General features: G+C 35.8%; 2 protein-coding genes and 1 long non-coding RNA gene across 3 annotated transcripts; all 3 read right to left on the reverse strand.

Moving 5' to 3' along the window:
• Positions 1-7,255: 7,255 nt before the first annotated feature.
• On the reverse strand, positions 7,256-13,485 carry LOC132553722 (fatty acid-binding protein-like). Its single transcript, XM_060217995.1, has 4 exons — positions 13,374-13,485; positions 12,215-12,402; positions 8,780-8,878; positions 7,256-7,826 (listed from the first exon to the last, which is right to left on the reverse strand). Exons 1-4 carry the CDS (start codon positions 13,441-13,443, stop codon positions 7,776-7,778), a joined length of 408 nt encoding a protein of 135 aa, XP_060073978.1. The 5' UTR covers positions 13,444-13,485; the 3' UTR covers positions 7,256-7,775.
• Positions 13,486-38,050: 24,565 nt separating this feature from the next.
• Positions 38,051-62,000, reverse strand: LOC132553721 (uncharacterized). Its single transcript, XR_009554357.1, has 3 exons — positions 61,918-62,000; positions 42,176-42,277; positions 38,051-38,141 (listed from the first exon to the last, which is right to left on the reverse strand). It is a non-coding gene; the product is annotated as an uncharacterized LOC132553721 (long non-coding RNA).
• A 1,244-nt stretch (positions 62,001-63,244) lies between these two features.
• On the reverse strand, positions 63,245-106,607 carry LOC132553666 (equilibrative nucleobase transporter 1-like). Its single transcript, XM_060217926.1, has 4 exons — positions 106,114-106,607; positions 86,901-86,947; positions 86,497-86,666; positions 63,245-63,463 (listed from the first exon to the last, which is right to left on the reverse strand). Exons 1-4 carry the CDS (start codon positions 106,605-106,607, stop codon positions 63,245-63,247), a joined length of 930 nt encoding a protein of 309 aa, XP_060073909.1.
• Between the last annotated feature and the right edge of the window lie 37,572 nt (positions 106,608-144,179).

Here is a 144,179-nt window from a genome sequence, read left to right on the forward strand (position 1 = left end):
ACACTTTGGTCAATTCAACTGTAATGTTACTTGGAGTGACTGAGAATGCTAACCACAGAGTAAATGAACGAGCATCTAACACGTCCATGAATTTTATATCTTATATATTTCATATCGGAAAATAGAATATTTCAGTATGAGGTACTTACAACATTTCTAAAAAATCCTGTGTTGTTAGCTTTATTAGTTAACATTGGCATTTTGTACGGGAATCGAGATATTGGAATGAGACCGCTAAATATCGTTTAAGCTGATATACAGTGTACTATATAAACACCATAAAATGTATTGAAATCAACACGTTTATCGTAAGGCGACGTTGCAGAAAAAGTCGAGATAAACGGTTAATGTAGATGAGTCGTTTGTTTATTTTCAATCCTAGTGGATGTATACATAGGAAGTACCGATTTGAAAGGAGATTCACTTACTTTGTCATGCAGCCAATGTTAACTGCCTTCAGACAATTGAGAAACTACGTCAGCCAATGGTGTTCCCACAACGTCAGTCAATGGTAGATGGCGCTCCAAAGGCTTAATGACATGTAGGTATTCCAGTTTATATGATAAAAGATAAAATGTAAAACAAAGATAGTAGATTCTGTTTGACAATTCTTGATTTAGGTGTAAACAGGAACAAAGATGGTAGATTGTGTTTGACAATTCTTGAATTAGGTGTAAACAGAAACAAAGATGGTAGATTCTGTTTGACAATTCTTGATTTAGGTGTAAACAGGAACAAAGATGGTAGATTCTGTTTGACAATTCTTGATTTAGGTGTAAACAGGAACAAAGATGGTAGATTCTGTTTGACAATTCTTGATTTAGGTGTAAACAGGAACAAAGATGGTAGATTGTGTTTGACAATTCTTGATTTAGGTGTAAACAGAAACAAAGATGGTAGATTCTGTTTGACAATTCTTGATTTAGGTGTAAACAGGAACAAAGATGGTAGATTGTGTTTGACAATTCTGTATTGATGATACAATATAAACATATATGTAAGGTGTTGTTTCACATTTTTAGTAGTAAACATAAATAAAGATATACAAAAGTAAGTAAAGTACATATGTAGATATGACAGATGTGATGGTGACCTTTCGTATGTGATGTAGTGAACTCCACAAGTACAGTTATGCAGCGTGTGATTTTGTCGTGGAATATGAGGAATTGATAACGTGTCAGAGGAAAGTTCACACTTAATGACAATACATAGGGGTAATGAGCTACCATTATAGTGCTGTTTATTAATGTCAGTTGCTGTCAGCATTAATGCACTTATTAACCTTTCCATAGTTTTACTATACAAGGTCGTGCCATACAAGTATATGTTGTTACAGACACGTATACATATGAAAGTGGCATCCTTTTCAGTCAATGGAATGTTAAAGTACAAAACAACAAAATACGCTGCTTCTAGAAAATTACCAATATGCAAGGTGAAAAGGTCATTGATAGAAAAAAAACCAAAAAGGAAACACTTTGTTTTGTTGTATCATTATATCCGTGACGTCACGTGTAATAGATAACGTGTTGTATTATTATATCCGTGACGTCACGTGTAATAGATAACGTGTTGTATTATTATATCCGTGACGTCACGTGTAATAGATAACGTGTTGTATTATTGTATCCGTGTCGTGTAATAGAAAACGTGTTGTATTATTATATCCGTGACGTGTCGTGTAATAGATAACGTGTTGTATCATTATATCCGTGACGTCACGTGTAATAGATAACGTGTTGTATTATTATATCCGTGACGTCACGTGTAATAGATAACGTGTTGTATTATTATATCCGTGACGTCACGTGTAATAGATAACGTGTTGTATTATTGTATCCGTGTCGTGTAATAGATAACGTGTTGTATAATTATATCCGTGGCGTGTAATAGATAACGTGTTGTATTATTATATCCGTGACGTGTAATAGATAACGTGTTGTATTATCATATCCGTTACGTGTCGTGTAATAGATAACGTGTTGTATCATTATATCAGTGTCGTGTAATAGATAAAATATTGTATTGTTGTATCCGTGACGTGTAATAGATAACGTGTTGTGTTATTGTATCCGTGACGTGTCGTGTAATAGATAACGTGTTGTATTATTATATCCGTGATGTGTCGTGTATTAGATAACGTGTTGTATTATTGTATCCGTGTCGTGTAATAGATAACGTGTTGTATTATCATATCGGTGACGTGTAATAGATAACGTGTTGTATTATTATATCCGTGACGTGTTGTGTAATAGATAACGTGTTGTATTATTATATCCATGACGTGTCGTGTAATAGATAACGTGTTGTATTATTATATCCGTGACGTGACGTGTAGAATATAACGTGTTGTATTATTATATCCGTGTCGTGTAATAGATAACGTGTTGTATTATTGTATCCGTGATGTGTCGTGTAATAGATAACGTGTTGTATTATTATATCCGTGGTGTGTCGTGTAATAGATAACGTGTTGTATTATTATATCCGTGACGTGTCGTGTAATAGATAACGTGTTGTATTATTATATCCGTGTCGTGTAATAGATAACGTGTTTTATTATTGTATCCGTGACGTGTCGTGTAATAGAAAACGTGTTGTATTATTATATCCGTGACGTGTCGTGTATTAGATAACGTGTTGTATTATTATATCCGTGACGTGTAATAGATAACGTGTTGTATTATTATATCCGTGACGTGTCGTGTAATAGATAACGTGTTGTATTATTATATCCGTGACGTGTAATAGATAACGTGTTGTATTATTATATCCATGACGTGTCGTGTAATAGATAACGTGTTGTATTATTACATCCGTGACGTGTCGTGTAAAAGATAACGTGTTGTATTATTATATCCGTGACGTGTCGTGTAATAGATAACGTGTTGTATTATTATATCCGTGACGTGTCGTGTAATAGATAACGTGTTGTATTATTGTATCCGTGACGTGTAATAGATAACGTGTTGTATTATTATATCCATGACGTGTCGTGTAATAGATAACGTGTTGTATTATTATATCCGTGACGTGTCGTGTAATAGATAACGTGTTGTATTATTATATCCGTGACGTGTCGTGTAATAGATAACGTGTTGTATTATTATATCCGTGTCGTGTAATAGATAACGTGTTGTATTATTATATCCGTGACGTGTCGTGTAATAGATAACGTGTTGCATTATTATATCCGTGACGTGTCGTGTAATAGATAACGTGTTGTATTATTATATCCGTGACGTGTAATAGATAACGTGTTGTATTATTATATCCGTGACGTGTCGTGTAATAGATAACGTGTTGTATTATTATATCCGTGACGTGTCGTGTAATAGATAACGTGTTGTATTATTGTATCCGTGACGTGTAATAGAAAACGTGTTGTATTATTATATCCGTGACGTGTCATGTAATTGATAACGTGTTGTATTATTATATCCGTGACGTGTCGTGTAATAGATAACGTGTTGCATTATTATATCCGTGACGTGTCGTGTAATAGATAACATGTTGTATTATTATATCCGTGACGTGTAATAGATAACGTGTTGTATTATTATATCCGTGACGTGTCGTGTAATAGATAACGTGTTGTATTATTATATCCGTGACGTGTCGTGTAATAGATAACGTGTTGCATTATTATATCCGTGACGTGTCGTGTAATAGATAACGTGTTGTATTATTATATCCGTGACGTGTAATAGATAACGTGTTGTATTATTATATCCGTGACGTGTCGTGTAATAGATAACGTGTTGTATTATTATATCCGTGACGTGTCGTGTAATAGATAACATGTTGTATTATTGTATCCGTGACGTGTAATAGATAACGTGTTGTATTATTGATCCGTGACGTGTCCTGTAATTGATAACGTATTGTATTGTTATATCCGTGACGTGTAATAGATAACGTGTTGTATTATTGTATCCGTGACGTGTCCTGTAATAGATAACGTGTTGTATCATTATATCCGTGACGTCACGTGTAATAGATAACGTGTTGTATTATTGTATCCGTGACGTGTAATAGATAACGTGTTGTATTATTGTATCCGTGACGTGTAATAGATAACGTGTTGTATTATTATATCCGTGACGTGATGTGTAATAGATAACGTGTTGTATTATTATATCCGTGACGTGTCATGTAATAGATAACGTGTTGTATTATTATATCCGTGACGTGTAATAGATAACGTGTTGTATTATTATATCCGTGACGTGTCGTGTAATAGATAACGTGTTGTATTATTGTATCCGTGACGTGTAATAGATAACGTGTTGTATTATTGTATCCGTGACGTGTAATAGATAACGTGTTGTATTATTATATCCGTGACGTGATGTGTAATAGATAACGTGTTGTATTATTATATCCGTGACGTGACGTGTAATAGATAACGTGTTGTATTATTGTACATATGACTTTTGGTGTTATTAGTCTATTTGTTCATCGAAGTTTATAAACTGATATAGAGATGTTTGGATATTTGATGCATTCTTACCCAAACACAACACAACACTAGAGACCATTCGCTGTATTTCAGGACAGTTCGATGTATTTGTAATGATATGCCAAACTGATATGATAGAATACCTTATTACAGTTTGTAAAAAGGCCATGAATCAACATTAGATCCGACCTAGAAATATCCACATCTGTACACTAATGCAGCATGCCTTGTATATTAGTATGGTACAACTTGAGCACATTGATACTTAAACCTCTGTCGATGTCTTGTCGTCGTTGATTTTATCTAAAATAGAAATATTGATAGGCCTTAGCAATTCTTTGTGTTTAATTCTACCGCAGTCAATTCAAAGTGATCTCAGGTTCATTTTCATGGTTCATTTTCATACAGAAAATCTAAACTGGAAATCTTATCTGGTTGTTGTCTGATGAAAAGCGTTCACTGATAAATGTCTGGAGCTACAGACGTTATCCAGAGATCAGATGGAATCGTGATGACACCGGAGTTCATGATATGTAATCAAAGTAATTACTACTTAAATGAAAGTCAAATTAAAGCAAACAATGATACAAAGAATGGCGGATCGGCGCTGGTGGCTACGACTTTTATATGACCGCAACGTTCCCGGAACAGAGACGGTGATACGTGTCTAAACTCCAAAACTTAAGCAACCTATGGCACAAATGGTTGGTATTGCGCCAAAGTGTTTAATACATAATGGAGTCGGCTAAAGAGGCGAATTTTGAACGGTGTAAAATCATGAACAGTTCCAGCGAAGTGGAACAAATTGCAATTCAGCACATTTAAAGTTGTTGGGATAGATAGATGTGTGATTTATTGCTTTATGTGAGGAAGATGTCGTTCTATAACATATTCACTAAATATTTGCGCCTCCGTTCAGTAATAGATTATTGTAGTCACATATAGACAGAGGAGTCCGGTTGTTCAATGGTTTGTTAGAGGCAACTAGTCATTGGGTGAAAATCTTACTCAATGCCACTAAACACACAACAATGTAAAATGCAAAATTAACACTAAGCAATCCTATCGATGTGAAATAGGAAAAGATTGTTTCCAATTAATCTTTGAACATTTCGCTGAGCCGTTATTTATCTAGTTAGCCTTTGAACAACTAGGTTAGTTTGTCAACCCGTCTCACGGTATGAGGAGATCATGCCCACCTACTACTGATACTAATATACTAAACAAAAAAAGAAAGGTAACACTACTTTATTCTGTGATTAATTAATTAACCCCTTCATCAATACTTACCAATCATGTACGAATAAAGTAATTGATCAATTCTGATAAAACTGCAGTCATGGTTCGTTATAAAACTTTGCGTTCAGCCGATTTTATTCGACTGTAATGGACGTTGGGGTCAATTTCAAAGGTAACACCATTAGTAACGGTAGGTATGACCACCGTTTGCGAAGTAAACAGCATTGCAGCGTCGTCGCATGGAACTCGTAAACCGGCGGATAATTCGAGGAGAGATGTTGTTCCATTCAGCGATCAAAGTTCTCTCACGCGTCGCCCAAGAACGTCCCAGACATGCTCAATCGGTGACCAATCAGGTGATTTAGATGGCCAATATAACACCTGTACGTTATTCTGCTGCAAGAAAGTTCTGCTGACACGACTGGTGTGCGCTGGTGCGTTATCTTGTTGAAAAATGGCGCCAACGCCATGGCGTCTTAAGAATGGCAGAACCACTGGTCTTAAAATTTCGTCCCGATATCGAATGCTGGTTAAATTGCCATTCAACACAACAAGCCTGGTTCGAGTCCCCACCCAGTTTGGTTTACACGACTTACCAACTGGCAAATTGTCTTAACACTGCAACCAAAATGCCGTGCAACTCGACGGCGAGACTCCCCAGCCTGGATCATGCCTACAGCCCCTTTTCTCTGTACTTGTGACAGCCGGGGCATAATGATAAAGTTGATAGATAGCAAGATTCGGTGATTTCTAAGTCCTAAGGATCTAAGGAACAGTTGTCAGTTTGAATTTTTATGAAATTCAAGCGAAGATACAAGTTAGTCGCAGAAAACCTCGTGCAGCTCTTTCGCTGATACAGACTTTCATGCTTGAATGATTTTGGTAACGCCCTTGGATTTTGTAATGTAAAACATTACCATTTTCTAATATTGCACAAACGTCATGTTGTTTTCACTCATTTACAGGTATTGCCAAGGAAACATGTTAACATTTCTTTTTTTGTTGAGTATATTGTTTGTCTTGTAGTGGAATTTTTATCAGATCACTAACATATTGGTTGGATCAGCATAACAATACCTTCCCTGGTATTGTCTGGCCTAACAGGTAAAAGGGAAAATTCCTTAAACTCTGCAGGTTGAATTTTAACGTCTTATTAAAATGTTGGGGTCAATCTAAAAATTACCAATTTAATGGTCAGAATAACGCCACTGAACTGAAATGCTATGACACATTGATATTGATAAGACATCCCTTCATCCAGATTTATATAAGGAGATATTCTGTACTCCCAGGGGATTCAAAGCCATCAAATTCAGTATTTGTTTTCTTTTTTTAATTGTCTGTGAGTGATTCATTTGTATATTGCACTCGTCTTTACCTTCAGAGTATCATTTTCTTTTAAAGTTTGTTTTTCTCTTATCATTTTGTAGTTACACAGTATTACAAGTGAATACTGCTAATATTCACAACATTAGGTGTAAAATCTTCAGTGATAACAAAAAAGATAAAAGTTGAACTTTTTATTAGTATTTGATAGGTAACATCTGAGCTTCATACATGTCGACTTTCTTAATTGTTTTCAAAATTGCAATATTTCATGTATCTTTGATACACAGATGTATGTTACCATGTTTTAAGATCCAGTTAAATGTCTAGTTTGACTATTCATTTCATTTCTCATGAACGACGTTTCAAACACATTTCGCCATAGTCCTATCATAAATCTAAGCAAGCGAGCACGCACACACAACACACGAATGTAATCAACTCATGTCAATATTTCACGTGAATATTTCTACATTATTATGCTGATTTTCCATATGAAGACTGACTTGTTTAATTACACTTTATGAAACATCAACATCTTTTAATAAGCAATTTACGTTATCTTCCATTCAGCTTTTGAATATAAGCGTTACCAAAGATTAAATGCCATGCTACATTATCAAACTTTTTTCAGCTTGAAAAAAACAATCAATAATGACAAGGAAAATAAAACCCATTTTAAACACAAAACAACACATTAAGTGATTGATGCCGATGCGTCAAACTGTTTCGTTTTTACAATGCAGTGTCACTGTTTGTTGTACTTCCGGGTTGTGGTCACGCCCCCAGAGGTCATTTCCTGAAATACAAATTAGAACTAAATTCATTAAGTTTTAAATGTTTACATATATTCAGCACTATCTATGATTATGTTCCATGTAACATAAGTTTTCACTAGTCATACACATGTACTTGTACTATTTATGTTAACCAGATATATGGAAAAGGGCGTAACAGCTGTATGATGAAAAAATATTCACTATTTGAATCTAATTTTAAATTTTGTATTGAAATGTGCTGTTTACATGTATAGTTTGTATATTTTTTCCGAGACTGCGGGTTTTTTGTTCTTAATCAATCAGACATTTAGAAACTGTCAAATTTGTTTCCTTACATGTACATTTGTATGTGGCTTGTGCAACTTTCCCTCTAAAGTTTGATATGTTTTTCGTTCAATTTTAATTTTCCAATGTTGCTTCTGAGCTTTCAATATCTAGACTCTTACCATCATTGATGAGTTCTACAAGGACAAAACAGCTGTGTCATGACGTTCATTATTTGACTCTTCTGTATCCAATTATAATTTCATATTGAAAGGTGCAGTTCACGTGTGTCTCTCTCGTAATATCTTGGTTTATTAAACTCTGACACGATTGTTGATTATCGTTTTTAAATTGTACAAAAGACAACCATGGCGAGAACACCTTTCATTACATATTTAGAGTTAGGTAGATATAACCAAATAATGAATTAAACGGTTTCATTCAGCTGGTCCTTCTAGGGCTTATCAGTGATGTTAATGACCTAGATATTAAAGCCAGAAGAGGCGACTGTGGAAAACCGAAAGTGAAACTACACATAAGAATGGATGTAATTGATAGCAGTGTTATGAACAAAAAGGGCATTATCATAACTACAATTGTGTACATTTTGCTGTAAGTAAAGTTGTATTGTTAGAACAACGATGTGATAACGCTTCATCACAGAACCATGAGTAGGACAAGCCTGTTATGGTTTACTCTTTCAACGTACCATGGTCATTTCTGATCCCGACACTGACCGGACGTTGTTGGACGTGTAGGCTCCAGACTGACTCTCCACCAATTTGTCTCCGTCAATAGTGTATGTCACCTGACAAGGATAAGTAGATGTAACATGCAGTTTAGTTTTATTGAAGTAACACCATTGCATAAAAAAGGATAGTTTGTACTGTTACGAGATACCGCTCTGTAATATCACCATAGTTTGTGACCTAGGAAGGGTATATTTGAGTGTTCACGGATGAAGGGAGCACTTTAAGGTCATAATACACGCTTTCCTGTGGCTGATTTAAATATAAACAATACTTATTGTTTATTTTTATTTTCAGATATCACAACTTATGACCTTTTTTTCTTATTGATACAAATAAGACTGCATAATTATTTGAAATATTGGTGTGTTCGTTTCGTGAGCATGTTCTGTTGTTATGGTCATTAGTGTCCTCGATGAAGCAGAAGACACTTGTCTTTCCGTAACACTTGGTCTTACTCTCCTACATTTTTTTCAATAGTCTTATACAGGATATGTGTTTTGTTCTTATCGCTTATTGCAATATTGTGGGAGTTTGAAGTTTTTTCTGACAAAAAACTATGTCGTTCATTTTAATTTATTTGAGTAATGTTCCCCTGTCGTAGATTATTTGGTATGTTAACGCCTATAGATTGCAGCTGTATGCAAACAGGTGTGATATGACTCACCTCAAAATCTAAGTAAACTTTCCGCGATCATATACACACATTGTATAAACTGGGGTACAGTTGATAGAATTTTTCCTCTTATGGTAAAGGTTTTCAATTCTATTATCAACACGTCAGAAGCAAGTTATTTGATAGCATCATGAAGCATTCTATATTGGTGTACGAGAAATACAATAATCATGGCGTATGTTACCCACATATACCGCATTTCGACCGAGTACGTTTTGGTCTATATATGAACCCAATGAAAACACTCCCAAAATGGAACAGTTATATGTAAAAGTTGTAACTGGCAGTATCAAAATTACATATATATATGTCGTAAAGTAATATCCTCATTAAACTGACCGACACACCCACTAAAGGCTTTATGATTATCCTTAAATGACTCCAAAGATACCACAAGGCTGTCTACAGTATCTGAAGTATTAATCTTGTTTTATCGAGGAAGGTTATACAAATAAACCCCGTAAGTATTACACCATCCTATGTCTGAGTGTACGAGTATTGACGTGTCTGGTGTCTAAGCCACACGTCTACACTCATATGTAATTTTGTCATCTACCGCAGCGGATATCCGATAGACTAAATCTATATGTCTCTGTAACAGAGGACGTATAGACATTTAGCTTTACATCAGAGCCAACAGATGGGCTTTGTGTGGACGCTTTGAAAGTCCACAATTACGTGAAATTTGTACATACACTGTACTTTACTATCACGGAAAAACAAAAAAGCCATTTCTTGCACAATTTCATAGTAATATCATGCAATGTGTGAAAGGAACACAGTCATGACATCAACCCTGATAGATAATACTGATACAGGGCTACGGAAATCTGGATTCCCGATATAGTCAAGTCAGTGCTGAAGGTACACAAAAAACATTGCAATGACCTAGGTATACTCATACTACGTATATTCATAACTTGGACATACAGTTCACGTATATACTGATACGAGCAGAAAGTTAACAAAGATGTCAGGATGTTGGATTAAAAACAACAGGAAAATACCATGTGTACATATAATCATAATCCAAACACAATAAAACTCGGGCAAAATATGAAAGGAAAGTAAATTAACACAGAGACTCCGAAAAACTACAAGCATTATAAGACCGGGGGTTCAGGAAGAGTAAGCGTCTTCTGTTTCATCGACGACACCCGCCGTGTAAATCAATCCGAGGAAGTAATGTCAGGTATTCAAATGAGAACAGGGTATATAACAATGGAACTAACAGACTAAATATCGAGCGTGGTACACGTCCACTTTTATTTAGCAAAAAGAAGCAGGCTATTCCTCAATGAGATCAGTATGTCGAACCTAAGATTTCCCCATACTATTTTCTATAACACTGTCGATTGGAACATACAAGCTGCGACATGCAATGATCACCGACATCTTTCTTATAATTCCTTCTTATGCCACTGCTATACATTGTGTACATTATCACAGTGGACGATACAGTAGCTGGTGAATTTACGATCTCTTAACAGTCAGCTTCAAATGGCGAATTGAATATTGACAAAATCTCAGGTCAAGATTATTGAAAAGCCAAATGAAAAAGGGAAAAGGTATAAAATATGGTGCTGTAAAGTTATTCGGGGGATCATATATTTTCTTCCCTTTAAAATATAGGGTAAGTACTATAATATCACCAATAAATCAATATTAGTATGTACAATAAATATAACATTAATGTCGTAATGTTGAGGTAAGCACGTCAGGCAATGGATGATTAAACAAACATAAAAGATATATAGAAGCAGATGATATACACTGTTTTGTCATCCGTGTACACACTTGTAATCTGAACCATAAATAACGTCCATCCTGTTAGATAAATCTAATATTCTGTTAAAATCATTTTACTCTATATTCAGCTTGGGATCATATACCTCAGATATATATCGCTACTGTGATGTAAATAGTATATACATGCTATGTACCTCAGCCGTGTCTCTGCTCTTCGAACCAGCAATTAAAAGCAGAGTCACGAAATGATGACAATCTACAAATTCAAAGTTGGTACATACTGATATACTACAAGCTCTCTGAAACATGTTGTTCAATAAAATATCAAAGATGTCCCAAACGTACCATTAAGTGTAACCTTTTGGTTTGATTATCTTTGCATTTATAGGAAGAACCTGCAAGACTGACATCGCTGTGAGGAATCCTACCTTACATCTCTTACTCTCAATTCATGACCTACAGGTATTCTCCCTGGTTAGGTTTATTTAATGACAACCAGCCATAAGTCATTTACAGACAGGCCACATTTAAAAGAGACTCGCAATCGTTGTGTGTTAATGATAAAATAGTTCTATTTAATGATGTAGAATGTTTAGATATGCTACTTCTCTGAATATGTAATACTAAAAAATTGTGTTTTAAAATTCAAAGGCAATCGTATTCGCAAAATGGAGAATCGTTTTTGTCTTATTTCAGGTATAAACATGTTAAACGTAGGCATGATCATCGCGTAGACGTGAGGAAACATATTCTGTCAATTGCTTTTATCATGTTATAATTCTACTGACAACAGGTTTAATCTCATACGACTTTAGTACTCCATTACAGATTAAACGAGTTAGAGGTGACTTGTTAAGTTTAAGAGGATACCATTCAGTTTTTGTTTTGACAAAAGAATGATTGCATTATACAAATTAAGTCAGAAAAGTACACATAGTTAATTAGGAATAAAAGAGCAAATGGATTTTACCTTGAGATCGCGTCCATCCATAGATTTTTGATCTGCCTCTTGGCCGACAGTCGCTTTGGTCTCGGCACTTCCGATGGGTGTAATGGTATTGATAGTTATTGAGTTGCCATCGATGGTAATTTCTTGGAAGATGTCTTTGTCAGCAGACAGGCCATGTAGCCCTTTCGCTTTATCCTCGCCCGATACACCTAATGGATATATTCATATCAATAAAATCTTTTATTTCGAAATTTCTTAACTTTCTTTGTAAATAATCTATGATAGAACTGAAACAAACATTTTTTCAAGTTTACTAACTTTTGCGACCATTTATTTTCATGATTGCTAACTGTCATGACGACTAACATATGCGATTACATACTTTTGCGACTACCATTTTTCGCGGTAGATAATTTCCACGATTTCTACCTCACAACAGCTCTACACTGATTAACATTCGAAGTATACAATAAAATGATATTGCACTACTAAAGGTAAATTACTCTTGGTTGAGAATTCTTGGCCATTCGTGGCGATCAACATTTGCAATCTTTTATCGCGAAATTCGCAAAAGTAAATATTGTAGTGAAAAAGGTAACAGATGACTAAAAGCAACTGCTGCTATGAAATAATCAATGAATGATTTATAGATCGTGCACAAATCATTGGCCTCAGTTTGTGAGCTTAGTATTGCAAATACTGTCAGGTGACTGATATTTCTGACAGGTGTATATCAGAATAATCCTTTAACATTCAAGATCATCCAATGAATGCAACATGCTTATATGTTAGCCGTTATAAAATAAATTCTCTTAAAACGTCAGTAACTTCAGTCTCAATTCAAAGCAGTTCGAGACGAAAGAAACTTGCATTGCATTCAGAACTACAGGATTAAAAATCGTTGTGTTGTTAGAAGAAGAATAAAAGTTATACATATTCTAAGGTCAAAAATATTTGAATGCATCATCAGGTATTTGGAACGCCGCTTGGTACTGTGTGACTCAACATAACATTTAATTTATCGGTTTTTAAATGATACAGATAAATGCATGGCAAATTTAAGCAGCCATGACCGAGTTTAGTTCCCTAACGTAATCGGTCTATCCTAAAGCAAGGAGTCGGTGCAGCCAAGCTGATTCTCTCTTACAAACATTCTGATATGAAGACTTTGTATACAAACCTATAGCATCGAGGTAAGCAGCAAAGTTGTCGACGTTTGTTAGCTTCCATTTGCCGTTCAGAGCCGCCATTTCTAGTCCGTCTGTTTACCTTTGTGGATAGTAATAAAATAGATTCAGTTAAACAGCAATGCGCCTTCTTATCAAACTCATTTGTCAAGCATGTAGACAAAAACGTGTATCATAGGTCTATCAAAAAAGATGTAATACACGTGACTGAATCGGCCAATCAAAAAAACCCTGTTTATAGACAAAACGTAAAAAAGGAAGAAGTCCGATTAGAGTACCCGAGTCCCACGTGTAACGTGAACATGTTGGTCCCCGGCCAGACCCTTGGTGGCATTCAGTCATTGATAACATTAACCATTTTACTATTTATGTCATAGTGCACTGCTCCTCAATACCGCTAATCTCTCTTAACTATCCCAAACGCAACAGCGGACTAATGTGTCGATTTGTTTTTTTATCATGTGTCTTACATTTTGTCATAATGTGTCGATATATTTTACAGTTGTAATAATATGTCGATATGTCTTACATTTGTAATGATGTGTCGATATGTCTTACATTTGTAATGATATGATGTGTCGATATGTCTTACAGTTGTAATAATATGTCGATATGTCTTACATTTGTAATGATGTGTCGATATGTCTTACATTTGTAATGATATGATGTGTCGATATGTCTTACATTTGTAATGATATGTCGATATGTCTTACATTTGTAATAATGTGTCGATATGTCTTACATTTGTAATAATGTGTCGATATGTCTTACATTTGTAATAATGTGTCGATATGTCTTACATTTGTAATAATGTGTCGATATGTCTTACATTTGTAATGATATGATGTGTCGATATGTCTTACATTTGTAATGATATGATGTGTCGATATGTCTTACATTTGTAATAATGTGTCGATATGTCTTACATTTGTAATGATATGATGTTTCGATATGTCTTACATTTGTAATGATATGTCGATATGTCTTACATTTGTAATAATGTGTCGATATGTCTTACATTTGTAATAATGTGTCGATATGTCTTACATTTGTAATAATGTGTCGATATGTCTTACATTTGTAATAATGTGTCGATATGTCTTACATTTGTAATAATGTGTCGATATGTCTTACATTTGTAATAATGTGTCGATATTTCTTACATTTGTAATAATGTGTCGATATGTCTTACATTTGTAATAATGTGTCGATATGTCTTACATTTGTAATAATGTGTCGATATGTCTTACATTTGTAATGATATGATGTGTCGATATGTATTATATTTGTAATGATATGATGTGTCGATATGTCTTACATTTGTAATAATGTGTCGATATGTCTTACATTTGTAATAATGTGTCGATATGTCTTACATTTGTAATAATGTGTCGATATGTCTTACATTTGTAATAATGTGTCGATATGTTTTACATTTGTAATAATGTGTCGATATGTCTTACATTTGTAATAATGTGTCGATATGTCTTACATTTGTAATGATATGATGTGTCGATATGTATTACATTTGTAATGATATGATGTGTCGATATGTCTTACATTTGTAATAATGTGTCGATATGTCTTACATTTGTATCCCCCCACTCTTCCCTCCTCTCCTCCACGACTTCGTTGGGGGTGAATTATTGAGCTGCATTTGACAGCTAAACTATAACCGAACTAGATCCTGCTGCTGTTGCTTCTTTCAAGATTTTCGTCACCGATATTAGAGGCCTTAGTGTTGAAAATAGACGAACGCAGCACAGGAGAAAATGCTGAAATTAATGTCACAATATTTGGGACATTAGTAAGGGTTTCCTAGTTCTATCGGCCATTACGATCATGTAATCAGCGTTCTTGTGTCCTCAATGCAATGGCAAAATGTGCTTGTCATGTATCAATGTTCCACATAAAACGGTCTCCGTCGGGTGCACGTGTCCTTGAACGGTAAGTAAAGGCATCTAGAAGCAAATCATCAAAGGTTAGTGGTTTACGTCATTGTACAAAATATCGCGGGCATCCCGCGTCTAGACCAGCATTGGTCTTGTCCTCGACATGTTCAGACGATATGTATAAAACCACAACATACCACACGCTTGTTGATGATAACAGCCATCAAGTACCCTTGGCGGAACAATATACGCACGTGAAACGTCATCAAATAAAGATATCATTGTCGACATACATGCACCATATATGAAACATTAACATGATTTCTATTGTAGTGATAAAGTACACCGACTTCCAATCCCTCCCACTTCCCCCTCCCCCTGAACCTGAAGGATTCCCCGATAATCAACAAGTGAGTAAACACTAACTGAGGGCAATGACTCTCAGAAAGTATTTAATAAATACTGATCAGGAAAAATAATTCCATATCATTATAAAAGAGACCTCCAAGATTGAAAAATACAGGTTAAAAACTGAAATTAATTTCCCAACAAGATTTTGAATAAAAATGTATTTAGTCTTTCACAATAAATAGAATTTAAATACCGTCCAGAAAATCATGTCTCCGTGTCATGAGGATATAACCTACCAAATTTAATGTTGCTAATGAAACATGAACGTACAATGATATACCATAATGCTGTGGCGTTTTGTCAATACCTTTTTACGATAGATTATACATAACGATTTGGATAGTGTTCAAAGACACGTCCAGTGACTACAAGGATTTTGCTTTAATTAACATTGAATTATTGACAACATCTTACAGTTGATACGTTTTACAATTCTGATATAATTGTCACAGCTTTACATCATACAAAATCACCGTCCAACTCTGAAAATTATGGCATTTGCATCACTCAAAAAAGAAAACTGATAAATAAAATATCCAGTATTTTCCTTGTTTGATTTATCAGTTTTGAAACGAATGTGCATTTATATCTGACATTACCAGTCATACAAAGCTCTTCGTTGCTGGGTAGTTGCCAGGTAGTTTCTTTGTAGGGTAGCAGTCTACCCGTTAATAATGATTTACCGAACTTTGAAGATTCATAGCTTAAAGTGATTTAACATTGCATGGTTAGTTACAACTTTGTAAAATCGCATTCAAACAAATTACCCCCCCCCCCCCCCCCAAAAAAAAAAAAAAAAAAAAAACATGTCTAATTTTTGGTTTGTGATTGGCGTATGTATGAGAGAGGACCCAAGTCAAGACTTGTGCACAATGTGGAATCAGCAAATACAGAATGGCCTTGATAATTTAATCTTTCGATGTGATGTATGAACTAGTGTTGACATAATAAATAAATCTAACAACAAACGCAACCTGATAAGATAAGATGTTAAGGCAGTTTGCCGACACATGCTAGAGGTATTCAAAACTTGAACGTCTTGATATGACGTGGCTGGTATTGACATATGTTAAATATGTTTGTGTCTGAAATTTATAAAAAAGGAAAAATGGTTATGACATTTAAACATATCGCTGAAAATATCAATAAAAAGCTTAAGGAAATTATTACTGATTCAGCATTTAATGGTTTAGTAAAAGTCCACCACATTAATTGATTGGCCACGTAACAGTGCAATCTACATTGTATGAACTCGCCTGCTGACGGATGGGGTCAGGGTTCAAGGTTAGGAGGTCAATGCCATTAAAGCCATGTACTCACAGCTACTCCGGAAAGTACACAGACGTGTATATCTGGGTGGATGTAGATTAAACAGACTGACTCATTCTCGTCTGATAGAGTAATATTTGGCTGTGTACCCAGTATCCCGAGTCAAATTCAGCAGAAAACTTTTAATTTAAATTCATTGTTATTACACAAAAAGCATGTATACATTTAGAGGAAAATTGACCAGATGCAGTATTGTAGAGTTACACGTTATACAAGTTGTTACCTCTGAAAATGCTTTTTACGAAAAAACTTTCATATATGAATCCCGAAGTGCCAAATGCCATTGGATTACTGGGGCATTTTCTACTTATATCTAACAGTTTGTTGTACAGAAAATTACTGACGAGACCGCCGTAATAGTCGCAGCACAAAAAAACAAACAAAGAACACCTAAATTATCGGGTATAAGTCACATAAAATAACAAGAAGATAAATGATGCTGAATACATACCTCATGATATTATTGGGGGATTTACTTCCTCGCAACGGCCAGGCTTATACGGTAACCACGAATGGCGGGGCAACTTACGCACACATTATATTCATAACCCAGAAACGATGGCATGATACCAAATACGCTCATATTACATTGACAACAGTATAATAACAGTAGTATTACACTTAGAATAACGAAAGGATCACCCCTCTATACCTGTTTACAGTCAACCATTCGAAGATTTACTTTAAGCTCCATAGACTGAATTTGCTGTTAATTTCTGTTGTATGTAAGACTGATTAAATAATAAAAATGCAAAGGCCGTAAACATGAGTCCCCTTACGCCCTCAATATACTGTAAATCACTCAGATTTCTTAAGTACTTTATTTCGCCAATATGTCTGTTCAGACCTATTTCTGACTACCTGGCTTCATTATTTCGCGAATATGTCTGTTCAGACCTATTTCTGACTACCTGGCTACATCATTTCGCGAATATGTCTGTTTGGACCTATTTCTGATTACCCGGCTTCATTATTTCGCGAATATGTCTGTTCAGACCTACTTCCGACTACCCAGGTTAATTATTTCGCGAATATGTCTGTTCAGACCTATTTCTGACTACCTAGCTTCATTATTTCGCGAACGCTCATCTAGAAATGACTTTAAATTCACAAATGATGAGCTATTTGAGACCAGCTATCTTCAAGTCTCCGATATCAGTAACCGAATCAATATGAACGCCATCCAGTATTATTTTCGTACAGGTAATCGCACGTGAAATATACCTGATTTACAGTAGTAAAAAGCAAGCTAATGGTATACTGGTTCCTCAAGGTAGGGTTATATAATGGTGGAAATCCACGACATGTGTATATAACACTTATAGCATATATATTAAAGGCATTGTTAAAATGATAAAACATGTAACCACATCAGTAGCGTTATAGACACATAAGCCTTGTTGTGGACGACGAACAAGCAATCGAGGCTTGAAAATGAGGTTTATTCACAACAAACTAAGAAATTAGAAAGTTGTATAGCTATTGGTCGTCTATGAGCCATTGAGAGTTGTAATAACCGATTGGGAATAAAACACCAACTTGTTACCGGACTACAGAAGCAATCCCTTTTTAGGTGAGATTTGCTAGCATTGTTAACACAATAAAGATCTTTATCAAAGAAAACACATGATCCCTTTCCAATGCGTGATTACACATCAAACATATTTAAGAACTACGTAAAACAAAACCAGTTGCGGACAGACCAGGGATGGTGATGGGTTAGCTAGCAAATGAACGAAGATTGGAGAAAATATAGGCTGGTAAGGCCACCTCGAGAGATTCGCCAAAACTGACGCTGACACATCCTCTGTGACGTCGTGCAATGCACATGCATTCATTGGTTCCTGCATTTTATCGGACTACAATCAGAACCAACAAAATCAGCCAATCAGCGACTGGAATTCATCTGGTTAAGAATCTCTACTGAAATTGAGATCTGGTATGATAATGTGTTCTCTGGTGTTTGATTTATGATTTATAATATCCGAAAGAAATCTGCATCTATTTCACTTCATAGATATCTGAGACGGATTCAGACAGATGTAAAATGTCGCGGGTAAACTTATTGAATTATGGAGGCAATGCCAATCTGAGTCATTCAGCGTACTTAATTATCCTATTTGTAGCCTTTGACATGCATATTTCTACGAATCTACACAGCTGTTATTTGTATTGAGCTTCAAATATTAATGTTAATAACTTAATTGCCAAGTAATAACAAACAGTTTTAGTTGCATGAGTCCTAATGATTACACTATTTCTAGTTTGTCCTTTTGAGCTGTACCGATGATTCTTACATGACTTCTTATTCCAATAGAAACGAAGATTTTTTTTTTTACTCTGGAAAGTTACTGAATTTCAATAGGATATATATCTGAGTGTCTAGACCGATTGATCTTAGTGTAAACTTGTGACCCTTGAGAGAATGTATCGATCATGCCATAGACAAAAAATCAAGTAAAACTACAACGCTGTGTATAAACAAATATAATCAATTATAATTTTATACATAACAAACTCGGATATTCGATGCCTTAGTTTTTTATTGTTAGTCTATGTCTAAACACTGTAAGATATATGAATATAATATAGTATCATAAAATTTTGTATACCTCTTTCCAACTTGTCTTACACAAATCTAAACCTCAAAATATGTATAACACAACAAATACAACTATATATCTAAATATTTGGCTCTCTGCTATAGTCTTTAAAGGGGTCGATGACATCACCCTTATATAGTTCTGCTGGTACTAAGGTTTTTGTGGTCTCTGGTTGTTCCAATGCTGACTGTAAGCTATTGCATTCGTAAGGTATGTTTGGTAAGTCTCGATGGTTCGTAAGTTCCAAAGTCCTACGTTGAAGGGACTCGAACGCTGTTTTACTTGCTTTGTCCAGATTTGTGGGCGTTATTCCAGTGTTGTTGGATATGTTCTCATTTGCCAATTAAACACAGATAAATATTTGTACATCTGTTTCTTGTACAGCCATGAGGTGCATTGAAGTTGTTACTACTTTCTTTAATATTGTGTAGCCTTCGTGCGTTAATTTTCACCGTTACAAAGCACAGGAAAGCACTCCGAACTTCAGGGAGACTTTACACAGGTGTTTTTATCAACAATAATCGATGTATTTGTTTAGCTATTTCAGTTGGTAAATTGATTTTACGCTCTCACGACAGCAACAATATCGATAGTTTTTCAATTGCACTCCATTGTAATGCATTGCATTGCATTATTTAGAAGTTACATGTACAAGTATTTAAATTAGCAAATTAAGCTCCCACTACCTTGACACAGTAGTTACATATAATTGTGTGGACTTTTGGTTTGTCTCGGTCCCATGACTGGATCTAGGTGTTACATTTTGCCAGTTTTCATTTGCTGTTTTATCCACTTGTGTGCTCTGTTATCGTTACTTAGCTGGATTATGTTGTTAAACATCTAAAACACAGACATTAAATATTTTGAAATAAGGTTAGCAACTACAACGACTTTAACACGATAAATCAATCAAGATTTAACAGGATCAATACCTTAGATTTTCTCAAATCCTTCCAGAATTATCGTTCCTAACGTACCTGGGTAACCGCAATGCGTTTTAGAAGAAATTGCTATCTACTGTAAACATGTCCCATGACCAGCTTGGTCATTAATGCGTGATTATGTTAATCAACTGTCTCAAAATATCTTATATATTTTTGTCCAGAACCTTTTATTTAACTAAGAAAATGGAATTAAACCCAGACTTAACCGTAATAGCATCATTTGTTTTGTCAGTCAGCTTTATTTTTGAAGAAAAATAATAATCATATATCCAGGCGTTGATACATTACGTATCTATGTGGATATTTGAGATTCGCGTGTTATATTGCCGATCTATATGCAATACCTATTAAAAAGCATGATTGGTTATCACCATAATTCAGGCGATCGATGATCGATCACATCTGCGCAAAAATAGCAAAACAGTTACAAAAATGAGCAAAAGTTTGACATTTTTATTAGATGGCTGACATTCTTGATATAAACGATTTAGTTAAAGTACTGAAATATAAAAATACTTTTGATAGAAAAAGTGATGATGTTTAAAAAGAGAATTTAGGTAATTACAAATCTTAAAGAACTATATTGAGGAGCGGATATTATTTTGATTTTCATTCTGAACTATGTCATACAAGATTATGTCGGTACACAAAGTAAAAATAAAAGGAACTATGTCATACAAGATTATGTCGGTACACAAAGTAAAAATAAAAGGAACTATGTCATACAAGATTATGTCGGTACACAAAGTAAAAATAAAGGAACTGAAAGCTTTCCATAATGTCTTTCAAAATAACTTATCGAACAATTCATACGAACTTAACAGCATGTATTGACAGGTGTTTACAATAATATTCTAAATTCCTCATATTTTTATCAATGACTAGCTTCATTAAAACTGTAGTGCAAATCCTTATATGTTTCGAAAATACATTGACTATAACGGTTAATCGTTGACTAGTACAGCCTCAGAAAAGATATACCTTAATGGTGTAAATATTTGGTGTAAACATTCGATTTCTTGTACATAAGTTTTTATTTTTGAAATTGCTCAAATGTGATCGATTACTACAAAAATCCAACAAGGTATAGAAATTAGTGTAATGTGAACATCAATCGAATATTTTGAGGATTTCAAGAAACATTATGTTCATAGGCTTTTTATTTCGATAAAGTTCAAGCGAGGAGTCTGACTTGTCAAATGACTAAAAAAAAATTTATCTTGTTTGGGATAGATGTTGTTATTTTTTTTTCTTTGTTTGAAAATGAATGGAAGCCATTGAGGAAGTTGATGCTTGTCTAGTGTGACTTAGGGTGTAAATATGTTCTAAATCTAAAGGTCCCTAAAGTTTCTTGTACACAAGAAAAGAGGGATGGAAGCTTACGATATAGAAATTTGTATAGAACACTTAAGTACCCCGGTAACAAGTGAAGTCTCTTGTACACTAAAATAAAACTAAGGCAGTAAGTATACTGTCTAAAACGACCACTAAAATAAACTAGGGTAGTAAGTATACTGTCTAAAACGACCACTAAAAATAAACTAGGGTAGTAAGTATAATGTCTAAAACGACCACTAAAATAAACTAGAGTAGTAAGTATACTGTCTAGGTGACCACTAAAATAAACTAGGGTAGTAAGTATACTGTCTAAAACGACCACTAAAATAAACCAGGGTAGTAAGTATACTGTCTAAAACGGCCACTAAAATAAACTAGGGTAGTAAGTATACTGTCTAAAACGACCACTAAAATAAAACTAGGGTAGTAAGTATACTGTCTAAAACGACCACTAAAATAAAACCAGGGTAGTAAGTATACTGTCTAAAACGACCACTAAAATAAACTAGGGTAGTAAGTATACTGTCTAAAACGACCACTAAAATAAACTAGGGTAGTAAGTATACTGTCTACTGACCACTAAAATAAACTAAAAGGTGACCACTAAAATAAACTAGGGTAGACCACTAAAATAAACTAAGTATACTGTCTAAAACGACCACTAAAATAAACTAGGGTAGTAAGTATACTGTCTAAAACGACCACTAAAATAAACTAGGGTAGTAAGTATACTGTCTAAAATGACCACTGAAATATAACTAGGGTAGTAAGTATACTGTCTAAAACGACCACTAAAAATAAACTAGGGTAGTAAGTATACTGTCTAAAACGACCACTAAAAATAAACTAGGGTAGTAAGTATACTGTCTAAAACGACCACTAAAATAAACTAGGGTAGTAAGTATACTGTCTAAAACGACCACTAAAATAAACTAGGGTAGTAAGTATACTGTCTAAAACGACCACTAAAATAAACTAGGGTAGTAAGTATACTGTCTAAAACGACCACTAAAATAAACTAGGGTAGTAAGTATACTGTCTAAAACGACCACTAAAATAAACTAGGGTAGTAAGTATACTGTCTAAAACGACCACTAAAATAAACTAGGGTAGTAAGTATACTGTCTAAAACGACCACTAAAATAAACTAGGGTAAGTATACTGTCTAAAACGACCACTAAAATAAACTAGGGTAGTAAGTATACTGTCTAAAACGACCACTAAAATAAACTAGGGTAGTAAGTATACTGTCTAGGTGACCACTAAAATAAACTAGGGTAGTAAGTATACTGTCTAGGTGACCACTAAAATAAACTAGGGTAGTAAGTATACTGTCTAAAACGACCACTAAAATAAACTAGGGTAGTAAGTATACTGTCTAAAACGACCACTAAAATAAAACTAGGGTAGTAAGTATACTGTCTAAAACGACCACTAAAATAAACTAGGGTAGTAAGTATACTGTCTAGGTGACCACTAAAATAAACTAGGGTAGTATGTACACTGTCTAAACGACCACTAAAATAAACTAGGGTAGTAAGTATACTGTCTAAAACGACCACTAAAATAAACTAGGGTAGTGAGTATATTGTCTAAGGCGACCACTAAGATACAACCAAGGAAGTATGTACACTGTCTAAACGACCACTAAATATGAAAATAAGATGAATCAGTTTCTAAAACGACCACTAAAATGAAATTTTGGAGAGGGAATTATCCGTTATTATTATGCCACATCCCTTTTAATTAAACATAAGAGGTTTAGTCTTGCTTGCGATAAGACATTCAGCTTGGTTATATTGACTTGGCAGCTTTTCCTTTATCAACACATGTACAATAACGACGGGTACCAGATTCATGTCTTTGTCTGACTCTTCAAGTTTATTATATATCATTGATAATGCATCTCAAATACAAATATCTGATGATGTATTCTGTTCAACAATACTTCATATCATTTTTTGAATTATCTCCCTTCGTCTACAACGTGCGAGTTACGACATGGGTATAAAATGTGGCTGTAAAACGACATGCATTGTTGTACAATGTCGTAATAATGTTTGGTACTTTAGATATCGCCCTTTTATCGGTGCATTTATGATATGGCTTGAAATCGAAATAATGTTGGTGAAAAAAATTTCTTTGCATCTGATGAATATCAAAACACAGCTACTCACATTGTTGAATTGAACATATTTAGAGGGTTTATCATATCAGTGTTAGGTTTACTTGCACTGAACGTCGTTTGTTTCAGGAAATTACGTGTATATACAGACATGCCTGCAGGAGGATATATCGATCGTCTTTCTTCGGTTTCAAAATGCCTTAATGTATATATATATATATATTATTAATCAAAATGTGTCCATTCCTTACTGATGATATTTCTTTACTGGTTAATTAGCCAAACCTTTATATCCGAACTTCTCATTACTACTCTAACACAACCTTGTGATTTTGTTCATATTTTGGAGTATAATGCATGCATTACTTATTTGGATTGTCCATGTAATTTTACAACGTCTACATGTGCATTTTTTTTTTATGTATTTCAATCTCGTTTCAGCTATTGTGACTTACAATTAAAATTCTAAAGCAAGTGGATGCGGAATTTGAGGAACCTCAAAGAGGTTTTGGCCAATCCGCTCTGCACAATTCAATTTCTCATTTTTGAGGTCAAAAGAGAGATGTGAATGGCGCGAAACCTGTTTAGTCACAAGACTACTGGGGCGTTCTTCTTAAACAGTACGTCTTAAGTAAACAAATATGTATTTCAGGCATGAGATGAATCGGGTTCTTCTTTAAATCAACTGCATATACATTTCATTTTTTCAAGTTTTTGTTATACCCAGGAGCACAAAAGTTGCCCCTCGAAATATAGATTTTGTTTTCTTAGAGGATTAAGTGATCGAGTGAATAAAATGGTTATAAAATATCATGCTTGTTCCTTCAACATAACTTTATTTACAACTCTATCCTACATAACCACCAATTAAGGAATAGAAAGCTCCCTTACATCAGTCTCTCAAATATGAATTATGATGACGATGTCGGTGTTGTGATTTTTGCCGTTTTTAGAAGTCATAACCTCTTCAACAGACAGTGTTTGCCTTGCATATGTCGCAGCCGAATCAATCGATATTAATGGGCTTGTTCCCAATATTTTTATTTCTGGATAAGATATCGGTAGCTGAGATCAGTGTGCAAACCAGGACTTCAAGACATGCAAACGATGTGGAAGTGTCTTAGTTCACATCCAGATCGCAATTACCTTCCTTTGTGATGAAGTTTTTGGAGCTCCTTAATTTACATGATATTTGATTTTTTTTTTACCTCGTTCTCATTTGAGAACGGAAATGTCTGAGTTGGATCCATCTAGGTCGACATGGCGGGTGTTCGTGAATGAAGCATTCAATGTTTAAAAACCAGTGACTCCATGTACAGCTGTCGTTTGTTATATATGATTTTCTTTTACTAATACCGCGTGTGCCACTATGTTTTATGACTCCCACAACATTAGACACATACGTCGATGTATATAAGTAGAGAAACAAAGGGACAGCCTTAAGAAACAAGACATGTTGATTGGCACAGTTGTGACACCGACAGTTCCACCAGATAAGTGGACAATGGACTGGCATGCTTGTCTATAGACATATACTGAATATTACATCATATATCACACTCGACGACCAAGAAATGTGGTTTTGATACGAGATGAAGTTGAGTGATGAAAATATGTTTGATCTAATATTCAATATATGCATACAAACAATTATATTAATCCGATTCCAATATCTAAAACATGATGTAAAATATCGATATATCAAGTTCAGCAAAACTATGAGATCCTGAGGTTTGTTCCAAACAGTCCATCACACGGTCTCAGGCTTAAAATGTCAAAATGTGTACATTCTCGAAATTCCTTAATGTCTATTTCTGAATGGCTAAAGTATTTGTTCACTGAAGTAGATCGATAAAACGACGAAGATCATAGAGAGGCATCGAGAGGTAACTGGAAACTCATCCGAAGATGTCAGAACGTTAATTTCAAATTTGAATTGGGGATTTATTGATCAGTATGTTGATAAGTTTTCATTTAAGACAGGGCACGATATGCTGTGACTGTTGACTTTACCTAGGACCTTACAGATATGGTAGAACATTCCGAGGACTGAGAATCGGATCTGACATAGTTTTTATATAAAGCTATCAACAGACATATAAGCCTCTACAGAGTTGAAACAGGAATAAAGAGAATCGATCATGTCAACAAGATCGTCATTTTTGTACATCTGGCTTGTCGATGTCATGTTGTTGTCATGAAATTACCCAGAGTCAACGTCAGTAATACACATAAAAGATGATCACAATGCTTTGTCTGGCATCAGAATGATTGCTATCAACTAGTGTTGTTTTATGAATACTGTATATATTATAATGCAAATCACATAACCTGTCATAAAGCCGCTTTCCTCGTTCTTTAAGTCTAAATGACAAGCAGAACATCTACTGAAAAGAAAATCAGTATGTCCTAAGGATTGATAGGGAGGACAATTCCACACCACCATAGACCAGGTCAGTCATGTGCACACTCCGTTAGAATGTGTGACACTTAAAGTTACACAGTGATTACTATGTCCTTAAAGGGAAATTTGATAATTCGATCGTCTTGTCATATATTAAGATACACAATTAATGTTAATTTTTATTCCTTTTTTAATTTTCATCCTTGTTTAATGGTTTTCATTCTGTTACTTTGTGCGGTCCTTTGAAACCATATGTGTTGCAGGCTTCAACAATTCTCAGTCATCAGTTCATCTATTTCCATACGACTTTCATGAATTAGATTGAGTAATTAGTTTTTGAATTTTAATGCATCTCCCATGGCCATTCGCAAATTATACCAAACTTATATAACACAAAACCAGAACAGGCATTTTAATTTGTAGAAAGATCAAGACCCTCAATTAGTCAACTTTAATTATTGTAGTTTATTTTACAGATAAATAATTAGTTTGAGTATCAGGGATATTGTCTCTGTAATATCCTCAGGAAATGAGGAACATATTCGCAATGTTTGAAATCAATATATATTTCACGATTACACAGGAAATCCAGTAATTCTATCAAAAATCACATTAAATTTCAACCGAGTAGGTTCATTGTTCTATTAAATACGCACGTGCTGGCATTCATGGTGAACAGGAAGTAAATAGTTCGGCCGTTTGATCGATTCTATTGGACGACTCTGGAACAATTTTCTGACTACTGATGATGTCTTTCAACATCAGCCATGACCGACTGTTAAATTACCATCAGAAATATACAATCCTGTACCGGAAATGACGGAATAGTCTTGGCGCTGATAATAATGTTTAGTCCGATATTAAGGTGTACCTTCCGCTGCTATGACAACGTCCTCCGAGACGAGCTGCTCATTTGCCGAGTTCCGTTCTCTCTCTAAGTCGCTAGTGTCTCGGATGAGGCCCAGCCTGCAGTGATACCATACGTTGATAGGATGACCGCACGACACAAGCAGAAGCACCAGGAGTAAGAGGTTTACCTGAGACAAAAACACTTTTATTAGAACTATTTCACTGCTAGTGAGTGTCTGCTAGTGGTGGGTATATGTATAGGTATGTCTGTAGTTTGAAATCAGAATGCAATTTGACATATCTGTAATGCATTTGTGTTACCTCTCATGTATATGTTACGAATAAAAATCTACTTATCATGGTACAACATAGCCGATGATCATTGTTGGTCGCTGGCGTTTTTAATACGTACGTAAAAAGGATCTCCATGCAGTGATTTCGTAATGAAGGACTGGAACGGAAACCGCAGCAAACTAACAACACTTGCTACAGTAAAATGCAGACCAATGAGCTTCCCAAAATGCTCTATCGGAAAATTTCTGTGAAGAAAAAATATAACATCATTAGTTAGAAAATTCGACAAATGTTATCTAAGGTCAAGCCAATTGTGACCATGAGAATGGTAATTTCAGGGCTAATTTGAACAAAATATGTGTTCAGAAAATAGCAATTAACCCCAGGGTGGGCTTATTAAACAACGAAAACAACGACTGAATGCCCATCATTATCTCAGCGGCGTATAGACGATCAGAGTGTCAAATTAAATATCAACAGCGACATTGATCACTCATGGAAATCTGCAAAAACGCAAACGCTGTTGCGTGGACCTTGCCTGGACGACAGCACCACAAATTGATTTTCCGTTGGGCACACCTCCTTGTTACATCTAAGGCGTGCCTCGTTCTAACATCGTCTCACAAACTCTAAGTAACGTTATTGAAATAAACGCCGAGCTGGTGTTAAAATTGATCCGTTTTAGATTGGAAGAACCTTCGGAAAGATAAAATTCCCATTAAACTCCATCAAGAGTCTATTGGATATACGTAGCGTTTGCGCTCAAATTGGTAAGCAGGGTGCATTGCCAAATAACTTTTTTCCAAGATCCTTAAAGCGACACTAATCAACAACGTTTAAATGTACGACTAGTATACTTGTTAGGCATACGAAATCTGTCGTCCGTCAACCGACTTGGTGTCAGAGGACAAAGGATATATGGCTTTTATACATTATTTCATAACCTCTTAAGAGCTTCACCAGATCTGTGATAAATCACGACGCACGAACTCGGCGCCGCGCTATTTAAATCTCCGCATGTAAAGTATGACTAAAAACACACAAAATAGCCCTATAATGTTTTCCCTATAAGTCAATCAATCACGATTAGACAGTTATATCCTGGACTGATTATTTAATCTTGAATCATTAGTCAAATTTACTCCGAGAAGAATCGAATCAAATGTTTGCGTTATAAAAAACACTTGAACGAACGATATTGACTTTTGTTTAAACTCTTGTTTTAGAAAAGACGGATGTCACGCCATGTGACAATGCAACGTTAGCAGAAATGGATATCGCATTGAATAAAATGGAGATTGCAACCTTTCATTAAGAAGGAACTACTAAGTGCATTTGTGATTCACACGTCCTCGCAGCCTCTAAGGTCAAGAAGGTGGCAAAGCTAATGACATTCATGTGTTATTTGATTGTCAGCAGGCTGTAACACATAGTACCTCATTTAAATCTGAACATCAAGCAAGTTTTATTATCCTGGACATCTTAAAACAAATGATGCACATTGCCGGCCGAAAAAAATGATCTTGCATTTTTCTGCTTTAGACGTGGCGACAAGACACAAGTTTCGCCAATGGTTGCCATGGTTGGATAATATTCACGAACAAACTTGCCGATAGAAAATACGATTCTGTTCAGAGCGTTCTTACATGTTGTTTATTCAGTTATTATCAGATAAATACGAGAGCGTTACATCAGAGGTAATGTATTCTCCCACAAACAAACATTTAGGAAAAAGTACAGGTGAGTTTTAAAGTCGTCATGATGTTCTCATCGAGCAACATTCTGTTTCTTTGTACGATATAAAGCTGGACGTGTGTGATGCTGTTTATTTTGCTCATGGGTTTCGTAATTGTATGCTTCTTTTGTTCTTATTTGTGAATGTGACGTTACGTGCTTCGGTTGACCAGGATTTGCATGGCGGGTCTCGTCGTTGAAATAGATGTTTTTATTTCCGGAACACATGTTCATTTTCTCTTTGTACTGCTTGACGAGTTTAAATTTATCTTTTGTCTATATCCACCCTAGATTTATCATATTGGTCTTTCTTTTTATTTTCTAGAGAACAATGTAAATAACAACGCCACCACCAGGCATACCAACGAGTATCAAACATGCCCACAAGCAAATAGAATATTTCTCCGTAATCTCAATCAACCTGCACCTTTCAAAATACTGTTAAAATTGCAAGGAATGATATCGAAACAAAGCAAATGAAGAACGGACAATCCTGTTTAATACAACTGCTTATCAAACGGTAGAAAATGTTGTGGAAAATTGGCAAAAAAATAAAATGAATTACAGTAGAACCAAATGATAAATTAAAATGCAATTTACAATCGTTTTGTAAATCTATGATTCGTTAATAAAGCAAAGGACTAAATCTCCAAATCTCGTTGACGACTAACGGAAACCAAAACATTGATCAAAACAAAGTCAAAATCTGGATAGAGAAGTACACTAACTCCATAATCCAATTAATATCTAATTTTTACAAATCTTGTCATTTAAAAGACCGCCAAAGACATAAGTAGATTCTGAACTGCGCCACTATTAGAATGAAAGTTAATGTTTTAAGTGTACGAATGCGATAAAGGGCGGACGAATTAAAGGAAATATTAAATATATGTCAGGATGTATTATATTTCTTATTTACATTTAACTCCGTAGATGACGTACAGATGTATCCTTACAACACAAGATGAATGCCGCTCTTTGTGATGCTGTTATCGGTTGTATTTTTCCGTGCTGTCCGCCTATAACTGAAGTGTTGTAATGAAGCGAACATGGCCATTGTACGTAGAATATACATACCAATAGATGTTGACCTAAAAATCTCAATACGTGTTGAGAAAGCATTGTGTCCCAAAGGAACTCCTGTTTCCATTGTGAAGATAGTGTCGAATGATTTCATCTGTATTATGCCATGCCACTGGGAAATCGCTCTTGAATTACACCGCGACAGCAATTACTGTCCCTACATATAGGCATTCCCATTAGTTGGCGACGGCGGTGATCAGCTTTAAGTGATGCCAACCTTTGAACAACTGCAATATCAGAATATCGCAGGGTTCATTTGAAAAGGTAATGATAAGTATTTATGATCCCAACTAGTACATTTACCTGCAGGATTGTAATCATCAGTCCACAGCTATGTTTCTGTTTTTATGTATACAAAAGTAATCACGTTGCTAAATGCATCAGTACGTTTGACATGTTTGGTTGAAATTATCTGTCCACAACGATGTTTCTATTTTTATATATAGAAAAGTAATCACATAGATAAGTGCATCAGTATGTCTGACATGTTTGGTTGACAGGATCTGGATAGGTACACATGCCTTACTTTACGTCTTGCCACAAAATAGATTAAATATGCAAATATGCCCCTTCTGTTTCTTCGGGAACTTATTTTTTTGTTTTGATGTCTTAAGGGGGAAGCGGAAGAACCAAAATTTTAAAATCGATCCTTCCTTATGCATGGCTTTCTAGTTTGCAAGTACTTTTGATGGATGGATGATGTCAAAATTTCCAAAAATTATAATTTGGCATTATATCAAAATGCAAGGAGCATGTTATAGTAACCGTGAAAACAAGCTTCAAGTTCACACGGTAAAATTTCATATCCTAGTCAGTGTATTTCCTGTAATGCGGGTTTCTTATTACTTGATATATCTAGAAAAGCCTTGGTAGAAAGTCACGAGTGAAACATAATGTATACCTAACAGTAAGTCGCTATAGGTTTAAACATTTTGTTCTGACAATGCGACAGTTTCCCGCGTCTATTATAGCGACAATCAGGTAACATTTGGCCACAATGCACAGTGGAACAAAAAGCACAGACTGTTAGGAACTTATACCGAACTCGAGACAATATCCTTACAACTTCTACTTTCTTCTTGTTTCTGTTTACAAATTGACTGGATAGTTAACTGTAACTATTATGTAGAGCGATATGATGTTGTGTGACAGCAAAGACGTTTAAGTGTAGGATCACACCATCCTTGAAAAGTGTCTTCTGTCGACCTTATGTGTTGCACGTACAACTGTAAACAATATTGTCTGTCCCTGCAGAGGCAAATTACACTAACTAGGGAAACAAACGCCTAGCTTTCAACCTCTGCAAGATTTATATTATCTGCCCTTTTAAACATAAAACGGGTATGCAGCAGTTTCATTCTCTTATCGATCATCAACGAACAGGAAGTGAATCCAATTAATATAAGAGTGATGCCAATGATTGTACAAACCACACCCGTGAATAGCACATTTTGAAACAAATTTAGAGTTGGATAAAGTAGAGTCAAAAAACGAATTCAATTGCATAACACAGATATTTCGTCCTTCTAGGACTCATCAGTAATGATAAAGGGTTAAAGTTTGAAGCCTATCAGGCGATTGAAAAGAACCCAAAGTGATCGAAAGTCTAGTCTATCAGAGAATTTTAGAACAACGCCCAGTATATCTGTATATTCTGAACCGTAACGCTATTCAATTGGTTAAAACGTGACATGCAAATTAAGCCCCTTCTGTTGAGATATTAGATGTCTAATCAGCTTTCAGAATCGAAAATGTTTTTTCTATCGTTCCATCTTTTTCTTCCATAATAACTTGCAGTACATATCTTTCACATTGTAATTGTCAAAAGGTACACGTAATTTGGTTATTTCCGAAACCACTTAAAGCTGATATTGCTATAGCTTTGTTCAGTAACTTCGTCATTATTAGTCATGCAAGAGTTATTTGACGTTAATTAGGGAAAATGTAACAACAAAATAATCTTTTATTCCATTTTTAAACTTTTAAAACGAGCTTTTGATACATGATATTTTGAAAGGCTTTCTTTTTACATTTTATATTCCCGGAAGACATCTTCTATTATTACCATACTAAAATTAAGCTCTGAAAATCTTTCGTGCGGGAATAATTTAGGTTTGTTATACACAAATGAGATCGAGTTAGCTAGGAAGTTAAGTTAAGTGAATGTCGAGGTCAACCTTCCTCAGATGTTTAGAATATGCCTTGTTCCTTTTCGTCAAATATATGACGGCTTTACAAAAACGCATGAAATAAATTGACAGGCTTCGTTAATCAATATGCCATTTAAGGGACTGAGTATTAATTTTCAGGACATGTCGTTCGCCTTTATTTCAAAGCGCAAAACACTGATAATGATATCAAGCCTTCTATTTCATCCACTGAATCATTTACTGACATGTCCGCAGTATCATGTGTTGAAACCAAGACCTTATCAACTTCCAAGAATGTCAAGACAAACTACATCCGTTACCGTCATACAAGCAAGTTGAAATATAATCATACAAAGAAATGCCACAATCACAAACTAGGTCACGTAGAGAATAAAAAACTCAACTTTAGAATGAATTTCAGTCGTTACATTGACAACAAACCCTATACTCCAAAGTTCTAACGTTAGTAAGCAGCACAATGGAGATCACTAAAAATGGTTCTTGGTTGTATTTTCTAATGTGAAGGTTTATTTGTAAGGTTTTCTGAAGTCGTAACAAAAGAAGTATGCACTAATGACTTGAATGATCATAGACCATATTGATGCGTTAACACAAAATGTCATAACTTTTATAAGGTTGCCTTGCACTCCAATCACGGTGATGATGGTTACAATTATAAACTTTCTAATACCTTGGTATTAAAGAAACCTTGCATGCGTCAGTCAAATGCTGAGTTGCTTTTTCCGTGCTCGTAAAATGTGGGGAACAAAAAAACTTGGAACACTTGTGCTAAAAAAAAAGAAGAAAAAGAAAAATATTCTTTTGGAAGGTTTGAGCCCTAAATTAATTGTGAGGTATACAAAATGGTGTATTATAAGGAATTTCTCATCTTGGTTTGATAATATTGCTGAATATATTGACAGTTAAGACATCAAAAGAATGATGATCGCTCTATTGTAAGTCGTGGAGAAAATCAATGTTTGTATCAATATTTCAATCTCTCTGATAATTCAATGCCATCTATTAGTGTCTGTTTCCTTTATTAAAATTGCCCCGCCAGATTGATGTGATGATCATATAGATTCTGTAGGAGTATTTTTCAGTCTAGGCTGTTCACTCCTGAAATGCGAAGTAATCATGAACATAGACATTATACTAAGCCTTCTGGCTATATTGGTAAGTTCGGAGACCTTATGCAGACCTTACAGAAGTCATTTGGTGCCCATCATTAATAAACTATATTATATTCGCTTCCTCCATCCGCATTACAAGGCTATTCATATAAAACTGTATCTGATCGAGACTCGCTTGGAGACTTTGGGAACTGATTAATGGTGCATCACAGAAAAGTAATGTGTTTGAGTGCGTTATCAGGTTATTCCCTTGATTGAGGTAATTGTGGTAGCAAACGTATACATAACAACCGCTGGTCTACCGTGAGCAATGCCACAGAGTACCTCACAGTGAATCTACCTATAAGCCAACATACAAAGAAGTATTTCACATATCACGTAACATTTGTATTTCATACCTGTATAAAGTACCCTGATTACCTGCGTTCGTCACCATGTAACTATCTAGTGATCTACACAGTGTCAAGTATTCTGTGTCATTTTGTCTGTTGGTTCCGTTGTTGTATATCATCTGAGAACGTCACATTACTTACTTCAAAAGACCAAGGTTTATATGGCAGATGTTATCGCTGAAGCAGAAGATGGTTACGTTTACGGAACATTCTCCTCGTTCTTTTTCAGGAGTTTCCGTGTAAATTTGTCCTTTGTTCATATTTTGCCTTAGTTGTATGGAATTCGAGTTTGAATTATGATTATGTTAACATGTTGGTATTTCTTGATGTTTTCCAGTACCAAGAACATTGTCCTTAGTACCTTGTAGTTATGAATCCTGTCGTATAGACTTTAGTAGCCTGTATTATGTATTCGTTACCATATTCTGTGTATCTACGACATATGTAACTGTATCATCTTCACCATTTCCCATGTGTCCCAAGACTTTGTACTGTGTATCAACACTAATCTTCGCAAATCATGCTATATACTCCGTTGCTCGGCCCTGTGTATCAGTGTTACATGCACCTGTCTTGTGTATCAGCGTTACACACACCTGCCCTGTATATCAGTGTTACATGCTTACATGCACCTGTGAACATATTTGTAGTTTCCAGGGTTTTTTTTTCAGAGAAAACAGCATATATTAAAGTATCCAATACTTTCAATTTTGCTTTGATTGACATATTCTTTCGACACTATCTCACCTTTGGCCGTCGCATTGCAGGTCCGTCCAAATGGCTTATATAACCTAATTCCCATCAACAACTATGGTGACGTAATAACGACCTCCTTTATCTATACGATGTAGTTGTATGAACTGAGAGCGTATGGTTGTACGATATATTTTCAAAAGTCCCCTTGTAATTGTGTGAAACTGATTCAACGTATTATAGTGCTATCACACTGAAGTGACAAGATACCCCTCCGGTCATATATAGAGAACGGATAAACCAATGTTTACACTTCAATAATGATTGAAGTTGGACAGTGATCAAACTATTCAGCTAAGGAATGCCATGGAGTTCCTTCCCACCTCGACATATAATTCTAACGGCACGTTCCCTGATTTTCGGGTTTCATACCAAACACAATGACTTGTTTGACAGAATGACATGCCTGTAATCAGTGTGGTATCGCAGTAAACACTCTCTAATGGTATCTCATTATTTGACATCATTAGACCCGGTACTTGCGAGGATGCAAAACCCAAAGAAAAACTCTTAACCACAAATCATGATGGATATCCCTATTTGAAGGTCTACGGATGTAAACTACACAACGTACTAAAGATGATGACATAAGTCACTCGAGACCTGACTTTTAAGTGAATTTTGGTTAACGAATGTATCATTTTAAGTAAGAAATGCATCCAAATTGTATTTCATATATATATGCAGACGTTTCTGCTATCCTGCGGACAGTAGGCCACCGTGTGTATGTGGAATAACGTAGCTAAGTATTCATTTCCGTCAGTGTTTAAATGAACGTGTTAATTTCACTATAAGCATTTTTTCTTAGATTGTACGCTTTCGGATTCCTCGATGTTTCCTTCTTATTTCTCGATAAAAAGAAGCATACAACTCCGATCACTTGATTAAGATTGCAGGAGTCTGTGGCAACACGCGCCCTTGCGGCATGTCTGTTGCATCTTCTTTTTATGAATGGACTATTTGATTACATTTACCTGATGTGTTGGTTGCTGGCAATCAATGGCGCAAACATTAAACAAAAGATAAACAACGGATTTATCAGGGGATATGTATGTTATTTTATACTTTTACACATTTCCGTTTGAAATGTGACGGGCGCACTGATAAATGATTTTTAAATAATTAAAAATGGCGTGAATTAGCTGTAAAAGACGTCACGCCATGTCACGCCAGCTAATATGCGCAGTGATTTGTCACGAAATAATGCGTCAAGAAACGATCAATTTTATACATTTATGTGTTATTTTTGTTTTTTAATCCTATTTAAGAAATAAGTTACAAGCTTTAATAGGAATACATCTTTAGTTTCATAGTGTTATGAAAGAAAAACCTTTTTGCGCTAAGAGATTCATTCAGTTTGCAAAAACGTAATTCTTTCATATTAACATGAAACTAAGAAATACTCAAGAGCTACAAAAACAATAAGAAAATATCAACATTTCAACATCATCATAACCCAAGCTCACATTTCATAACACTATGGCAAAATATGAGCAAATGAAAGATTTACACGGTCCTGATAAAGTACGAGGCCAGGTGTTCGGAAACAGTAAACGTTTTCTGTTTCTTCGACGATTCCCGCTAGTTAAACCTTGATCAGTCCAAGAAAGTGATTCCAGGTTCTCAAATGAGAACAACGTATACAACGGACCAACAAGCAAACTTACGAGCATCAAACACCTCCAGCATTATGGCAATGCTTCTATAAACTTCTTCAGACAAACCCGATATTCATGTGGATTTAATTAAAATGTTCCATGCATTTTCAACAAAGTAGTCGGAAATGTCGGTTAACAGTATCATGTTAAACTATGAATTCTCGAGCAGTAAAGTTAGACGTGATCGTAAAAATACACACAAAAGTGATTAGAACCTTCCAGAACACATGAAAATGCATAATCTTTCTGTCTGATGTCTGATTTTTTTTTAAATGTATAAACCCAATTATAAATTTTACAGCAAATTTCCAACTTAATGTTTATTTTACGTGATTGGAAAAAGATAAATTTTGTTTTAGATATACACAAACATAAAACTAGTGGGGAATGTCTAAAGAGGTTAAATATTCTTATAGTTACAATTAAGTCTGATGGATATTAAGTATTCACTAGAGAAGAATTAATATCTGGTAATATATTTTAAAAATATTTTATTGATTTAACTCTTTTTCTTTTCTTTTTTTTTTTTTTTAAAGTTTTATACAAAAATGAATTTATCAAGCTAATTCTTAGCAATAAAGAATGCAGTCATTGGCAAAGCAGGTGGTTGAATCCTCAAAATTTCTGTGACGTTACAGAATAAACACATGTACTTGTTCTTCATCCATAAATAAAACTTTTGTTCTGAATTATCGTGTTAGTGTATCTCCTATCCAGCTTTGACATTTCTTTCGACTAAGTTTGATTTTCCTCAATGGTCTCATATGTTTCGAAATCTGATCCCTTAACATTAGTGAGTGCTAAAATGTAGACGGGTGAGACAGCTGTATGATGTAATTTGGTTCATTATTTCAATCTGTTGTGATTTATTCCAAATTTGCTTTCAAACACGGTATTCACTAGCGTGTTCTTTTTACAACACTTGATCCAAATAGTTGATGACTAACAGAAATAAAATTGCTGAGTTTGAATAGCCTTTTAGACATCTTGCATGCACTTCCTCCTTAATAAACGACGTGAACGTGCTAGCGTGTCAGAGTAAGGACAGTTCAGTATGCTAGCGTTATACTGTTATATTCTCATGATATAGTACACTGTTGACTCAGTGAACCCTATAAAGCAAGTCCTACACAGTTCTCTACAGCATTGCTGTTTGTATTGGTTTTAACTACATATGCCATGCTAAGGATAATCTTTCACAAAATAACAGTTTGATATAAGGAGACTTTGGAAAGCAGAAAAAAACCTGCACAAGCCTATCCCTAAAAGTAATTATTGATGATGGGTGACACGCTGTAGAAATACTATCTACCTGTTTCTAATAATTCAGTACCGAATACTGAATAGATCGAAGTTAAAAAGGTGGAAGGACAATACAATAGCGTCAACACATAGAACGATATGCTGATACTTTCAAGTTATGACATGATGAGAAAGTTTTCAATGCATTGCTAATGTGTCGCTTAGGCAACTTATACTTACACATGGGATAGAAACGCACACAGACAAGTGACCACGGCTACTCGCTCAATGGTCTGTAGTACGAATCCGCACACTTGGAAAAACAGTGATGGTATTGTCGGCAGTATGTTGTTAGCCAGGGCAAAGAGAAACGTCAGCACCAACGCAAACAGAATATTTTGCATCTGCTGTATCGGCGGATCATTTGCTGGAAGAAAAAAGACAGTTATTCGATAAAATTAATTCAATCCCTATGTTTATATAAACATGACTAAAGAGAGAGGAAATTTTCTCGTTCTCCCCTGCCACTAGGATGAATTATCTTCCATCGATCTAATTTGATCCGCATCAATCCCCTTTCGGTCAATCGCGATGGTAGTCAAATGATATCGGTATCAAATTACAATATTTCTAATTGTGGAACGACGTTTCTAAATAAATCAGGTAATGCTGTCATCGGGGCAACATTGCAGTACACATCAATATTTAACACTGCGCCGGGCATAAGATTTGATTAGAAAATGTTTTCCTTCAGCAGTTTTGATATAATTTACTATGTATAAAAAAGTAACGTGTACGTAAATTGGATAGGATTATTGACAAACCGAGATCACAGGCTCATCAAGGAAACAAATCAATAAAGAAAACCAGTCAAAATTAACTCCTGATCTGTGCGTGAGGACTTGCATTAGGAAGCAATAAATATTATCAAAAGAAACAGCACAAACGTTCGTGTATCTAAACAGCCAACATGGCTATTTGTTAATGATTGTATCTATGACGGAGACGTTCTACCTAACTTTTGTTAGAGTAACTTCCTGTTACAAATTAAATATACATTTCAACTCTCTTTAACTATACAGTTACCTTGAAGAAATAAACAATATCAACCTCCGAAGATCATGCAACTCTTATTGGGGAGGAACCAAGTAGGTGTTAAACAAAAGGAGCTGTTTTTACCTCCATCTACACCCGCAATTGGATGTCGTCGAGGGAATGATGTTGTCACTAGTCTGAGTCGGTATGGAAATAAATATAATCAAGAAACGGTATCATCAGGGCAGAGAACAATTAACAATCAGACCAAAATTATGTTAACTTTCCATTTTGGCGTTTGGGGAAAACTTCAAGAACCCGTATATCTCAAAACTGAGAATTACCTCCCCAGATACAATTAGAAATACATGTCACACTGTTACCTATGTTGTTTTCAGCATTCCATATGATGGTTACATGTGACATTTTCCCAATTTAGCAGTAACAACAAATCCTTAAACCCGCCATAAGAAACAAAGATGTCTTAGGATAGAACATGTAAAATAACCAGACCTTTATTCTATTGATACCCATGTTCTTTTCAATTACATTACTGAACTTCGTTAGGCATAAGTTGAACTTCGAGTAAGTATTTTCAGGGGAATTTTTATCATGCACTGGTATTGAGGTGTAGTTAGGAACTTTTTAAAAAAACTGGCGCTTTGCCTGTTTCTAATACTACAATTTTTATAGAAAACATATAGAAATATCTTGATATTAAAATCATCAAAAGAAAAGCTACTTAGTGTAATAATCTTTTTTAGCCATGGTCATTATACAGAAACAGTTGTTTGGTCTACATTTCCTCGTTTAATTGATATTACATATATAAATGCATCAATTATAAAATCATGAACTGTTTAAGATATGTCGTCTGAAATGTGTAAATATGAAAATCTAAAACCATTATAATGACTGCAGCATCTAAAAAACTGAGCATTTTTTTGTAGCTCAATAACCCGGTCACATTCTGACACCCATTTTAACATGACTTCTCTGTAGACTGACTTGTCTTTGTGTACACTTGTTGATGTGGATCGTCATAGGAAAGTCATTGAGAAATGTCCTATTTCTTTATCCAATGTGACGCTATACGTGTTTTATACTTTTTTCTTTGTTATATGCATTGTTCTCCTATGCGAACATTTATTTTGATGAACCAAGGTTTCACATGGCGGGTGTCGTCAATGAAGCAGAGGACGCTTACTCTTCCAGATGATTTAGTACTTTTTCAATTTATTTTTTCAAAAATCTTTCTTTGTTCATATACTGCCCTATTATTTAAGTTTAGATTATGTTTTTGTTCCATTGTCGGTATTTTTTTATTGCTTTTTAGTGCCACCATATTGTCTGTGAATACCACCTTTATGATGTAACTATTATGTTGAACTTTTAAAGATGTCGATCGATGTAATCTACGTCAGTTTTATACGATCTTTTTCCCCAATAGACGTCATATAATGATCATGTTCACAGATAAGGACGCTTTAACCTTTTTCACTCTTTGCTCAAACAATGGAGAGACAATTGAAACAGGACATAAAAAAGGAACTTGAAATAACTTAACGAAAGCCTTATTTTAAAAACAATAAAATGAAACACAAAAGCAACTGATAACGGACTAGCAATCCTGTGTAAAACAAATGTTGTCATGTTGACCGTAAATGAACATAACATCAATTTCGAATATATGCAAAGTCAATTTAAACCTAGCGAATGCTTGATTGTAAAGGGAAGTCTGGTTTGCATTTTGACATACGTTTACAAGCTGTAGGCGCCGAATGGCAATTTCAGTTGTGTGCAGATTGAAAACGAACATCCGATAATCACAGAAACTATTCATGAATTGCGTTGAGACAGTTATGTAGCTATAATAAAACGGTGTATCAGAACGTCGAATTATTATTGTTATACAAATCGTTATAACGAAATAAAAGTAGTTGAAAATCATGACTAATGTACGTTGTCCGTCTCCTTGAAAATCGGAAATGTCTGTTAGCCAAAGAATATGATTTCACGCATGCGATGTGCACATCGGTAATATCATATGATCATATGTATTATTGTATTTAAATGGTTTGCATAGTATTGCTGATATTAAAGGCTTGGTTTACGGTTATTCCTTCGCATTCCATCAACAGTAAAGTTCCTTCAAGGACGGCCCTACTTGTGTATGCGAATTTCATGTAAGTCTCATTGTGATAGTGCAAATATGAAGCCAACTTTACAGTGCTACCACACTATCTGCCGAACGTTTCCGGTAGGACACCCCACCCAATTACAATGTACTGACAATAGGTAAACCACAGCCAGAATGTTGAACGTTGAGCTGGGAGCAGTAACCATCTTTTTCGAATCATCACTAACGAATGCTAGAAGGACGAAACAGCTGTATGATGCAGTTAACTTCATTGTTTCGCTCTACTGAATCTTGTTTAAAGCATTAAAAGGTGCAATACGTTCGCGTATCTTTTGTACAATGTTCCTAGGAAATTTGTTGGCATTTTGATACCATAACCTGCGTGTCACGTTTTAATTCAATCGAAAAGTGATACGGTTTAGAATATACACATGCACTGCGATCTTCTAAGATGATCTGTTATGTGGATTATCGATATTTACTGAATTATGGGGTTAGTACATCACCCCATCTAGATATTGACAATATGTCGATCGATTCGGGATTTCACATATCGCCTTCTAGGTTTATGATTTATGCTCTTCGCATCACTGAAGAATTCTAGATAGACGACAAAGCTGTGCAGTTTGATTCATTGTTTTGATATATTGTATCTTGTTAGAATTTAAAGGTGTTATACACATGTGTGTCTTTTGTATAATTCTGCAGTCTGCGGTATGTTTTGGTCACGAAACGTTTCTATAGAGACAGTTATGTACGTATAAATGATATATTTCGGTAATCTTTGAGGGGACCTTTTAAAGCGATCCGACAACACCATTTCCAAATGTTTGATGAGTCCCATTACTGAGAGAAATAGCGAGTTCCCAAAATGTTTGTGAATAGCCGGGATCCATATTTCAGAGCCCCGAGAAACACATGATAAAGCCTTTCTGTTTAAAGTCACAATGCTACCAGTAAAATCTGAAAGTCACGCTGACCATGTAGATTGCACTTTGGCAGTGCAGTTCACAAGAATATATGCCTCTTTATTAAGTTTTGCGTCACCAGTTATATACAATTCCATAACAGCTGAGTATAAGACCTGGTAGAATATTATCTATGTTCATCACAAAAAATGAACTTCCCGTACATGAAGGAACGACATTTCGTTAACATGCAAACTCAGAAAGATTACAGTAATTATAATCGTCGAACGCAAAAACACAGTACATGCTTTAAAGTCTTAATAGAATTTACTAAAACATATAAAAGTTCCATTTAATGTTACATAATTTCATACTTACATGCTGTCGATTTCCTACGCCAATCTAGTACAGCGCCAATACAAGGCCCGAATGGTAAAGCGATGAGCAGCAACAGCACATACAGCTCCGCATAAGTGTAAACTGTAGATAAAAAAGGCATCAAGTTCATATCAATTACAGTTATCATTTTTAATATCGTCATTAACCATCTATCACTGAACTCGAAATTTTCGTTTAGAGTCACCTGGTATCCTCGGTTGAAAATTAACATTTTGCCCAATGTGCTTAATTTCCCAAGGTACTACGGTAAATCTAATGGCAAATGGTGTTGCCGTCTTTATTCGAATCACTTTTGACAGTTTATAGACAGAGAAAGGCAGATGATTTTCGGGTTGAAGAGAAATTGCTACGTTTGCGTTTCAGAAATGATATTAAGAGTTGTGAAATGGTTGTTGGTGTCAACAGAGAGACAACATCACGGAAGCTAACTCTATGTTCATTACGCAAATGAAAATATATATATGGAAAATACATATATACTTGTACACCTATTCAACTGTAGCTAACAGACTTAAACATATTACTGTTGTTGGTATATAGACGTTGTGATTTCACTTATGAATTCCAGATGCAATTCTTATCAGTATACTTCCTAATGAATTTTCATGTCTTAGAGAATGTGCCATCTCAAATATAATATTTGTAATGATAGTCACGCTCTCGCCACATTGAAACCTTAATAATATTCTTATAATAACTGGATATCTTCCTTTGAGCATTCTGCTGAAGACATAAAAAGGCAATAACTATAGAAGATGAGGCCGTTCAAGTACCATTAAAATATGACGTTTAAAAGCTATAACTTAGACTGCGACCACACCACATTATAAACAGTAGGTACGCCTACATTCTGTCATTACGGGAGATATCATCTCCAAGACAGGAAACGGAGGTATAAATATATGGTTGTGAACTATACTGAAGCGTATTTCGTGACAAACTCCAGTCAAAGAAGGAATATATGGATGACTATTGGGATACCTATGGGAACTAACTGTTCTCCTCTATTGGCGGACTTGTTATGGTTGAATTTATCGAATTTTGTAAGGACCTTTTGATATAAAGTTTTAGTAACGAATGTAATATTTTACTAACTTGAGGACCATGTGGTAGATTAGCCTTTGGCTAAACATGTATTATCCTCTTTAAATAAAGTATGCTATTATTATTATTATTATTATTACAAGCCGTGTAGTTCACATTCAGATATATATATGACATCTCGTCTTTAAAAAAACAAGAAAGTTATCGACAACGTCAGACGTATATTCCCATCAGAATTGAATTCTCCTATATTAGCCTATCTCAAGCTGTATAATGATAACAATTTCCCTATTATGAATGTTCCTTTTCTGGATAGTAACAATCCTGTATCCCCAATCCATGGTCTTTATAAGCCTCACGTGATTCGATATTCACGAGTGTGTTCCCACAATCACGATTTTCGTGCAGGGTGCCGTCAACTGCCAGAGTAACTCATAAAGTTTTTCAAAAGATTGGTTGTTAGAAATTATGCTTTTGTTGTTCGGTCGTCATAATGACATCATTACGATTTTCGCTATGAACTATACGTTTTGAGGCACATCAGTTTCCCTGTTGGCTCCGTTGTTGTATACCTTGTTCTCATTTGAGAATGTCATATCATTGTGACCATGACTTACAGACGTCTGTTGTTCTCCTTGTACTTGGGGTCAGCGTGTAAATCTTCCTTTTGTTTATATTTTGCTCTAGTTTTATTGAATTTGAGTTTGGATTATGATAGTGTTAACATATCGATATGTTGATATTTTAAAATGTTGGTATTGAATGCCATCCGTTCGGATTCTACTGCGGTAGGCCTGTTCTCAATGCCAGTTTACCAAACAATGAACACCGAGCAGTAAAATAGTTAACACCAAGTGCTACCAGAAGAGTAACTTCCTCCAGGTAAACTTAAGAAATTCCATGAAGAACTCCACAAAATAGGCTGTTATAGAATGTGTACAATTTTTATGTAGATATATATATATTTCGAATTAATTTGTGTAAATATAATACATACTGATTACCTTGGTATTGAACAAGTACATAATACATATCAGTTCATCACCATCTGATTTGTCATCCGAAATAAAGAATAACAAGCAGTTTTGAATTTGTCAAACTTATGCCACATTCGTTTGGAAATCATCACTTGCAGAAATCAACACCTGTAAAGGGTGCCACCTGCGGTTTGTCATGATCTAGTATTGCAATGTTTTGCAACTATCGTCCTTTATAGATGACAACAGCATGCGTATTCTTTTCTCAGTCTCCCAGCAGGATTGACAGTAAAATATATAAACATATACAAGCACTCGCTGGGTTACAGTTTGCTACATGTTTATGAGTTATCACAGTAATAGAGACATGATAAATCATTTCTAAAGATTTACGATACGACGCCAAAGGCGGAGGAAGGATTTGCTAAATCATAGACTATTAACGACTGACAGACAGACGGTATAAACCAACCATTGTATGTCGGATGAAACAAACGTATCTACAACAAAAACCCATAAAAGGATGGAAACAAACTCCATACTTATGAAACAAATCGATTGGCAGTAGAGAATAGGACAGTTTAATACAACATATCTTATAATGTACTTCAACAATCAAAATGCCCAGTCGCAAACAGGAACCTAATCATGTGAAAAATGTCTTTTCATATCTAAACAACACTGAACGAGTTTGCTTGTTTTGTAGTTTGTATAAATAGCTGATAGTAGAGGACACTCACTCTTCGATGTGACAGTGCAGAGAGGTAGCAGACGAGTACGGTCTATTCGTTTTAATCATATCAACTTACGTAATATTTGTCTCGTATTTATTGCAAACATTACAAAGGCTGCCTTCTTTAGAACTATATTAGTTTTTATTTTGTTTTGAATTGCATTATGCACGCTGTTTTGGACAAACAAAGAATGACAATACCATATCGGTAAGAGAAGATCATTATTTCGGCCAGCCATGTAAACTATCGCGAAAATGTTTTCTAACAGAAAGGACAAAATAGATAAAAAAAAAAAAAAAAAAAAAACTCTTCCACGATCGATCAATGAACGTTTGCATTGATGCAATTCCGATTGAAAACCCCAGGTTCTGATAAATGACTTTTCTTGTGTGGGGTTTAGGCAGCCATTAAAGTTTACATCATTTGATGACATGGTAGTAAAAAGAACAGATAATCCTAAATTCAATAGCATCTTACATGTATATGTTCACTTTACGCATTCGTAGGCATCCTTTACAGTTCCTGTGCACTTCCGGGTCTTCCTGCTCGAAGAGAGATCTCAAAGGGAAAAGTATATTCAAGTACCCTGAATAATTTCACTTAGATGGTTACATGCTTAATGACGTGTGTTAAATGCGTGTTATTTAATGCGCGCCTTTTAGTTTCAGAGTTCCTGTGGGTTTTCATTAAAGCAGACATTTCCTCACCTCTATGAGTACACAATTAACGAAACTCTCATTCTGATAACTTGGTCATCCAAAACGACTGCTTACAGTAGAGGTATCTTAAAGGTTATTTTCTTTTTCTTTTTATTGTATTATTCATGGGTTTTGATCCAGAATTAATTTCACTGCATATTTTGCAAGAATTTTTTTTCTCATAATTATGACCTAAATGCCGATAACTGTAAACTTGAATACTTCACATGGAAACATGCAAAATTTGTGCCTTGACCAGGACGTACTTGTTTAGCATCCAGCAGATTTAGGTCACTGGATAAGAGATATGATACGGGATTTCTACCAAAAATTAAATAATATCCATTTCCTACTTTTACTCGACGAAGTCTGTTATTGACATTAAAAAGATCATAACCTCCTCTGGACTTTTTTAAAATGCCAGTTGATTAACATTTCAGAATGGTAAATGCGGCAGGAATGGTCAATCACGTGAGGGAAACAGACTGCCTTACCGGTCATCTCAGGCGCGTTCGACGGACCTTCTACCAAGATTTGCCACGATGCCGAGCACTGAACCACTTGATAGTTACTTCAATTACAACATCATCTCAAAATTAATGATTTAAGCATCCTATGCCTTATTTCAAATAGTTTTCTCGGTCATTAGAATGAATCTTCCCAAATTATGTCATTAGAAACAGACTCTTGTCCTAAAATGACACGAGTTCCCGCGGAAGTTTAATACTGAATTATGAATGTTTTCCAAAATTGAAACACAATTACAAAACGATCAATAGCACCAGATAACACTAGACCTTCAAAGAAGGAACTTACGACACGACAAATGGAAGTTTACAGAGTACTAAATACATAACTATCCTCTGGTGTCACTCTTGTTGTAGGTATCAGCCATGGTTGATATTTCTTGTCACCAATGTTTGATATGAAGGTATTAACAAGTGTATTTAATAATTGGTTGAAATTTAATTTTCTATCGTATATAATACACAGTAATTAATTGTCTTTATCAACAGGTATGGCGATTCCACCAAGGGAACGTAGAAACGTTGTGTGATCTCCGTAATTGGCAAATGCATACCGTTTTAAATTTTGAAAGTCAAAGTCCATTTTTATTTTTTATCAGCACCGATTGGAAGCCTATCCAAATATATTATGATCATTTAAAATTTTTTTTTATCTGTACCTTATAAGTAAGTCTACGGATTTACAATACTATATCATCAGGTCAGTGCGTGTGACGTAGGCAATGAGCATGTTTCCCTGTGTTACAACCATTTCCTTTTCATTGAGAAATGTTGTTCTATTCCGCAGTGAAAATGAGTTATTGGAGAGAAAGTTTGAAACAACATGAGAAAACGAGGGTAATGACGATGCAGAGTATAGTATTACCATCCGGTCACACCTTACATCAATATAACCTTTCTTTACTCTCATTGTTTCTTAAGCTGAACTGCAAGTAGCTGGCAGTAATGAAGAAAAAACACCACAGCTTCAATTACTTAGTTAGCACTGTTGATAACATCGTTAGCCTTCATATGCTGGTCCCATGATGCTTCAATATGACTTCTTAAATTTCCAATTAACGCATTCGAGTCACGTGCGACAGCGCCTACTTCTTGAATAGAATCAAATTTATCTGCGAGAAAATGAGAGATACATAAATGGATCTTGTTTAATCATATTTGTTTTAAACAATGTGCTGCTGGATAAAACGAGTCGCAGTATATGTAGATAATAGCACTGATAGGTGCGTGTCGATGACAACTTGGTGGATATTTGTCACTTTCAGGACATCATTTCAGATCATGTGTATTTCCTTGTGCTATAACCAGGAGAATATTATGATTATCAATATTTCTGTTACATTGTCATTAACCCAATACTCAGTTAGAAAAGGTGTCGCTCACTGATGTAAAACATAACAGGTGTTATGGATGTCGAACCTGACAGGGGGCTGTCGATGAATGATATAACACGGGTTATCGATGTCAAACATGACAGGTGTTGCAAATGTAAAAAAAAACATGACAAGTGTTGTCGATATAAAACATTACAGTGTTATCGATGTAGAACCTGACAGGTTTTGTCGATGTGAAATATGACAAGTGTTGTCGATGTAAAACATGACAGGTTTTGTCGATGTAAAACATGACAGGTTTTGTCGATATAAAACATGACAGATGTTGTCGATGTGAAATATGACAAATAGTGACGATGAATGACATGAGAGGTGTTGACGAACATGACATGTATTATTGATGCTAAATATGGTTTAGGTAATATGAAGACTACCAACCTATGATGCCCCCTTAATGGTTTATATCAGAAAATGACATTGCCAGCATATGCTGCCCCCTCAATGGTTTATATCAGAAGAAGACACTGCCAACATGTGATGCCCCATTCGATGGTTTATATCAGAAGAAGACATTGCCAGCATGTGATGCCCCCTTAATGGTTAATATCAGAAGAAGACATTGCCAGCATGTGATGCCCCCTTAATGGTTAATATCAGAAGAAGATATTGCCAAAAGGTGATGCCCCCTTAATGGTTTGTATCAGAAGAAGACATTGCCAGCATGTGATGCCCCCTTAATGGTTAATATCAGAAGAAGATATTGCCAAAAGGTGATGCCCCCTTAATGGTTTGTATCAGAAGAAGACATTGCCCACATATGACGTCAACTTAATGGTTTAGGTCATATGAAGACGATGTCATAATTTGGATACGGAATCATGACACTACATCGGATAACAATATACTTAAAACAATTTGTATTTGCTTCACAAATGTTAAACAATGGAACTTCTATTATGTATTTGTCCCGTGCCATCCTTTGTATTTAAATTATTTTATGCGTAAAGCGTTATGTCTCAAACACGCCATAATTTAGGCAGTGTATATTGAGGATAACCTTTAAAGTCACGTTCAGAACAATGCATATATCGTTTTGTCACGTGGCCCTGACCAAGCTAAGATGTTTTAATATATATACCTTATATTGTACTTAAACAATATTGTTCGATAGCGGCATTTAGGGTTTGTGTTTTTTTCTTTTTCGTTTACTTTTCACGTTTTTATTATCATGGGCTTCTTGATAATCATTATTCAGATTGTTGAATTCTCAGTTGGCACTCCGTGTTATTGATAGTCAAAGACCTTCTACGGATTATTCTACCAAAGGACAACTGCTCACTTTCTGCTGTGGTGGTGAATACCAAATGCGTTTTATTGGTGTCGCGGGACTAAGTTTTCTCTGACAATGATTGGTGGATTATGGTCTCTGGAATTCTGATATCTGGTAACAATACACGCATTCATGTAGTGTGATTGACGTTCCGATGTCACTCATATATCGTGGTTGACGTTTTGAATGTCATTCATGTAGTGTGATTGACGTTCCGAATGTCACTCAGGTAGTGTGGTTGACGTTCCGAATGTCATTCATGTAGTGTGGTTGACGTTCCGAATGTCACTCATATATCGTGGTTGACGTTTTGAATGTTATTCATGTAGTGTGATTGACGTTCCGAATGTCACTCATGTAGTGTGGTTGGCGTTCCGAATGTCACTCATGTAGCGTGGCTGACCTCATAGCCATGCTACATCACTACATATCAGAATAAAATAAAACATTATTCACATATTTAATGTTTTTGATTATTTTCAATGTTTTCTTCTATTTGATAATCATTCCTTAGTGTGTTTAACCTTTGTATAATTTTACTGATATTAGACTATCATGATCAATAAAAGTACTAGTTGTTGGTGATGTAGTGTCTTCAGGAAAGCGATAAGGAAATGACTTCGAATGAATCGTCTGAAGTTGATATAAACGCTTAACGTTGGGTAGGTTTCTGTAATCGAACTCTTTCATCTCTATAATAGAAAGCATTTTAGGTTTGTGCTATCTATAAGAACATAGATGTGCCCTCAAGTAATTAGATAAGACTTCCGTAACGCAGAGCCACTCTATAATCCCAGTAAAGAGAAAGATAACGTAACATATAGCCATTCTCTTCTACCGTTTGATCAGCATCTGACGAAGTGAAATCCAAACAGTAAATGAATGCACTATAAATAGAGAAGGAAAACGGCTATTAAATGTTTAGATCCGTTACTCGTAAATAATCACACACGCTTCTGGGTATTAGAACTTGGCTTGCGATCAATCTCTTTTTGCTTAGCTAGATAAGGTATTCTTTTAACTACAAAATCACATGCTATATCCCCCGGAGGTTCGAAGTGATCAATCCCGATTAACTTTTCATAGATTGTAAATACGATATATGTTCACAGAATTTATCAAAATGTTTAAGCACTATATAAAGAATGTCTTTAGTGATAAACAAACAAGTAAAATCAATGTGAATGTGGCCTTTTTCGTGTGTTAAGTGTTGCTGTATAATGCTCCGATATATTGACAATGATTTGGTTGTTCTGTAAAATATTAGGATGTCAATATAATAAAAATTCAGAACCGACAAGTCATCAAATTCTTTATAAAAATTCAGAACCGACAAGTCATCAAATTCTTTATAAAAATTAACCTAACTACATGTTATACTAACAAGCATCAACTACTCTAAAAAGAAAACAGAATAATTTCCAGTGAATGATTAAAAACATGCGTCATTGCTCGCCCGTGTGAATATTATCTTAACTCTTGTTTTCTTGATTAAATCGTTGGTTTTTATTCAAAACCTGTTGATTGTTTTAAACTGGTGATCTTATTTTCGAATCAAATTAGTGTAAACGATAGGTTGCACTTGATGACGTTGTTATCGTTGCTCCAAAACACCACTATAAGGTGGTGGTAATATCGGTCGATTGAAAGGTTAAAGTACAATGTGAAGCTCAGTTACAATTCTTACGTCCTACAAATTATGGTCACACTACTGGCATGGCTGTACTAATTGTACATACACGTCTCCTAATTACCCTACAAAAGTCTACCTATAGTATAGGCTGTGTTTCTCCATGACCATTCCATTTTATACACACGTAAATAATCAGAAAATCATTATGATATGATGTTGTCCCTACAGCAAGTTCCAATTATCTCTATCAAACTCTCTTTGTAGGCGTTATACTTATAGCATTGAATTGTGTTTTACTTGATAACGGTTTCATTTTCAGCATTTTTTGGAGGTGTCAATTCCCTTTCTTGTTTTAAGCATTTTAATCTTCAGATCTTCAATTTTGAACAATAAATTCTTTGAAAGTTGTCAGGCTTCCAGAATATGGTATGCAATCGACTTGTAAATAATTTCTATAAAAAAATTGTATTCACGTTTCTTTTTATTTCTGTCTAAAAATATTTTATAAAGTGGGGAAATATTGTTCCGCCGTCCGGTACACTTGTTTCAGTGGCTTCTGTAATACAAAGAAGACACATAACCTCAATTCCTAGAACCACAACCTGCTTTAGATACGTTATAGTAATATGAGAAAAACACGTAGCAGATCCAATAATATTCCAAATGATTACAATTGCTCTCACGTTGCCGTTGATATAGATTATACAACAAACTTTAATAAATGAGGAAGCTCGGTCGTACATATATACTTTATGGTAGACCAGTTTGGCTGATGGATGGCACCGTGAACTTACATTATATCTTTTATCTCAGTTTTTAGGGGTCTTCCTTTCTATACGCGTCTTTGTCAATAACATGATAAATGACCTATTTGTCTCTGTGACGCCTAGAAGTCGGTGCTGAATTCACATCTACTGGACGTATATGTAGTTGGATAGTGAGTAGCTCGCATATCCGAATTATGTAATAAGGTTTCGATGTATTTCAACATATAATAGATATGGAATTGTATGTTTAATGTTTTTTGCTTTTAAATCTGAATCATTTTTCGGGGTAATTCGAGGTGTAATAACAATGTCAGCTTTCTTAACCGACGATTACCGAAAAACACCAATCATCAAAATGAGAATAAAGTGACATTTCAAGAATTTAATCACGAAGTGTCAAGATATTGATACAATGTAATGCTGACAATGTCACTGAGAGAAACCAATCGTCACCTAAAGGAATTCGCAGCACGAGCAAAGGCGGTTCACTTTCGCTTTTATAGTCGTGAAATCTAATTGATTTAGGCCCAATTGAAACATTGGGAATTTGGCGCTATATAGCGTCTCGGAAAAGTAAGAATCATGCGGCGTCAAAATCGGAAACACTACATTACACTTCCGACAAGTGAACGGACTCCGAAATGATAGATTTAAATTAGATTTCAGACAGATTTATTCCCCACACACCAATTTTACCTTGTTAACTCCATCACTTTAATCATATGTCTGTAAAAATATATTAAAGATATTTAAACTTGGGACGAAACTTGACAGGAAGCTGAAATCAAATTATATCTATAGTCTTAAATCTATCGAGCTGGCAGCAAACATTTGCATCATATTATGTTCTATAATTTATTTTGTCATTCCAGACACTACATTTGCTAGATAACATGGCAACAGTGCCATGCAGCTGAGCATTAATAATCAAACCTAGTACCACTACTTCAGTTTTGCTGTTAGTGCTGGGTTCTGTCCTCCAGTCCTAAGGTGGTCGGACCGCCTTCCGTGTCAAGGGTAAAGCATTTCATTGTGTTAGCACTATAAAAGCGACCGTCACTGACACCTCCAGTAGACACCGTCTTTCTCGTATTTCAATAGGAATTTACACAACACGAGATCCTGTCCTTTAGAAATACGTCGTATGTGCCGTTTATTTGTGCAATGCTAACCCCTGGTCGTATCTTAAACAGTACGACGTCTGTTACGATTTACGAGATGAAATGTCCTCGCAACAACACTAAAGATAAAGATAGGGAAAAACAAAACAAAGCATTAGAGGAACAGCCTGATCTGCAAGGATTGCCCTCAATTTGTCGCTTCCATACAGTAAGATACAGTAAGTATATTGCTCCCCCATCTCCTGCTTGACACACATCATCGTTAATTTGTACATTAGATCGCATCAGTTGTTTGTACTATAGTCTACAAACATGTATAAATTGGTTAACAATAAAACTGAAAAGACATTTATTGCTTTGAGTTAATGCACCTGATCGCCTGTATCCAGCTGTTTTTTTCTTTCTGTGATATTTCCATCTTATAGTAGCCTTCTAGATTTCCACATTTCAGCCCTGCACTGTTGCTAATGAGTGTTAGAAACAATGCGGTATGATGCGGCATTTATTTGTATCGAAAGCTTCTATTGCTTTTTGTACATAAGTCATGCAAGTTAGGCCTATCAAACGCGTACAACGGAGCTTCATATATCATTAATTATAAACACGCAGCTGATGTTTATAAGCTGACAATGTCGTTGAATACGCTATTAGTTTGCTTTAACTAGGATACGGTGTCTATTTGTGTGTAATGCACCTGATGTAGCAACCACAGTGCATGTCGATCAATAAAAACGTGGAATAAAATACCCTTTAACAGTAAGTCGTCGGATATTACAAAAGATTCGATCATAGTAACGTCACCGTGAGACTTTGTGTCATAGTTAGGAAAGCGAAAGTACACATTTCTACCTGCTAAGATTAACATGACTATATGAATGTTGACCAAACGCTGGTCAACATATACGAAAGAAAAAACAACATAATAATTGTGATATATTATCTAATAGAGCGTCCGATAAAGACACATAACGGAGCAGTGATGGAGTTTCCTAATCACATTTTTCCAGCACTTTGCTCTCTCCTCCATTTCAATAACAATGCCATTGGCAAACTTTGGGAATAGGATATAGAGAGTGAGTAAACAGTGTTAACTCCAGCACTGCGAACACTGGTTTCACGTTGTCCAATTACCTCCTGGCATAATAAATAATTGGTAATATGGATTTTACGTTCCGTAAATTTCAGATGCAATGAGGTTTACGATCTTATCAGAGGTGTACACATGTACTGAATTTCACACAATTATTCAGTCAATACATCCCAAAAACACGATAATTCAGAAATATTGTTTTATTTCATATTCGAATCGCTGAAATAGGCACGGCAGGTCAATGACTGTATTGAACATTATCTTAAAGAACATTATACAGAATATTGCAGCATTCTACTAAAACATTTCTTACATTTACATATACTTCCCCCGAATGTGTCGTAACTTTAAAAAATCCAAATCAAGTCTAAAATGGACATTTATCATCCGAGTCAAATGTTATTTTGTAGGTCTCTCTCAAACTGTATCACCAGATATCGAAATAAGCTGCCAACACATGATATCGTATCTAACAAACCAAACAGGTAATGGGCAGGCTCAAGTGTAATTTGTTTATGACATTAGTTCGCTTGCATGTAGCTTGGCTTGATGAACAAACCATGGGGAACAATCTTGTAATGGTTTTTACAGGATCGACGTTCTATCTTCTGCACAACTGATCAAATATTAATGTAGAAGTCTTGAGAATCGGCCTAGTTCTGAAATTGGTAAAATGTTGCCGTCTACGATACGAAAATAGCACGGTAGATTACCATCAAAACGTCATCTCGACATGCACTAGACATGTCATTTTAGTAGACAAGGCAGTAATGGTATGCTATTACAGCCGGGGAGGAGGGGGGAGGGGTAGTTAAATTTTAGATTTAAATGTTGTAGAAAATACTGAAAGGACAGAATCATGATTTAAACTACACATGCAAAGAAAATATGGCAAAAAACAAGAGGTTACCAACATCTGAACCGAAATAAAAAAAATACGAAAATTTACATGGAGATTAATTATCATTGCGTGAAAATGGACTACGACCAGGGTTCTACAAGGCTAAGCGTCTTCTGCTTCAGTAACGATAAGCGCCACATACATTTTGGTCAAAACAAGCAAGTGATGTCACCTTCACAAATCAAAGCAATGTAAACAGCAATGAGCCAACATGTACATTAAGAAGCATAAAATATTTCATATAGCAAGAGAAATCGACTATTTTTCAAGATCGTCATGGCCACTTTGAAATCTTTTCATAATCCTTATCAACCTGCAACTCTCGAAACATAGTTTGGGGATGCAGGGATACTTCTTTCCTAAACTTCACTTGAGGGAAGTAATCATACTTATCAAATAGTTTGATGAACAAAGGGTTTTCATTGTTAGCATAGTTGTAGGAAGAAACAAACTGATATAGGACAAACTAAACATGGTCAATACATTTCTGTTATCTTAAGACATGCCGTCGTTAATAGATCTGAAAATGAAATTAATGGACATTTCAAGGTCTTTGTGAATTGTTTTGTTAGATAAATTTAATAAATTAATTTTTGCATAAAAACAAAACAAGTCGATGAAGAGCGGGGCCCAGAATGTTCCAAAAGTCTGTTGCGAAATATTACCACCAAACTCGAAGAGGGTGTTCAAGATAGCCTAAAGTTCTTAGGAGTTCTTTAAACTACATTAATTCCACTTCTTAAGTAAACAGTATCATTATAAGACTGACCCTGATTTGATAGGGGTATGAATGCTTGTTAGCAACTTTGACTAAGATTAGGTTTCTAATTCGAAGATTTTAGAGACACAAGTGAATAGCACCTCTTTGTAATTCCCATATCAATTAATGGACAGGTATTCAGGATATTTTGCGTCCTTCATGAAAAGTTCTGGTAACGTAGCTGAACGTTTTGGACGACATCTATATCGCCAGATAATGTAGCTTTAGTTTAACGATATTCACTTGCTTCAGTGTTTGTGTTTGTTTGTAGTGTTGAAGTCTGGATGCACTGAACCCTGAATAACCTAAATGACAAGGATATTTCTGCATTAAAAGAATGGTGGAATGTTAGCTTTGAGGATTTCTGGCGTAAAACGTTTGCTAATGTGAATAGTTTACACTCCATTATTTACAAACCCAGTTGTCATAAATTGACAAATTATTGGGGGAGTTGCAGCTATTGGTAGAGACAGATTTGATTAGTCACACTATCAACAACTTATGGAGTCCAAAAGCTAAAGTCATCTAAACATTCCGTAATACGGAAATAGGATGAACACATAACGGTTTCCTTAAAGTCTACATAAGTTCCACAGGTTGATAATGTATCCGCTAGATTTATTGTGATCTCTCTGTCAAGTATGTTTCTCGAGGAGTGAATAAAGCCACAACGTTAGTGTTACTGTATCCAGGACAAGACATATCTCCACCAGAATCCACACAGACATGACATTCATATAGCGCTGCAGTGCTAGAAAGTCTATAGAATTATCTTCACACGATAAGGTGTGTTAAGTGTATGGTTTTAGCATAGTCCTCTCTTTTTCAGTATACGGACACACTTCGTCATTAGACAATAGATTGTTATGGGAGGTTGATATATTGATTTTGGCCATGGTTCATTGTGTTATACGGTTTCTAAACTGTACGTTTGTTCCACCATGCTTTAAATCACAGTTGATTCCGTGAGTCGATGTAAAAATGTGTTACCAATTATATAGAAAGCGAAGTTACATCGCTAACACACACGTGACATAATGAAATTATTTAATCATTATATCTATAGTTGTATACATATACAACAGTACAATGTTTTCTGTTCGCTGAAATAAACCTGAGTTATATCAATCATATTTAGTGCTGCCTGCCTGCTGCTCAACATTGGCAGAAATACACAAGTCAGGTTGGAAATCATCCGCGGATACTGTCTTCGAAATGTCCTGGTAGTTGGTGAGGATGTAACAACACACAGATTATTTCTTTAAAAAAATGGTTATTTATATTTATCATTTTCATTGCAGGCCGGTAGCTGTGACATTCGATATTCATTTCAGTGATGTTAACCCTTTCTATATGTCAGGCGGACTGTGGGCATAATACTGTCCCATACAGGTAATGGCGTTTCATTAAGGTTTTTCATCAACGTTGCCAATCTCTTGTGGTTACTTGTATGAAAAAAGACACTCTATGATAGAAAACAAGCCCAATCACTGATATTAAAAACACGTCTATTCAGTTGGGTGGTTAATGTTGCCAATCTCCCTATTGGTCCTTTACAAATAACGCATCTGACGACAAAAACTAATCAAAGCATGATCTGCTCAATTTACGATTCAACACTTTCAACCTACGCATTAGATTTTCTTTCTAATGCACCGTTAATATACTCGAATTTACAGACTACCTGAAAAATGTTGCTGTCTTCCGCAAATTATGAAAATCGAAATATGCCATGCATTTTCCTTGCAGATATGTTTAAAATCTTTTCACCTGATGCAGTTATTTGACGTCAATACCTTTTTTTAGTATTTCGTTTGTTTATTTCGCTCCCTTCATAGCCTTATCTGATCACCGATTTTACCAATTGACTGTTTAAGATAGATTTTCCGAAATAAATCAATACATAATGACAGATAATGTGTTTGATGTAGAGTCTTTTTAAACTGGACTCTGTCTACTCTATGGCTATCAAAATAAAGAGATCCATACGGATTATATGCATTTGCACACTTCGTCCGATCAATCCGTATCTATTATCCATCAAATGTTTCTTTTCATGCTTTACTAGACAATACTGCACTTTGATGCCTAAGTATTAATCGTTCTGCTATAAGACATAAACGACATACATGGGAGTATGTCGATTTTTTAAACATACCCTAATCATGTTGTGGTCTAGACGACATTTTTCTGTCTGTGGGGGTGTGGTATTAGCAGTAGACTATTAGAATGCATTAGATTGAACACTACTCGAAACAAAAAAGTTATAGGTTCTCTTCTCTGGCCAAAGAAGATTTTTACGCCTGGGAGTCACTACTCTTTAATTGGAACTTGTGTGTATAGTGTTTGGTAGCCGTTTTCTATACATTACTTAAACTAATGATATCATGCTTGCGTGTCATTGTTGTAATTTTATATCCCTATAAACATAAAGCATTGTCGAAGAGCCATAATCACATTTTGTTTCTTTTTTTCTTCCGTAACGTAAAACAACATGGTTGGTTAGGCTTTCTTGTGGTTAATAAAACCAAACGTATCGTTAATATATTCTAAACATTGATCATGCTAAATAAATTTCAGTTAATCACATCATGAATTGAACCAGAATATTTATATCATCTTTCGAGTAACAACATGACCAAGGGCATGTTCAATACAACACAGTTGTATATAAAATTAATTCACTTCCTGATAAAGACTCATTAAATGATATTCTTTTCAGGAGTGTGCTAACTTTAACTTGATTTTGGTTAACAAAAGGACCATTTTGAATAACATTCCACGCAATGTCGCACTTGTATTTGAAGAGTGCACGAATGACCGTAAGGCAGACGAAGCCATTTATATAAACTGGATCAAGTATTTGCTAAAAGCATTTGCTGTTGACACAAATACTATGGAATCATATTTGACTGATCCAATAAGGAGCACAATCGGAAGGAGTGCTCACCAATCGTATCCTGTAGGATGAGATGTCTCATTATCGAATATTTAGAAAAAGAAAATATCACTATGACAACATAATCTTAGTTCTTAGTACAAAAGTGAAGTATGACGATACCTGTCTGAATACAGCTATTACTATTTCTATTAGGGAGTTAATTGTTTAATTCGTAGTTTAGCCGAATAGCCTAAAAAGATGCAATATTGAAATTTCATTGCTTAAAGTCAGTACCTCCTCAACGTTTTGACATCGTTAACTTTAAAAAAACCCCATGATTCAACCAACTGGCTTTTTTGTAAATTATCGTTCTATCGAACGTATTTGAAAGGGTTTATGATCAAACAGAACACTTCTTGGTGGCGTCATCTTTTTTACAAAAAAAGTAAATGAAAAAACTAATTTTGCATAATAACATTGTATGCATAACACACTTCTGTAAACAAACAAAAACACTAAATTTAATTCAGTTCTTGAAAAATTATATCATAAGAAAAGTATTCATAGAATACTGACTTATAATATCATAAAGTCCATAAGTTTAAAATCAACAGTAAATCAGATACCTAATGGCGAGTACTGGGTTCAAACCAAATAGACACGCGGATAACACAATCACCCCATTTTTGGTATACATTGCTAACCCATACGTTAATCATAAACAGTGGTAAGTTCCTTACTCCTGTATGTCAACGTAATCGTTATCTTAGTTTCCTGTAGTATCATCGATCGGAAACTTTTTTCACATCATTAGTCAGACAGTAAAGGAGTTATAATGAAACAGATTCCGATTAACCTTAGCACTTAAACATAGACAAAGCACTTATCTTACATCTGGAATGGAAGCGTCATTGAGCAATATGCTGTGACATGAACATTGCATAGGAATGAATAAAACACTGATGAAATATTTTGCAAGATGGTTTTTATGCCTTCGATACTATAAAATGTGACATTTTATGTATAAATATTTATAAAAACAGTTTTCATTGAGATGATGCATGCTCTCAATTCATTACTATATAGATTAAACACAGTGTGTCGTTAATTTTGTTTGCTTCAATGAATTGGTCTACATTTAAATCAATATGTTTTAACACTATGCAATAGTGAGAGTGTTGAGTAACGAAAACAAAGTGGTTCTAAACGTTGTAACATCGACTTTGATAGTCATGTTGTTTGAACGACAAAGTCATAAAGGTAAAAAGATATTGCCGCTGGCATTAGTGATTCATTTGGCCGACTTACTTTACAATCAATGGAGAAAGATGGAATATCAGGCGATACGGCATTTCAGTATGATGGCTCAAGAAGACATTTGAATGGCGCTGGTATATTAAATGTTAAGCTTGAAATAGCGATTTGTTAAACCTTTATCACTAAAATCAGTAAGACAAATAAAGAACGAATTTAGTCCCTAACCATCACTGATAAGTCCTTACAGGGTAAAACAGCGGAAACATGTAGTTTACTTCATAACTTGGTTGTACTTTAATTTGTATTAAAAGGTGTATTCACTTGCGTTGCTATTTCATGCAAACTGATATTATATAGTTCACCAAGACACGACAGGCCCTGAACAATCACAGCCTTAGTAACGGGTTGGAGATAAGCAGCGTTATAGCGTTGTTCTAGGCTTGGGCGCGTTCCTCCAAACCAGCTTAGCTGGTGACTTTACCTGGTGGTTCTGATGGCCTATCCAACAACCGTGCGTTATGATGTATCAGACAAATGTACCTCATGCAAGTAGCGTGTACTAGCGGGTTATTCTTCTAAAACGACGCATATGCATTACGCATCTTAAGAACGTTGGAACCAGAGGTCAAATGCGCCCAAACTGTCCCACTTTGAAACGTATCGTTTTTTTAAACGCTCCCCTCTACACTGTGCATCTTCCTTCATCATGTTATAGACCAAATCGGGACTTATCTTATTTCCCTATTGTCGAAAAGCCCAGTTACGGTGACTTAAGGTCTAATTATTTTGATTTTTTTAAAAAAATTGGTTCCGTGTAAGGCCGTCTTGCTTTCAATCGGTAGGCTTTCTACCTGTTTCTGACTGTTAAGGTAAAAAAAAAAAAAACGCTCGAACAAAGCATTTTTCGCCTTCGCTGCGTTATCAGTCTGTTATACAAGTGCATAAATCGGATACCACGGTAATCCCTAGCGGTAGTTTTGCAGGGTCAGGCGCTTCGGAAGCGATCGGAGGTTTGCCCATTTTTATCTTTAACGATTTGACAACAGGTAAATGTTCTGAACACTACGACTGTAATGTCATTTGACGCTGAGACTACTCAGCTCGGATAATGCCCGCAAACTTTTCTTCTGTATTTGTGACATCCAGGGCGTGAAGATTAAGATGAAACATATTAAGGTTTAGTGAATTCTTATTCATAGGAATCAAGGGAACAGGTGTCAATTCGATCAAAAAAATGAAATTTAAGCAAAGATGCAAATAAGCTGAGAAAAGCCATGGATATCTTCTGTTAGTAGGGACTTTCATGCCTGAATGGTTTTGGAAATGTAAAAATTGTACAAAAGACAAAAGTGGATAACACATTTTAATACAAATCTAAAGAAAGATAAAGTGGAGCAGAACAATGAATTGAACTATGATCAAATTATACAGCTGCGTCTTCTAGGACTCGTAGGTACTGTTTAGGCCATACAATTTGAAGCTTAGTTGGCGACTGAGGAAAATCCATAGTGATCGAAACAAATGTCAGAATCGATCAAGGATGTGTTCATATTATGAACCCTGTCAGTATTCAAATAAGTAGCTACTGCCACTGCCTTATATTACAAAACAAATCATTTGGATTTCAACGAACTACAGGTAATTTCCAAGAAAACATGCTGACTGTTTTACTTCTTACTGAGAATTGTTGTATGTCGATTCCATGTGGTCGATTTGTGGTTAAAAATATTTCTTCCCCGTTTAAATGGAGAAAATGCTGATATATTCCGCTTGCCGATAAATTGCTGTCTATGTCTAATGAGGCATGCGATTTTTATCACCATGCAGTTACACCTATCCAAGGAAAACGCATTGATGTGGACATGTTTGTTGGTTCTGTATTATAGTCTTAGATTAGAAATAAAAGTTTAAAACTGATCATATGAAGCATGACTTATCTAAGGGAAAAATCCTAAAATAGTTTTTCTTACAGCGTTTTCTCTTCCTAATAATTTACTCCCTTATACTTGACCTTTAACCTTCCTAGCCCAGACATACCAAAGTCTACACGATTGGTACTTAATGTCGTCATTCAGCAGTAAACACGTGTACGCCAGTTTTCATGCCTTCCCCTGGACGACCAGGATGACCCAGTCATCAGAAGACACCGTCTCTATTTTACTTAGGTTTTTGTGAGGATGTTATCTCTCCCCTCACCGTTCAAACCAAATCACATAACTAATGCACATGCTGTCTTTTTAAGCAGGAAGAAAGAACTGTACTTTTATTTCTCATTAGATAGGCGTGAGAGGTGTCTATAAATGGATTATTTAATTATTCTCTTCTCAATGAACAACGTTTTATCATCACAGTCCTGACTCTGGTTCGTATATAACTAAGTCATTAACAAGGGAACTCACACCACTGACCTAGATTGTGTTTCTACATCTTGTTGATAAGGATAAATCACACGACCTTTTTCCTCTCCCGATTCCTAATTATAAGATTCCGTTTCCAAATTCCAGCAATAAATCAATTATAATATTCACTATCCCCTAAGGAAGAATTGACTTTGCCTGTGTCTCCCTTAAATCATATAGACCAGATTATTCCACAAAAGAGAATAACTTTAAAAGAGCACTATGATATTTACCTATCAAAGCTTTAAATGTTATGTTGGTCGCTTACCGTTCTCTCGGGCCACGCCATACTTCATCAACATCAATCTGATGTTCCCATCGTATGTGAATGAACGGAGGTTGTAAATAGCGAACCAGATGACGGACCATATGTAGACACTGGAGCAAGCCACTGCTTTGAAAGTTCCAAGACCACAAATTGACTTGTTTGCACCTGTAGATGAAATCATATAATGTCAAAAGAAATATGAATCCACGTCGCATTTAAATAGATGAGATTAAAATGATAACAACGACAAAATATGATAAGCTACGTAACAACCTATACATTCTATTACTATAAAAACTTCCCATTCAAAAGGTTTGGTACATACTGTCAGCCTAATAGCATGCAAGGATATTCTTTATACGACGGTTAGATAGAGAGAAAGAGAGAACGTTAAAAAAATTTTCTTTCCACCTATGAACTTTCTCATCCGAATCGAAACAAAGAGGTCATGCAACCGTATTGGAGATTAACACAGGGTATATATACGGAAACTCGAAAACCCGTCATACCTAAGTGAAAACAAATTAAAATTGCATGATCTCAAATAGACAGTATAACGCTACATAAACAAAATACTGTCCACCTAGAACCATAACCTGCATTTAATCGTGTTGTACATGTTCTGCAGATTGTAAACTGAAGGGGTTTTGTGAAGGTCGCTGTTGGTTAATATTTGCAAATGTCTAACAAATCAAAACATCATTCAGCTACGAGGATTTGTCATATGGGGAAAAAGTCATATCATAGATCGTCAATATCAATAAATATTTTTCCATCCTATCACATATTTAGTTCAAAGGTCAATGTGTAGATCGTTACAGGAAATAATTCAAATACGTCATCAACGTTAATCAATACTGTATTATCTTATTACAATATTGTTTTAAAGGTAAATATGTAGGTCGTTAAAGGTTACGAGTCAAATAGGTGATCAACATCTCTAAATATGTATTATATTGTATAACAATGAAAAGATATGATGTAAAATGTAGATAGATAGGGCACCGAAAGTCACAGGTAAGAAAAGTGATAATTTCAATGTATATTTCGTGCTACTGATATTGAATGATTGATCGTGTTGTTTATTTATTTCCAAATATCAAAAAACAATCTCCAGTCAAGGTAAGCTGACTTAACATAGGTGTTAAGTGTTAGTTTTCAGTAGACAGTTACACAAGACGCACAACGGATTGAACCCAGTAGCAATAACTCACTTGAGCCTGCGGCTCGGATGAGGTAAAAAGCTTTTCGGTAATCAGACATTATGGTGGAGTGCCTTTAGAGTACAAGTTTATTACGCCCATAAAACGGAGGATTAGTAATGATGTTAGTATGGCAGGACAGTACTACCTTGCCCGCCATTGGCCGCTCTTCTAGAACCTGAGGAATCCTTCCATGCTTCACCATGCTTTCCGTAACCAGCCGGAAGCGGCCAAGGAATTCTTGATTTAGGTAGAAACGCTATCGTCGAAACCAGAATAGGAACTACTCCGATTGTCAGGAACATAAAACTGGTCTGAGTCTCCATATGACTGGAATGTGTTTCCTGAAGATAGAATGAAACCAGTTGTCATTACACCACGGATAATATGTCTTTGTCTTAGATGACGTTGATGTAATTAATTAGTTGTATGACCACGGGCTGCTCACAACAAAGCCCATAGCAACTTTGAAGCAACGCTGTTTTACGCATGATACATTGCTGAAACATAAATTGCATATAGTTAAGCAAGTAAACTTTTGAAACAAGAACCTTAAATATTTCGAGATTTTATCAAACTGCTAAACGTTCAAAATAATGATACTGAATTCTAAATATTGGTAACAGTCATGACAACGATATCATGACGCGGAGTTGCAAGATTACCTATCGGATAAAACAAAAAATATGTTCCACGTAATGCTTATGAGGTTGAATTTCAAATTTCGTTTTGTTAATGCAGAGCTAGTAACTTTGTTGTCTTCTTGTACTCCTTAGTTTGCCTGTTGGTTCCTATGCTGTATTTGAGAACGTGACATTACTTAGTTGGATTGACTAATGTTTACATGGCGGGTTTCGTCGAAGCAGAAGACGCTTACTCGTCCAGAACACCTGCTCCAATTATCCTTATACTTTAAATCATGTAAATATTTCTTTTGTACATATTTCGCCCTAGTTTTATGAGATTAGAGCTTGGATTGTGATTATGTATTTTCTTTTTATTTCTACAGGTGCCTCCAATCAAGTCCATTGTAGCAGTCACATATATGTCCACCAGTTTCGTCAATGCAAACTTGATCTGGAGCCTTCATGACAGCAAAATTAATGCACCTTGTTTAACCGCTGTCTAAATCAACATCAGCGTTACCTATTTTGCCTACTCAATCAAGAAAAAATCCCTTAAAGCAGCCAATTACATAAATCGACCTGCTTTTGTGATGCTATTGGCGGGTCTTATGTTCTTAAAAGACACGGACGGGAATTAAGACCAAATCAATGGCAGGTTTTACAGCCGTAGGCCTCTCAAACTATTTGGGTCACAGAACATCTACTTAGTTAGCGTAAATGATCATTAACGATGTCTTATGCTTTCGGGTATAAAACATTGACCTGCTCCACACAGAACAAGCCTTTCTCTCTTTAGGATTTGTATATTGTTTTTGTTAGTGATGTCTTATAACATATCAACTATAAAAATCAATGCACCTTGTTTTACCGCTGTCTAAACCAACAGCAATGTTACAATCATGTCTAGTCAATAAAGACAATCCATCTAAATGAGCCAATTACATACATCGACTTGCTTTTTGTAATGTTATTGGCGTGGCTTATGTTTTTTAAACGAAAACAATTTCGAAGGGAATTAAGACAAAACAATGGCAGGTTTTACAGCCGTAGGTCTCAAGTTATTTGGGTCACCGAACATTTCTGTAATTAAATTAATTAAACATTAACGATTTATTATGTTCTAGGGGTTTTGTCTTTAGGTTTTGTTTATTGGTTTTATTAGTGTTGTCTATAACATATCAACAAACAAATCAGGCCTTCTAAGTAGCGCCATACAAAATTAGAACTAGAGATTCCAGATGGATGTACAGGACCTAATCCATGTAAAATTTCTGGTATGGTGTACAATGCTAGTATTACAATAAAATAGTAATGTGTTTATATGATTTTGTGGAATTTTCTGTCTAAGTCTTACTCCATTACAGGACGTGATATCAGTGTACGAAGTTTCGATGTTACAACAATAAAGATTTGAATCCTATGATGAGTAGATAGCTGTCCAACTGATGACCACTTTGTTAAAATATGTACACCTGTGATTGGTCAGAACTGTTGATAGGGTTCACTGTACCGTCACTATTGTAACCTTTCAACAATTCATTGTAAGGACAAATAAGTTTATCAGTGCGTGAACCTAGATGATTCAATGAGCTGTCTTTAACTTGTAGGCTACCTGATTAGCAGACCTACCAAATATATCTTCTAACCAAATTTGTTTAAAAAAAAAACACATTGGGACTAGCATGTCTACCCGTAAAATAGTCATTCTTGCCATAAAATAGGGAACAGACATTTCAGACTATTGAAACATTTGTTTCAATCCCAAGCAAATTGATCACACAGTTAAGATAAAGACATTCTAACAGTAAACGATAGTGGTTGAGCAGATAAAAAGTAAATGTATCAGTATACGCATTCACAGATGTTGACATGATTCAAAAGGTTATGTCAGTGACTCAACAGACATATTTCCAGAATCGATGTTTAGCTTTCCTTTGTCGCAGGTGTAGAATTTAAATGGTTTTATAAAGCAATTGACTTTTTTAGGTGACACTAAACTCTTCATGAAACTATTTTTCCATGAAGGATATACATGTACACGTATAACATAAAAAAAACAGAATCTGTAATCTGGCGATAACGTCCTGTTTTAGATTAATCCATTTGTGCTTGAATCTGTTCATTAAAGTTAATTCATATATAGCCATGTTCATTTTGTCTTCATTGTTGAAGAACAATTGTGGTTTTCGAATGTTAAGACCGATTTAAAACTAACGAATTAAATGATGAAACTTTTTGAATTCATTCAAGATCACTGATTGAAAAAGTTGATTGAAGAGCGAAACATTCTTGCTATAGTGTTGGACGAATTTACAGAAATGATCTAAAGATAGTGCATTATACAATTGCCATGCCAGATATCATATACAGTGGAACTCAGAAGCAGGAACGGCGGTACAAATGCATATTCGTTACCTGAAATGATGTTAGCGCCGTATCCGTGACTTTTCCCCTTTTAAAGTTCCCGTGAAAGGTTATTAGCCTGCAGTCAGAGTCACTAGTGATGAATTACTCTATCATTGACTTCATGACTTTTATTAAATATTTCAAATGCATGCTGCATGTGTGTTATTTGTGCTACTTACACAGGCAGACGTACTTAAACAGTACAACGGTTTAACGAATTTAAACGAAGACAGAGTCCACATGCGAGTTAATTATTCCTGCTTCTAAGAGTTCCACAGAAAGAGAATTATCAATATAGTATTACTTCTGTCAGAGTATACTGACAGTGGGGTAACCACATGTTGTAGTACTTTTATAACCGTGAATACTCTTAGCTTTATAGATCAATATAGTATTACTTCTGTCAGAGTATACTGACAGTGGGGTAACCACATGTTGTAGTACTTTTATAACCGTGAATACTCTTAGCTTTAGAGATCAATATAGTATTACGTCTGTCAGAGTATACTGACAGTGGGGTAACCACATGTTGTAGTACTTTTATAACCGTGAATACTCTTAGCTTTAGAGATCAATATAGTATTACGTCTGTCAGAGTATACTGACAGTGGGGTAACCACATGTTGTAGTACTTTTATAACCGTGAATACTCTTAGCTTTAGAGATCAATATAGTATTACTTCTGTCAGAGTATACTGACAGTGGTGTAACCACATGTTGTAGTACTTTTGTAACCGTGAATACTCTTAGCTTTAGAGATCAATATAGTATTACGTCTGTCAGAGTATACTGACAGTGGTGTAACCACATGTTGTAGTACTTTTATAACCGTGAATACTCTTAGCTTTAGATATCAATGTGGTATTACTTCCTTCAGAGTATACTGGCAGTGGGGTAACCACATGTTGTAGTACTAATTGCAGTGTGTTATTGCGGGAGCATAATCTAGACTTTGCGTTTAATCGTGAAACCCTTCAGGGTAAATAATTACCGAGCTAGAAGCAAATATTTTACAGCAAGTACAGAACATTATTACAATGGCAACCTTCATCAACATATCTAACTTTAAATGACATGACTGTTTCCGAAAATGTTCAATCGTCACTTCCGTAATAGCTTTCAAGGATATGTTGAACATCAGCACAATCACGGAATCATTTACATTTTCAGTCAATGTATTACGTTTTCATAGCCATGTTGAGTAACAAAATGCTTTCAGTCGATGTAAAAGCAATCTCAGTGTGTCGGATATTACGATCGAAAATGAAGGATAAACGTGACCTTGATCCATGTATAAACATGAACTTGATCCGAAGATAGGAAATATCATGTAACCCTACATTGATGATGTGTGAATCATCAGACGTGTAACAAGGTTAGGAAACATATCTTCCTCAGAAGGGACAATAGGAAAAAACAAAGGCAGTAGAGGGAAAACACGAAGTGCAATTATCAAAGCACGGAATTCCCTTATGTTTTCAGCCAATATCTAGCCAAAAATATATATACACGCAATCTGTATGCATCTTTAAAATTAATGGCTTTTGTAGTTTGATTACAAAGACAACTAGTGGTAGTTTTGATTAACCATTGAATTGGTTATGATACAGAGAAATTAAAACACTTTCGATTGAAGGCTATTACTGAGCGAAATGTTCTTTATTAACAACCAAACTATAACTACTTGTTCTAACGGTACTTAAGTGATATAGAGAACACACGTCTCCGTACATAACTGTTGCGTGGAGACTGCTTTCTAAACAAACCAAGCTTATTAAAATTCAGTGAAACCATGTCAATACAGCACCGTGTCCTTACTGACAGAGACGTCAAACGTATTTTGTCATATTTTACGAGTATGAGGTTATTTGAGAAACCCATGTCGACCCCAACCCTAATCAAAGCTGGAGATGCAAATATTTCCTAGGCGACTATCTTCATCAAACGTTCGTATTACCGAGGCAGTATAACCATTGAAAATGTCGTTTTATTATCAAATTTCTGAGCTCAAAAATGCAGAATTTAAAAACACTGCAGTCGAAAAAATGCTTGTTAGCTTTGTAATGCATGCGAATGATTTAATACTCGAAAATGATTACTTTGTGATAAATATTTGCAAGATTTCTTTCCCATTAGTGGCTATAGAAAACAACACAACACGCAGACCTTCTTTAAACTATATGTACACGTGTTCTAGTATGCGTTTTATACGCTGAAGCAAAACATTATTTGATGTTTCCACGAAGAAGCAATACATGCGTGTAGGTTTGTATACGAATGTATACATATTTTTCCTAGAGTCTAGAAGATATCTTTAAGTTTAAGTATACACTTACCGAATTAAGTACAGTCAGAGATAAGGTCATTAACGGAGTAATTTGTTGTGTCATCGAATTGACAAAGCTTGGACACAATTGCATTATACTTCCCCGCACATTATACCGACCACACATTATACTTCCCCACACATTATACCTCCCCACACATTATACCGACCACACATTTCCCCACACATTATAATTCCCCACACATTATACCGACCACACATTATACTTCCCCACACATTATACCGACCACACATTATACTTCCCCACACATTATACCGACCACACATATACCTCCCCACACATTATACATTATTCGACCACACATTATACCGACCACACATTATACCACACATTATACCGACCACACCACACATTATACTTCCCCACACATTATACCTCCCCACACATTATACCTCCCCACACATTATACCGACCACACATTTCCCCACACATTATACTTCCCCACACATTATACCTCCCCACACATTATACCGACCACACATTATACCGACCACACATTATACTTCCCCACACATTATACCGACCACACATTATACTTCCCCACACATTATACCGACCACACATTATACCTCCCCACACATTATACCGACCACACATTATACTTCCCCACACATTATACCTCCCCACACATTATACCGACCACACATTATACCGACCACACATTATACGTCCCCACACATTATACCGACCACACATTATACCGACCACACATTATACCGACCACACATTATACGTCCCCACACATTATACCGACCACACATTATACCGACCACACATTATACCGACCACACATTATACCGACCACACATTATACCGACCACACATTATACTTCCCCACACATTATACCGACCACACATTATACTTCCCCACACATTATACCGACCACACATTATACTTCCCCACACATTATACCGACCACACATTATACCGACCACACATTATACTTCCACATTATACCGACAACACATTATACCGACCACACATTATACTTCCCCACACATTATACCGACCACACCGACCACACATTATACTTCCCCACACATTATACCGACCACACATTATACCGACCACACATTATACTTCCCCACACATTATGTCGACCACACATTATACTTTCCCACACATTATACCGACCACACATTATACCGACCACACATTATACTTCCCCACACATTATACCGACCACACCATTTTACGTCCCCCCACATTTTTAGCGACCACACATTATACCGACCACACATTATACCGACCACACATTATACTTCCCCACACATTATACCGACCACACATTATACTTCCCCACACATTATACCTCCCCACACATTATACCGACCACACATTATACCGACCACACATTATACCGACCACACGTTATACCGACCACACATTATACCGACCATACATCATACCGACCACACATTATACTTCTCCACCCATTATGCCGACCACACATTATACCGACCACACATTATACCGACCACACATTATACCTCCCCACACATTATACCGACCACACATTATACCGACCACACATTATACTTCCCCACACATTATACCGACCACACATTATACCGACCACACATTATACTTCCCCACACATTATACCGACCACACATTATACGTCCCCACACATTATACCGACCACACATTATACTTCCCCACACATTATACCGACCACACATTATACTTCCCCACACATTATACCGACCACACATTATACCGACCACACATTATACTTCCCCACACATTATACCGACCACACATTATACTTCCCCACACATTATACCGACCACACATTATACCGACCACACATTATACCGACCACACATTATACCACACATTATACCCACACCGACCACACATTATACTTCCCCACCGACCACACATTATACCGACCACACATTATTCCCCACACATTACCGACCACACATTATACTTCCCCACACATTATCCCCACACATTATACCGACCACACATTATACCGACCACACATTATATACCCACCCCACACATTATACCGACCACACATTATACTTCCCCACACATTATACCGACCACACATTATACTTCCCCACACATTATACCGACCACACATTATACCGACCACACATTATACCGACCACACATTATACTTCCCCACACATTATACCGACCACACATTATACTAACCCACACTTTATACCGACCACACATTATACCGACCACACATTATACTTCCCCACACATTATACCGACCACACATTATACCGACCATACATCATACCGACCACACATTATACTTCTCCACCCATTATACCGACCACACATTATACCGACACACACACCACACATATCCCCACACATTATACCGACCACACACACATTATACCGACCACACATTATACATTATACCGACCACACATTATACTTCCCCACACATTATACCGACCACACATTAAACGACCCCACACATAATACCACCCCACACATTATACCGACCACACATTATACTTCCCCACACATTATACCGACCACACATTATACCGACCACACATTATACCGACCACACATTATACTTCCCCACACATTATACCGACCACACATTATACTTCCCCACACATTATACCTACCACACATTATACTTCCCCACACCTGATACCGACCACACATTAGACCGACCACACATTATACTTCCCCACACATTATACCGACCACACATTATACTCCCCACACATCCCCACACACCACATTATACTTCCCCACACATTATACTTCCCCACACATTATACCGACCACACATTATACTTCCCCACACATTATACCGACCACACATTATACCGACCACACATTATACTTCCCCACACATTATACCGACCACACATTATACCGACCACACATTATACTTCCCCACACATTATACCGACCACACATTATACCGACCACACATTATACTTCCCCACACATTATACTTCCCCACACATTATACCGACCACACATTATACTTCCCCACACATTATACCGACCACACATTATCCCCACACTTCCCCACACATTATACTTCCCCACACATTATACCGACCACACATTATACCGACCACACATTATACTTCCCCACACATTATACCGACCACACATTTACTTACCCCCACACATTACTTCCCCACACATTATACCGACCACACCACACCACACATTATACCGACCACACATTATACCGACCACACATTATACTTCCCCACACATTATACTTCCCCACACATTATACCGACCACACATTATACTTCCCCACACATTATACCGACCACACATTATACTTCCCCACACATTATACCGACCACACATTATACTTCCCCACACATTATACCGACCACACATTATACCGACCACACATTATACCGACCACACATTATACCGACCACACATTATACTTCCCCACACATTATACTTCCCCACACATTATACCGACCACACATTATACCGACCACACATTATACCGACCACACATTATACCGACCACACATTATACTTCCCCACACATTATACGTCCCCACACATTATACCGACCACACATTATACCGACCACACATTATACTTCCACACACATTATACCGACCACACATTATACTTCCCCACACATTATACCGACCACACATTATACCGACCACACATTATACTTCCCCACACATTATACCGACCACACATTATACTTCCCCACACATTATACCGACCACACATTATACCGACCACATTATACTTCCCCACACATTATACCGACCACACATTATACTTCCCCACACATTATACCGACCACACATTATACTTCCCCACACATTATACCGACCACACATTATACTTCCCCACACATTATACCGACCACACATTATACTGACCACACATTATACTTCCCCACACATTATGCCGACCACACATTGTACCACACCGACCACACATTTTACTTCCCCACACATTATACCGACCACACATTATACTTCCCCACACATTATACCTCCCCACACATTATACTTCCCCACACATTATACCGACCACACATTATACTTCCCCACACATTATACCGACCACACATTATACCGACCACACATTATACTCCCCCACACATTATACCGACCACACATTATACTTCCCCACACATTATACCGACCACACATTATACCGACCACACATTATACTTCCCCACACATTATACCGACCACACATTATACGTCCCCACATTATACTTCCCCACACATTATACCGACCACACATTCTACTTCCCCACACATTATACCGACCACACATTATACTACCCCACACATTATACCGACCACACATTATACTTCCCCACACATTATACCGACCACACATTATACGTCCCCACACATTATACCGACCACACAATATACTTCCCCACACATTATACCGACCACACATTATACTTCCCCACACATTATACCGACCACACAATATACGTCCCCACACATTATACCGACCACACATTATACCGACCACACATTATACCGACCACACATCATATACCGACCACACATTATACCGACCACACATTATACTTCCCCACACATTATACCGACCACACATTATACTTCCCCACACATTATACCGACCACACATTATACGTCCCCACACATTATACCGACCACACATTATACGTCCCCACACATTATACCGACCACACATTATACTTCCCCACACATTATACCGACCACACATTATACGTCCCCACACATTATACCGACCACACATTATACCGACAAGCAGTACATCTCATTAAAGGATGAACGACAAGCAGAAGCACTAGGTACCATTTCATGACTTTGATATGTTACGGCTTTATGTCTTATTGGTTACATGATCATAAACAAAACTCTAATTCAATTATCTTTTATAAAACCAGGGCAAAATATGAACGGAAGAAAAAATCACGTGGAAAGGGTAGGAGGAGAATAAGACCTGGTGGTGTTCTAGAAGAGTAAACGTCTTCTCTTTATCGACGACATCAGTCCTGTTAATATTTGTTAATCCAAGTAAGTAATGCCATGATCTCAAATGAGAACATGGTATACGACAATCAAACAGGCAAACAAATGACATCAAACAAGACCAGCTTCAATGTTCCAAATGAGATCACTATGACGACCGTAAAACCTCACCATAATTAACTTGATAACACATAAGAACACGTGATTTCGTTCTCATTTTGTGAACATCAAAAGTAATTAGACATGACATTGGTTGCTTTCTATTTATCATTTCTTTTCACTCGCACTTTTGAAATATGTTTGAAATTAAAATGATTATGAATGGTATCCAAATTACATCAATTCAAATGTCACGAATAATAAAACTCAATCTAGTAATCTTTGACATACGTTTGTCATAAACTATTTGATTAAGGTGTTTGCCTGTTCCTGTCTGGATGTTTGGCTCCTGTAGAGAAATCAATTCCCTAAACCATCAAGTGTCATGTTCAGTATATCAGTCAGTATCATCGATCAGACAAGTCGCCTTTTCAGACATATAACGACCCGACAATGCTTCAAATCTGGAGGCCAGAAAGAAATCCATGAGTGCGTGCTTACTGCTATTGCCCAGCGATGCAAATACGTCCATCATTGCATATCCTAGAATGAAATGTGATCCATTCTGCTGATGCCAAACCAGCCTGTCATTTGCTGTATACCCATGTGTGTTCACTGAAACAATATATGGCTTTCGCCGATGCTGATACGTTAACCGACGTTACGTTTAACTACACTGCCACATTGCAAAAGGCAAATTAAGATTTGCAACCTGGTCTCAGTAGAATAAGAGGATTGATTAACTAATAGAATAGTACAAGTTTTAGTTTGCTTTCAGTGTTGCTACACTACCGAAGGAAGTGGGTTTTTTTTTTTTTTTTTTTTTTTTCGTTGTTTAAACAACCTCTTTCTCATAGTTGTGATATTACCGGCGAATGGACGATGCAGTGTTAGATATTGAGATGTTACTTGTTTATAAAGCTGCTATATAACGACGACAATTGTGGATCTGGGGAGCCTACCAGGTGCTTTTGACAGTCGTTAGGTTGTTTTACTGACTTGAAGTTTGAAGTTCGAGGTCAGTATTACTAAGAATAAAATCCAACTACGACAAAAATGTCAATTTTTCAGTTCCAATAAAAAGTATTTCTTTAGAAAAAATACATGTAGCGACCAACAATACAAAAACAAGACAACTTTTTCCTACGTCATCTGCTGCGGAGTAGAGTGTGAATGACGTGTGAACGCATAATGGATGCTGTTCTATAGGATGGACATTTCCCACCTTTGCTGTCCTAATTGGTTCAAATGTCACATAGAAATTGAGAAAACGCCATCAGAAAAGGTATATATAACAAATAAAACATCAATAGATCTAGACAGGAACAATAAAATATACACGATTTATGTAAAAAGTGAATCTGGATTCAAGGTATTGATGTATATCACTGTAGACACCAAATTTTTCATGAAATTAGCTAGCTAGTAACAAAACATTTTAGATTTATTTTTTGATCAACTTTCGTAGATGGTTGGGTTTTGTACATATTTCACTGTCGACGAAAGTGCGGAATCAATTATTGTTATTGCTATCTTTACACATACAGCTCTGAAAACGAGCTTTCCACAGGAATACATTAGCTATTTTACGTTTAAGAGCAATATTTTTTCTATTTCCTTGAAACTCCTTTCTCAGAAAGCATCTTTAGGGAATGGAAAACCTCATTTGGTCCATCTTTCTAAATATTAGACTGGTATGAGGTAATTGTGAGTGTAACTTAAAGTATAAATGTTCATTTAGCAGAATTTAGTTTTTAATGTATCTAATTCTTAATTAGTGTTAACACATATTGACTATTGTTATTAACGTTTTATACACAATCTATCATCTGTTAAATCCTTTAATTTTTTCTCGTTTTCCTTAAGCAAGAAAGTATCCAAGGCTCTATCACAAATCAAAAAAGAAAACCACCCATTGAGTGAAGTGTAGACCGGTAACAATCACCGCTGCCACGCAATGTGATACCGGATTTCATTCTACACAAATGTACGTTTGCCTGGCAGGTAAGCCATCAATCACGACTTCCTGAGTTCACAAGAGCGACTTGTGGACATGTGATGTGGACAGATACATAATAAATGAATAGAAAGAGAAAGGGATATTGTATAGCAAGAACTGGTCGAATCCCTTGGGACGCAATGTATACAAATTTACCTTTTCTCTGATACAGTAAGTGGTATTATGTTGTAAATGCGTAGAAAATTGGCTGTAGTAAACCTCGGCTAGTGGCTGATCAGTTGCTTTCTGAATGAAAATGATGGCCTTAGTAAATTGAGTTTGCGATGATCCATAATGCAATGAACAAACGACACTCTCACTATTATGTATGATATTTCAGTTTTGCGTTCCATGTGCAAGAACCACAGATTTGCTTGTGTGCCCTCTATTTCTGTTATGTTGCCTCATATCGCAGAATGTCATAACAAGAATGTCATCGACAAGTAGAGGATCATTGTATTATTTCATATCATCACGAGGGAAATCTTGTTACATTAAATGTACTTACTTGACAATTATTACTTTTTTGGTTGGCTTCATTTGAAAGAATTATGAAGAGAACTGATTTTCTAAACCACAAATTTATTTGTACACTAATGCTGGACATCTTTCTATTAAAAAAGATATATCGATTGTAAAGGAATATAAGTTAACAGTAGGTATGGTAGACAGTATATACAGTGTATGGTCTTCCAACTTGTACAAACAGTTACTCCCTGTAATGTGGAAGTTGCAATCAAATATATGTAATGATATTCAGGAACACAGAAATAGTATCATTGGATTGCTACCCCAAAAATATATTTTTGTTAAAATCCAAAGTATCCACCAGTTATCAAATGCTTCATTTTATTAAAAATGGTTCTAAAATCAAATTCCTTGCATCAGAATATGTCATTTTTAATGATAGTTTTCAGTATTATCTGAAGAAAATCATTAAAAAACAAACGTTTGGAAAAGATGATATTTGGTATTATAAGATCATGAAAAGAAGTCAAAGCTCATCTGACAGTTTTTGGAATGTCAAATCTACCTCTTTCGCAATACTGAATTTATGAAATTATCTGTATAGCACGACCAACTAAAATGAAATATATATTTGCCAAAACGTTACAGCACAGATATAGTATCACAAATACTGAACTATTTATAGCTTGAAAAGTTTTTTGAACTTAAAAATATTGGCTTTTGTTCTCTTTTTAAATGAAAACATTTTATTTGATCTCAGCAGAAATTGTCAATTATATTAAGTGTCTTTAAACGCGATATCTTATAAAATATTTTCTGAAAAAAATTTACAAAAGTAAGCGATTTCTGCTTTACCGACGACACCCGCTATGTGAATTTAAGTAAATTATATCACATTTCCAAACAAGGAAAAAAAAACAAAAAAACAAAAAAAAAAAAAAAAACAAATCTGAAACCAAAGGTATACTATCGAGCATTTCAATTGTCATATTCTTTTCTTGTGTCTTGATGTTCTAGGTTTTCGATCGTGAATGGTGCACAAAAATTGTTTGTTAAAGTTGTCGAATGGTTGGTAACGACTTACGTCGAAAAGCATCATTAGATTGTTAGACACAACATCATGTACATATACTCTTATGCCAAGGAGTAGTGATCACTTTTCAGAAGGAAATATTCTGTAGCGATGCTATTATTTTTATTGTGACATTCTTAACGGCCCGTCAACACTTGAAAGATCATTAGGGCTATCAACCGAACAGCACACAGAGCTCAGTAAAGGAAATAACATTTAACAAAAAGGTACAAGACAAATACTTAAAATCTCAAATGGATATACCATCAAAAATGATTAAAATCGTTCGTCATGGTCTATTATAAAGACCAACACCTTTCCGATAACCTAGAATTTTACAAATCTCAACAGTTTCAAAAAAGGGTCATTATACTTGAAACGTTGCGATAAAAAAAATCTTGAGTAGTCAATGCAGTCCAATAAAAAATGCTTAACGGTGAATGGCTCATCACATCCTATACACCGAGGGTTTTATTCGCCTTTCAACATATACGAATGCGCAAGGTTTATCATGGCCCATCCGAAGACGAGCAAGGACAACTATATCTCGGTGGTTATCTCTATAGCATGGAGACCACTCACTGATGATAGGATTTACGGAGTGCAATTTATTGTCTGTAACTATGTGTACATGTGTATGTGTAAATATAACTTCATCAGACTGTGTATTATTGTCTGTAACTATGTGTACGTGTGTATGTGTAAATATAACTTCATCAGACTGTGTATTATTGTCTGTAACTATGTGTACGTGTGTATGTGTAAATATAACTTCATCAGACTGTGTATTATTGTCTGTAACTATGTGTACGTGTGTATGTGTAAATATAACTTCATCAGACTGTGTATTATTGTCTGTAACTATGTGTACATGTGTATGTGTAAATATAACTTCATCAGACTGTGTATTATTGTCTGTAACTATGTGTACATGTGTATGTGTAAATATAACTTCATCAGACTGTGTATTATTGTCTGTAACTATGTGTACATGTGTATGTGTAAATATAACTTCATCAGACTGTGTATTATTGTCTGTAACTATGTGTACGTGTGTATGTGTAAATATAACTTCATCAGACTGTGTATTATTGTCTGTAACTATGTGTACGTGTGTATGTGTAAATATAACTTCATCAGACTGTGTATTATTGTCTGTAACTATGTGTACATGTGTATGTGTAAATATAACTTCATCAGACTGTGTATTATTGTCTGTAACTATGTGTACATGTGTATGTGTAAATATAACTTCATCAGACTGTGTATTATTGTCTGTAACTATGTGTACGTGTGTATGTGTAAATATAACTTCATCAGACTGTGTATTATTGTCTGTAACTATGTGTACGTGTGTATGTGTAAATATAACTTCATCAGACTGTGTATTATTGTCTGTAACTATGTGTACGTGTGTATGTGTAAATATAACTTCATCAGACTGTGTATTATTGTCTGTAACTATGTGTACGTGTGTATGTGTAAATATAACTTCATCAGACTGTGTATTATTGTCTGTAACTATGTGTACGTGTGTATGTGTAAATATAACTTCATCAGACTGTGTATTATTGTCTGTAACTATGTGTACGTGTGTATGTGTAAATATAACTTCATCAGACTGTGTATTATTGTCTGTAACTATGTGTACGTGTGTATGTGTAAATATAACTTCATCAGACTGTGTATTATTGTCTGTAACTATGTGTACGTGTGTATGTGTAAATATAACTTCATCAGACTGTGTATTATTGTCTCTAACTATGTGTACGTGTGTATGTGTAAATATAACTTCATCAGACTGTGTATTATTGTCTGTAACTATGTGTACGTGTGTATGTGTAAATATAACTTCATCAGACTGTGTATTATTGTCTGTAACTATGTGTACATGTGTATGTGTAAATATAACTTCATCAGACTGTGTATTATTGTCTGTAACTATGTGTACGTGTGTATGTGTAAATATAACTTTATCAGACTGTGTATTATTGATGGATGATTGAGATATAGAACGAGAAAGATAACTGATGCGAGAGGTTACATCGCCATGATGATAAAGAGACGGAGAAAAAACCAACAGTCCACACACTATCATCCCTTCAAATAATTTTGCTTTGAAATGAAACAAATTGGGTACTTAAGTATAGGAAAACCAATATTGTAGATCCCATATGCAGTAGAATAACGAAAAGGTACATGGGCGTATTTAGGGACCAAGGAGAACCTACATAGGCATTTTTAGCAAACATCCTCCCATTTCCTCTAAAAATTAACATGATAAACTTTCTCTGTAAAAATTCAGAGACGCCTGCCTATTTATCAAAAAATGGGTTCTTTTGTCTCTGGACATGAAACACATGGAGATCAGAAGGAAAGAAATTTAGATATAATCTAAGACATTGATGTGGACACTTTTTTCAGAACAAAGTACAGTGTACGATGTTATGTGTTGTTCTTCCAGAACCATGCAAACAATAACAAATCGATACGTAATTATATAATAATATTAATCTTTATGTTTAAGACACAATGATCTGATCTGAGTACATCTTTTCTTAATTGGAAGATATGACCAAACGGGAATATCGTTTAAACTTTAACTGTCTGAAGATAAATTGGATGAATTGACTGGAGTTACCTCCCTTTAACAAACGTTAAGTAAGCATTTCATTGAGTTTAATTACTATTAAATTGTCGCTGTCGAGTTGAGTTTTTCTCAGAGTAAACAATTAAATTCAAACAAGTACAGAAATAACAAATTAGGGTCATATGTGACATAAAGATATCATAATTACAACGTTAGATCGGTCACAAACAATACAATGTGAAGAAACATAAAGTTACGGAATTGTTTGGGCATAAGTCATTGATAATCAATACTTCGGTTGTAAAATAATTGATACATATATTATGCCAAAATAGAGTGGACACGGACTTAATAAAAAAAAACAGAAATAATGCAAGACAGCAAATAATCCTACCAGTACAATAGAAATAATCTGCCAACAAGCAAACTAATGAGCACCAAAATTGTACAGCTTCATGTCGCACAAAGAAATTGAATGTTTCTCAACGAGATTACTATGGCAACCATTAAACTTCATATTTTTTAACCCTTCTGTTACGAGTTTGTCAGTCAGTTGACTACTGAATATCGATGTGATATGTAAATACAAGTAACCTGACTTAGGGATACAGGTAAAACTCTCTTAGTGACCTCAATAAGTAACATTTTCCTTGTGAATATGAAAATAAATTTACATTGGAGTTTTATTATTATTATTTTTTGTTTACATATTTTTAATGATTTAAAAAACGGACTATATTTTTTCGCGTATTGCGAAATTATAAAGAGTGAGCAGTGTCCGTGAAAAGCCTAGTCATAGTCCCCGTTTTATATTTGTTCTAAACACCTGTAATTTGACTATTTTGTTTGCGGAAATGTAATAAATAGAACATCTAGAAGTGTCTCCATTAATAACAAATATCTTTCACAATTTTGTCTAATATTCCAGTATCTTTCACGAGAGCGTAGCAGTTATCCTCAATGTCTCAAGTTCACTGATCTGGCTACAGAAATTACGTTTGCAGCCAATGATTACTCGTATTTCATTTGGAGATTTGTTCCAAATCTGGCTATCTGACACTACAGAATTAGTTCCATCAAATTTAGCACGGGCATTTGGAATTTGTAAAAATGTGTTTAAGGCTGGATGTTTTAGACGTTATCAGCCCAACAGGTTACATAAACAGTCATGTACAAGGTGGTTCACTACTTATATACCATTATACCATTCTCATATTGATTATCTAATGGCGGCCAGCGTAATACAATAAACATATGAACAGAGATAGTGTGACAGGGACCATTTAAGATCGATCGTATTGCCTGCTTTTGAGCTTTGGAATGTTCTTGAGATCATCCACGCCTAACATTTTAAGCAATATATAAGGTATGTGTGTTACTGTTGCTTCTTTAAACTTTTCTCATTAAAGTGTTGATGCAAAGTATACAATTAAATGAACTGATTAATGACGTCACGTTGTTTGCGACACGACAGCTGTCGTGAACGGTTGACGAGAGTCGCATAAGTATATATCAAATCTTATTTTTCGTCATTATGGTTTTAAATATATAGGGTTTACATATGGACAAAACTTTTGGACGAATACATGTATTGGTGTGTGTTTAACGACAGTGAAATCTCCACAAGTAATGCTGTTCCCTATTTACAAGGATTTAGGCCCGTCTCTATGAACACAGGTATGTTCTGTTTATAGGAGCGGGTATCCGGAGAGCAATGTTATGAAAATGTGACATAGGTTCCAAATGTGCAAAATTGTACCCTGTTTTGGAAATGTAAACAAATTTGCTATCAATACACAGAACAATATCAAACAACCTGAACCTCAGTGTCCACCTAAATAATTTCAACGAGAAATTCACAAAATACCTCACGGAGATACTGCCACAAGGTCAGGCCATGACTTGGTGGAATCGTTCTTTTTTTAATCAAATCATGAAAGATTATCAGGTGGACAGTATTTTTGAATGGTTTACACAATACTCCTCCTGGAAATATTTATTTGGTATCATATGTATGTTATAATGAGGTTGCTCTTCGCGAAATCAGGTGCTGGCGTTAATATTCCTCCATATCCCTGTCACGTGACTTAACGCAAAGTGCATCTGAAATCAAAACGTCACTATACTATCAGGGCGATGCATATCAACTATATCGGTGTGAAGGAGACCTGTATTGGATAGGTAAGGATGAAATTAAGACTTCGAAGTAAATCTGGTGTATGTTGAAAGATACAATACTGAGAGGCAGTATGGTTGGTGACGTCAAAGTGATGAAAACCACGCACATAAAAACACTCAAGAAAATTCAAGAACCACTCTATAGTGGCATTGCACTAAAACCCCATAGCACAGCAAAAAATGGCACGTCACCGAATCTTCTGTTCGTCAGACAACGACACAACAAAATGAAACGCAACGACATATACAAAATTTCTCTACGGGACCACTGTGACAAGATTTGAGAAGCTTGCACAATGTAATCTTTGTCTAAACCCTGTGGTAAACGTTTTTGTCGTTAACAGTTCATATCTATCACGATAATTCTTCCCAGACCAGACCTTGAAAGTTGTTTACCAGTCGTGGAACCAAATTGATACGGGGAGAATTTGGAAGACGTGGGTAAGACACACTGACACATCGGGGAAGGGATTACATCAACTCTGTAATATATACGACACAGTGATTCCAGCGAGATTGACTAATTATCTGAGGTTCAACACTTTGGTATCAAAAACGTAGACAGCCAGTTCACGCCCCGGCTAATATGTGTGAATTAATCGGACCGGGATGTCAGTAAAACACCACAATGGAGTATGTATCGACGGCTGCTCGGAATCAGTGTCTATATACGGTCTTCCTTTTTACTATTTTCTAGCGAACCTATTTATTTGAAACTAAACGAAAGTATTAAACCAAACTTTCGTCGAAGATTGCTCTGATTAAATAAAGTTAAAACGGTCTTGCAATAGCTAAAGGATGTCACGAAAATAAATCCTTAAAAGGAAATAATAGACATGAATGATAAGAATACTGCTTTCTGTACAGAAGGGGCGAGATACAATGTTTGGCCTCAGAAGACATTGAAGGAAGGACTCATTGAAAGGACTTAATGGTTAGATTTCGTTATTGTTTCCCATGCGCTTGGTTTCGGGTACGCATTGTAATGTTTCAAGTTAGACTCTACAAAATTATAACACCCTCTGACAGAAATTAAGAAAGAGTATCAGTTTCAAACTAACGCTAGTCGACACTCGTGTTAACCTGCCGTTTTGATGTTATTTCTTACTATGTCTGGTTATGTAATTAGCCAAAATTGTATTTGCCACCCATGTTTCAATTCTTTCTTTGTAAAATAAATTTGAATTACCCTGAATATAATATTGCATGCGCAAAGGCATTGTTCACAGTCTCCGAACGATTATGATATGAATTAGTGTGGCGTCGCTCCTTTTTTATTTTACTTTTTTGACGTTGTTAATAAAATGGTTCTGCAAACTATAACATATGTTTTTTTCACTTTAGAGATGAATATCTAACCATTTAGAGGCTTTAATTAGGGAATAAATCAAGTGTTAAATGCTTATATACCATTATCTGATCCAAGGTTAATTTGACATACCCGGGTATCAATACAGAATAAGTCTAACTAGCTTACAAAGAGCCCCGCAAAGTTATCTCCCTAACTTTCAGTCACCGAGGTTTTCCGTAGCCTTTGCCTGCCGCTATTTTGATAATTTGACTAGTAGCACAGCTCGGAATATACACAAGCACTTGACGTTCTTCAAAACTTTTCAACTAAAATAGGCCCTTAGTGTCACTGAGGAGTCTTAGAAGGAGACTAACCAGCTTCATGATGCAGTTTTGATCAATGTTTGGTCATTCTGTGTCTTACTATTAATTTATATAAAAGATGTTTTTTCATATGTGTTTCTTTTGCACGTTCTTTCAAATGTGTTTTACAAACCGGTCGCAATCGTCGATTTCAGACCGACGTAAAAAAAATAGCAAGACTTGTTGATAGAATTTGAGCTAAATTGGAGTGATATGAGAATGTGTGTTGTTTTACAAAATGGTTGCAGTGGTCGGAGACTTAAGGAGACCAAATATAACCTTTTGTATATATACATAATAGAAGCATCAGTTTTCACATCAGTGGCGGCAATGCCATCAGAAATGTACATTTTAGGTTAGCGACCAAGTTGTATTTCTAACTGACCAGAACACCTTGTCGATACTATCTCGGATAACAGCTACATCTCCGGTTAAATAGGAGAAAGAATTTTAAATGTTTGTTGTTGCAGAAACTTAAAATTTCGCAATCACATGGCAAAACGGAAGCCGAAGTTGCTATGTCTTACTCTTGAAAATAAAACAAGTTGATGACAACATACCTTGTACAAAGTCCCAATCAAGCTTGACAAAGAGTGTGAAATGGTTTTTGTCTTTTAAACAGCGGTCATCTTGAATTCCAGACCGACCCAAAACATTTGACTAGGTTAGTATGCTTTTAGAATCATCATTCTAGGCAAGCTGGTACTAAAGACGACATATGGAAAAATAAAAAGTGTAAAGCCTGCGGACGAAATACGATTGTTACAAGTCATTTTGGTCGTTCAACCTTTAAAAAGTGTTGAAACGGGGACAATTATACTACAAACGTGTCAGTGAAATCCTATGATATAAAGGCATACGTAAAATCCTTCAACGCAAAGGTTACTTGATACAGTGAAGTGCTAATAATGATACAGTATGCCTTATATTAGAAACGTTTGTCTCTAACCCATAACAACCATCGCTCGAAGTTTTATCTACATCCAATATTTTCATCAGTGGAAGGTTAGAGATTCAAATATTCCATCAATTCTGACAATATTTTTCCTTTTATGACTCACCAAACAGAGAAGATAATTTGATATACAGGTCATCCATAGTACAAATAGCCAATAACTTAGGTATGAACACTTCTCATTACGCCAACGTGACTTCAGACCTCATGTTTACGACCTCCTTTTAGTTGCTGGAAGAATTCTGTGTATAACTAACATATTTTGAAAATGCTGTAAATTTTTCTCCCATATGGTTCCCGTGTTTGCGGTTTCACTAAAATATGAATGTAAAAGGAATGCTACGAAACAGACAATAGGTTCCTTAATAAACAGTATTTCTAAGTGTCTTTACTTTTCTTTCTTTTTTCTTTTTTGAACTTTTATTTACATCCTCCTGAAAATACAATCATAATGAAAGTTAGTACTTTTCGAAAATAGGATATACGCAGCATTAAAAATACAGCCCTGGGTACCCACATAGAGAGTTATTCTGTTATAATATTTCAAAGCATGATACAAGAATTCTAAATGCTTGATATAAGTTGTTAACGTCGTATCATGGATACATATGCCATAGAAATGAGAGAATTAACACCATACATTATATTGATCCATCTCTTTTTCATTAGACTGGAAACCTATAGTGACTTGTGCATCGTTTAGGGAATATCTATATTTATTTTTTGAAAATTAATAGTGTTAGATTAGATTCTCCAAAACGAACATCATGTTTATTGACAAATTTATAAAATAAGAAACCAGAACCGGAACTCCAACATATGATCACATAATCCCTAGTCATGATTTTTTTCTTTGCTTCGAGTTATTTGAATCACTGAAGACTTTTACCAGCATCATAATTAGCGATTTTTTCAGGTTCCGTGTTTCTACATACAGAGCATATGAAGCCGCAGCGGTCACTAACAAGACCTGGCTTTTGTCGAGTAGATTTTTGTACGACTGTGTCCAGGCTATGATCTTTCAGCGTGATAAGACGCTATAAAACAACGATCGTTTGTGGGTTTTTTTTCGATGTATGACAATATCAGTGTCGTTAAGACCACTCTAGAGACAAATACATAAGGATACATAGATCCATATTGGTTTACGAGGTGTAATACCGCTTGGCCAATCCTACTCCAGATATATATGGCATTGCTTCGCTATCCTATAGAATGTATACGTTTTATTAGGAGTTTCAAATCTGAACATTACTTTTCCGTCAATAAATCCATGAGTTGTAAGAAAATGCTCACGCTTAATTGGTAATATTGTGTTTAACAACAATCTTGATAAATTTTGAATGCCTCCAACATACAAGTATATGCAAGCTATGAACAATCAAGACGTGGTATAGGCCTATGATCTTGATTTACGAACAATGCTAACATGTCAGCTATTTACAATAATATATCTTTTTTAGATTTAAAGTATTTTTTTTTGTCAATGAATCAGAAAATAGCATGGCTTAAGTTTAGTTGTTAACCTTTGTTGACATTCATACTATTGTCGTTCCTAGGTAATTACCTGTTTTGGTCGGCGATCGCGGGTAAACTTTTCGTTTGATATAAAACAAACAAAGGATTTAAAGGTGATATCCACCAGTATTACAGTCACTAAAGAGTGATAAAGAACAACTATATTATCTGAAACGGACAGAGGTATCAATAAATTATTACAACGCAAACTAAGTTACCAGTAGTTCGATAGTGTTAAAACTTCCTATATTCAATCATCGTGGTCATTTGAGAACAAAAATCTCCTTGAAGTGGGCTCGGTCCATTCTCATGACACCCAAAGAGGTAAGTCACGCTTTCTTGTCAAGCTATTGTTTCTGTGTTGTAGCGTAGTAGCAGAAACACTAATACCATTTTGTTCGTAGATCGTGTTCAAAGAATGTTCCATCGTTTGATCTCACGAAGAAACTTTGATAATACCTATTAATACAATGAAGAGAAAAGCAAATTACCTTCATAGCCAGCAGGATGATAGCGCTAGAGTGGTAGGCGCCGATGAGAGAGCCCATAACAGTATTCCGCCGGGATCCAAAAAGATTGGACACTTGTATGTTGGTGAGAAGAATAACCAACCCAGCAAGGGAAATTAAGCTAAAAGCCGGAATCACCAACCATGGGAAGGCTGAAATCAAACATTCCAGATATGAACAAGGATTTCAATTATTAAAAACGTAAACATTTTGCTCAACAACTTGCTTATAGATTGGGATTCAAGATACAACGTGTTGGGAACGAGGAAATATAACAGTTTACTCTTTTATCAATTAGCATATACAGTATGAAATAAAAAGCATTACCAAGGCATATATCAACATCTACGATTTACAGTTCAAACTGAAATATGTTATTAACTTACATGCGTTCGAGAATGTCATGACTAATGTTCCTATCGCAAATGTCAATCTGAAATAAAAAGAAATACAGTTTTCACTCGTGTGACATTATTGGTGATTACTACAAAGTACATTCAAATTAGTATGTCTTGATGTTTTGATTTTCAGCTGGCTTTTTTCACAAGACAAATGTGATAGCTGTTGTATACGCGAAAATCATCTCTTTACCCATGGTTACGGAGGCCAAAATCTGACCATTAAGATAGTTTGTACAAAAACATAAAATCATTTGGCAATACTAAACAGAAAGCAGGTGCTCATTTTTACATCGTGCCGATCTAGATAACCATCTCCAAGTAGGAACGGTAGCTCACATTGGTTTCTGGTTTTTTTTTTTTTTTTTTTATTAGCCAGCATTTGTTCATTATCGTTCCATCAAGCCGAGTTGGTTTCAAAACATAAGGTTTCCAGTTTATTAAAAAGTGAACTATGCCTTCGAAGGATAAAACATTGCAATCAAGAAATAAACAATTCAAAGGCAATTTCCGATATTTCCGTTGTTATGCTAATTCCCAGGGGCTATTTGATAACGAAAAAGTTCATCTTTTGTCATCTATCTTCGACAACAAGATGTCCGCATTCTATTGATCGGGATAAGTTACAGCTTCATATGGGTCAAACCCAATTGATATCCAATTAGGGTAGTACATTATTCATGTCTTCCCATTAAGCCTCGACCGTGTGTGGAAGTTATGTGACAGCATCCTTAGGAGCGATATGGCCGGTAGAACTAAACTAAAATCGGCAGAACGAAACTATAATCTATTAGAATAAATGCCACACTGGTTACATTAATCAGTGATACCTTTGTCATAGAACGCGTTTCCAATGGCGTATTCACTTAATTTGTGTGACTGTGCCATCGGTCAATATGATATGCAAAACAGTACAGATGGATAAATAAGCCTTTATCAAGCAGATGTTTTTTCCACGTTAAACAGCTACTTGTTGGAGGATGAGAACAGCTGCAGCTGCTGACTCCCAATAATTGTACATTAAAAGCAGACGTGTATGGGAATCACTTCAGCACCGAGTGCTTCCTGCATCATGTTTGGAAAGGGTAAGAAAATACTTCCTACTGAATTATTACCTTTTATATAAAAAAAAACAGTGGACGTAATTTACATGTAGTGATAACGGAACTACCGAATTCTAACCACATGACTAAGCTTCAATACTTTCAGGAAGTGCTGAATAGAAAGAAAGATTCTCGTTAAAACGATTGTTTCTCATTGGGAACTTTCATTACATGGAAAGCAATGCCCCTTTTAAGAAGAGAAACACTCCCAGAGTCAAAACAATAAATAGTCAAAGATATGCAGAAATACAGCTAGAGCAAAAATGCTATAGCAAACAGGTGTTCAAAGTCGATCGCAAACAGAAATTCAATTTATTTAACATTAAGCTAGTTACTGGTTAAGGTCAACAACGCTCATTATGTCCATCGCAAGTGATCTGAGCGCAAATGTACGATTATGCAATCACATCGAAATATCCTATTACTTTCATATCTTCGGTTAATAAATTTTAGAAAATCGCAATTTCACGTGTTCAGATTTCTCTGTCCTCGCAACGTTGTTATATAGACGGAGTTCATGGCGATGCAACAGCACTGTATGTAATATATATATGAACATCCACTGAGTTGGTCAAAATTGTCATGTAGTAAAAGCATTAAAGAACTAAAAATGATGTTTCAAATCTAATTTCATTCATTGATCGATCAACGTATGTTTGTTTAGTTAAGTTCATCTTGATACCGATATTTGGAATATAATTTGGAGTGGGCCATGAAACATGTATCGATGTTATACTATCGATTGATAAAACTACCCGGAAGACAAATTCTTGTGTTTACTCTGCAAACTCCAGGGTTAATTTTTATTCTATGTTAAAGAAGAAGTTAGGATGAACATAGAGTACAGACTGAATCTTTATCGCAGGGTTCAGGCAGACATCTAGTAATCGGCCAAAATGCTGTTATTGATTCCCGTGATTCATCAGCTAGTGATCAAATTCCTATTGTTTTCATTGTTGACAGAAACGCTTGGTTATATTCTCTTTGTACTTTTTCAGTCTCAGTGTTAATCTTTCATTTGATCATATACTCAACAAAAAAGAAACGCACAATTAAATTATGCGAACAATAGCTATGATATTTAAGGATTTGTACAAAACTTTATATCAATATAAATGGACACTTCTGTACACAATACGGTAGATAAAAAGTCTGTTTGACGTCACTCCTGTCGTCAGTAGTTACTCAAAGTGAAATACCCGCGAAAAACAAAATTATAATCGTATCATTGCACTACCGTAGCACCACCCATGACACGCTTCCTTCGACGCATCAAAAACCTATTCGGGCCATTTCTGCGCATGTCAAGACGCCCTTGCCGCCTCCGTCATGTTAAAGTTGGCATGGCACAAGGTCGGTGCGCAATTATTCTCTGAGCACGCAAGCGGTTCCTGGCAGTTTGGTCACTAATGGGTCTCCCATAAGTACGTAAGGTAGGTATGCAACGGACTCCTGACAGCAGTCTTGAATCTGTTGCGCAAATACGAAAATCGGATCACCCAGTCTTGTCATACGGTCGTTACACGAGGACGACCGCTCATGGCACAATCAGAAACTATCCTAGTCGCAAGAAAACCCGTATAAAGCCGATTAATTGTAAACGGGGCAACACCAATCTGCCGTGCGACAGCAGTTTGGCCTTGACCATCCATCAACATCGCAATTTCTCTACCCCTCTGGATTTACGTTAAGTGTGGCATCTCGGTCAACGGCGAAATTAAAATGCAAACTTGAAAAATGAATATCGCTGAACTTAGAGCATCCGTTGATTTTTTTTAAATCGAACTTCTTGATGTTACACCTGACCAAATATTCAATATTTCCTTACAACTAAGGTGTACTTCAGGGGGGAACTTTGTGCGTTCCTTTTTGTTGTGTATATTTAGCCCTCGTGTCTTGTTGACATCTCCGTATTTTTATCGTTGTTTTTTTACATGAAGGAAACGAAATCAGAAACTTGCAAACACACCACAAATTATCAATATCAAAAGCATTGATGAAAACGGAGGGGCGGCACATGTTCAAGATCATTGGAAATCATCAGACGTGTCTGATGCTCATTTGCTTGCCTGTTGGTTCCGTTGATGTATACCTTCTTCTCATTGGATGGCGTGACGAGACTAACTTAATTGGAAATGATTTACATGACGGGTATCTTCAATGACACAACTGACACTTACTTATCTAGTATTCCTTGTCGTTTTGTTTTTTTTTTTTTTGTTTTTTTTTTTGTTTTTTTTTGTTTTTTTGTAAATCTTTCTTCTGTTCAGATTTTACGTCTGTCCATCGATTTTGATATGGAATTAAGGTTATGTTGACAGGACAGTATAGTCCTCCTTGGTTAATTGTACCAATGCGCATATCGCGCACTCTACTGACTTTATCAAAACAATGTTCCTCGGCAGTCTTTACAAGGTAAAGGAATATACTTACAAGTCACAAAAACTGTAAATAACTTTTTCAATATTGTCACTTGATATCAGAGAAACCAAACTATAAACAGAAAAAAGTAAAATTTGATTTACATGTAAACAGTTAGGTCGCTCTACCTTGAGGAGCCACCTGACATTGGCTACGAGATATATTTATCAATGTATTAGGCAATAAATTCCTTTCTGTTATGAGAACAAACTTGTCAGTGTTAAGTGTGATATTTTTGTGCGGGATACTTGCTCAAGTGCTGTTTATCCCTACACGACTAGATGTTTGGATAAGAGATGGGCGCGCGTAGATATATCTCCACGCCGTGCTCTTTTTACTTAGGACTACAGTTGTAGATCGTCAGATATAATATATTACATTGTTGTTACAAAAGTGACCCTTAACGTTGACCTTCGTTACTTATTTATGGCGGTTGGTATACCTGAGCATTCTAGGCAAGTCTTCGCTAACCATTGCACTCCATCATTACACCTCAATACATTTTCAGCACATGTAGGCCTTCCTTGTCAAGCCGAGCCATGCTTTGGTTCCCAGAAATAACACGCTGTTCGTTATTGATTCTCAATGTCTGCAAGCATACACAGGCCAATCTGAGGAGTCTTTTGAGTAATTTTCAAATTGACTTTGTGTAGTTGACCATATATTTCCTCATCTGTTATACATATATATTGATAAGTCGCATACTGGTTGAAATTCAAAATCAATTCCTAGAATTCGAGTATAACACCCATCAACGTCCAGGTTTCAGGACCGTAGACTAAGGTAGGTTTTCACATTCGGTCTATGATCACAAAAATATAAGATGTAGAGCGTTTGCAGAGATAAAATATATATAATATAATTAGATATAAAATACGAATTTTGAAGAGAAAGAGCAACAGAACTGACAATAGACAGATCACAAATGTAGAAATATTGATGGTATAGCTGCATTGGTATATTCCAAGTGGGGAAGACTTTGAGTTCGGTCCACCAGTCGAGACTTACTCTAGTCTCTACGTTTTAATACAATCTTTTTATTCTGCTTGATGCTTTAGTCAGTTTACTTTAGTTTTGTTGCATGACAACATCACAGGCTCCTACAAAGACACTCACTCCATGTATGTACTCCTCTCGTCCGCATCGGTAGAGAGAGACCATCCTTCAGTAACCTTAAATGTTCACAGGATTCTAGACCTTACAAACCCAAATTAAGCCTGGACCGATGACCGTCAATATCTAGCCAGGTTTAGAACTTTATGTGTTATGGTGCTCGATGCCAATCAAAGACACATAATAAATCTATATCTGATTCCATTGTATAGTTTTCCTTGACAATAGCTCTATAAAACCTGTTTTCTTCCTCCCCAGCTACGATTAATCATACGTTTTGTAAATTGGAGCCGTGATTGTCGCGACAACTTTCAGTTATACCATTCATTTGAATATAATCAGTTTTGTCGTTTACAACTAATTCATAATCAGTTGGTCGGCCTCCATCACTTGTTCAACTCAATTTAGTTGATATTGCGTGATATATTCGTGAAATCAGTTGACAAGGTAACTTCTTTATGTATAGCAGCATATACCTAGAAGGTGATAAGCTACATCACGTCACGACAATCCGGGCAATTTATTTCAATAAAGTAAGAAATGGTTATGTTTTCAGCTGTGTTAGTATTTTGTATTTTTATACACAAGGTTGTCTACAGTTGTGCTTAGAAATTGAAAACAGGCGATTTATGTGGCGTTTTAAAGAAATTTCGCTAGTTGACTACATTTTTGATGACAAAGTTGACGGCATGATTCGGTTAATAGCGTCAACGATTTCAAGTCTTTCATTTTTCATTAATTCCCACCACAAATTACCGAGTTCAAATTTGTGAATTACGATTGCTGATCATTTCCCCGGACTTTTAGGACACGAATGTGAATAAGCTGGCTTTTTAACTTGAAAAAAGTCGTTGGGATGAAAATCGCAAAAAAAAAAAAAGAACGCAGACATCCTCTTTTTCAAACTTGAAAAGTATACTCAAACATTTCTCTTTCACTAGAAGTTGGTCAAATAAAAGATTAATACATTTTGGAACGTTTTCTCTGTGCAGTTGAAATCGCGTTAATTTAAAAAAAAATGACTTTGTAATGAAAGACTGACGCTTATTTCAGAAAACGTTACCGTGGAAAAAGCAAAATAAATGGATTATTACCCGTTTAATATATTCCGATGCCTGTAACGTTGAAAGTAGTGCAGCAACATGGCAATATTTGCTTTGCTTTTAATGTCTTGCTAAGATCGAACCTTTCAAAATGTCATCAGGAAAACATACTGGATTGTTTTTATTGCTAAGAGTAGTACATCCTTAAGTAGCGTTTTCTTGGGCCGTTATTGTCGCAGCTATTCTGAAAACTGTTCTGATGAGTTGATAATGCATGTAAACTCTAAGCCTGGTAACACAAATCAGAATTCCGTTAATATTTACCGATATATACTGAATTTAGATAATCGATCAATGTAATAAAAGTATCAACATGGCATCATAATCATAATTCAGATTCAAATTTCGTGTAACTTTGGCAAAACATGAACAAAAGAAAGTTTTACATCGAAACTCCTGAAAAAGTACAAGGAGAATGAAACCATGTGTTCCGGAAGGGTAAGAGTCTTCTGCTTCATCGACGACACACACCTTGTAAACATTGGTCAAGCCAAGTAAATAATGTCACTTTCTCAAATGATAGCAAGGTATGCAACAACCGAACCAACAGGCAAACTAACGAGCATCAAATACGTCAAGCTTCATGTTATTCGTCACACAAAGACATAAAATCATCCCAATGAGATTTCGTCGCCGACCTAAATCTCTCTCATAATTTTCATAATTTTCATCAGCCTGCAACTTTTGGGCCCTTACATGAAGAGTTTACGACTTCTTGCACGAAGAATCCTTGAATATTGAATCAACTATAACACGTAAATACCACAGGTTGGAGATGCAGTGGTCTTGCTATTCGGAAATGGAAAAGTCACATTAGGAAAATTGAAATCATCACGTTTATCGTACTTTGTGACATGCTTTGTTAATTTTTTTTTCAATAAATTCGGTATAAAAACAAAAACAAGTCAGCCAATACAGGGGCGCAGTAGGCTTCCATAGGTATGCTCATAGTCTGTTGAAAGATGTTACCACCAAACTCGACGGAGATGTTTTCAACTAGAAACTCGGATCCAATGTTTACGAATTATTGTTCAATAAAATCCGTAAGTATCTTGAAAATCACATTCCAATGGACAGGAGGGGTTTCACGATATATAGGACCATTCATGAAAAGCGCTCGTAGCTTAACATTTTGAATAGTGCTTAAATCACCAGTTACTATGTGCCTAGTAGGATCATAGTTATAAGTAGAGGTAGAACAAGAACAAGGCCACGGAGAACTAGTTCTAAGGTCATCTTCATTCAGTTGCTGCAGAGTTTGTTTGTAGTTGGAAAGTTTGGATGCAATGTGCTTGGAGTAACTATAGGAAATTACAGGGGTATTTCTGCTTTGAAAGTATGGTGGAATACTAGCCTGAACAGACTTCTGGTGTAAAATATTGCTGATGTTTATAGCATTCACTCCCTGCAAGCTACAAACTCGACATTTATGAATTGGTGAGTTGTTGGAGGATCACGTCCATCTATAAGGATAGGTTTTAAAGAGCATAATTTGTGATACATCAATAATTTGATGAAGTCCCCAAGCTAGTTTCCACAGGTCACCAGAAGCACTATTAGCCGAACCCACTGGAAGCTTTCGTAGCCCGGAGAGAGGAAGCGAATATAACGTATTTCGAACATGATAGACACCTAATCGTTTCTATATCCATTCGATTTTCAAACATGACCGTATATCCGCTAGATCTATTATAATGACTCTATCCATGAGTACGATTATTTCTAGTCTGAGGAGTGAATAAAGCCATAACGTTAATGTTACTGCATCCAGGACTGGATAAATGGCCTACAGAGTCCACACTGTCATTGAAGCTATATAGCGCAGCAGCGCCGAGCAGTCTGAAATAATGTTCCTCACGGTGTCTTCGGAATGCTATGCTCAGTGTGGGGTCATTTGCAAGGTGGTACTTTTTTTCTCTAAAATATGGACATTCATCGATAGTATAGAATGATCCGGGAGGTTGAAAGTTTGATAAAACCATTGATTCTATTCGCGGTTCTCTGCTGAACTGTAACCTTTCATGCTTTGTGTTAACCGTTCTTTTGTTATACCAGCATCTATACAGGGCACACTTAATACCATAAGCAATATGGAGGTCAAAATACAGTCTTGATAGCTTGCCGTAATCTGATAGTAAATTACGTAAGCTGCCGGCAAAAGCGTACAACAGACACGCAAGCAAACAACACTTTCGGTTGCAAATTTCGCATAAGGTACAGTATAGCCAAATAATGAATTAAACAACATCATAAAGCGGTTTAGTCTACATCGGAAGACGTTGTGAATTATATAACTTGGTTACAACTAAACATGCAATATAAAGAGTCCCACTTGGTATCTAATAAATGAAATAGAATTCTAATGGACACATCCAATGATGAAGCGGATTTCATCTTGGTCGCTCACGACCGAGTTTTGTACTAATATTATTATCTATTTTGACATGTCACGTTGCAGAATACTTGAATTTCTATGTCTGTATAAACTCCTTGTCTTCATGGGACACGGACAAGTAAATCTGTCATCTTCAGACCAAATATAAGACTTCTCTACATAGCAATCATTTGTGTGTGCAGCATAAAAAGGAGTTTCGACAGTTTGTATTGTCTTGATTTTCTACAATCGTACAAAATTATTGAGCATGTATCATGAAGCATGAATATAGGCTAGGGTTACATGGACCCCAATACTTGTGGAGTGATGTTCGTGTTGTCTTTGTTAAAGGATTAAAGGTTGTAAAACTTTGTCTTTAAAGAAGAAAAGTTTTTTTTGTTTTTGTTTTTTTCAGCTTGAAATAAATCGAGGTGAGGACATGTGTTCCTACTACTGTCTGTGCGCAATCACATACTGCTGCGATAAAATGTGGAGCAAGCAGTGTTACATTTAGTTTTGTATGCCCATTGCGACCCAATGCCTTCAATCTGAATGCTTCATTTCTAAATATATATACATCAAACAACATTAAACAAGTTTGACCATGACAATACGTCCAGCATGATTGTGTCTTAGGGTTCAAAGTTCATTATGACCTTTTAAAGAATACCATTAACCCGTTAGGTGATGAAACTTTAGTAATTTAATTTCATAAGGAAGCGGTAGATCCATGTTCAACAGTTCCAAGGTCATATCCATGCTTATTTGACGTTTTTGTTTCATTAAAGCGAAACGAGCTATTAACTCATATTATTGACTATTGCAAGCCCGAAAAGAATAGCGAGCGGGGTACTACTTTGAGATCAGGTCAATTGTAGCCCAGATGTCTAAGTGAAAGGTGAGTGCGTTACCACTGCACCACCCGACCACCATATTAAACAAATCAAACTAAGCTAAACATAGTGGAAATTAATAAGCCGACATGCGTTCAACTATGCTCACGTAGATATTGTTCGATAGAAAATCTAACTGTATGTGTTTAATCCTTCTTTTCTACGTTATTTCTGACATCTGGTTCAAACAATGTGATGATAATTACTCTAATAAAGTGCATTTAAATGCAATCCTTAAGAGTTTCAAACAAGTAAGGCCACAGTTCCTATACACAACACAGGACATATTCATAAAATACAGTATTTTTGTCTCGGTAATGAATATGCAAGGATAAAAAACTTGCATGTGGCTCACACTTCGAAGTAGACTAGCCTAATGCTGTGAAGATTTAAGACCTGAAACAGACTACTTACTCATAAATCAGCTGATATGCAGATTGGTTACTAACTAGTCATAACTAAATTCGCACCCGGCAGATTAAGAATAGAGATCATGGCAGCGGACATAAACTTTCCTGTAGTCTTTATCATCCTGTATCGTCTGAACCATGTGTTATGAGTGTACTCATCAGCTATCGATATCTGGTAATGAAATCTTGGTATTGGGAACACGTCCTTGAATAATGAATCAATGGCGACACGTCATTACCATATGTTGAGGAACAATGATCTAAGGTCGAGGTAAGAAACCAATGTAGAATCGCTTGTCATTTACTTGGTTTTATATTATTAAATGCTATATGGGGTCGCGATGGCCAAGTGGTTAATGGGTTTGACCTTCGTTTGTACTGGCTCATCTCTTAGTCGTGGGTCCAGGGCTTATGTGGGAGGGTTGCCAAGGACTGGCCGAAGGTCAATGGTTTTTCTTCGCGGACTTCTGCTTTCCCCGTCACCCAAACCTGGCACGTCCTTAACTGACAGTGGCTGTAAATAGGACGCAAATCAGCAGCATATATCTGATAACTTTAGAAAAAGTCAAACGTATATGATTATCCTAAACTGTAACACTATTCGAATAAATCAAAGAGAGGGATACTAGATTTTTCCCGTAGGTATAATAAAAGAAAATCCTTCCACGAAACTCAACGAGCAATATCGTCGACTAACAATGGGTTCACTGTTTCGATGTTTGCTTTGTGTACGAAATACGCTCCAGAATAATTCACAAAAATGTTTTTGTAACAATAACAAAAAAGTATTTATTAGATATACAGGATGACAGAAATTCGTTTTTTCAGGAGAGAATGTTCCAGATTTGTCCAAGAATCTTCGAACTCCATATATCACGAATTCGACTTATCTAAAAACCCTATGTTCCAGGTCGTTTTATACTATTTCCTCTTCATACTGTTGTCGCCGAATCATTTTATTTTTGTCCTTACGTAAGCTTGTGTCTGGAAGAAAAATTCACAAAATGGAAAATATATCAAGTCTGTCGCCAACACATGAAACAGAGTTCCTTTAGTTTTCTTGTTCCAGCTCACATCTTTTATAAATCTATTAGAATAGTAGCGACATTATTACAATATGTTTAGATCGTGACATTTTACAACACGCTACTGAATGTGTTTTTATTACTGTGTCATGGGCACTTTCCCTCATTTGGCATTTAGCTGAGTGTTCGCCCTTGTGATGAAAGCTTCGTGTCCTGTCCCCGGTCGAAATATATTGGGGTCTGTACAACTGGTAGTTACATGCTACTTAAGACTCAGCATTGCGGTAGTGTGACTACTGGCGTGTACCCTTCTGGATGCCTTCAGCAGCATCTTAAAGTGTGGTAGCACAAGGAGGCTTACACAAAATGTATCGCAGCCTTCAACAGGCGAACGGCCACTCAACATACGTACGCACATCGCATCACTCGGAAATTATCACATAGATTATACGGACGTAACATTAAATACATAACAAAACCGAACACATAACTTTGCCTCACTTGTTTGGCCATTAGTTGAGTGTTTGTACCTGTGATCAAGGCTTTGGGTTTTGTCCCTTGATCGACAGTTTCTACTTCCTACTCAAAATTGCGGTAGTGTAACGTTTGGTTTGCCCAGTTTAAGTACAATATGACTTGATGGGTTGTCCTGCTGGTGTCTTCGGTATTATACTTTAGTGTACAATGTAGTACATTGAATTAATACCAATCCAGTATCATCACTTCAGCTCTGTCACATGAAGACTTGTGCGAACGTATCACAGCTTCCAGAGAGCGTGCGCAATAAATACATGCACTCAATTAACATACATCGCGAGGTCGTCCTTAGATTACTATAGATGTTAACGGGATGTTGAGAGATATAAAACAAGTCACTTAATACATCATCTGAATCGTATGTGGCTTTGTTAGCCCTTACTGTGATAATTATCTTTGATTGAACACGGTTGTCTAGCGTAAGATCGGAATATTAACAACTCGTCAAAATATGTTTGATATACTGAATGCACGGTATTCATGTTACACGATACCGTTTGTCAGTGCAACACGGCATTCCAAGCAATTTTTAAGCGTCTGGCAGTGGTCCCTTCTTGGAGGGTTTATAATGAAACAATAAGAACAAATAAGATGCCCATCAAATTCGCGCGTCAGTTAGCATTAGTGTCAGATTTGTCCAAACCAGAAGTCAAAATACTTATTGATCACATGAGAATGATAGGCCTATTATCTTCGTCGTGTCGAAAGATAAAATCAGGCCTAAAAGGACCGTACTAATCGTTAGTTGGGAATTAGTTGAATCGGACAACTGCTTAGCTATCACGTTTTTAAATATCAAGACACGAATTTGACCCCAGCTGACAAGAGTGTTGTCCGCTCACGTAAGGTAACATGTCAATCAACTGATAGCGCAAGATCGCAAATATCATTCCGACCAATACAGTAACCTTGTTGGTACCAACTATTCTGTTATTAATGTGATGTGTAAATGAACAAGATCAATGACGGCAGAAGTCAAACATAACGAAAACCGAAGCATGCTGATATTTCTCGTGTCATATTTAACATCTCGTCTTTTTGCTTTGTTGCATGCGAAAGGACGCCAGACGAAAAAGGAATTAAATAACGTCATTTCTGAAACACCCACACCCGCCGAGATTATCAGGAAGATAAATAATTCTCGCCCTACTTAAGACCTTCAAAGACTCAATCACAAGTCATTCAACTGCATGAGAATATTAATCGATGAATTTCAATACCAGATATATATTTTATTAATCATAAAATGATGTAACACAGCAAGAAGCTGATTGAAAACGTAAAAACGACATCATCCTTCCGAAAGGAAACCCCAGTTATTTCCTATTGGTGAATACCGCTATGGCCTAGTAGTACGAGGACCACGACTTCAAACGACCGTCGCAGATGCAAGAACATTTAACCAAGAACGACTAGAGATGAGCAGGCTTCTAAGCGGGGCGCGCACCTGGCTGTGACGAACTTTCCCGTCAGATTGTCTACAAAGGTTATTGTATGGTTGAGCAAATAATTTCCATGGTGCTCGCGGCGTAGTCGAGAGAAACAATCATTTCTGTAAATATACTTTAACGGTTTTACGAAGGAACTCTGGTTCGCACTAAATTACTCGATTACTAAACACAGACACTGTTAAACAAATGCTTATGATTTGATTACGGACATTGTGTGTCACAAGTTTATTTGGAATTCTTAACATCTTCACTTCGTACAAGGTCTTATGACGACAGCGTCCAGAGACAACGGAATTGTTTGAAGTTCAAAGAAACACCAATAGCTATAAACATTTATTACCAAGCAACGACTGTTCTTTATGAGATGTGTGACGCCTCCATAATTGTATGACCCAAAGCAAGGTGTATAATGCTTGAGATACCACGTTTGGTTGGAACTCAAGCCAATGCTATTCCACTCGTCTTTCATTGTACTTTTCCAAAATGGTCAACGCTTATTAGGATGCAACAAATTAAAGACGTTTGTGTTTCCCTTAGGGGTTGAACAAGCTTTGTCCTCTTTCCCATATTCGAGTTTCTTGTCTTATTGAAACAAAGGGATAATGTACATCTCATTCTGTAATATGCTCACCAAGGCTTCCGACTCTGTCAATAGGCGGATATCAATCGGTGTCTTCGGGAGATAAAGCCCTAGGGTCAAATAAAGGTCATTTTGCATGTGTAATTTTGTAAGCACGGTGGCACTTGAATGTTATCAAAATCATAGACGTGTCATTTTATGATTTCAGCTGTTAAGAAAATATCGAATGTTAAACGAAACAAAATCAATAATAAAATTGGGAACGTCTAGAGATATTCTTATCTATGTTTTTTTTAAAGTTTTTACAGTTGCTTTCGATATAGCATTATATTTCTTTCCCTCTGCTCGTCTGCCAGACAGAAGGTAAAGGTTATTTTTGTGCATCCATATATCCGTCTGGCTTAGAAATTTCAAGGCATTTTACGTGCACCAGCACATGGGAAAATGTATTTAGAATTTCATTATTGAGAGACCAACGGCAGAGAAAACAAAATAATTGTTTGTAATAGACCAGCTCATAAAAGATTTATCGTTTTATTCTTTCCACATAAACTACATTTTCAAATTACTGCTAATTGTACTCCAAATCACCATTGTATATTCTCAATTTTTGTCCATTTTTTGAAACTGTCAGAAATGATATCATCCAAACTAAACAAAAGAATTGTATTCCTCTTTTGCATTAAACATCATTTGGGCCCGACCTTCCTTCTCATTAGACGGTTAAACCAATGTGCAGAATTTAGACCTTGTCTTATCTTATGCTTGAGAAAAGCTGGACTTTTAAATAGTGTTGGCTTGAAAGACGTCCGCAGTGATTATTGCGAATGATGCTGACTTTTGAAGCCGGCTACCACATTCTCGTAGAGCTTTTAGTTAGAAATCCGTTTTTTTATTGTATATATTTCTTTGATGATGTAAGAATGCATTTAATGTTATTTTGACATCTGATGTTTTGGAATCATTACCTTGATGTAACTTTTGTTTATCAGTAAATGACATTGTCATATAACATTACCTCCACATGTCAAACTACAAGGTGGGTTTACTAGTTATTGAAAGCACGTGACGTGATGCAAATGCGACTCACTCTCTACGATGATGTTAAACTATATATAACCAGTTCTATTAGCGTACAATTAACTTTTTTTAACATTTATTTACATATTATGTTCCAAGGAGGAAATTTTCGAGGAAACAGATAGATGCCGTCCGTGACGGAGATTAACATTATACACATTTATTTCGACCTTTTCCTTCATTGATAATTTCCAACGAAGCTGTATGATAAGCATGATGATTTCAATATCTCTATTTTGAATTTTCCATTTCTGGATAGCAATAACCAAAGGAATGTTCTCATTATCACGGATTTCGTGCAAGAAAACGTTATTTGTGGGGAAAACTCGTGAAAGTGTGAAGATAGTCACTGTGATCCCAATAAGAAATGTTCTTTTTCTATGTGCTATATTAACCTGGATGTGTTTGATGATCGATAGTTTGCCTTTTGGTTCCGTTGATTCTATACATTGTTTTTATTTGCAAACTTACTTGGATTGATCAAGATTAACATGGCTGGTGTCGTCGATGAAGCAAAAGACGTTTACTCTTGCGGAACACCTGGTCTAATTCTCCAGTTCACATTTTGCCCGTTTTGTTGAATTTGAGATTATGATCATGTTGGCAGGTTGTTTTATTTATTTATTTTCAATTTTAAGCAAGAATCTTGGTGTATGCATATGTCATAACAACATGATTAGCATGTTTATTGCCCTTTATTGAAATTTCGTGTGAGGAGAAGGTACTAAGTTGCCTCTAAACTCGGATATTGGAACTTAGTTTATGCATTCATCATACAAAGACTATATGTAGTGTATAATATACATGGCCGCAAACCCCCTCATTTAATGTTAAGATTTCGTGTCCTAAAAGGTTGTTTTCTGGGAGAGTTCATCAGATTCAGTGATACTCTTGTTGTTGTCTTTTGAATGTCTTAGAATGCGAATAAAACAGACAATTAGCTGCTTGATGTACAATATACAAGGTTAAATATCCTTTTGATACTTGCGTAACATTTTTGGTTGGTTGGTTGGTTGTTCCATGTACAATCGTTGTAAAGGTAATTTAATTTGCAATTGAAACAAAATCATTTAAGTATACAGAAAACAACCAGGCGTTTGACATTCTTAATCAAAAGTATATTTACGCAAGCTGCAATTGAAAAACTAAGCATCAGTATTAAATATGTCAAATTATGATAGTGTAACGAAATTGGTTAAACATGTAAACATGTAATACTTGCAATGTCACTACTCTCGTACTGAAAGAAATGACACGAAAAGAACCAGAGAAATGGAAAATAAATATGTTATAAACGGTATTAATCATTAAGATGCACAAAAACATCACAGGTCTGCCGGGTATGTTTATCTATATAGAAATGCTTCTCCTATATATCAACCTTTGTTACTTACATGCTAAGTAATCTCATTCAACGTCAGCCCTATATCAGTACATGTGTTTTCAATAACATAGTGGAACATCTGACGTGATCTTCCGCTACCTTTGATTATATTCCGTAACTATGAGCAATTTTTCTATGTGTTAATGCTAACCAAAGTGAAAGATGATACAATATAAATTTGTTTTACCAAAGAAAATGAGATCGCACCGACTTGACATCATCGGTGATTGACAGAAGACGTGTTCCAATTCAATCTTCATCACCTACGCGCGTTTCCCTGGAATAAATACGGTATTTTCGTATGCTAGCACGCGGATCCCTAACTCGATGTTATGGATTAAGATTAAGCTACCAAAGCATGTGAATGCTTGTGGAGACATGTCCCCTCTTTGTTGGAGGTGACAGATTTACAGATTCTTGACCTTTTGTCTACAATTAAACGAATAGGATATGAAGTGCTGTATACGGATTGTACTTCAACGTTATACGAAATAATCCATGCATGGTTGTGATATCGATACCATTGTTGAGAAAGGGATGTAATGCGTTAGTATTGTACAAACTGTTGCTGTAGATATCGATAGCAAAAGCTTCGAACTTCATTCCTTAAACTGCTATTTGACATACCTTTACCACTGGTATTAAATGAATGACGTTAAAAACTGCGCGGCAAAATAATCTCTTCATCCTAACGAATTTGCCTTAATGCAATTGAAAGCAATTGAGGTCTTTCGCTTTTTTTTTGACAGCCCATCAACTCATTTAATTCGTTTAGGGCCACACAGTAATATTTAATCTTTAAAAACATTGGTAGTAATCACATTATTGAAAGGATAGAAGCATATCACATTGCATCAGTCAGTCAACCGAACGATATGCTCAGCTTTTCTGGCAAACTTGCACTTCACATGCGTTTGACCTTTTTAACGTCAAATACGAAACGAACTGAAATGTTTAACTTGTTTACATTAACGCGTTAAAATGCTAATGGGTCATAAAACATGATATGATATGTATGCGTAATGGGATTACACACCTGTATTGATACTCGTCTTAATTGTCCAGCAACAACACGGTCATCTTTGGAAAAAGTTCAAATAGTGTAATAGCATGTTGCAAAAACACAACCACAAGCAAATACCTTGGTGAGCTTTGTCTGCTTGGGCAGGGGAGGGGGGTGGGGACGGTGGTGAGTGTGAGGAGTGGAGCTTCCTTGCTTTAAGTTTAGCCAGGGTAATTTGAATACGATACGAGATACGAAATCAACGGAGGATTAGGCTACTAGGAAGTTCGGCGAATTTAGTTCCGGGTTTAGTCTACTAATGAAGACAGAATATGCTGTATATTAGTTACGGTCCTTTCTACATCATATACTGACATGTAATCATTATGGTTTGGAATTCGTTTTGTAACCGTATTAAAATCAGTAAAGCTATGAATTCCATCAGGATTTAATCTTGCATCTTTTTACTTTTTTGTAGAAACACGAATATTTGTAACCATTATTTGCATTTAGAAATATCAAATCATCAATAGATATACAGAATATAATTGTTATATGTTAATTTGTGTTTGTTCGTGTTTCTTAATCCCATCACACGCATGATAAAACATAAAACGACAACGATTCTGTTTCTTATTTCATTTTGATAATTTCATGCATTTCTTCCTGTTTCCTGATCAACCATTTTGATGGGAAATGGTACAAATATCTTGTATGATATTATGTGTAAAATATTTTGTTGAATTGTCTATTATACCGATAAAACGATGTATTGTATTTGTTAAATCCAGATCAATGGAAATTCGTCACGTTCTCTTTGGGAATATTTAAATTGTTATCATCAAGGTTTATAAATACACGGGAAAAGTTTAATGCTTATAACCTTCATCAGCCGAAATACACGGTATCGTCCCGGATTTCTGTGCTGCCTTTACTTAAGATATTGCAATTCAACCTGTGGCCGCTCTCTCTGATTAACCATTGCTGCCGGCTTCTCTGTTCTCAGCCTACGCTTTAACAAAAGCACTGCTCTACTCGTATAAAATACAATATCAGCTGTATGATGTGACTCGAATCTTAATACAGGTGAATGCGGGAATCCTAAGGCGGTACAGTGTTTAACTCCAATTATAGCTTCGCGTGGTCTTGTATTTATAAAAAAAATCATAATGCCCCTGAATGATAAAAACCCAATTACAATATTGATTGCGATAATTGAGAACATCATATATAATAAATTACTTACAGGTGTGTTCTCTATTCTTGATAACTCACGAACACTTACACGTTCATTGGATTTTTTATGTGTAAGAAATCAAAGCCAAATCGACTCCGAGACAATTTCAATCCTAACAATGATACACACATAAGCAACAGATACATACACTGTACTTGATCTGTTATCTCAAAACGTAAATTTAACTCCTTCTGGTGACATAGCTCAAAGTCGTTCTTTTCTCTCCTTCTGCACATTCTTTCAAAGACATGCTTAGATATTAGAAATGATTTGTTTGTGTTTTATAAACACGGAATAAAAGCTGAGAATGCATTTTATTTAGTGACAACAAAATCAGTGCGGAGGACTTTCCACACAATAATTAATGAACGATTGTTAAACAAAATTTTGAAAAGTGCTTCGAAATGTGAAATTCATAATAGATAAAATGGCTTAACAAGCGACATAGCAACGATGAGGATATAGCGTGCCAGCCCTGAAATCAAGACTGACGCTAATGACCTGTGTCATTGATGTCGGACGTTACATATTTGTATAGCACATGTGATGGCTGGCATTCGGAGATAATTAGAAACCAATTACATTGTGATGATTTTGCCAAAAATTTCTATTCTAGAACAGTTTTTTTTTTCTATTATGTATATTAGACAGGCGACATATGATATTTAGATACAAGATATCAGGTAATTAATTGTGGTGGTTGATAACGGTATTGGTTTCCTGTGGTGCGTGTAACAAAAACGTATGTCTCAGATAGGATGAAAAATAATATGTAGACTTGATAACATGTTCCGCCATCATTATCGTTAGGAAGTTAATCACCATCCCGTTATTTTCTTGTGACGTCACTGATTAGTTCCTTACCATCGATTAACGGCATGGCAATAGGTGCAATGGAAAATTAATTAGTTCATTGAAACTGCGCTTTCATGCTCTTCCACTCACGGATAATTGACATTTTTCAACATTTTTATACATTTATAATGTTTAGCTGTATCTGTAACACTAGCGTCTTGTCTCTCTACAAAATGCCACTTTTACAGACACTCTAATGATAAGCATGCCTCAGCTCTGGCATGATTGACAACTTCCTGTCATGTTTCGCTCTTCGTTATCATTAAATCTTAAGATATGTCATTTTAGCTTTGTACGTTAAGCTGTGTTGTCATGACGACAAATTATTGTTTACAAATTGGAAGTCAAGTCAAAATGACAAAGCTCACAAGATCCTCTCTACCCTTTCGACTAAACTTCACCGCCTAGCATTTATCTTTTTTTTTTAAACTTAACGTGAAGTTAACGATGGAGTTTCTTAGAATATTTTATTACATTTAATTTTTTAAAACAAAAAAATGGAAAATAAAACAAAAAATAAACACATTTTTAAATAGGAATGTTGACTTTTTTGTCGCAAGATAGATCCGAATAAGTAAATAATTTGTTACAGAACATCTTTTGTTTGTTAGTGATTAGTAAACAATACTTACACCGCAATCAGGCGGGTTCGTGTTGTACCATAAGCGTCCAGGAAAATCCCAAGTGGTAAAAGAAGTCCATGTCGAATGATCATTACAATTGCATTCACTATCTCTAGTCGTTCTTCTTGTTCGTCACAGAAATATCTAGAGTCATTGAGAGGAAAGGAGTCATACATTTCATACATTGGTTCCGAGGGTGATGGTGTTGTTGTACGCCATTTTTTTCTCGGGCGGCACTTCCGGCGGGCTTTGTTTTTGTTAATATTTGTTCGTATTATCGGCGTCTCTAGCTCGGTAAGCATATCCGTATTTAAAACTGAGTTTGGTAAAATCTCTGGATTTTCATCTTCTAGTGTTATATTACATAGATCTAAAAAATAACGGTCTCTACGAAGAGTAACAGACAGCCATGGCCATCCGAAAACAATCCCGGTGAAGAATAAGCACTCCATCATAGCCCAAATCAGTGTCAGATGGCGCTTGTTGAATGAACAGTGGACCATCGTGAATGCACGTGTGACAACTAACCGCGACACTAAAATAAGATAAGTAGTTACTGACGTATAACCTTAAGTTGTATATGGAAACTTATACTATTTGTTAATGAAATGTATACGTGCTCTAAAATTTGAACAAAAAATTTAACTGCTATACCGAGAGGTTTTCACTCTCTATCATACCAAATAATTATCCCGTATCTTCCAGTATGTGCTAATCACAATCCTGTCCGAACCGCGCGTAACAGAGCTCCAGAATGTTGTAGAGCACGGCTTCCACTGTCTATTGTCTAAGTCGTAGCTGATTCGATTGATATTTGCGTTGTGTCTAATAGACACTCCAACGGGCGCCTGGTTACTAAACGTCACACGAAAGCACGGAGGAGTGACCAAAACAGCACGCCTAATATCATCACTAGTTACTGGTGTGTGAGAGTTTATCCTAAGGCTTTATAACAACCTTATTCTGAACACATTCACAAAAGTGGTTTCACTATAATATGTTGATAAGATGTTTTCTTATAAACGTGAAAAAATTTTTTTTTAAAGTCCGTTAGAATGAAAAAACAGGTTCCTTACTCATGTAAAATGTATTGCCTATATAAAAATGTATTTCAGAATTGCTGAGAGCATTCCGGAAAGATTCCAGACTCGGTGTCAGGAAGATTTATATTTTTGCCTGGGATAAACCGACAATAAATATAGTATTTATTGTGACAAAAGAGTGCATCGTGTCATCCGTCCATTAACAGATGTCTCGTGACAAGGATTAAACTGATATTTAGCTGGTGATGATTGCACCACACGGAGAGATTGGTCGGTGACAGAAATGATTAACCATACGGAAAAGATGACGTTTTTATTGTATAAATCATTATTAGTAAAAGTAGATAAAAGATAGTTCTTTTATGTACTGATAAATACTGTATTTTAATCGTTACGCAATCAGAACCTCGTAGTAAATGTCATAATAGTTAGTAATTTTGATAATCAAGTTCGTTCAAATTGTACAGACTATATATGACAAACTTCCAAACGTACTGCCATTGAGAGGCGTCTTAGCTGTACAGAACGACTATTCAACGAGTCGGTCCATGTCAGTCTCCATACGAGTGATCAATTTGTTTATACAATTATTATTAGAGCTCGAAGAACAACCTTATCACCCATACTTGACATTTTGAACATATTTCTTTTCTGTTTGATGACCTTCCCTTTTAAATGTCATGTTTCACTAAACAGTCGTTATTATGATTTTCCTACATGTTAGTCATCTCTGGATTTTGATATTTCAAGGCTTTATCATCATTGTCCAACCTGAAAGTAGTGAAACAGCTGCATGATGCATTTTAGTTCATTCTGTTACTATAAATAGACTGTATGAAAGTCTAGATATTCATTGCGATTTTGTGGCCAGAGGGTTCCAACTGGAACTTTGCTAATGACCAAGCTAATGATTCTTTCACGGAATAGTTCTGATACACTGTAACACTGGTAAAATGTTCACATTATGCTTATCAAACCCTTTTGATATTTTTTCATTAACATAATACAATCATCCTCACATTAGACCTTTCTATGGAACGACGTAATCATTAATCGACCTTGAATTCTTCACTAACACACACACACACACACAAATCAACCTCAGAATCCTACAACAGGCAACCATTGAAACATCTCGTAGTCGGAAACACTGGGCGGAAAGACGTTTTCAGCATCCATAATGAAAAAAAGGACGCGGGAGTTCTTCTTTTGAATGTCCTTTTTATCAATTCATGTTGTAAATCCTTTCATTTCTTCATTATCCTAACTCCCAATGTTGCATAATTCATATTGTAGAAAATATTTTCACTGTCGATGAAATCTGGTTGCATGATTTTATAGACTGTGGATAAGGTAAAAACATATGATCATTCTCATTCACCATTCTCTGTCAAGATGTCGGCGTTGTGTATTTTTTCCAATGTCCATATGACTTATAACTCTGTGTGAGACAAACGAAAAAAAAAAAACCTGTAGTGAGAGATGACCCTTGACGCCCACTTCGCATTACTGATGGTAATCAATTATCTGTTACCAACGGATGCCTCTGGGACTGATATATTTGGTCGGTTTATGAAGGTGTCCTCATTTAAAGAGTTAGGGAAATGCATAGAATTCCTCGACACAAACCAGCTCGCCGCTGCCAACCTTAATAAGGCAACACATTTCATAATCAGCCTCAATCAGTGCCTAAAAACCCATACTAATAAGTGAATTATTCGTCACTTCTACGATACCGTGGATTTGTAGATAAATAATAATAACCTTCCTAATGCTGGAAATTGCGATCAAATGAAGAGTGTATTTAAAGCATATGATATTGTTTTGAGAAGAATTGATATCAAAGATGTATCCTGCATACATAGATTTTGATTGATTTTTATAACTTGGGAAATGAACAAAATGTGAAGGCCGATGAGGAAGGGGTTCGGTTAAGGCCAGTTATATTGTACTAACAAAAGGAAGTCCAAACGTATCAATCGAATCTCAAATTCGATTCAAATTTGATTAGAGTAAGAATATGCGAGATTACATGGTCATTGATTGGTGTAAACCGTCAGACGCTTGTTACGATAAACACATTATGATACATCAAACGGAAAGATGTTTGAAAGAGAGATACAAACAATCCGTGCATTACTGTGCTGATCAACTGTAACCAGCTAGAGTATGGATAGAAAAGCACGTCATTTTTTTCTTATCCGTTTCATCTGTTGTCGGTATAAGTGTTCATACTTTTGTCTTTGTGTTTCTAGTGCAAAGATTTTAAACCAATTTCTGGATGGTATGTACAAACCATCCATAATTCGACGTTCAGTTGTAAATCATCAGAAACATTGTGGTATATGTTAAGCTTATTATAAGAAAGTCTCAATCAATGCGGAGAGTGCTAAATCGTATATAAAAGAAAATATCTATATCCTTACAAAATTCAACAAGTCGACGAAATTATGACAAAATAAGAACAAAAAATATTTAAATGAAGGGCCGAGAAAAAAAAGACAGAAAAAAATAATAATAATAAGATCAGATGAACAGAAGTTCTGATAACCGGTAGACTTTTATTGACATTACCACTCTGAAGAAAATGTTCTGAAATATAGAATAAGACCAGGTGTTCTGGAATGGTAACTATCAGCTGCTTTATCGGTGACATCCGCTATGGAGACCCTCCGAGTAGGTAATTCACATTCTCATATGAAAACAGGTTTAACAACAACGGAACCACCAGGCAAACTAACACGTATAAAACATATCCAGCTTCATACCCTAAGGAATTGAATATTTCTCGATAAAATCACTATGCCCGTAAAACTTTTGCATAATCTTCAACAACCTACCTGCATCTCTCGAAGCCCTGTTGTCTGTGAGTTGTCTACATCTTGCAGTATAAGTCTCTAGGCGGGATATCTCTATGATACTATCTAGTCTGTGATTCCGAAAGAGGTCATAGGACGTCTGACTAATGTAAATATTATAGTTCTCCTGTCAGACACCAGACAATGATTTTTATGCCGTCCCCACCGATAAGGAATAATGTTATCTTTGTAATAATTCACAAATTGATTTGTGAACCATTTAATGTGCAGATCTATTGAGAACATTGCCCTCATCGAGAAGGACGGAAGAACTATACTTTATATAATTGTATCTATTTATTATCCAACACTTACTTATCTACTATTGAGTTATTGAACATTTCTCTCATTACTGGTAAACACGCTCTGTTGAGGGACTTTTTATCTACAATTCAAATTTCACCAGTTTTTATCTAAATAACAAGGTTTGATTTCCTTCCCTGTTTTGATATGTGCATCATATTTTTCCTGATTGATTTCCACACTTCCTGACCCTTGTACTCCAATGAGATCTAGTTGTTCGAAACAGCCGTATGATTCAGTCTTATCTTTATTTTCGTATGTGTATTTGTTTTGTGTTTTTGGTCAATCATTTGAAGTTAACATGCAAATGCGTTTGTGATTGACGTTTGAAATGGTTCTAATGAATTCGTGATGAACGAACACGTGTTATGGCTGTGATGCGGTTCGTTTGATCACCGCAGTATATAACGAAAAATCTAAATAAATTAAACGCCAACAGGAAAAACACTTAGGAAGATAGAATCGGTGGGGAAAGTGAAACTGCAACGGCTTTACAGTATGACAACAGAACATATTTTATCTCTTCGCATACACGCGTTCCTCAGAGGGCTCATTTTAAGTCGACTCTGACAATCGTTTGTAGAAAATTGTACAAAAGCCACACAAGTGAATTGCAACTTCGATATAGATTCAGAATTATATACCGTAGAGACAAATAATGAATAGAACTTAAATACAGCTGTTTCGTTCATCTAGGATGCTAAAGGCATAAGATTAAAAACCTGTGAGGCTATAAGGGAACTCAAAATTGATCGAGAAAAATGTACAAAAAAAATGAGATTAAGAGGTGTACTAAGGTTAAGACTAAAAACTAATTAGTTTGTAATCATCGACAAATTTACATTTCAAAACACCGTAGATTTTTTATATGATAAACGGAATGATATGACAATGAACAAATCTGGCAAATAAAATATCAATATAAGTCTCAAGAATATTTTACTTTGTTTTACTCTGTGTCTCCTGAATGTGATAATATTTTACTCTGAGTCTCCTGAACCTGATAATGTTTAACTCTGAGTCTGATAATGTTTAACTCTGAGTCTGATAATGTTTTACTCTGAGTCTGATAATGTTTTACTCTGAGTCTCCTGAATCTGATAATGTTTAACTCTGAGTCTCCTGAATCTGATAATGGTTTACTCTGAGTCTCCTGAATCTGATAATGTTTTACTCTGAGTCTCCTGAATCTGATAATGTTTTACTCAGAGTCTCCTGAATCTGATAATGTTTTACTCTGAGTCTCCTGAATCTGATAATGTTTTACTCTGAGTCTCCTGAATCTGATAATGTTTTACTCTGAGTCTCCTGAATCTGATAATGTTTTACTCTGAGTCTCCTGAATCTGATAATGTTTTACTCTGAGTCTCCTGAATCTGATAATGTTTTACTCTGAGTCTCCTGAATCTGATAATGGTTTACTCTGAGTCTCCTGAATCTGATAATGTTTTACTCTGAGACTCCTGAATCTGATAATGTTTTACTCTGAGTCTCCTGAATCTGGTAATGGTTGACTCTGTCTCCTGGATCTGATAATGTTTTACTCTGAGACTCCTGAATCTGATAATGTTTTACTCTGAGTCTCCTGAATCTGATAATGTTTTACTCTGAGTCTCCTGAATCTGATAATGGTTTACTCTGAGTCTCCTGAATCTGATAATGTTTTACTCTGAGTCTCCTGAATCTGATAATGTTTTACTCTGAGTCTCCTGAATCTGATAATGTTTTACTCTGAGTCTCCTGAATCTGATAATGTTTTACTCTGAGTCTCCTGAATCTGATAATGTTTTACTCTGAGTCTCCTGAATCTGATAATGTTTTACTCTGTCTCCTGAATCTGATAATGTTTTACTCTGAGTCTCCTGAATCTGATAATGTTTTACTCAGAGTCTCCTGGATCTGATAATGTTTTACACTGAGTCTCCTGAATCTGATAATGTTTTACTCAGAGTCTCCTGAATCTGATAATGGTTTACTCTGAGTCTAATAATGTTTTAATTTGTGTCTGATAATGTTTTACTCTGAGTCTCCTGAATCTGATAATGGTTTACTTTGAATCTGATAATGGTTTACTCTGAATCTGATAATGTTTTACTCTGAGTCTCCTGAATCTGATAATGTTTTACTCTGAGTCTCCTGAATCTGATAATGTTTTACTCTGAGTCTCCTGAATCTGATAATGTTTTACTCTGTCTCCTGAATCTGATAATGTTTTACTCTGTCTCCTGAATCTGATAATGTTTTACTCTGTCTCCTGAATCTGATAATGTTTTACTCTGTCTCCTGAATCTGATAATGTTTTACTTTGAATCTGATAATGTTTTACTCTGAGTCTCCTGAATCTGATAATGTTTTACTCTGAGTCTCCTGAATCTGATAATGTTTTACTCTGAGTCTCCTGAATCTGATAATGTTTTACTCTGAGTCTCCTGAATCTGATAATGTTTTACTCTGAGTCTCCTGAATCTGATAATGTTTTAATGTTTTACTCTCCTGAATCTGATAATGTTTTACTCTGAGTCTCCTGAATCTGATAATGTTTTACTCTGAGTCTCCTGAATCTGATAATGGTTTACTCTGAGTCTAATAATGTTTTACTCTGTCTCCTGAATCTGATAATGTTTGACACTGAGTCTCCTGAATCTGATAATGGTTTACTCTGAGTCTCCTGAATCTGATAATGTTTTACTCAGAGTCTCCTGAATCTGATAATGGTTTACTGAGTCTCCTGAATCTGATAATGTCTCCTGAATCTGTTTTATAATGATAATGTTTTACTCTGTCTCCTGAATCTGATAATGTTTTACTCTGTCTCCTGAATCTGATAATGTTTTACTTTGAATCTGATAATGTTTTACTCTGTCTCCTGAATCTGATAATGCTTTACTTTGAATCTGATAATGTTTTACTCTGTCTCCTGAATCTGATAATGAGGTTTAATGATATGATAATGTAGTAATGATCATGTACTCTGATCTGTAATCTGATAATGTTTTATGAATCTGATAATGATTTATTGACTCTGAATCTGATAAGATATGTTATGAATCTGATAATGTTTTACTCTGAGTCTCCTGAATCTGATAATGTTTTACTCAATCTGATAATGTTTTATCTGAATCTGATAAATCTGTTTTAGTCTCCTGAATGATTATGATATATTGTCTCCTGAATCATGTGAATCTGATAATGTTGATAATGTTTTACTGAATCTGATAATGTTTTATGCTGATATAATGGATCTGATAAAGTCTCTGAATCTGATAATGTTTTACTCTGAGTCTCCTGAATGATTATGATATGTTTTATATCATGTCAGATATGTTATCTGATAATGTTTTATGCTGATATAATGGATCTGATAATGTCAGAGTCTCTGAATCTGATAATGATTATGATATATTGATCATGTGAGATATGAATCTGATAATGAATGATGCTGATATAATGTTTTATCAAGTCAGATCTGTAATCATGAATGATTATGATATATTGATCATGTCAGATATGTTATGATGAATGATGCTGATATAAGGATCAAGTCAGATCTGTAATCATGAATGATTATGATATATTGATCATGTCAGATATGATGAATGATGCTGATATAAGGATCAAGTCAGATCTGTAATCATGAATGATTATGATATATTGATCATGTGAGATATGTTATGATGAATGATGCTGATATAAGGATCAAGTCAGATCTGTAATCATGAATGATTATGATATATTGATCATGTCAGATATGTTATGATGAATGATGCTGATATAAGGATCAAGTCAGATCTGTAATAATGAACGATTCTAATATATATCTTAGATATATCTGTACATGTTTAATTTCTAATTGTTAATCGATAATATACCAAAGTTACTTTAATAACATTTGCCGAAAGCGACCATTAGTGCTGTGTGACGGACTGTATTAACAACTTAAGAAGAAGCCGTGCTGTACAAGGAATAGCATTACTATGTCTCGACGAAATCAAAATACAAAGGTTTCTTTTCCGTTGGTAGCACACTGATAAAACAGGATATTGACCTGTTTCATAGTATTATATTCTTTTTTTGATAAATCGGACGACAATACTGTATTTTATTGCCTAGAAATAAAATCTAAACCAAGGATAGTTGGAATATGTTATCGACATAAGGCGTCCCCGTTTCTCTTATTGGTAACACAACATTAATCTTCTCCACTTACGTAAGTTTAATTTACACAATGCACTGTACATGTGAGCGCATCAGGTCTGGCCTCTTGGTTTACTTTGCTTCATAGTTCATGTTGAAAGAAAGATAATTGGACTCTCCATTTAGGTAATATACTATAATATCTATGCCGGATGAGTCTTGAGTACTTGAATATTCTTACATTCATTTATAATGGCGAAACTGTCATCAGATGTTGTCCAATGTGGAGAGTTAATGGCAAACCCAATCGTCGGTCTAGCAGGTGCTTCATATATGTTTATGTGACAGTTCCTTTTATCTTCCATTCTCACCCACCAATAGACAGATATTTAAGAGCCGATTAGCCTTTTAAACTCTAATAATCTGAGCTGGTGTTGCGACAATAGAACGATGGACGAGGATATCTAAACACGTTATTGATTTTCTCCTTCAATATAACCCATTTTGTATTATGGAGATGGCTAATGTTGAGATAATGAGCATGCCTTATGTTTGATGTGTAGAGTCTGTTATGTTGAATATCTACATTATAGCACTCTTGTTTTCATAAAACTGTACATCCTAAAGATGAAGGAGGTTGACAAATTCCATATAAAAGGATCGGGAGGAAACCAATTTAGATATATCGTATTCAGGTCTAGTGTTTTAGAGTGAATGTTGGTAGGGGATGGGGATGGGGGGTGTTCGTTTGACGCAAAGATAGTTTATTTGAAAACTTTGATTCCCTGATACACTGCCGATATAATGATCTATGTTTCACTCTACCACACTTCGCTGTCACTCTCTGTCTCTATTTACGAATTGTATATGGTATCTTATTTCAGAACCGTTTTCTCTTCCATGTAAATTAACCATTGCGAAAATGTCCTGCATGTATGGTTCAAGTCATCGTTAGAGAAAGCTAAACTCAATCTCTGTTCTCTTCATCCTAACATCTAGCGTTTGTGCTTTGACGCCGCCCCCCTTCTCTTCAACCTAACACCTCGTGTTTGTGCTTTGCCTCTGTCCCCTTTCTCTTCAACCCAACACCTCGTGTTTGTGCTTTGCCCCTGTCCCTTCTATTCAACCTAACACCTCGTGTTCGTGCTTTGCCTCTGTCCCCTTTCTCTATCTTCAACCCAACACCTCGTGTTTGTGCTTTGCCTCTGTCTCCCCTTTCTCTTCAACCCAACACCTCGTGTTTGTGCTTTGCCCCTGTCCCTTCTATTCAACCTAACACCTCGTGTTTGTGCTTTGCCTCTGTCCCCTTTCTCTTCAACCCAAAACCTCGTGTTTGTGCTTTGCCTCTGTCCCCTTTCTCTTCAACCTAACACCTCGTGTTTATGCTTTGTCCCTGTCCCTTCTCTTCAACCCAACATCTAGTGTTTGGTCTGTGACTCTGCCCCTCTTTTCTTTATCCTAACACCACGTGTTTTGGCTTTGAATCTGTCTCTGTTTGCGTCATCCAATACCTTGTTTTAGAGGTTTGACTTTATCCCTCTCCACTAATTGATGTGGTTACTGGATTCATCCCTATAACAAGACAAACTGAAATGTGTATTCAACGCTTGACGCTGCAATCTTAATGAATCATTTTTATGCTGTTGTCAGTTGGTGAAAAAGGCCACTGTTCAAATCAAGTGTGATGACACTACATGTGTCCTTTATTATGTATACCAATATTATATATATATATATATTGAATTGTGTTTTGTTGAAATTAATAACTTCTTTCTATTATACCTCCCTTAGGGATGATTAGACGCTTAATGTTGTCCATTTAAGTCAATGGTTTATCATTGTACTTATATTATAAAATGTAGACCTAATATTGATCTTCAAGCTGATTAAGATATACCATAATAAATACTTTGCCGAAGAACACTGCAGAGCGCTTCTCCCAAGTTCACTTTCCTCATCTTATCCCCTTGTGTGCATTTCAAGAGTGGAAGTTGGATAAGTGAGTTTTATATAGTTTCTGCAACATTGATATTGACAATATAAACTATGACCTTGTCCACTAACTTTCTATTCCGTTGTGCGATATGAAATGTTGTTGATATATTAGTATTTCATGTTGTGTTTATATAAACACTTAAAACACAGACATACTGGAAAGGCCATTTATCAGACTCAAAAATACGATATAGACACAATGGCTTTTTACATGATATGATCTTGACTTTTGAACAAAGCTCATAAGGTCAAATCTATTCAAAATACCAATTAAAATTGCATGTCTATAAATTAAAAAACCTGCGTTGGCCACATTTCTACTACACATCATTAGAGCTTTATATTTTTTGCTTTTACACTGATCGTAAGGTCATTTTGCAGGCACCTGCTGTCTCGCAGCTGACACATAACTGCGTTGGTCCTAAGGGGTCCAGGAAATAAAGCGTCCTTGAGAGCAAAAAGTTTTAGTTGACAACATTAACACATAGCTGAACACGTTTAGCATGTACTTATTATTTTTCAAACTTAATGAATCAAGATTGCTGAAAACATCTTCTGTTTATGTTGATGCTAGGAAAACATCCTTTGTTTATGTTGATGCTAGGAAAACATCCTCTGTTTATGTTGCTGCTATGAAAACATCCTTTGTTTATGTTGATGCTAGGAAAACATCCTCTGTTAATATTAATATTAGGCACCAAATATCTAAAGTTGATAATGAACCTTAACATAGGCTTGTAATGTAATTAAATACAAAGATTATTTGTTATTTTGCATGTAATAGGTTTTATTTTTGTCATAGAGACCATGCCACCGACATCGGACCACTTTATATTAGACAACTCGTGTACATTTATCATCTATTCAGTTTCTCCCCGAAGCAGAAACAAAAATGTAGCAATTGGAAATTTGTTTCAATTACCTATCGACCTCTTTTTCAAAAAAATGATCTTCAGACAGATGGAAGAATCAGGAAACACAACCATGCGCTTTTGAACCTGTTTCTTAACAGAATATTTGTATTGTGAATAAACGACAGTTCTGGGGTGTGGTGCTTAGTCAAACATCACTTCACGCTACAATGTATCCATTCTCGTGCAAATAACAAATGGATATATGAAACCTTAATAGTTGTTCTATATTCCTGGCAAGTTTGGAAATAAATATTTGCCAGGCTTCCCAAAGACTGAAAACGATGTTATCAGCTGAAACCTAGAACGAGTTACAATGTTCGGTAGGAAGGACATACATCACTATATATCTTCTTACCGATTACACGTGGACTAGGCCTATTAATCAGAGAACCTCTATGTATATATGGCATGATAAGCACTATTGCTAGCAATTTAATTTCATTAACTTTATGATATTCCTGATATATTTTATTTCGCGTAATTTTGTTAACAAAAAAAAAAAAAAAAAATCTGTGTACACCGTTCAGGAAAAGGTTTCGATTATTGATTCCTAAAAGTCAGGATCATTTACGAACGTGGTGAAGGAAAGTTAGGGCCAGAAAAACATAACTGACCTGCGGCCAGTACCTGACCACTGTTCTACGTAGGCCTTGAACCTGTCTAGTTCAAATATTACATGACATTTTCTTGTACTATGTGGGGTTCCCTGTTTCAGTCAAAAACATTAAGAAAATACCAACACGTCAACCTTATCATAAACCAACCTCAAATTCAATTAAACTAGGGCATTAAAAAAAGAAAGATTAACAAAGAGACTCTTGAAAAAGTTCCAGGAAAGTAAGACCAGGTGTTGTGGAGTAGTAAGCGTGTTCTAATTTATCGGCGACCTCGTAGCCATGTAAATCTTTGTCCATCCGGGTAAGTAATGCCACGTTCTCAAATACAACGATTTATATAACACACTAATGAGCAGAAAACACGTCAAGCTTCTTTCTGCACAAAGAAACAGAATCTCTAATTTTCATCAACTATGAAAACTTTGTATCACGAGATCGTCCGTAAGTTGACGACTTCTTGCATAAAAATCGTGGTTATCTATGGAATAGTTTGTAGAATAGAGTGGCGACAGGACCGTGCATAATGGGTATTTTATTAAAACAATTTACTATGTATATGTCGTTTTAATCTATTTATACAGATAAGCTGTGAATATTAACTAGACTCGTGTTTTTATACATTTTTTTATATTATGATTCTTAACCAAATACAAGAATAAAACTAAGTTTCTGTCCTATACGTATGTGATTCTGGGCGTTGCTTCCTTGCGAGGCAGTTCTGCACATAGCTTTCCTAGAGTGAAATAAAATCCGCCTGGGGTCGATTCTGCAACTCCGCAGATGTTTGTTGGTATGTCCCCTGCAATAACAGCAACCATTCAACCGATACTCTGCAGTAGAAACGATGATGCTGCGTTGCAACCATAAATGAGCCGATGCTTACATACTCTGCATCCATAGGTAATCCGATTACTCAACAACCACTCAACATTAACTCCTCTGCAAAAAAAAAAAAAAAAATAGATAAATAAAAATATTGCACAATACGATGTCGTTTGTACCTGTACGTAGCCTATAGTTTAACCTATACTACCTGATACGATAACACCAATCAGGGCCCCAAAAAGGCAGTGTTGTCCGTCGTAGTGTTATTCGCTGAAACTTGATCGTCTAGCAAAAGACAGGAATGATATTTCCAATAGACTGTGGTTCATTTGGGAAAGTGAATGAACACACCTTGGGTAGATAGGATTTAATCAAACATATCTAGTCTATGCGTGTCTAGCTTTTACCATTTAATTGAAGGACATCGATGTGCTAAGGCTCCTTTCTGATAAAGTCTATATTTTCACAGTGTTTTGGGTTACCTACTGATTTATGTGACCCTGTATGTAGAGCGAAGTTCAACCGAATAAAAGGCTGAATGCTGACACACTTATTTGCCTTTGGTTTTGTCATCACCCATATTGCCTTTTACTATCAGAAGTTTTTGACAGCAGTTGTCAAGTAATTCCTGGATTAGCCTGTTTAGTTACCAACTTGATGTGTTGATGTAAATGAAGACTATAATTGAACAGATGACTTTGTTCTGCTGTCATCACCAGGAAATATAGATCACAGACAATTTTGTTCATTAGAGATAACGAGGTCCATTGTAATGTACAGAAAGCTTCCAAGTTTAATATAGAGCATACCTTAATTTGGACAGGCATATTATTACACGTGGTTCATTAAATATCGAATACAAAGTAAACCAAACAACGCTTCTGGTCCTTTCTCTAGGACTGATTCTGGAAGCTGTTGTGAGGAAATTTAGAAAACGAGATAGACAGATAGAAATCGACTGACTTCAATAAGACTTTTAATATTTTGTATAATGTTGAAACAATAAGAAAATACCAACATGTCAACATAATCCTAATCTAAATCCAAATTCAGTAATACTTGGGAGAAAAATGAACAAACAAAAGATATAGCAGACATAAAACCAGATTGAATAAAAGATAAAGAAGTTTTATTTATCAAGTAATTAGTGGTCTATTACCATTAACACCCAATAAATTAATTTGTGATTGATCACGTATGTAAAAATACCTAATGGAGCTATGATTTAATGTTCTTTTTTTATTTTGGTTTTTGTTTGGGGGGTGCGATTTCTGTATTGTTTATAAAATCTTATCCTTTTGCGTCAAACACTCGATACGACTACAGTTCCAATACTTGCTTCAATCGGATTTATACATCTCATAATGATCGCTTATTCGGGGTTACATATATTGTGTGGTGTCTGTCTGTGAGAATGCAGATGTTGCGATGCCGAGAAAGAAGAAAAACATTTAAAAGCGCCACAAGGCTGATAATTCCGACATATGCATTCGCTGTATGTAGCCACATGATATCATTGTCATATACATTTTAGCAATAAGTACATTGGATCTTCCGTATTGCATCACAAGCCACAACCTTACTTGGATACGCTTAAAGCAAATCAAGATGACGGAGTTTGGTAATTTTCAGTCATGTACTTTTGTCAAAGTTTGCAGCTGTGCTGATGATTTAGAATCCTAGAAATGTCAAAAGACACAAGTGAAAGGGTAACATCCTAGCGATTGGCAATTAAGCACACCCAAGCCAATATAATTGTTATCAATTTCACTCTGAATTTATCGAAGCGTTTTTCCCGGGGAACTGAATTGAAAAGAACGTTCGTTATCTTCTAGATGAAATACTTCCTCTCACACATGTATAATTCTCTGAAGACTTGGCAAGGTATTTTTTCTTGTCCTTAGAAACCATAGATGAGACCCAAAATATAACTCCTGCGGCACATTCGTTTTGTACGTGACAACAATAAACAAGTTTTAAAATCCTAGTTAGTAAAGCTAATAAAGAAAATACTGTCATTTCTACAAAATCTTAATTCAAACTTGAATTCCGTGAAACTAGTACAAAATATGAGAAAAGGAAATATTTACACTACGATTGCTGGGAAAGGTTTCCGAAAAATAAGACAAAGTGACAAAGTTTAATCATCTTCATCTTCATCGACGACACCTGCCACGAAAATTTTAGCAAAAACAAGTAAGTAATGTCACGCCCCCAATTGAAAAATGTCAACAAAAAGAAAATCACTTGGTACACTTACAAGTACTACTTAAGCTAAAAGTGAGTGATGATAGTTGTGCAGAAAGAATGTCCTGATGGAACGAGGTTGTCTTTCACGTCCCCTGCGTCGGGGGTGGGAAGGTTGAGGAGGGGGGCAAATGTCATTATACATTTAACAATCATATTTATTGAAGAGCGGAGACCAGCATAGCCTTGCACTTGGTAGGCAATTTACTGTTAAACATCTCTATTGCAATGCATTCATTTTCAGATAAGTGTTAAACGTCTGTATTGCCCTACAATCTCCTTTATATTACTTTTTAATCTCCTGAAAGCGACTCCACTGTCTATGTATAATCATGAAATCTTCGTGTGTATATAGGATTGCGGATGTTAGTATATGACAGTCTTCCTCCATTTTATCTTGAAGTGTGATTACTTGTCTAGTAATATTCCGTTAAATATTACAATCACTTTCGTATTTATTTTCTTGGTGAGCTATTTAAAGGGAACTGTATACAAGGGTTCCAGGTCGAGGACACACATGCAATAAAATAATGTACCGATAACAATGACCTATTTTGACTCTGTTTAACACACTAATTCTTACCAATACCAATAACAATCCTGGAAACATCCTCACGTGCAGTACATTACGATATGACAAAGTTTTACCTGGCATGATTTTTTCCAGGATTCCTGAGCACATGGGAATACCAGGTGATCAAAAGGTAAATCGTGCTGTAAAGGCGGATATTTTCACCGTCGCTGGTCAATGCCAAATACCATTTTACTGACAGTAAGACTTTTACAATGTGAGAACGACAAAATGATTAGAATCAATATATAGACAGTAATAATACTCCCTAAAACCGGCGAATGGATCCCCTTGCGATAGAAACAGGGAATGAGGCGAGGTTCCCCATAAGACCCACATTATACATTCATATATATATCACGAAGAATAAAGGCTAGCCGCAGTGCATAAGCACGCGCTGGCCCGATTACAGTAAAACACAGTTTTTATTGAACTGCATGCACCTGGCACAAACACGGGAATTTCATGGCTTCATTGCAAGTCTCAATTTTTTTCTGAAAGAAAACATACATTTAAGATTCTGGACTATTTGAAAACCGAGTCTGTGCATCAAGAAACATTTAAATTATAAATTGTTGTCTCCAAAACTGTATTAATATCGGGCGTATACTACCATATGATTATATAGTTCGTGTTGTCATAAAATCGTATGGAATAGTATAGTTAGAATATTTGACTGTAAATGTAGACGTATTGCAAATTGTTTGATAATTACGGTATTTCATTTTGTTTGATAATTACGGTATTTCACTTTTTATTTGTTTGATAATTACGGTATTTCATTTTGTTTGATAATTACGGTATTTCACTTTTTATTTGTTTGATAATTACGGTATTTCACTTTGCTTGATAATTACGGTATTTCATTTTGTTTGATAATTACGGTATTTCACTTTTTATTTGTTTGATAATTACGGTATTTCATTTTGCTTGATAATTACGGTATTTCACTTTTTATTTGTTTGATAACTACGGTTTTTCACTTTGTTTGATAATTATGGTATTTCACTTTTTATTTGTTTGATAATCACGGTATTTCATTTTGTTTGATAATTACGGTATTTCACTTTGTTTGATAATTACTGTATTTCACTTTTTATTTGTTTGATAATTACGGTATTTCATTTTGTTTGATAATTACGGTATTTCACTTTTTATTTGTTTGATAATTACGGTATTTCACTTTCTTTGATAATTACGGTATTTCATTTTGTTTGATAATTACGGTATTTCACTTTTTATTTGTTTGATAATTACGGTATTTCACTTTGTTTGATAATTACGGTATTTCACTTTGCTTGATAATTACGGTGTTTCACTTTTTATTTGTTTGATAATTACGGTATTTCACTTTGTTTGATAATTACGGTATTTCACTTTGTTTGATAATTACGTTATTTCATTTTGTTTGATAATTACGGTATTTCACTTTGTTTGATAATCACGGTATTTCACTTTTTATTTGTTTGATAATTACGGTATTTCATTTTGTTTGATAATTACGGTATTTCACTTTGTTTGATAATTACGGTATTTCATTTTGTTTGACAATTACGGTATTTCACTTTTTATTTGTTTGATAATTACGGTATTTCACTTTGTTTGATAATTACGGTATTTCACTTTTTATTTGTTTGATAATTACGGTATTTCATTTTGTTTGATAATTACGGTATTTCACTTTGTTTGATAATTACGGTATTTCACTTTTTATTTGTTTAATAATTACGGTATTTCACTTTGTTTGATAATTACGGTATTTCACTTTTTATTTGTTTGATAATTACGGTATTTCATTTTGTTTGATAATTACGGTATTTCACTTTTTATTTGTTTGATAATTACGGTATTTCACTTTGTTTGATAATTACGGTATTTCACTTTGTTTGATAAATCCGGTATTTCACTTTTTATTTGTTTGATAATTATGGTATTTCACTTTGTTTGATAATTACGATATTTCATTTAGTTTGATAATTACGGTATTTCATTTTGTTTGATAATTACGGTATTTCATTTAGTTTGATAATTACGGTATTTCACTTTGTTTGATAATTACGGTATTTCACTTTGTTTGATAATTACGGTATTTCACTTTGTTTGATAATTACGGTATTTCACTTTGTTTGATAATGACGGTATTTCACTTTGTTTGATAATTACGGTATTTCACTTTTTATTTGTTTGATAATTACGGTATTTCACTTTGTTTGATAATTACGGTATTTCACTTTTTTTTTTTTTTATAATTACTATTTTTTTGTTTGATAATTACGGTATTTCACTTTTTTTTGTTTTATAATTACGGTATTTCATTTTGTTTGATAATTACGGTATTTCACTTTTTATTTGTTTGATAATTACGGTATTTCACTTTGTTTGATAATTACGGTATTTCACTTTTTTTTTTTTATAATTACGGTATTTCATTTTGTTTGATAATTACGGTATTTCATTTTGTTTGATAATTACGGTATTTCACTTTTTATTTGTTTGATAATTACGGTATTTCACTTTGTTTGATAATTACGGTATTTCAGTTTGTTTGATAATTACGGTATTTCACTTTTTATTTGTTTGATAAAAACGGTATTTCATTTTGTTTGATAATTACGATATTTCACTTTGTTTGATAATTACGGTATTTCATTTTGTTTGATAATTACGGTATTTCACTTTGTTTGATAATTACGGTATTTCATTTTGTTTGATAATTACGGTATTTCACTTTGTTTGATAATTACGGTATTTCACTTTGTTTGATAATTACGGTATTTCACTTTTTATTTGTTTGATAATTACAGTATTTCACTTAGTTTGATAATTACGGTATTTCATTTTGTTTGATAATTACGGTATTTCTCTTTGTTTTGCTAATTACGGTATTTCATTTTGTTTGATAATTACGGTATTTCACTTTGCTTGATAATTACGGTATTTCATTTTGTTTGATAATTACGGTATTTCACTTTGTTTGATAATTACGGTATTTCACTTTGTTTGATAATTACGGTATTTCATTTTGTTTGATAATTACGGTATTTCACTTTTTATTTGTTTGATAATTACGGTATTTCACTTTGTTTGATAATTACGGTATTTCATTTTGTTTGATAATTACGGCATTTCATTTTGTTTGATAATTACGGTATTTCATTTAGATTGATAATTACGGTATTTCACTTTGTTTGATAATTACGGTATTTCATTTTGTTTGATAATTACGGTATTTCACTTTGTTTGATAATTAAGGTAATTCACTTCGTTTGATAATTACGGTATTTCACTTTTTCCATTTGTTTGGAATAAAGGCAGTTGATAATGCGTTGACATCCCATGAAGAAGTAATGCGGTATCCACTCAGGCTTTATGGAGTCACGTGACTTTTGTTTGTTTGTAATTACTATTTACGTTTTCGTGTCTTACGGTGCGTTAGTGTGACTTTTAGAATATAATTACAACACATAATTTTGAGGTCAACGCAATTTATTTTTGAAGCCGAGTGGTTCACCAAGTTCGAATTTCAGAATTTATAAATCTATGGTCTTAATTCCTGTAACATTTATATTAAAATCTACCAAAGACTTCCGCAGTTATATTCAAGAGAATAACCTTAGCAACGAAGAAACGTCAACAGAATCATACCGTCAGCTATGCAGCTAAAAGGAGTAGTCGACACGCATAATTTCTCTCAAACTTCATATGTACCATCCCATTTCAGTTTATATGATTAGCTATCGATAGCAAAGGGTATAAAAATATAAAAGTGTTTGATAATTGAAATTCATTTCATATCGAATTATGTGGTACTTCCTGCCAAACATAACTTTTATACATCCATAACGAGTTCTATATTGATTAGATATCAATTCGTTTTGAAAGACTCCTGATAGATTTTACCACAGAGAAAACAACACAGTTTTGTGGCTATGTGTACCTGATCACTACTGCGGAATTAAACATTCACGTGAACGGACTTTTAATGGTAAGGGGACATTGTCGAAATGTACTGATATAAACGAGCCAATGTGTTGTGGAGTAAAATGACAGCGAACCATTACCATAACCAATAATACACTAAATTCAAGTATTACGTGTGCTTTTCATGTATTTCGTTTTTGAATGCATTTTTTTAACAAAGAGGTCTTGACAATTTTGATATAAAATGTGAATTTAAATTACACAAAGGAGACATAATTTTGTTCTCTCCCCACGTTAAGTTTTAGATAATCAGGAAAAAATCGACCGATGATTTATCATCGTATTTCATATCACATATCAAATAACAAAACGATTAATTTCTCATTAAAACGCTTATTTTTAAAATCTTTTCCAAGAATCAATGAATATCTTAGCTAAACAGTTGATTCTATGGCATTTCAACAGGGAAAGAATCTGTTATTATTTTGCACAGCTGTGTTAAGAATACCCCTGTGAATTTCAATAAAATTTAGAAAATCAATAGTATTCCAAGTGTAATTGTATTCTCAGGACTGTAAATACAATTCAATTTTCCTTTTAAAAATAATGATGAAATATTTAATTCAAATCATTACAACACACTTCAGGTCTGTGATAAGTGTAATGCTATTAATTGTGGTTGTTCGAGAACGGATCTTATGTATCACAATACCTCAATACCCTTTGACGAACAGAAATAAGATATAACGCATTTGAATCACCTACCTCAATCTGCCGAAATATGAAATACATTTAACACTTCACAGAACTCAAAATCTAAATTGACACATGTTACATCACGTGGGCTGACGGTTCATGTAAGCGCTTGGGGAATTAGCAACTGGATGAAATTTACAAGTATTCATGAACGCATATACCGTCTTGTCTGCAGATGCCGATTTCATGGTCACATCAGAGTTTGTACACACAAATTAACGGAAGCTTTAAGTACAAAGAATACACAAGAGACACACATACAAGTTAACGGAACTCTTTAGAACAAAGAATACACAAAAGACACACAAGTTAACGGAACTCTTTAGTGCAAAGAATACACAAAAGACACACAAGTTAACGGAACTCTTTAGTACAATAAATACATCAAAACACACAAGTTATCGGAACTCTTCAGTACAAAGAATACACAAAAGACATACAAGTTAACGGATCTCTTTAGTACAAAGAATGCACCAAAGACACACAAGTTATCGGAACTCTTTAGTACAAAGAATACACAAAAGCCTCACAGATAGATATAAACATACAAAAAAATGCATTTTGATACAAAGTTAGGGTCAATTGATAATGAATGCTACATCACACAAACGTTTCGTGCTTCTAAGACTCTGTCAGTGAGACGAAGGATTACATTTCGAAGTCTAGAATTTAGAATGTATAGCCAAAAATTGTTTACTTGAGTCATAAAGCTGTTTGGTCCTTCTAGGACTTGTTATTGATGCTAAGGGCTTTAAATTTTAAATAACCACAAACTGCCCGTTATCCTAAAATTACTGAACCACTAACCATTAACGCTTCAATGGTATATGTGTATGCCTTATCTACTTAAATAATAAATATGAATAAGCAAATTTAAACTTGGTGTACACCTGAAGTTTTCCCTGCATAACTATATATTTCGACATACTGCAACAACTAACGTAATAATGCTCTATTTTTTCATTTAATAATTTTTTTATTTGATCATCCTGAATCCGTCTTTATCCAAAGGAATGTCCATGTGAAAGTATTATTTTGAATCACGAGACTTTCTCGAGACTGATCAACTCATTCAATCTGCGGTACAAAAGAATCTCCAAATATTCAAGAGTTCTCTTGGTTACCGTGCTCAGCAGGGGAAATTTTCTGGAAGTTTGAAGAATACGAATTTTGAGTATGTTCTCGCCGAAGCACAGATTTGAGCAGAAGCACAAAAGCTGAATCTTTGAACATTTATGTCTTAAGGATCATTGAAAAAAAATGCAGAATTACCTTCGTCACATAGCTTCATATTGGTGTGTCTATCATAATGTTATCAAATGTTACGTGGGGATGTCACTTGTCAATACCTCTGAACTACGAGTGTTTTATTTTTGTTTAATGATTTACTCTTGGGGAGTCGACATGTTCATCACACTTTTCTGCAGACAAGAAAAAAGCTCTCATGTATGTGCTGTATTCCAATACATGAATAACGTTAATGGTGAATATATATGACGTCGAGAATAATCATGCTTTTTCTCCGATGACCTCGTCTGAGGGAGAATTGCAGAAAAACGGAGGATTTTGAACCAAAGGAATAATTTCTGTCACATAGTTCCATGTATTTGTATGTCAGTGGTAGGGAGGACAAGAATTAAATGTAGTCGGGTGTATCTCGAGATTCGTCAATGTTCTTGTACTGCCTCCATGCTATTGGCGTTTACAGGAAATTAAATGACTCTAGAAACGAAACTGCTTAAATGATTTAGTCGCCATGTTTCTTTTCAAATAAATTGAGCTGTCGTGACTTTCTCCTTTCTCATTAAACAAAGCCAGAACATCATAGTCGAAACGGGAGATCAAACCGAACACAACAGAAATCATAAGCGATTTCAATGGTATTGACCCATATGTATAAACCACTTTCGGACAAAATAAATTAACGTTATTCAGTGGATCCGAACTAAAAATGGTTAGCAATGACATCACTAAAGATGGATTTATGGTTTAATGATACAACGAATAAGACCATAATTTCATCACTTCTACATGTAAATTTCATTTCCTGCCACTGCATGGTTAACCAGAAACCCGATAGTTTACCGGTCACTGTGATTTAAGACAAGACTCATAAGGAGATGAAAACCTCTTACACGCAAAAACAGTTAAAAATACAAACAAGTTATCCCATTTTGTAACATACGGCATAGGTAAATTAAAGGTCAATTATAGGTCAATTATATAGGTCAATTATAGGTCAAATTATATAGGTCAATTATAGGTCAATTATATAGGTCAATTATAGGTCAAATTATATAGGTTAATCATAGGTCAATTATAAAGGTCAATCATAGGTCAATTATATAGGTCAATTATAGGTCAATTATATAGGTCAATTATAGGTCAATTATATAGGTCAATTATAGGTCAAATTATATAGGTTAATTATAGGTCAATTATATAGGTCAATCATAGGTCAATTATATAGGTCAATCATAGGTCAGTTATATAGGTCAATTATAGGTCAATTATATAGGTCAATTACATCATTACAATAAACACATCGTCATCGGATTTTAATAAGAAGTTAAACACCTCTGACATTTGTGTTTGGTTTATATGTTAAAGGGGAATTGTGCTATTAATTTATGAAAATAATCCCTAATAAAAATCCTAAATTTTCCAAGAAATTTAATGTTGAGTACAAAGTTAACCTATTTTCTTTGAAGTTAAAAAAGTTAACATGTAACGAACGCAAAAATAATGGCTGACTGCGGCGGTTCAGCGAGTAGTTTGCAGATCACTAGCATTTAAAAAAAATCTTTTAAAAAAAAACAATAAAATGATGAAGCTAGTGAGTAACAGCAAATTCGCATCAACATCTTTAATATCCTTGCAAAGTAGAAGGTAAAGGGATCTGCCATGACAAAATTGGCTCTGTGGTTCCTAAACACGTTATGCTCGAAGTTGAACTTGCTGCCATTAAGATATGAAGACGTTGGTTTACTCTTGTAACCACTTTATATAAGGTTATCATGTGTGGCTTTAATGTCCTTTAAATTAATATTTGCTACAACCGTCATTACGAAATCCCTTCTGGACTTGTCGTTGTAAAACAACCAAACAGGGAAATTTAGCGAGTTTGGTTTAAATGGTAGGTTCATACCTAGTCTAGGGAATTCTGTACCGGTTAACATTACAAAATCTTTTGAAATATTTTCGTCAGACTGGTAATGACAACAGAATAGAAGTTCTTATAACGCAACCAGTTGAAGATAAGAGTTTGATGTTTCGATGACTACAAGGTCACCTTCAACAGACAAATGACCAGTGTGGAGCTTACTAGCACTGGCATACGTAGTGTAAGAGATGGTACGGAATTGACCAACTTTTTCGGCTGTACTATAATTCTATATACACTAAGGTGGAAAATCGTGTGCGTAAATGGTAAAGAGCTTATAAACAAAAAAAACACCAGATAGTAACAATGTACTGAAGTCAATTTGGCTACGCTTTGTTTAATACTTAGGCATAGAGTTAGTGTCTCTTTTCACCATCACACCTACTGACAAAGCACTTGGTATCATTCGGATCCGTCTAGGGCAAGACCGGTTATGGTGAAAGATCAGCAATCTCCATGTCCAAAACATCGTGGATTTACAAGAATTTGTGCTTACAACAACCTACTTTGCCTTCCGAGATACCATTTTTCAGCACCGGTTTGGCACAGCTATGGATAGTCCAGTGTCTCCGATGGTGGCGGACTTGTTCATGGAACACTTCGAGAAAGAGGCTATAGCCATGGCCTCCGTAGCATATAAGCCCTGTCTGTGGAAGCGGTTTGTTGATGACATATTGGAAACAGTGCAAGAGAGTCACACAAATATTTGTCTGCACATATCCATACCGTAGATACCACCATCAGCATCAAATGCAACTGTGAGGAGGAAATCAATGTCGCTATGCATTCCTTGACACCCGCAATGTAAAGAAAGATGACTGTACTATCGAAGTATTGGTCAACGGAAAAAAGACGCTCACAAACCAATACCCCAACTTCCGATCGCACCATCCCTTACACCAGAAGTTAGGGGTTGTACGAACCTTGCTCAACAGATGTGAAACGATTGTCACAGAAGAACAGGACAAGAAGCGAGAGCAAAATTACATCCATAACGCCATGAAAACATGTGAAAGTTAACAATGAATTTGGTGTACGCAAAAATACTGAGACCAAACACCAAGGAAAAGAACAAAACGAAAGGACAAGTAAACGTCCCTTACATCAAAGACCCGCCATAGACCATTTACTGTGGTCATGGAATTGCAGCGGTAATGAAACCTCACAAGACACTCCGACATATCTTAGTTTACTCTACGGATAAGACTTCCAAAGAAAACCTCTCAGAATGCGTATATAAAATCGAATGCGAGAACTGTGACGCATTATAAATCGAAGAAAAGGGAACGAGATTCTGGTTCTGACTCAATGAACATAAAAAAAGACGCGGGATCTCTAGAAAGAAAAATATTCACTAGGTGTGTGTTCAAAACGAAAATATTCAAAGTCCCACATCATAAAGCACTTACATATCATTCTACACAGCAAAATCATATCAATGACTGGGAAAATTCCAAACAGTTGACACGGAAAACAACCTTTTCAGGCGGTTGGTTAAGGAAGGAATCTATCTGGATAAGCCGCCACAGCCGGCCAGTAGTTAATAGAAAGGAAGGGGCACGGACTTTCGCACATCTATGACCAGGTGTTAATCTGTTTACCATTTCGTCACACCTTCGTGAACATAGGATTATTGTTGAAAACGTTGGTCGTTTCATTCAAAAAGAAGCTGCGGACAGTTAGTTAAACCCTTCGGACAAGTGGCATACCATGCTACCGTGCTCAGGTATTATTTCACTAAGATGATGCTGTAAAGTATCTTTATATAGACGTTGGGTATCGTGGATGTCTACATATAACCTTGGTAGATTATTAGTCGAGGACGTAAAACGGAATAATGAAAGGATCTTGTTCCCGATCATAAGCTGTTAATGCATATGTATAATATTATTTCCGCCACAAAAGACAGATCCTATTTAACTCACAAGGAATCAATTAATCAGCTGTTGTACAAACATACATGATATACCACATGTGTAACATGCTTACATATTCTGATGTCGGGCTGAACTTTGACCGAAGGGGCATTTCATGCACTCGTGGAAATTAAAACATTCAATATGTACTGTACTTCATGAGTTTTTTTTAAATTGAACTTTATTTGGATTTCTAGTTTCTATCATCTTAATCTTCGAAGATAACAATTCAAGAACCAAGTTAATTTTACTTTTAATTTCAGTGAGTTACAATGTCTCCATGTATTATAGAAATACAATTTCAAAAGTTCAATTCGAATTCGAAATAGCTTTTTATTGTGAGTAGAATTAGGTCGCACAAACTCTCCAACCAACTGTCACTAGGTATCCTCTAACTCGTAACATAACTTGTGTTTTTGTAACTTTTGAAAAATCTCGAGTTAAGGAAAAATTAAACACCATAATCAATCGTCGTGTAGCCTCATTATATTTACTCATGTTTACAAAACAGTTTGAATACCTGTTGTGACACAATTATTTGATGTCGTCGTTTTTAACTCTATGACCCATATACTAAAGAACTGATGATAATTCATTTCTATTTTATTTGGGGATTTAGATCCAATTAACTGATATTTCATGTACTAACAACGTATGCGACCAGCAACATTTTCTCCTGAAACATAGGTAGCAATAAATCGGACGAACCAGAAACAAGTAGATCAGCTACGAATAGAATCATGTCTCTTATCTGTTATAGAAGTGTGACAAACTAACATGTATAGGGAGTGTCCCTTATCACGAAACACGGCATCATACGTGACTCCACTACGACCTTCTGTCAGTCGCGGCTCTGTCGGTCTTAACATCTGCTTCGAAATGACTTTCTTCAAGCTAGTCACTATTGCCGTGATTATTGCAGGTATGTTTTTAATAACAAGATCCCGGTATAGTCATTAGAGGAAGCATTTATTCTGCAGATTTATTTGATTTAAATCTCAGAAGATGTCACGTTATTGAAATATTTTCCCGGTGTCTGGAGGACGCCTGTGGTGGAATTTCCAAAGACATGTTCGTATTTGTTTTCTACTTAGAACAACAATGATGCCCGCGGTGAAACACTCCCGTTTTTTTTTTTTTTTTTTTCTCTCTCTGTTTCTTCCCGCTTCCCAATGCCATGCCTTGTATAGCCTAATTGTCTTATGTGAGGGTTGCGTTCTAGACCGTGGTAACCAAACGCTTGGGATTAATACCTGATTTTCTGTCCTAGAATTTAAACAGTACGAATTGATGAATCCTCATTCAGTTGTGACTGTGAAGAGCCTATGACAAACCAGTAAAGGTTTACTTTAAACGTCCATTTAGCCTTCCTATCAACCGAGAATACACGACCTTATATATAAGAACAATATTATATATCCTATGTTCTAGAGTGCCATCCTAGATTTACAGTTATACAACCCCAATCGTAAATTCTTGATATTCACCAAATTCTAGATGACATGAAAGCTGATATACTCAGTTTGTTGTAGATGATAATGTTTTGTATGATGTGAACCCACTCTCAATTTTAGCGTGCTCTGCACAGTCGAATTGGTTCGACTCTATAAGCTGTAGATACATTGAATCAAGGGACTGCTACAAATACGGTGATCATCCTGAGTGTGGCACAGACGGAAAGACCTACAGAAACAGGTATGTATATCGGACAGTGTAAACTATCTGCATATCCTGTATCATTTCATTTGATTATCCGGGTATTCTAATATGTTTCTTTGTTAGTTGTGGAAAATGATGAACTAAGAAGAATACCTTACCTATTTTCATCGCCAAGCAAGAACATATACACCTATTTGTCACGTCGCTGGTGGTCAGATGGAAATATATGTACATGAATTAATATCGTGCTTGCCTCTCATATAGGAAGGTCATTATTATCAATTAAAAAAACAAAATGAATTATAATGGCAAAATCGCCATACATATACAGAAATGATACATTGAGTCTTAGCCTTTTGCCTTTGAATGTTTACGACAAACTATCTGTAAGACTTCGTGAGATTTCCTGTTCAAAGTTCACTGTTCATGTGTAGGTTTTAACTTCCGTTGGTTTTGCTGTTTCCCCAGACGTTAAAATATGTAAAGCTATAGAGATATTTCTGTTACGAAATTACTTACAGACAAACGTTTTTTTAAAACATTTCTTATTTTCAAATACATCCGTTTTGCTCTATTTCATCCAGTCCTCTCAAAGAGCGAGAAACATAACATCACGTGACATTTTTATAGTTATACATATATTACCACACATAATTTACTTCTTACGCTCTATGTCTATCACTTTATGGCCAGTTACTCCTCCTGTACTCCTCCTTCGATGACCCTCTGGCTCCCCGTTATGACCCTTGATGTTCCGTAAAAATACAAAACTATTTTTACAACGTCAATTTATGATAGAGCTACTTGCCCGAAGCACCTGTTTGGTATTGAACCTGTTCGTAATAAAGAATCAGCATCTCTGTTCAAATGATTTGAAATACATTGTGTCTACCACCTGGCTTCAAAGGGACTGCGGTACCATATTCGAAATAAGCTAGCTGAAAGCTCTAGCAGAGTCAGTGTTGACAGATCTATCAGTATAATTACAACTCCTTATTCAAGTCACATTCCCCGTATCAAGTGTCCTAATTTTGTATGCAACAATAATGGAAGAACAGTCCCTGTCTCTATCATTTTTTAAGAAGAAGTCCTCAAACTTTGATATCATGAATCTTATTCTCAACTATGTGGAGACAAGCAGGTTGGCAATACCTCTGGGTGATACTAAAATTCATTGGAGCAGAATCACAAAAATTCCTTCCGTCATACAGATAGCTACGTTTCGTTATATCAATTCTTCTGTTGCTTAAAAGGAAAGCACATGTGACAACATACCATCAAACTATACAAAGAACCATTGTGGTCATTTCACAAAGCTGATGAAGAAGTTGGCCCACACGGAAGTAACAAACAATGATAACCTTTGTTTTGACGGGAAGGAATAAATAAGAAAGAGATTACCTATCCGTAAAAGATCATTCCAGTCCTTAAAAACGTTCACTAAACACGAATAAATCAACGGATTACATATAGACCCTTAAAACTCCGGAAAACTTTAGAAGGTTAAACGCCATCCGTTTCATTACCGACTACCGCCAAAAAACAAAAAATAAGAAAATACCAAGATTTCAACACGATCATAATCCGAACTCTAATTCCATAAAACTAGGGCAAAACATGAACAAAAGAAAGATTCAAACTCAGACTCCTGAAAAGTACAAGGAAAATAAGGAGCAGGTGTTCGGTAAGAGTAAGCGTCTTCTGCTTCATAGAAAACATAGAAATCTTCGTCGATCGAAGTAAGTAAGTAATGTCACGTTCTCAAACGAGAACACAGTATACTACAACGGACCCCACTGGCAAACTGTCGAGCATCAAACACGTCAAGCTTCATATTTCACAAGGACATAAGACATTTCTCAATGAGATCACTATGATGACCATTAATCTTCCCCATAATTTTCATCAACCTGCATGTTTTGAAACGTTGTGTTACTAGTATGTCCTTAAGTTAAAGACTTCTTGCATGAGAATATATGTCCGTTGACTTCACGAACTTCCTTCTGTTATATCCTAATATTAAAAACTGTTTTCTAGCTGCTATATATTGTATGCACATGCTAAAGAAATACTACCGCACGATACTATCCAATTCCTGCTTCCGATTGAAAATTCTCATATACCGGTCCTAAGCTGTGATATTTTTAGCTTCACATTTGTGGCAGAAAATGATGCATTTCATGGTGTTTGTACTACACGGTTTTCCTCTTTGTTACAGATGTGATTTCTCCAAGGCTCACTGTGCCAACAGGGATTTACATGTATACGCTTACGACAGCTGTGCCAACGTAACTCTACCCGGGGGTGCGCCATCTACCGTCGCCCCCGGTGGTACTGGTGGTGTAGTTGTAACCACCGCCCCGCCTGTCGCACAAGGACCGGAAGCTGTCCTGGACTTCATCTGTTTAGAAATCAGTCATGAGAAATGTGGTATGGAGTTGGAATATATCTGCGGAAGTGATATGAGGACATATGACAATGCGTACGTATCATGATAATTAAGAAGGAAGGAAATTTATATTACAACAACTAGTATCGGAGGAAGTCAAAATTCTGAGCTTGATTGACCAACTCCTGCACGTCCCAAACATGCTCCATAATCTATAAAAAACTTATATTATAGCAACTAGTATCGGAGGAAGCCAAAATTCTGAGCTTGATTGACCAACTCCTGCACGTCCCAAACATGCTCCATAATCTATAAAAAAATATATATTACAACAACTAGTATCGGAGGAAGCCAAAATTCTGAGCTTGATTGACCAACTCCTGCACGTCCCAAACATGCTCCATAATCTATAAAAACTTATATCGATAACGTTGTTCTGCTGCAAGAAAATTCTGCCAACTAGATTGGGATGCGCTGGAGCATCCTGCTGGCAAATGGCGCCAATCAACGCAAATGGTTGTTAACTATGGTAGAATTATTTTCCTGGTCTTAAAATGTATCCTCGATATCGAACTCCATTTAATTCCAATTTATCACAGCAAGTTCGGCATGATCCGTTACACAAATATCACTGAAAGTCTGTAAACTGCCAAACCGGGTCCGTTCTTCGAAGTAGCAGTTACGCATCGATGGCGCAAATGTATGAAAACGATTTGCATAAACACAGTTCAATATAAAGTGTCATTTACGTAACTTTAGACTTGTATACTTTGTAATTTCTTCTTCTCCATTCCATTTTTTTTCTATTTCTGACACCTTGTAAATATAATGTATGATTTCACTGGTCATTTTAGGTCGTTGCTATGATTTGCCTTAGTATACTTGGATTATGGAGAGGACATTGATAAGTTGTGACAACTTGTGTCAGATCTCTTTTTTTTTACAATAATATGCACGTTTTAATGATATAAGACACTCCCTGGCGATCGTTTTTCGAGATGTGCCGCTTCAGAAATATTGACCCACTTTTATTTAATTGATTTAACACTTAACACCTCAACCAAAATGAAATGTCACTCCATGCCAAGTGTCTTCAGCATGACTTATGTCGACAGCCGCTTCCCTCTGTATCAATTGGTAATTGGTTGAAGGCATGAGAACGTTGACGCTGGAACGAACTTGGCACTTTTGGATTTTGTTATGAGAAATATTGCAATTTTATTATAATAACGAACGTCATTTTTTTCAATTATTCATTTATTATCTTACAGTTATCCACTTACATGTAAAGGGATTACAATTTTAAAATCCGAAATCTGTCACCGGATCTATGTATACATTGATACTGTGCCAATCTAAAATGTAATTAAAGGTTGTACAAAAGACACACAAGTGAATGGCACCTTTAGATGACTTAAAGTCATTTACAGGAGAGCTAAACAATGAACTAATTGCATCAAACAGCTGGTTCGTCCTTCTAGGACTCGTCAGTGATGCTACATCATACAGCTGGTTCGTCCTTTGAGGACTCGTCAGTGATGCTACATCATACAGCTGGTTCGTCCTTCTAGGACTCGTCAGTGATGCTACATCATACAACTGGTTCGTCCTTCTAGGACTCGTCAGTGATGCTACATCATACAGCTGGTTCGTCCTTCTAGGACTCGTCAGTGATGCTACATCATACAGCTGTTTAGTCCTTCTGGGACACGTCAGTGATACTACATCATGCAGCTGGTTCGTCCTTCTAGGACTCGTCAGTGAGCTACATCATACAGCTGGTTCGTACTTCTAGGACTCGTCAGTGATGCTACATCATACAGCAGTTTCGTCCTTCTGGGACACGTCAGTGATGCTACATCATGCAGCTGGTTCGTCCTTCTAGGACTCGTCAGTGATGCTGCATCACACAGCTGGTTCGTCCTTCTAGGACTCGTCAGTGAGCTACATCATACAGCTGGTTCGTCCTTCTAGGACTCGTCAGTGATGCTACATCATACAGCTGTTTAGTCCTTCTGGGACACGTCAGTGATGCTACATCATGCAGCAGTTTCGTCCTTCTGGGACACGTCAGTGATGCTACACCATGCAGCTGGTTCGTCCTTTGAGGACTCGTCAGTGATGCTACATCATACAGCTGTTTAGTCCTTCTGGGACACGTCAGTGATGCTACATCATGCAGCAGTTTCGTCCTTCTGGGACTCGTCAGTAATGCTACATCATGCAGCAGTTTCGTCCTTCTGGGACTCGTCAGTAATGCTACATCATGCAGCTGGTTCGTCCTTTGAGGACTCGTCAGTGATGCTGCATCACACAGCTGGTTCGTCCTTCTAGGACTCGTCAGTGATGCTGCATCACACAGCTGGTTCGTCCTTCTAGGACTCGTCAGTGATGCTGCATCACACAGCTGGTTCGTCCTTCTAGGACTCGTCAGTGATGCTGCATCACACAGCTAGTTCGTCCTTCTAGGACATGTCAGTGATGCTAATCTGATCGAAAGAAATATAAAATTATGGATGTGAAGGTGCAGTCACCTTATAATTCAATAGATTTCGTAATTTTGGTATAGCTGATTATTTTAGGAGAACGTAAAGGACACATGTGCATCCTGAACCGTGCCGCTATTCGAATGAATTAAAACGTGACATGCAAGTTACGGGTTACTTAGGGAATAAAACCCCACCAGCAGTGTCTACCATCTGCTGGATAGTTCAATAGGAAAAAAAACATATAAAACGTTATCTTTATGTTTTCAGTTTTTGCTTAATTCTAAGTATAAATGGGGTTATATGAAACCTATTTCGGTTCATCAGGTACAGTAAGTACTGTTTAAATATTTTATTTAATCGTATGTTAACATTTCCTTTATCAACTCCATTGTCTAATCATTGTATGGAGCCGATAACTACTATAAGTTGTAATTGGTGTTTTATTGATAGAACAATTTGAGGAACCAATCTTCCTTAGCTTTTATCAATTAATCTCCTCGATGTAACGAGACTATATGGGGTACTCATCAATGTTTGTTTTATAAGAAAAATTCAAACCGGATACATGTTGTTGATGTACAGTATGTTGGGGGTATATCGTCCCTGTATGTTTGGTGGAATCAGAAAAGATCAAACCGAATACATGTTGTTGATGTACAGTATGTTTGGTGGAATCAGAAAAGATCAAACCGAATACATGTTGTTGATGTACAGTATGTTGGGGGTATATCGTCCCTGTATGTTTGGTGAGATTAGAAAAAGGGTACAGTATGTTGGGGATACACCTCGGAAACTGGTATTGTCAATACGTTGACTATATACTCGCAACTAAAGGGGCCATAGCATTATCATCGGTACAGCAGATTCCATCAGTAATGAATCTTATTTCCAATATTAGAGACAATGTTAACTTTTGCTAAACAACACGCACTTGTTGAAATTCTGATATATCGACGGACAGTAATCTTAACGTGTCCATTTAACGTTCAGATCAGATCATAGCCAAACTACATTAAACTGATACCTTATACAGCTATTCTATCGTTTCTATACATTCCCTAAATCATCATGCATCGTGTGTACATTAGCAATCAAATTATAAGTTATCGAATTTGGTATTATAAAATTAGAGGGAAAACAATTTTACAATTCTACTTCATACTCCTCCACTTGACAAGTTTGTGTGATTTTTCGTTACAGATGTGAATATCAGAAAGCTAAGTGTACCCACAGGGAGCTTCACGTCATCAAATACGGAACCTGTTCGGTGTAAAGGTACGGTGATGTAAACTCGTCTGTTTTCTGGTACATACAATTATATTGTGTATTACACCATATTTATCGGCGCAGAAGGACCAGGTCATCACCATGTAAATATGTTGTACGACCTATCCCGTCATCTCTCTGTAAATATGTTGTACGACCTATCTCGTCATCTCTCTGCAAATATGTTGTACGACCTATCCCGTCATCTCTCTATAAATATGTTGTACGACATACCCCGTCACCTCTCTGTAAATATGTTGTACGACCTATCCCGTCATCACTCTGTAAATATGTTGTACGACCTATCCCGTCATCACTCTGTAAATATGTTGTACGACCTATCCCGTCACCTCTCTGTAAATATGTTGTACGACCTATCCCGTCATCACTCTGTAAATATGTTGTACGACCTACTCCGTCACCTCTCTGTAAATATGTTGTACGACCTACCCCGTCACCTCTCTGTAAATATGTTGTACGACCGTCACCTCTCTGTAAATATGTTGTACGACCTATCCCGTCTCTGTAAATATGTTGTACGACCTATCCCGTCATCTCTCTATAAATATGTTGTACGACCTACCCCGTCACCTCTCTGTAAATATGTTGTACGACCTATCCCGTCATCACTCTGTAAATATGTTGTACGACCTATCCCGTCATCTCTCTGTAAATATGTTGTACGACCTACCCCGTCATCTCTCTGTAAATATGTTGTACGACCTATCCCGTCACCTCTCTATAAATATGTTGTACGACCTATCCCGTCATCTCTCTGTAAATATGTTGTACGACCTACCCCGTCACCTCTCTGTAAATATGTTGTACGACCTACCCCGTCACCTCTCTGTAAATATGTTGTACGACCGTCACCTCTCTGTAAATATGTTGTACGACCGTTCCCGTCATCTCTCTGTAAATATGTTGTACGACCTACCCCGTCACCTCTCTGCAAATATGTTGTACGACCGTCACCTCTCTGTAAATATGTTGTACGACCTACCCCGTCATCTCTCTGTAAATATGTTGTACGACATATCCCGTCATCTCTCTGTAAATATGTTGTACGACCTATCCCGTCATCTCTCTGTAAATATGTTGTACGACCTATCCCGTCACCTCTCTGTAAAAATGTTGTACGACCTACCCCGTCATCTCTCTGTAAATATATTGTACGACATATCCCGTCATCTCTCTGTAAATATGTTGTACGACCTACCCCGTCATCTCTCTGTAAATATGTTGTATGACCTACCCCGTCACCTCTCTGTAAATATGTTGTACGACCTATCCCGTCATCACTCTGTAAATATGTTGTACCACCTATCCCGTCATCACTCTGTAAATATGTTGTACGACCTACCCCGTCATCTCTCTGTAAATATGTTGTATGACCTACCCCGTCACCTCTCTGTAAATATGTTGTACGACCTATCCCGTCATCACTCTGTAAATATGTTGTACGACCTATCCCGTCATCTCTCTGTAAATATGTTGTACGACCTATCCCGTCACCTCTCTGTAAATATGTTGTACGACCGTTCCCGTCATCTCTCTGTAAATATGTTGTACGACCTATCCCGTCATCTCTCTGTAAATATGTTGTACGACCTACCCCGTCATCTCTCTGTAAATATGTTGTACGACCTACTCCGTCATCTCTCTGTAAATATGTTGTACGACCTACCCCGTCACCTCTCTGTAAATATGTTGTACGACCTACCCCGTCATCTCTCTATAAATATGTTGTACGACCTATCCCGTCACCTCTCTGTAAATATGTTGTACGACCTATCCCGTCACCTCTCTGTAAATATGTTGTACGACCTATCCCGTCACCTCTCTGTAAATATGTTGTACGACCTATCCCGTCATCTCTCTATAAATATGTTGTACGACCTATCCCGTCACCTCTCTATAAATATGTTGTACGACCTATCCCGTCACCTCTCTGTAAATATGTTGTACGACCTATCCCGTCACCTCTCTGTAAATATGTTGTACGACCTACCCCGTCATCACTCTGTAAATAAGTTGTACGACCTACCCCGTCACCTCTCTGTAAATATGTTGTACGACCTACCCCGTCATCTCTCTGTAAATATGTTGTACGACCTACCCCGTCATCTCTCTGTAAATATGTTGTACGACCTACTCCGTCATCTCTCTGTAAATATGTTGTACGACCTACACCGTCACCTCTCTGTAAATATGTTGTACGACCTATCCCGTCATCTCTCTGTAAATATGTTGTACGACCTATCCCGTCACCTCTCTGTAAATATGTTGTACGACCTACCCCGTCACCTCTCTGTAAATATGTTGTACGTCCTACCCCGTCATCTCTCTGTAAATATGTTGTACGACCTACTCCGTCATCTCTCTGTAAATATGTTGTACGACCTACCCCGTCATCTCTCTGTAAATATGTTGTACGACCTATCCCGTCACCTCTCTGTAAATATGTTGTACGACCTACCCCGTCATCACTCTGTAAATGTGCTTTATGACCTATCCCGTCATCTGTCTGTAAATATGTTGTGTGACCGACCGCATCATCTCCGTGTACATATGGGTCTCATACACGCATTGTATGGCTTAGAACAAATTATAATTAAATGCGAAAATCTCGTCATTTTCTCTGATTCTAATCGGGGAAATCTTGTACAGCAAACAACATCATTTATATGCTGTGGTTAACAATGGACAGATAAATACATTTCTGTTTTTTTTTAATTTTTAGTTTCAATGATTTAGCATAAGATTATAAAGTGACGATCATATATACACGTAAGATTGCACTGTTTAATCGCTTTGTTCCGTTACTTTACAGATTGGTCGGAAAGAAGCACGATTAAAGTAAATAAATGGAATGGTTTAAGGAACATAGACATTACTTCATGTTGTTTATATGTTCAACACAAAGTTTTATCCAATGAGGGCCACAATAACAAAGTCGGCAGAGCCTTGGCCCGCGTGTATAACGCGTGGTTGGGTTGCGTTTATCAGGAAGACAAGTTGGTCTGTGCTGTAGTGGCTCTGTCTTTGAGCAAAACACTATACCCATCTTCTTCTTTATAGTATGCGATGGACGGCCCACATTAAGTTAGGTTAGGCAGCAACAACTTCTACAAGGAGATGCTGCTCCAAAATGATTCTAGATGCAACTCAGCAAACACACCCTTCAAAAGAATCGGAAAGGTGCTAAAATGAGCCAAATCCTTGCTTGATCTTCACTTGTTCTTAAACAGCTGGAACTTTTCCAATTTTTCCTTAACTTTTCTCTTTATTATAAGCAATTTGAAAATTTCTCTTAGGAAACAGTAAAACTAATCGTTAAGAGACTTACCTGTCAGAAGTTTTATTTTCTGGTCAGTCTCAGAATCAACAGTGTACAATAAGTACTACGACGAACCTACGTATGAAAATTTAAGAAAGATTCATCCATTCCTTCTCAGGAAATAGCAATAACAAACTTTTATTGTCAAATCCAAGATAGCCGTCAGTCAGTTCAGACTCCTTAAATTGGAAGGGTGCAATTAGGGACTAGGTGGAACCTACGTATGGAATTTAAGAAAGATCAATCCAGTGCTTCTCAAGAAACAGCAATGACAACAATTGAACCACGGTGCAAGAGTTAAACAATCAAAGTCTGCGGATGGTTGGATCATCAAACTTGCAACCAACATAAAAATTCATCCAGATCATCCAGAGTTACCTCCCTTCGTCTAAATGACAATTTGGGTGGCCTGCATGCCGCCTTAAGGGATGACAATCTGGGTAGCCTGCATGCCGCCTTACATGTACCTCTCTTACAATACGATTGACAAATCTTTGCCATTGTAATCAAATCTGTGAAGGTATAAGTTTTACAACAGGTTTACAAAATCGGTGACGTACGTGTATGGAATGTTTCGTGTAAGGTATAAAGGGAGGTATCGTGCACGAGAACTTTCCTGAAGTAGCATTCAAAGGGAAATAACTCTAAGCCAACACTCCTCTTGGTTGTTGAATCGTGGATGTTAATTTTAACTCAAGATAATCAACATATTCTATATAACTTACTAGTGTATGACCGGTTTAAACATTATCAATAGATTACAACTCGGTTCTAGTAAAGAATACCAGGACATCTTTGAAATAGTTTTGATAATTTGAAAACTGTCGATTTGAAATATACTTCAAAGTGAGAAGAAACGTATCTATACCATAAATAAATTCAAGTCGTATTCTATCTTACAACACCAAGCACTCACTGTTTACTTATTTCCAAAGTGATATTAGTAATTAACCTGGCAGTGACCTTGAATCAAATTTACAGCACAAATAATAACTAATACAAATAGCTATGAGAAACTGCAACCAAATCTATAAAATGTATCAATATTTAGCACTTAGAAAAACAAACAGGTGTAGCCATCATAATATACTGAATACGATAAGAAATATCCATTAGAAGCTAGGCGATCAGTGTACATGAGACACTAGGAACCCTGAATGTTTGTAGATGGCGTCGCTTCTCCTTCCCGCCCTGGCAGAATCGGTGTTTTCTGTTCAGGAATCACGAGAGAACCCAGGGGACGATTAAAATTGTGTACCATTTTCCTTCAGTTTAATTCAGTTTAAATGCTTCCATTTCAACATAATAGATCTACACTTTGGCGTTCTTTGTTCTCAACCGCGTGTCCCCTAGCCGCACGTCCCCGTTTGATCCTTGCTTTTACAAAACCAAACATCTTTTTTATCGCTGATAGAACATATAACCAAAGATAAGAATTTCCAACTTAACTGTAACTTCTTCATTTAACACGTACTACAGCATGCTGTTATTAATGAATTAATATGTGTTTCGAAGCGAGATAATATTAAACGTCACAATCAGTGCATTCAATGACATACTGTCTTCAAAAGGTGGTCGAAGGGGAATAACTGCGATTTAATGTGTGTTTCCGCAATTTTCGGATCGGTATCGATTCAGAAAGCCGGAAAGGAAATAGCACACAACAGTG

This window comes from Ylistrum balloti, unplaced genomic scaffold (assembly GCF_031769215.1).
Source record: "Ylistrum balloti isolate Yb309-2 unplaced genomic scaffold, AGI_CSIRO_Ybal_v1 Utg370344, whole genome shotgun sequence".
Lineage (NCBI taxonomy): Eukaryota > Metazoa > Mollusca > Bivalvia > Pectinida > Pectinidae > Ylistrum > Ylistrum balloti.

Excerpts from the sequence above, each read along its gene's own strand:
- LOC132553722 (XM_060217995.1), bottom strand. The coding sequence starts at position 13,443 with ATGGCGGCTCTGAACGGCAAATGGAAGCTAACAAACGTCGACAACTTT. Across the intron at positions 12,403-13,373 it reads TGCTTACCTCGATGCTATAG|GTGTATCGGGCGAGGATAAA; the intron begins GTTTGTATACAA and ends TATATCCATTAG. Across the intron at positions 7,827-8,779 it reads CGGGATCAGAAATGACCATG|GAAATGACCTCTGGGGGCGT; the intron begins GTACGTTGAAAG and ends TTTGTATTTCAG.
- LOC132553666 (XM_060217926.1), bottom strand. The coding sequence starts at position 106,607 with ATGGTCCACTGTTCATTCAACAAGCGCCATCTGACACTGATTTGGGCT. Across the intron at positions 86,667-86,900 it reads CATGACATTCTCGAACGCAT|CCTTCCCATGGTTGGTGATT; the intron begins GTAAGTTAATAA and ends GTTTGATTTCAG. Across the intron at positions 63,464-86,496 it reads TCATCCTGCTGGCTATGAAG|GAAACACATTCCAGTCATAT; the intron begins GTAATTTGCTTT and ends TTCTATCTTCAG.